The sequence below is a fragment of the Pogoniulus pusillus genome, chromosome 6, assembly GCF_015220805.1.
Source record: "Pogoniulus pusillus isolate bPogPus1 chromosome 6, bPogPus1.pri, whole genome shotgun sequence".
In the NCBI taxonomy this organism is placed as follows: domain Eukaryota; kingdom Metazoa; phylum Chordata; class Aves; order Piciformes; family Lybiidae; genus Pogoniulus; species Pogoniulus pusillus.
In genome coordinates this window covers 92,830-220,803 of record NC_087269.1, presented here as the reverse complement: position 1 = coordinate 220,803, position 127,974 = coordinate 92,830, and the positions used below count along the sequence as shown (strand labels likewise).

The window sequence follows — 127,974 nt, the reverse complement described above, 5'->3', positions numbered from 1 at the left end:
TCTGCTCTGGCCTGGCAGGGGCACAGCTGAGTGCTGGGGGTGGGGGGCAAGAGGTTGGGACTGGCATCTGCTGAGTGGTGCCCAGGGGCAAGGCAAGGGGCACGGAGCAGAGGGTTGGCATTAGCAGGAGCTGGCATCAGGAGCTGGGAGCTGCCCCTCTGGCTGGCACCACCCCCTGGCTCTGAGCTCCCTGCTCTGCCCTGCTGGCTGCAGGTTGGCACTGGGTGCCCTTAGAAGCTGCCTTCAGCCCAAGCCATGCCAGCCTGTGAATATGCCACCTGTGGCAGCTGAGTGCTGGGATGCAAGAGGCTGAGGCTGGCATCTGCTGAGTGGTGCCAAGGGGCAGCAAGTGGCAGGCAGGAGGTGGCATCAGCAGCAGCTTATGTGAGGTGAGGCTGCTGGAGCCTGGCACAGGCTGCCCAGGGAGGCTGTGAAGGCTGTGCAGAGCTGCCAGCCCCTCCCCTGGGCATGGTGCCCCTGGGCACGCTGCTGTGGGTGCCCTGCTGGAGCAGGGTGAGGGTTGGCACTGGGTGGGCACAGAGGTCCCTTCCCAGCAGGTTGGCATTCCAGGATCCTGGAGTGCCCAGGGTGCAGCAGGAGGGCAGAGCAGCTGGCAGCAGCCTGCTGGCACCACGCTGCCAGGAGGAGGTTTTTTTTGGGGGGGGACACAGCCCAGGGGTGCCCAGAGAGGGTTGGGGGCACAGCTGGCAGGGGCAGCAGCAGGTCCTTGGCTGTGGGCATGGAAGAAGCAGCCCAGGGAAGGGCATTGGGGAGGGGAGGAGTTGGCACCGAGAGCTGCCCTCCAGCTGCCCTTGGGTGCCCTCCCCCACTGGCTGCCAACTGTGCCAGCTGTGGTGGAGAGCTGAGCTGGCAGAGCCTGGCACTCGGCCTTCATCCCAGCAGAATTCCCTAGGGATGCAGGGGCACCTCCTGCCAGCCCTGCGCAGCTGGCACCGCTCCCCTGGGCACTTGGTGGCCTCTCTGGAGCCTCCCCAGGGGTGGTGGTGGCACAGCTGCTGCCATGGTACCCAGCGCTGCCTCTGCCCCTGCCCTGGCATCCTCTGCTGCTTCCTGACAGCTGCAGCATGGTGCCCTGGGGGCTCTGGGTGGCAGGGATGGGCACTGGGGGCTGGCAGGGTGCCATGGGATGGCGATGTGGAGCTCTCGGGATGCCAGGGGCAGGGATGGGCACTGGGAGCTGGCAGGATGGCACGGGACAGGGATGTGGAGCTCTCGGGATGCCATGCAGCAGGGATGGGCACTGAGGGCTGGCAGGATGCCATGGGATGGGAATGTGGAGCTCTCAGGATGCCAGGGGCAGGGATGGGCACTGGGAGCTGGCAGGATGGCACGGGACAGGGATGTGGAGCTCTCGGGATGCCACACAGCAGGGATGGGCACTGAGGGCTGGCAGGATGGCACAGGACGGGGATGTGGAGCTCTCGGGATGCCAGGGGCAGGGGTGGGCACTGGGAGCTGGCAGGATGGCACAGGACGGGGATGTGGAGCTCTCGGGATGCCAGGGGCAGGGGTGGGCACTGGGGGCTGGCAAGATGGCACAGGACAGGGGATGTGGAGCTCTCAGGATGCCAGGGGCAGGGATGGGCACTGGGGGCTGGCAGGATGGCACAGGACGGGGATGTGGAGCTCTCGGGATGCCAGGGGCAGGGGTGGGCACTGGGGGCTGGCAGGATGGCACAGGACGGGGATGTGGAGCTCTCAGGATGCCAGGGGCAGGGGTGGGCACTGGGGGCTGGCAAGATGGCACAGGACGGGGATGTGGAGCTCTCGGGATGCCAGGGGCAGGGATGGGCACTGGGAGCTGGCAGGATGGCACAGGACGGGGATGTGGAGCTCTCGGGATGCCAGGGGCAGGGATGGGCACTGGGGGCTGGCAGGATGGCACGAGACGGGGATGTGGAGCTCTCGGGATGCCAGGGGCAGGGGTGGGCACTGGGGGCTGGCAGGATGGCACGGGACGGGGATGTGGAGCTCTCGGGATGCCAGGGGCAGGGGTGGGCACTGGGGGCTGGCAGGATGGCACGGGACGGGGATGTGGAGCTCTCAGGATGCCCCCGAGGGAGCTTTGCCCACTCCCAATCCCATTCCAGGCTTTTCCATCCCCCCCCCGGCCCTGCCTCCCTGCGGCTCCAGGCAGCCCCCGCGGGGAGCTGCTGCCGCAGCCTGGCAACGTTGGCAGCGCCGACAGCTGGCAGCAGAGGAGTGGGCAGCAGGGCGGGGGCATGAGATTGGCAGTGCCAACAGAGCTCAGCCCCCGCACCCCTCTCCCCCCCTGGCCCGGGCAAGGCTGGCAGCAGTTTGCTGAGCAAACAAAGGGCAGGCAACGAAGCTCAGGTTGGCACTGCCAGGGGCACCTCCCCGTGCCCTGCCAGCTGCTGCCTGCAGCCCAGAACCTCCCGCAGGGAGTTTTAACCCCAGTGCCCCACCCATGCCCTCCTGGGTATCCCGGTGCCCCCATCTATGCCCTCCTGGGTAACCCAGTGCCCACACCAATGCCCTCTCAGATACTCCGTGTCCCCACCCATGCCCTCCTGGGTACCACTGCGCCCCCACTCATGCCCTTCTGCCTGTCCTGCAGTGCCAGCTGGCGGTGCCAGGTGCCAGCCATGCGGCTCCGGCGCTGCCACCAGCCCTCGCCGCGGGGCCCCTGGCGCGCCGTTAATTACCGCAGCGCTTTAATTAGCCTCATTAGCTGCTACCCAAACAAAGCCTTGGCACCGCTGATGCCAACCCCGCAGCCTGCCCCCGCCCCCCCCGCGCCCATGCCAGTTCGCTCCAGCAGCTCCCAGTCGGTGCCCCCCAGCCGCTCCTAGCTGCGGGGACATGGCACTGCCAGTGCTGGGATGAGGCACTGGGAACACTGGAGTGGCACTAGGGAGTGCTGGGCCTGTGGGATGAGGGCTTGGAGCATCCCTGTGGATGAGGGTTTGGAGCATCCCTGTGGGATGAGGGTTTGGAGCATCCCTGTGGGATCAGGGCTTGGAGCATCCCTGTGAATCAGGGCTTGGAGCATCCCTGTGGGATGAGGGTTTGGAGCATCCCTGTGGATGAGGGCTTGGAGCATCCCTGTGAATCAGGGCTTGGAGCATCCCTGTGGGATGAGGGTTTGGAGCATCCCTGTGAATCAGGGCTTGGAGCATCCCTGTGGGATCAGGGTTTGGAGCATCCCTGTGGATCAGGGCTTGGAGCATCCCTGTGGGATGAGGGTTTGGAGCATCCCTGTGAATCAGGGCTTGGAGCATCCCTGTGGGATCAGGGTTTGGAGCATCCCTGTGGGATCAGGGCTTGGAGCATCCCTGTGGGATGAGGGCTTGGAGCATCCCTGTGGGATGAGGGTTTGGAGCATCCCTGTGAATCAGGGCTTGGAGCATCCCTGTGGGATGAGGGTTTGGAGCATCCCTGTGAATCAGGGCTTGGAGCATCCCTGTGGGATCAGGGTTTGGAGCATCCCTGTGGGATCAGGGCTTGGAGCATCCCTGTGGGATGAGGGCTTGGAGCATCCCTGTGGGATGAGGGTTTGGAGCATCCCTGTGGGATGAGGGCTTGGAGGATCCCTGTGGATCAGGGATCCCTGGGACCGGGAGCTCTCGAGGGCCCGGGAGCCAAGCACCCAAGCGGCAGAGGCGGCGCAGAGGCTGCGCAGGTCGCTTGCAGCGCTGGGCCGCCAGGGGGCGCCCGAGAGGCTCCTCCCTGCTGCGGGCAGCGGCTCTGGAACCAGCCCCGGGGAGCCTCAGGGCGCAGCTCCGCAGCGAGCCTGGGCAGAGGCTGGCACCGGCTGAGGGTGGGCAGGGACTGGCACCGGCTGAGGGTGGGGAGAGGCTGGCACAGGTTGAGGGTGGGCAGAGACTGGCACAGGTTGCCCAGGAAGGTTGTGGAGCTCATTCTGAGCCCAGCTTGAGCCCAGTCTTGGCTTTTGCGGTGCATTGTGCTGGGTGCAGCCTGCATGGTGCCAGCTTTTGGGGTGCATGGTGCCAGTTTCTGGAGTGCATGGTGCCCGTTTCTGGGGTGCAGGGTGCACGGTGCCAGCTCTTAGGGTGCTAGGTGCAGGCTGCAAGGTGCCAGCTTTTGGAGTGCATGGTGCCAGCTTTTAGGGTGCAGGGTGCACGGTGCCAGCTCTTAAGGTGCTAGGTGCAGGCTGCCATCTTTTAGGGTGCGTGTGCCAGTTTCTGGGGTGCAGGCTGCATGGTGCCAGCTTTTGGGCTGCAGGGCGCTGGGTGCAGGGTGCCAGGTGCAGGGTGCCAGGGCGGTGCTGCAGCATTCCCAAGTCTCCCGGATCCCGGAGCCGTATCCCGGTGGCAGCTCAGGGTTAATGTTTCCCAGGCTCGGGGACTTTGATCCCTGCCGGTGCCACCGAGAGGAGGGGTGGCAGCAGGGTGGCACCGAGAGGGGACCCAGGCGGAGGGGGCCGCTGGAAGCGGGGGCGGCAGGATGCGGGGAGCAGCGGCGGGGAAGAGCCTGGGCACAGCCCCGGGCGCCCAGAGCCAGTCCCTAGGGAGCCACAGCCTCCTGTCCCGCCCCCAGTGCCACACTGCCCTGTGCCCAGATGCCACTCTGGCCCTCGACCCCTCTGTCCCTCTGTCGTTTTGTCCCCCTGTCCCTGCATCCCTGTGTCTGTACCACTCTGTCCCCCTGTCCCCGCATCCCTCTGTCCCTCTGTCTGTGTCCCTGTGTCCTTGTGTCTGTGTTCCTGTGTCCCTCTATCCCCGTGTCCTTGCGTCCCTGTGTCACTCTGTCCCTCTGTCCCTCTGTCCCTGTGTCCCTCTGTCCCTCTGTCCCTTTGTCTGTGTCCCTCTGTCCCTGTGTCCTTGCATCCCTCTGTCCCTGTGTCCTTGTGTCTGTGTTCCTGTGTCCCTCTATCCCCGTGTCCTTGCATCCCTCTGTCCCTGTGTCCCTCTGTCCCTGTGTCCCTGTGTCCCTCTGTCCCTGTGTCCCTCTGTCCCTGTGTCCCTCTGTCCCTGTGTCCCTCTGTCCCTCTGTCCCTGTGTCCAACTGCATTGTCCCCACTCCCCCCGTGGGGATCTCTGCTCCCTGGGGAATCCACTCAGCTCCCCAAAGGAATCTACTTGCCCCACGGGGAACCTGCTGGCCCCACGGGGAACCTGCTGGCCCCACGGGGAACCTGCAGGCCTGGGGTGCTCCTGGGGTCCTCCTGGCATCCTCTGGGGTGCTCCTGGGTGCTGCTTGGGTGCCTCTGGGTCCTCCTGAGTACTCCCTGGCTCCTCCTGGCTGCTCCCTGGGCACTGCTGGCTGCTGGGAGGGGGCTGCAGTGGGTGCCCCCGGGGTGCCCCCCCCGTGCCGTTGGCAGGGGTGGCAGCCCCCAGCTGCTGCTGGCTTTGGGCAGCTTGGGTCTGGGTGCCCAGGGCTGAGAGCTCCCCGAGGAGCTGGAGCCCTGAGGGCTGCAGCAGGGTTGGGGTCCCCTTGCCTGGGGCTGCCTCTGGCTTCCAGGCCACAGCCCCCCCCAAGCTGGGATCCGCTCCCCCAAACCGGGATCCAGCCCCCCCCGGACCGGGATCCAGCGCCCCCTTCAACCGGGATCCAGCCCCCCCCGGACCGGGATCCATTCCCCCCACCCGGGATCCATTCCCCCCAACCTGGGATCCATTCCCCCCAACCTGGGATCCATTCCCCCCACCCGGGATCCATTCCCCCCACCCGGGATCCAGCCCCCCCGCCTCAACCAGGCTCCAGCCCCTCCCAATCTGGGATCCAGCCCCCCCCGAACGGGGATGCAGCACTGAGACCCCCCCCCAGCACCCTCACCTGAACCTTCTCCCTACTCCAATGACCCCCCCAGACCCCCTCGCCCCCTGCCCTCCCCCTCGCCCCTTCCGCCCGGACCCCGCACGGCGGCGGCGGCAGGTGCGGAGCGGGTGCGGAGCCCGGGGCGGAGCGGAGCGGGCCGGGGGCGGGGGGCAGGCTGCGGGCGGCGGCGGGGCGGGGGGCAGGCTGCGGGCGGCGGCGGGGCGGGGGGCAGGCTGCGGGCGGCAGCATGGGGCTGGGGCTGCAGCATCTCCTCTCTCCGCTGCTTCGCCTTTTCAGCCGCGGGCAGCAGCTGCTGCTGAGGGCAGAGCCGGCGCGGGAGGCGCTACAGGTAGGGGCGGCCGGGGGGGACCCCGGACCCCACCCGCACCCCCGACCCCACCCGGGAGGGGCTCACTCGGGTCCATCCCCCCCCGAAGCCTTCCCCTCTCCCAGCCAGGACTCCCCCAGCTGCTTCCCTTCCCTTCCCCACCCAACCCTGCCGCACCCCTCGGGACCCCCAGACCCACCCCAAAACCCCCACCCGGGAGGGGCTCACTCGGGGCCATCCCCTCCTCCCCCCCCCCCCCCCCCCACCCCTGCCCTTCCCAGCCGCGACCCCCGAAGCCTTCCCCTCCCACCCAGGACTCTCTCAGCTGCTTCCCTTCCCCACCCACCCCTCCCACGACCCCCTAAACCCACCCCCCGCTCACCACCCAGGACCCCCCAAACCCACCCTCCCTTCCCACTCGGGACGCCCCAAGCCCACCCCCCCCCCTGCCTCTCCTCTCGTTTGAGACCCCTCAACGCTTCTCGCCTCCCACTCGAGCCCCCCCACCCCACCCTCCCTTCCCACTCGAGATCCCTTCGCCGCCTCCTTCTCCTCCCGCCCCGAACTCCCCCGCAGCTTCCACCCCTCCCGCTCGGCACTGCCCTGCCAAGACCCCTCCCCACTCAGCACCTCCACGCGTGACCCCCTCCGCCTACCTCCTGTCCCACCCGAGACCCCCACAACCCTTCCCTTCCCTTCCCACTCAAGCCCCCTACCCACTCCCCACCCCTCCTTCCCCCCCCACCCGAGCCCCCCACTTTCCCCTCTCCTCCCACTCAAGCTCTCTGCCCACTCTGCCCACCCCAGACCCCCACTCCCCTTCCCCTCCCACCCGAGGCCAGCACAGCCTTACCCAGCTCCCCCCCCCCCCCCCCCCCCGGAGGCAGTGTGGGGTGAGGGAGTCTCGAGTGGGAGTTCTGCTGGTGGGGGGGTCCCAGGTTCATTCCCGGGGGCGGGGGGGGGGGGCGGTGTTGGCTCTGTGGCACGGGGGGGGGGCGTTCTGCAGCGCGACCCCCTCCCCACTCGCGACCCCCTCCCCACTCGCCACTGGGGGAAACTGAGGCACGAAGCTGCTGGGGGGGGCTGCGTTCCCCCCCCCCCCTCCACACCTCCACCCTCAGGACTTGGGCTCTGTGCCCACCCCCACGCAGGAAGGAGGTGGGGGGGGGTGGGGGTGTGGCGGGGGGGGGGGGGGAGGAAATGGGCTGGACACGGGTGGGGCCGCGGGGGGGAGGCCGCGGGGCGGGGGGGGTGGTCCCAGCGCTGGGCTCAGTCCTGGGGGGGACCCCTGAGGCCACAGCGCAGGATGGGGACCCTGCAGGACTCTGTGAGTGGCGGGGGGGGGCACGCGTGGAAACTGGGGGTGTAAGGGGGGGAGTTGTGTGCCCGGGGGGGGCACTGGGGGGGCTGGAGATGTATTGGGGGGGTCTGGGGAGGGTCTCCTGTGCCTGGGGGGGAGGCACTTGGGGGCTGTAGATGCGTTGGGGGGAGTCGGGGGGGGGTCTTGTGCCTGGGGGGGGCTGAGACTGGGGGGCCTGGGGGGGCCGTGTGCCTTGGGGGGGGTCTCATGTGCCTAGGGCGGGGCTGAGATTTGGGGGTGCAACGCGGGGGGGGGTCTGGAGGGGGCCTCTGCAGCCTGGGGGGGTCACTGGGGGCTGTGGATGTATTGGGGGCGTGCGGGGGGTGTCTCATGCCAGTCTGGGGGGGGCAGAGGGGCACCGGTGCCACCTCTCTGAGCTGTGCCAAGCCCAAGCGCCCCCCCCCAGTGCCCTGCACCAGTAGGGACCAGTTTGAGGTGTGGGGGGGGGAAGGCGACGGGGGGGGGACACACGACGGGGGGGGGGGGGAGGGGACACCCCGGGGGGAGGCTCCCTTTGGCCCCCCCCCCTCTTAGGGGCCCGATCCTGACCTCAGCTCTCTCCCTGGGGACTGATGGGGAAGGTCCAAGCTGGGGGGCGCTGGGGGGGGCCGGGGGGGGCAGGTCCCAGCCGGGAGCTGGGGGGGGCGGGGGGGGGGACACTTCTGTGTCCCTTTGCGCTTCCTGCGGGCGCAGCAGAGCCATAAAGAGGAGGAAAGGAGAGGACAGGGAGGAAGGGGCTGGGTTCCGCCCCCCCCCGCCCGCCCGCAGCTCAGGCCCGCGGGGGGGGAGGGGCAGCAGGAGACCCCCCCCAGGCCCCCCAGCCCCCCTCAGCCCCCCCCAGCCCCCCCCAGCGCCCCCAGCCCCCCCCAGCTGGGACCTTTCCCACCCGACCCCGAGGGGGAGAGCTGGGGGGGGGAGGGGCAGGGTCGGGCCCGGGGGGGGCAGGTGCCAAGGGGGTGCTGCTGGTGCCCCCCAGGGGGGTGGGCACCGCTGCTGCCCTCGGGCCCTGGGCAGCTGGCAGGGAGGGGCTGGCAGGGGCAGAGGAGCTCAGCTCTCACCCCCGAGGCCAAAGCAGCTCCCGGGGGGCACTCTCTGGGCATCCCCCCCGGGCTGGGTGGGTGGCTGAGGGGCAGCAGTGGGCACCCTCCAGGCAGTTTGGTGGTGGCACCACGCTGGCAGCAGTGGGCACCTGGGCAGGCTGAGAGCTCCTGAAGGCCGAGCAGGGCACGGGCAGGGTGGCACAACCTCCTGCAGCAGCACAGCTGAGGTGGGCACCTGCTGGGCAGCAGCTGCCAGGGGAAGGTGGTGGAGGGGGCAGAGAGGTGCCCAAGAGCCAGCAAGGGGCAGTGGGGGGCAGAGGTGTGGTGGGCATGGGGCAGAGTGTGGGCAGCAGCAGTGCCAGGGAGGTTCTGCTGCCCTCGGCTCTGCCCTGGCAGGGGCACAGCTGAGTGCTGGGGCAGTTGGGGCTGGCATCTGCTGAGTGGTGCCAAGGGGCAACAAGTGGCAGGCAGGAGGTGGCATCAGCAGCAACCTGGGTAGGGTGAGGCTGCTGGAGCCTGGCACAGGCTGCCCAGGGAGGGTTGTGGAGGCTGTGCAGAGCTGCCAACCCCTCCCCTGGGCATGGTGCCCCTGGGCGAGCTGCTGTGGGTGCCCTGCTGGAGCAGGGTGAGGGTTGGCACTGGGTGGGCACCAGAGGTCCCTTCCCCACGCCCCCCAGCAGGTTTTGCTCTGGCATTCAGTGCCCAGACCCTGCCTGGCACCCCAAGGAGGCTTTTGCAGACCAGGGGAAGCAGCAAGCCCCTCCCGTGCCCACACCCAGTGCCCTGGCGGTGCCCCTGGCAGTGCCCACTGCCCCCCCCCCCCCCGGCTCCTCCCAAATCCAATTCCCCTCCAGCTCCAGATGTCTGCAATTGGATTTGCCCAGATGCCAGCAGGGGCTGATGGATGAGCCCAGCTGGCACTGCCCACGCTGCCAGGACCTGTGCCAGCCCTCCATCTCCCTCCCACTCCCTCGGTGCCACCCTCTGTGCCAACCTGCCCGTGCCCAGCCCTGCGCCTCCGCAGCTCTTCCCTTTGGGATGCTCTGGAGCAGACCCAGCCCTGGCAAGCCTCAGCCTGGCACAGCCACCAGGGGAGGTCCAGGGGTACCAGCTGGGCTGGTGCTGGTGCCACCTCCCTCCTGAAGCACTCTGCCAGTGCCCTCTGCCTTGGCGTCGACCTGCCCAAGAGGCTGGGTGCCAGGGTGGGCACCTAGGGGCTTGGGGTTGTCCCTGCCCCTTGGCAGGCAGGTGGTTGGCACCGAGGATGTTCCTAGGGGTGGACCTGGGGTCGTTGGCATGAAGGCGGTGCCATGGGGCAGTGCAGGTCCTTGTGCCCTCTGTGCTGTGTGCCAGGGCTTAGGGGGCAGTGCCGTGGGGCAGGGCAGGTCCTTGTGCCCTCTGTGCTGTGTGCCAGGGCTGAGGGGGCAGTGCCGTGGGGCAGGGCAGGTCCTTGTGCCCTCTGTGCTGTGTGCCAGGGCTGAGGGGGCAGTGCCGTGGGGCAGGGCAGGTCCTTGCGCCCCTCCGCGGCCCGGGGCAGTGCCAGGGCCCGGCGGCGGCAGCCTGGGCACGGCTGGCAGCGGCCCCGGGGGGGCTGCGATGTGCCCGGGCTGAGGAAGCGCTGGCGGAGGACGCAGGCAGCGCCGGGGGGCACCGGGGGGGGCAGCCGCAGGAAGCGACCTTGGCTCTGCCTCTGCCGGCGGCAGCGCCGGGGGGCACCGGGGGGCACCGGGGGGCACCGGGGAGGACCGGAGGGGAGCCCGGGGGGGGCCGGGGGCAGATTCTGGAGTTGCTTGAGGGGAGCGGGGGGAGACCAAGGGCGACTGGAAGGGACCGGGGAGCTGCGGGGGGCACCGGGGAGCTGCGGGGGGACACCGGGGAGCTGCGGCCGGGCAGGGGGTGCCAGGCTGAGGCGTTGGGGGCCAGGAGGGAGGTGCCAGGCTGAGGCTCTGGGGGCCAGGAGGTGCCAGGCTGAGGCTCTGGGGGCCAGGAGATGCCAGGCTGAGGCTCTGGGGGCCAGGAGGGAGGTGCCAGGCTGAGGCGCTGGGGGCCAGGAGGGAGGTGCCAGGCTGAGGCTCTGGGGGCGCCCTCGGTCCCGCAGCCCTGGCACGCCGCAGCTCGGCCGCTCCGGATGCCAGGGGCTGGCTCCGTGCCAGGCTTTCTGCTCTCCTCATCCCTGCCCACGCCAGGGCGAGCAGGGCAGGGGCAGGCGAGGCAGGAGCCAGCCCAGAGCGGCTCCTTCCCGTCGAGGCTCATTAGGAGGCTCATTAGGAGGCTCATTAGGAGGCTCATTAGGGCTCCTTTCAAGATCAGCTAATTAAGGAGCGCTCCTGCGGGCTGCAGGTTCCTCCCTGCCCTGATTGGATTACGGCAATGCGATTTGGGGTCCCCGAGCTGCAGGCTGGGCACAGCTGGCAGCTGATGGATGCCTTCCCCTTGCCCCTGCCCTTGTCCTCCTCCTCCCAGCCCTGCTCCTTCCCCTCCCCCCGGGGGTGCTGCTGGAGGGGGAGCAGAGGGGGCAGGGCCTGGGGGGGAGGGGCTGGAAGGGACCTTGCAAGCTCCAACCCCCAACCGAGCCTGCCCCGAGGTGGTGCCAGCCCCGGGGGCATCGCCCAGCTCCTCTGGGCAGCCACAGCCAGGGGCACATCGCACAGTGCCCCCCAGGCTCTTCCTTCCACCCACTCTGGAGCTCAGCCTGGCAGGGGTGGGAGAGGGAAGGGATGGGAGAGGGAAAGGAAGGGAGAGGGAAAGGGATGGGAGAGGGAAAGGGATGGGAGAGGGAAAGGAAGGGAGAGGGAAAGGGATGGGAGAGGGAAGGGATGGGAGAGGGAAAGGGATGGGAGAGGGAAGGGAAGGGAGAGGGAAGAGATGGGAGAGGGAAGGGATGGGAGAGGGAAAGGGATGGGAGAGGGAAAGGGATGGGAGAGGGAAAGGGATGGGAGAGGGAAGGGAAGGGAGAGGGAAGGGATGGGAGAGGGAAGGGAAGGGAGAGGGAAGGGATGGGAGAGGGAAAGGGATGGGAGAGGGAAGAGATGGGAGAGGGAAAATAGAGAGGGAAAGGGAAGGGAGAGGGAAGGGAAGGGAGAGGGAAGGGAAGGGAGAGGGAAGGGAAGGGAGAGGGAAGGGAAGGGAGAGGGAAAATAGAGAGGGAAAGGGAAGGGAGAGATGGATGGGAGAGGAGAGAAAGGGATGGGGGAGCAGGGGCAGCACAGGATGGGCACCTGAGTGGGCACGGGGGGCAGGGGCAGAGCAGGATGGGCACCTGAGGCAGTAGCGTGGGCCAGGGGCAGAGCAGGCCAGTAGGACAGACAGGTGGGCATCAGGCCGGGCAGCGCGGTGCCCACGGAGGTGCCAGGGCAGGCTGGCAGAGTGGCCTGGCTGTATTCTACAGTGCATGTGTCTCCAGTGTGAGTAGGCAGCTGGAGACGCTGCCCTGTTGGGATCACAGCCAGTGCCCAGCTCACCCATGCCCACTGCCACCCACGGCCACGCCTAGCTGCCACCCGGTGCCACCTGTGAGGCTGGCATGGACCAAGGGCATGGAGCCAGCTGAGGATGCCCCAAGGGTGGCATGGACCGAGAGGAGGATGCACCAAAGGGGGCATGGACCTGGCTGAGGATGCCCCAAGGGTGGCATGGACCAAGAGAAGGATGCCCCAAAGGTGGCATGGACCTGGCTGAGGATGCCCCAAGGGTGGCATGGACCAAGAGAAGGATGCCCCAAAGGTGGCATGGACCTGGCTGAGGATGCCCCAAGGGTGACATGGACCAAGAGAAGGATGGACCAAGGGTGGCATGGAACCAGCTGAGGATGCCCCAAGAGTGGCATGGACTAAGAGGAGGATGCAACAAAGGTGGCATAGAACCAGCTGAAGATGCCTCAAGGGTGGCATGGACCAAGAGAAGGATGGACCAAGGGTGGCATTGAGCCAGCTGAGGATGCCCCAAGAGTGGCATGGACTAAGAGAAGGATGGACCAAGGGTGGCAGTGAGCCAGCTGAGGATGCCCCAAGAGTGGCATGGACCAAGAGTAGGATGCTCCAAAGGTGGCATGGAACCAGCTGAGGATGCCCCAAGGGTGTCATGGACCAAGAGAAGGATGGACCAAGGGTGGCATTGAGCCAGCTGAGTATGCCCCAAGAGAAAGATGCGCCAAGGGGGCATGGACCTGGCTGAGGATGCCCCAAGGGTGGCATAGACCTGGCTGAGGATGCTCCAAGGGTGGGCAGGTGGCACAGGTGTGGTTGGAGATGCTCCAAGGGTGCCAAGGACCCGTCTGAAGGTGCCGCAAGGGTGGGCAGAACTTGGCCAAGGGTGGGCAGGTGGCACAGAGCCAGCTGAGGATGCTCCAAGGGTGGCATGGACCTGGCTGAGGATGCATGTTGGTGGTGCCCCTGGCACTGTCCCCCGGGGTGCTGCTGGTGGCTCTGCTGTTGGTGGTGCCCCTGGCACTGCCCCCAGGGTGCTGCTGGAGGCTCTGCTGTTGGTGGTGCCCCTGGCACTGCCCCCAGGGTGCTGCTGGTGGCTCTGCTGGTGGTGGTGCCCCTGGCACTGCCCCCAGGGCACTGCTGTAGTCCTGGGCTGGGCGCTGGAGGGGGTTGGCTGCCGATGCCCCTCCCTGGCTGCGGCTCTGTGCCAGCCTGAGCCCAGGTGCCCTCTGTGTGCTCTCTCCCCAGGATGCTCTGCTGAGCCTGGGGGCAGTGCTGGATGCCAACAGCCTGAGGGACTCCCTGCGCCAGGCTCTGCTCTCGCTGCTGCCCAGGGTGGTAGGTGGGGGGTGGGCACCGAGTCAGGCTCTGCACCCTGCCGTGGGGCCTGGGGGTGGCAGTGCCATGCTGGTGGTGGCAGTAGGGGGGTGGGGGTGGCACTAAGGGGTGGCACCGTGGTGCCAGTGGTGGCCTTGGGGTGCTGGTGGTGGCTCTGAGGCGGGTGGCAATGTGGTGCCAGTGGTAGCCCTGGGTGGGGGTGGCAATGTCATGCCAGTGGTGGCCTTGGCAAGCTGGTGGTGGCCCTGGGGGGGGGCGGTGGTGGCACTAAGGAGGTGGTGGTGAACCTGAGGGGGTGGCAATGTGGTGCTAGTGGTGGCCTTGGGATGCTGGTGGTGGCCCTGGGGGGGGTGGCAATGTGGTGCCAGTGGTGGCCCTGGCGAGGGCAGGGATGAAGCCTGTGCCAGCTGTGCCAGCTGTGTGCCCTGTGCCCCCAGGAGCACCTGTACCTGTACCTGCGGGAGGGGGACTCGAGGCTGCTCTGTGATGATCCCCCCCACGAGCTGCCCACCCACGGCAAGCTCAGGTCAGCCCTGCCCTCACCCTTCCCTGCCCAGCAGGGTGGCACCAGTACCAGGGTGGCACTGCCCCGGGGGTGGCACCTTCACTGGGGTGGTACTGCCTCGAGAGTATCATCTTCACCAAGGTGGCACTGCCCTGGGGGTGTCACCTTCACTGGGGTGGTACTGCGCCGGGGTTGGCACCTTCACCATGTTGGCACCGCCCTGAGTGTGCCACCTTCACTAGTGTGTCCCCTGCCCACGGGGTGCCCCCTGCCCAGGTGCCAGGGGGGGGTGGCTGAGGCTGTCCCGTGCCCCCCCAGGGATGCGGTGCGGAGGCAGAAGCGGTTGGAGTGTGGGGGGCTGCCCCCTGCAGAGCTGCCAGGCGACCACCTGGCACCCCTGGCAGCACCCCTGGCGCCTGGCACACAAGGTGGGGGCTGGGGGTCGATGGAGAGGGGGGGGTGGGGATGGAGATGGATGGGGGCGGAGCTGGATGGAGCTGGAGCTGGAGGAGGGGATGGAGATGGAGGGGATGGGGATGGAGATGGAGATGGGGATGGAGATGAAGGCAGAGAAGGAGATGGAGGTAGAGATGGAGACAGATGAAGGTAGGGATGGAATGGAGCTGGATGGGGATGGAGGTGGAGATGGGGATGGGGATGGGGATGGAAGGAGCTGGAGGTGGGGATGGGGATGGGGATGGGGATGGAAGGAGCTGGAGGTGGGGATGGAGGTGGGGATGGGGATGGGGATGGGGATGGAAGGAGCTGGAGGTGGGGATGGAGGTGGGGATGGGGATGGAAGGAGCTGGAGGTGGGGATGGGGATGGAAGGAGCTGGAGGTGGGGATGGGGTTGGGGATGGGGATGGGGATAGGGATGGAAGGAGCTGGAGGTGGGGATGGGGTTGGGGATGGAAGGAGCTGGAGGTGGGGATGGAGGTGGGGATGGGGATGGGGATAGGGATGGAAGGAGCTGGAGATGGGGATGGGGATGGGGATGGGGATGGAGGTGGGGATGGGGATGGGGATAGGGATGGAAGGAGCTGGAGGTGGGGATGGAGGTGGGGATGGGGATGGGGATGGGGATGGAAGGAGCTGGGAGGTGGGGATGGGGATGGGGATGGGGATGGGGATGGGGATGGAGGTGGGGATGGGGATGGGGATAGGGATGGAAGGAGCTGGAGGTGGGGATGGAGGTGGGGATGGAGGTGGGGATGGAAGGAGCTGGAGGTGGGGATGGGGATGGGGATGGAAGGAGCTGGAGGTGGGGATGGGGTTGGGGATGGAAGGAGCTGGAGGTGGGGATGGGGATGGGGATGGAAGGAGCTGGAGGTGGGGATGGGGTTGGGGATGGAAGGAGCTGGAGGTGGGGATGGGGATGGGGATGGAAGGAGCGGGGTCAGGGTGGGTGGAGATGCAGCTGGACGCCAGAGGGTGGCACAGGAGCCTGCCCCGGGAGCCTTCAGCCTCTCCTTTGCCCTCTCCCCCAGTTCTCCTCCTGCCGCTGGTGGACAAGGAGAGCAGCGCCGTGGTCTGCGTCATCCTGGTGAGCCTGGCACACGGCCCGGGCACCCCTCCCCTCCCTGCCCCTCTCCCCGGGCACAGCCTGGCACAGGGGCGGGCAGCAGGAGCTGAGGCCAGCCCTGCCCTGCCCCAGGTGCGCTGCGGGCAGCTGAGCGAGGCGGACGAGCAGAACCTGCGGGCACTGGAGCGCCACGTGAGTGCCACCCGGCGGCCCCTGCCAGCCTCGCCCCGGGGCTGCCCAGGTGCCCACCTGCCGCCCCCTCCCCAGGCCCTGGTGGCTCTCCGGCGCCTGCAGGCCCTGCAGAAGCTGCAGCCCTGGCCCCAGCTCAGCCTCTCCAGCAGCTCCTCCCAGGCCTCCTTGGCCAAGGCTCAGAGGGGCACCGAGGGCAGCTACAGCGACCTGGACTGCAAGATCCTGCAGCTCTGTGGTGAGGGCACCGCCCTGGGCACCAGCCTGGGCACCTGGCTTGGCGGAGGGGCCGGGGGGATGGAGCTGAGAGGAAGGGCACCTGGGGGGGGTTGGGATGCCAGGATGGGGACCAGGGGAGATTGGGGATGCCAGGATGGGGACCAGAGGTGATGGAGATGCCAGGATGGGCACCAGGGGTGATTGGGGATGCCAGGATGGGGATCAGAGGTGATGGAGATGCCAGGATGGGCACTAGGGGTGATTGGGGATGCCAGGATGGGGACCAGGGGAGATTGGGGATGCCAGGATGGGGACTAAGGGTGGTGGAGATGCCAGGATGGAGCTGAGGACACACCATGGGGTGCACAGGGTGAAACTGTGCTGCTGGGCAGCTCTGCCCCTTGGGCACCTCCTTCCCTTGGCATCACCTCCCCCACGGGCACCTCCATCCCTTGGGCACCTCCCTCCTTTGGCATCACCTCCCCCACGGGCACTTCCCTCCTTGGCATGGCCTCTGCGTGGAGCCCTCCTCCGGCGGTGGGCAGCAGCAGGGTGGTGACTGTGCCCCGGTGCCCCCTGTGCCCGCAGGGGAGCTCTACGACCTGGACGCGGCCTCGCTGCAGCTGAAGGTCGTCAACTACGTGAGTAGGGCAACCCCCACCCTGGCACCTCCCCCTGGCACCCCCCCGGGCACCCTCAGCTGTTGACCCCCAGCCCCTTGTGCCCAGCTGAAGCAGGAGACTCAGTCGCTGTGCTGCTGCCTGCTGCTGGTCTCGGAGGACAACCACCAACTCTTCTGCCAGGTGGGTACTGTGCCCACCCCCCCCCCCGCCAGCCTAGATGGTGCCACCCTTCACCTTCCCGGGGCTCGGGCACCAGCTGGAGGTGGTTCCTCAGCCCCACCTCGTGCCCTGCAGGTGGTTGGTGACCGAGTGCTGGAGGAGGAGATCAGCTTCTCGGTGAGTGGCACGGGGCAGGCGTGGGCACCGCGGGCAGGGGTGCCAGGGCCTCACCCTCTCTCCTCTGCCCGCAGCTCACCTTCGGGCGCCTGGGCCAGGTGGTGGAGGACAAGAAGTCAATCACCCTGCAGGACATCAGCCAGGTGGGGCCCAGGGGTGCCCCCTGTGGAGGTGCCCACCTTGGTGCCCCATGTGTGCCCCATGTGGAGATGCCCATTCGGTGCCCCATGTCCCCGCAGGAGGAGCACAAGCAGCTGAGCAGCATGCTGGGCACGGAGGTCACCTCCATGCTCTGTGTGCCAGTCACCAGCAGGGCAACCTCCCAGGTGGTGGCCTTGGCCTGTGCCTTCAACAAGCTCAGCGGGGACAGGTGAGGGGCAGCAGGGGCTGGGCATGGGCACAGGCTGGGCACGGGCTGGCAGTGGGCAGGGGCTGGTGATAGGCAGAGGCTGACAGGGGGCAGAGGTTGGTAATTGGCAGAGGCTGGGGGCAGGCAGAGACTGGCAGCTGGCAGGGACTGGCAGCAGGCAGGGGCTGGCAGTGGGCAGGGGCTGGGAGCGACAGGGGCTGGCAGCAGGCAGGGGCTGGCAGGGGGCAGGGGCTGGCAATGGGCAGAGGATGGCAGCTGGCAGGGGCTGGCAGCAGCAGGGGCTAGGCATGGGCAGAGGCTGGCAGTGGGCAGGGGCTGGCAGCGGGCAGGGGCATCTTCCATTGGCAGCATCTCCATGCTGGAGCTCTGCAGCCCCTGGCAGCAGCTCCCCGGTGCGGGCAGGAGGGGCAGGCCGGGGGCTGGGTGGGCAGCGAGGTGTGAGCCGGTGCCCCCCGGTGCCCCCCGGTGCCCCCCGGTGCCCCCGGTGCCCCCCGCAGCTACACGGAGGCAGACGAGCACAAGATCCAGCACTGCTTCTGCTACACCTCCACGGTGCTCACCAGCACCTTGGCCTTCCAGAAGGAGCAGAAGCTCAAGTGCGAGTGCCAGGTCGGTGCCCGCGGGCACGCCCGCCCCCGCCTGCCCCTCCCGTGCCCCCTCTGCTGCCCCCTCTCATGCCCCCCTGCTGCCCTCTCTGCTGCCCCCCAGGCGCTGCTGCAGGTGGCCAAGAACCTCTTCACGCACTTGGGTAGGTGCCCCCCACGGGGGGTGGTGGCACCAGGGGATGGTGCCCACCCTGGCTGCAGGCTGCGCCGAGCACCCCTCCCCCTATGCCCTCATTACGGGGGGGGGGGGGCAGAGATGCCAGGCCAGAGGGTGCCTGAGCCCTGCCCGCCCTGTGCCCTGTGCCAGACGATGTCTCAGTGCTGCTGCAGGAGATCATCACCGAGGCCAGGAACCTCAGCAACGCCGAGATGTGAGGGGGCACCGCTGGCACTGCCAGGGCACTGCCAGGGCACTGCCACCTCCGCGGGGGAGGGAGAGGCGGGCGGGTGGGGGTGGGCGAAGAGGGGTGAAGAGGGGGGCGGGGGGGGGCAGGAATGGGTGAGGGTGGGGGTGGGGGGGGTGGATGGGGACAGGTGGAGGTGGGTGAGGATGAGTGGGGCGTGGGTGAGGGTGGGTGGAGAGGGGTGGGCGTGGGTGAGGGTGGGCGGGGGCAGTGGGTGGGGGTGGGCGGGGGTGTGGGTGTGGCTGGGTGTGGCTGGGTGTGGCTGAGCCCTTGCCCCCCGCAGCTGCTCTGTGTTCCTCCTGGACCGCCCCAGCCACGAGCTGGTGGCGAAGGTGTTCGATGGGGGAGTGGTGGACGATGAGGTGAGCCCGGGGGGCACCGGCACCGAGCACCGGGGGGGCACCGGCACCGAGCACCGGGGGGGCACCGGCACCGAGCACCGGGGGGTCACCGGCACCGAGCCCCGGGGGGGCACAGGCACCGAGCACCGGGGGGGCACCGGCACCGAGCCCCGGGGGGGCACAGGCACCGAGCACCGGGGGGGCACCGGCACCGAGCACCGGGGGGGCACAGGCACCGAGCACCGGGGGGGCACCGGCACCGAGCACCGGGGGGGCACAGGCACCGAGCACCGGGGGGGCACCGGCACCGAGCACCGGGGGGGCACAGGCACCGAGCACCGGGGGGGCACCGGCACCAAGCACTGACCGAACGCGGGAGAGGGCACTGGCAGTGAGCGCAGGGAGAGGACTCTGCCCCAGCGCGGGGGAGGGCACTGGCAGTGAGCGCGGGGGCACTGGCACCGAGCGCGGGGGCACTGGCAGTGAGCGCAGGGAGAGGACTCTGGCCCAGCGCGGGGGAGGGCACTGGCACCGCGCACGGGGGGGGGCACTGGCAGCGAGGACTGGGGGCACCAGCACCGAGCGCGGGGGGAGGAGGGGCGGGCGCTGGCACCAAGCCCGTGGGGGGGCACCGGCACAGAGCGCCACGGGGGGCACTCGGTGACCTTCGCCCGGCGCTGGCACCAGAGCTACGAGATTCGGATCCCCGCGGACCAGGGCATCGCCGGGCACGTGGCCACGACGGGCAAGATCCTGAACATCCGAGACGCCTACTCGCACCCACTCTTCTACCGCGGCGTGGACGACTCCACGGGCTTCAGGACACGCAACATCCTCTGCTTCCCCATCAAGAACGAGAGCCAAGGTCAGCGCCGGGCACCCAGGCTGGCACCGCCCGCGAGGGGCGGCACAGTGCCGGGGCAGTACCCAGCCAGGGCAGGGCCAGGACCCACCACAGCCTCTGCTTGCCCATCAAGAACGAGAGTTAAGGTCAGCAGTGGGCACCCGGACTGGCACCGCCCAGCCCGGGCACTGCCCAGCCAGGGCAGCACCAAGCCAAGACCGTGTCCAAGCAGGGCAGTGCCCAGCTAGGGCAGAATCGAGCCTGAGCACCACCCAGCCTGGGCACCGCCTAACCAGAGCATCGCCCAGCCTGGGCACCACCCTACCAGGGCAGCACAGTGACAGGGCTGCACTCAGGGCAGCACCCAGCCTGGGTACCCCCCTGCCGTCACCCTTGCCCGCACCCATGCCAGCCCCATCACCCTAGCATAGCAGATGTGCCACCTCCCTGCTCCTGTGCCCACCGCCCTGCTCTTGTACCCACATCCTTGCCCCTGTGTCCATCTCTCTGCCCCTGGGGCCACCTCCCTGCTCCTGTGCCCACCTCCCTGACCCTGTGCCCCTGTCCTTGCTCCTGTGCCCACCTCGCTGCTGCGGTGCCCACCTCGCTGCCGCGGTGCCCGCTGGCAGAGGTGATCGGGGTGGCAGAGCTGGTGAACAAGATCAATGGGCCCTGGTTCAGCAAGTTCGATGAGGACCTGGCCACAGCCTTCTCCATCTACTGTGGCATCAGCATCGCCCACGTAGGTGCCCAGGGCTTGGCGTGGGGGAGCCTGAGCTTGGCGAGGGCAGCGCCGGGGGGAGCCGCTGGCAGCCCGTGCGTGCCCCTTGGGGGGCGAAGGGGGGGTGGGATGAAGGGGGCAGAGCGTGGGCCGGGGGGCAGGGTGGGGCATGCAGGGGCTGGTGCCCGCCTGCAGCTCTGCCATGCCCCCTCCGTGCCCCCGGCAGTCGTTGCTGTACAAGAAGGTGAACGAGGCTCAGTACCGCAGCCACTTGGCCAACGAGATGATGATGTACCACATGAAGGTGAGCTGGCACAGCGGGCACGGCGCCCAGGGGGGTGCCCGCATGCTCCACCCCGAGGTGGGCATAGGCGGGGCACAGGCTGGGCAGGCTGCGCCCCCTGCAGGTGTCGGACGATGAGTACAGCAAGCTGCTGAGCGAGGGCATCCAGCCGGTGGCCACCATCGACCCCAACTTCGCCAGCTTCACCTACACCCCCCGCTCGCTGCCCGAGGACGACACCTCCATGGTGGGCACCCTGGCGGGCACCCTGGCGACACTGCCCAAGCGCCACCCTCCCCTGCCCCCTCCAAGTGGCACCCTCCGCTGTTCCCCCAAGTGCCACCATTCCTTGCCCCCCCAGTGCCACCGTCCCTTTCCCCTCCCAAGTGCCACCCTCCCCTGTCCCCCAGGTGCCACCTTCCCCTGCTCCCCCCACAAGTGTCACCTTCCCCTGCCCCCCCAGCGCCACCCTCCCGTGCTCCCCCAAGTGCCACCATTCCTTACCCCCCCCCAGGTGCCACCCTCCCCTGTGTGCCCTCACTGGTGCCACCCACCCCGTGGCACTGCTGGGCTGGAGGGATGCGGTGGCTGCACCCCCTTGGGCATCCCTCCTCGGGTATCCCTCCTCCTCCTCTCCCTCCTGCCCATTCTCCCCTCCCCCCCCCCCCCCCCCCCCCTCCTCTCCCCACCCCCCTCGGGAGGCATCACCGCCGTGTGCCATCCCCACGCCCCCGCCTCTCTGTGCCCCCCGTGCCGTGCCCCTGCCAGGCCATCCTGAGCATGCTGCAGGACATGAACTTCATCAGCACCTACAAGATGGACAGGCAGACCCTCACCAGGTGGGCACCGCCTCCCCGCCCCCCCGCGCCCTCCGCCCGCCGCCGCGGGTGCCAGGCTGTGCGAGGCTGCCCCCCCGTGCCAGGTTCTGCCTGATGGTGAAGAAGGGGTACCGGGACCCGCCCTACCACAACTGGATGCATGCCTTCTCCGTCTCGCACTTCTGCTACCTGCTCTACAAGAACCTGGAGCTGGTCAACTACCTGGAGTGAGAGCCTGCCCGCGCCGTGCCCGCCCCCGTGCCCCTCTCGCCCCTCCACCCAATGCCCTCTCTGCCCTCCCTCTCCTCACCCCGCAGGGACATCGAGATCTTTGCCCTCTTCATCTCCTGCATGTGCCACGACCTGGACCACAGAGGCACCAACAACTCCTTCCAGGTGGCCTCGGTGAGCCCAGCCCCGGCGTTGGCATCTGCTGGCATCGGGGGCGGGGGGGGTGGTGGGGCAGGGGTGGTGCTGGTGTGCTCCGAGCCCGGCACTGGCACCTGCTGGCACCTGCTGGGGGTGGTGTCCTCCGAGCCCGGAGCTGGCACCTGCTGGTGGGGGGGTGCCAGTGGTGCCGATATGGGATGGTGAGGTGGTGGTGGTGGTGCCAGGGCTGGTGCCAGGGCTGGGGGGGTGGGTCCATGGCTCTGGGTTGCTTTGCCCCCTGCAGAAATCAGTCCTGGCAGCGCTCTACAGCTCCGAGGGGTCTGTCATGGAGGTGAGGTCCTCCCCACGTGCCCTCCCCAGGTGCCCTCCCCTCGCCCTCCGGAGGGCTCCGGCGGTGCCAGGCACCCCCCACCCACCCCTTCACCCTGTGCCCTCTGCTCGCCCCCCGCAGCGGCACCACTTCGCCCAGGCCATCGCCATCCTCAACAGCCAAGGCTGCAACATCTTCGACCACTTCTCCCGCAAGGTGAGCCTGCAGCGCCCCCCTTCCTCCTCCTCCTCCTCCTCCTCCTCCTCCTCCTCCTCCTCCTCCTCCTCCTCCTGCTGCTGCTCCTCTTCCTACTCCTCTTCCTCCTTCTCCTTCCTCCTCCTGGTCCTCCTCCTCCTCCTCCTCCTCCTCCTCCTCCTCCTCCTCCTCCTCCTCTTCCTTCTCCTTCTTCTCTTTTTTCTCCTTCTCCTCCTTCCTCCTCCTTTCTCCTCCTTTGTCCTTCTACTCCTCCTTCTCCTTCTTCCTCCTTTCTCCTTCCTCCTCCTTTCTCCTTCTTCCTTCTCCTTTTATTCCTCCTCCTCTTCTTCCTTCTCCTCCTTTCTCCTTCTTCCTTCTCCTTTTATTCCTCCTCCTCTTCTTCCTTCTCCTCCTTTCTCCTTACTCTTCTCCTCCTTCCTCCTCTTCCTTCCTCCTCCTTCTCCTTTCTCCCTTCTCCTTCTTCCTTCTCCTTTCTCCTTCTCCTTCTATTCCTCCTCTTCCTCCTTCTCCTCCTTTCTCCTTCTTACTCTTCTCCTCCTTCCTCCTCTTCCTTCCTCCTCCTTCTCCTTTCTCCCTTCTCCTTCTTCCTTCTCCTTTCTCCTTCTCCTTTTATTCCTCCTCCTCTTCCTCCTCCTTCTCCTTTCTCCTTCTTACTCTTCTCCTCCTTCCTCCTCCTCCTTTCTCCTCCTCCTTCTCCCTTCTCCCCTGCCCCTGCCCCTCCTGGGCCTCCCTGCTGCCCGGCAGTGGTGCCACCCAGCCTCCCCCTGGCCTGGCACCGCAGGACTACCAGCGGATGCTGGACCTGATGCGGGACATCATCCTGGCCACGGACCTGGCACATCACCTGCGCATCTTCAAGGACCTCCAGAAGATGGCAGAAGGTGGAGCCCTGCCCTCCCCCTGGCACCGCGGGGGGGGATCGCATCCCCTCTAGGGGAGGGGGGTGAGGAGGGTCGGGGGGCACCGCCTTGAGCCCCCTGTGCCCTCTTCCCGGCTGGCAGTGGGCTATGACCCCAAGAACAAGCAGCACCGAAGCCTCCTCCTCTGCCTCCTGATGACCTCCTGCGACCTCTCAGACCAGACCAAGGGCTGGAAGACCACCAGGAAGATTGCGGTGAGTTGGCACCTTGGGCCCCCCCCCCAGGTGCCCAGCCTGGCATTCATGGTGGCATCGTGCCCCAAAGGAGTGGTTCCTCCGTGGAAGGAGCTCTGAGGCAGCCGGGAGGAGAAAGCTCCATGGGAGGTGGGTGGGAAGGGTTGGGAGGGGTGGGCAGGGAGTGGGCATCGACCCTGGCAGGAGGTGGGCATTGACCCTGGCAGGGCGTGGGAGGTGATCCTGGCAGGGGGTAAGCACTGACCCTGGCAGGGAGTGGGCACTGATCCTGGCACGGGGTGGGCACTGATCCTGGCATCTGTCCCCTGCAGGAGCTGATCTACAAAGAGTTCTTCTCCCAAGGGGATCTGGTAGGTGCCACCAGGGCTTGCAGCTGGCACCAAGGGGGCTTGGATGGGCTGGGTGGCATTGGAGAGGTGACTGCCACCAACAGTGAGCAGTGCCCTTGGCACCACTGATGAGCAGTGCTGTTGGCACCAGCCTTGAGCAGTGCCCCTGGCAGCAGCGCTGAGCAGTGCCCTGGCAGCAGCGCTGAGCAGTGCCCTGGTGGCAGTCCTGAGCAGTGCCCTGGCAGCAGCGCTGAGCAGTGCCCTGGCATGGCGCTGAGCAGTGCCCTGGCGGCAGTGCTGAGCAGTGCCCTGGCAGCAGCGCTGAGCAGTGCCCTGGCGGCAGCGCTGAGCAGTGCCCTGGCGGCAGCGCTGAGCAGTGCCCTGGCGGCAGCGCTGAGCAGTGCCCTGGTGGCAGTGCTGAGCAGTGCCCTGGCATGGCGCTGATCAGTGCCCTGGCACGGCGCTGAGCCCTGCTTTGGCACCCCGCAGGAGAAGGCGATGGGCAACCGCCCGCTGGAGATGATGGACCGGGAGAAGGCCTACATCCCCGAGCTGCAGATCAGCTTCATGGAGCACATTGCCATGCCCATCTACAAGTGAGGGCACCGCCGGGCACCGCCGGGCACCGCCGCGGCCAGGGGAGACCTGCGCCGGAGTGGGTGCCAGGGGGCTGGGATCAGCTGGTGGGATGCCAAGGAGGTTGGCAGGGGCTGATGGCATCCAAGGGGGATGGCATCAGATGTTGGCATCCCGAGGATCCTGGGATGAGCTGTTGGGATGCCAGGAAGGTTGGCATGAGCTGTTGGCATCCAAGGGGGTTGGGATGAGATGTTGGCATTTCAAGGAGACTGGCAGCCTGGGCACAGGGGGTGGCAGCCCGAGTGGAGCTGGGTGGCAGCTTGGTTCCAAGGGTGGCAGCTCAGGTGCAGAGGGTCTCAGGTGGGTGCAGGAGGTGGCAGCCCGGGCACAGGGGCGGGTGCCAGGCACAGGGGTAGTTGCCGGGCACAGGGGCGGGTGCCGGGCACAGGGGCAGGTGCCAGGCACAGGGGTAGTTGCCGGGCACAGGGGTGGTTGCAGGGCACAGGGGTGGTTGCAGGGCACAGGGCTGTACCCGGGCACAGGGGGGGTGTACCCGGGCACAGGGGTGGTTGCAGGGCACAGGGCTGTACCCGGGCACAGGGGTGGTTGCAGGGCACAGGGGTGTACCCGGGCACAGGGGTGGGTGCCGGGCACAGGGCTGTACCTGGGCGCAGGGGTGGGTGCCGGGCACAGGGGTGGGTGCAGGGCACAGGGGGGGTACCCGGGCACAGGGCGGTACCCGGGCACAGGGGGGCTGTACCCAGGCACAGGGCGGTACCCGGGCACAGGGGGGCGGTACCCGGGCACAGGGCGGTACCCGGGCGCAGGGCGGTACCCGGGCACAGGGGGGCTGTACCCGGGCACAGGGCGGTACCCGGGCACAGGGAGGGTGTACCCGGGCACAGGGCGGTACCCGGGCACAGGGCGGTACCCGGGCACAGGGTGGTACCCGGGCGCAGGGCGGTACCCGGGCGCAGGGGGGCGGTACCCGGGCGCAGGGTGGTACCCGGGCGCAGGGCGGTACCCGGGCGCAGGGGGGCGGTACCCGGGCGCAGGGTGGTACCCGGGCGCAGGGCGGTACCCGGGCACAGGGCAGGTGCCGGGCACAGGGCGGTACCCGGGCACAGGGGGGCGGTACCCGGGCGCAGGGCGGTACCCGGGCATAGGGGTGGGTGCCGGGCACAGGGCGGTACCCGGGCACAGGGCGGTACCCGGGCGCAGGGCGGTACCCGGGCACAGGGGGGGTACCCGGGCGCGGGGCGGTACCCGGGCACAGGGGGGGTACCCGGGCACAGGGGCGGTACCCGGGCACAGGGCAGGTGCCGGGCACAGGGCGGTACCCGGGCGCAGGGCGGTACCCGGGCACAGGGCGGTACCCGGGCACAGGGAGGGTGTACCCGAGCACAGGGCGGTACCCGGGCACAGGGCGGTACCCGGGCACAGGGCAGGTGCCGGGCACAGGGCAGTACCCGGGCACAGGGCGGTACCCGGGCACAGGGCGGTACCCGGGCGCAGGGCGGTACCCGGGCACAGGGGGGGTACCCGGGCGCAGGGCGGTACCCGGGCACAGGGGGGGTACCCGGGCACAGGGGCGGTACCCGGGCACAGGGCAGGTGCCGGGCACAGGGCGGTACCCGGGCGCAGGGCGGTACCTGGGCACAGGGCGGTACCCGGGCACAGGGAGGGTGTACCCGAGCACAGGGCGGTACCCGGGCACAGGGCAGTACCCGGGCACAGGGCAGGTGCCGGGCACAGGGCGGTACCCGGGCACAGGGCGGTACCCGGGCACAGGGCGGTACCCGGGCGCAGGGCGGTACCCGGGCACAGGGCGGTACCCGGGCACAGGGCGGTACCCGGGCACAGGGGCGGTACCCGGGCACAGGGCGGTACCCGGGCGCAGGGCGGGTCCCCGGGCGCAGGGCGGTACCCGGGCACAGGGGCGGTACCCGGGCACAGGGCGGTACCCCGGGCACAGGGCAGGTGCCGGGCACAGGGCGGTACCCGGGCACAGGGCGGTACCCGGGCGCAGGGCGGTACCCGGGCACAGGGCGGTACCCGGGCACAGGGCGGTACCCGGGCACAGGGGGGGTACCCGGGCGCAGGGCGGTACCCGGGCACAGGGCGGTACCCGGGCACAGGGCGGTACCCGGGCGCAGCGCCGTGCCGTGCCCGCAGGCTGCTGCAGGAGCTGTTCCCCAAGGCGGCGGAGCTGTACCAGCGAGTGGCCAGCAACAGGGAGCAGTGGACCAAGGTCTCGCACAAGTTCACCCTGCGGGGGCTGCCCAGCAACAACTCCTTGGACTTCCTGGACGAGGACTACGACCCCCAGGCCCCCGAGCCCCCCCTCAACGGCTGCCTGCAGGCCGAGCCGGGGGCACCGCCCGAGCCGCGGGCACCGCCGCAGGAGGGCGCGGAGTGACGGAGGAGGAGGAGGAGGATGGCGGCGGAGGGACGGCAGCCGGAGCCGGGAGCAGCCCCCCCCAAGCTTCATCCCCTGCCCGACCCTGCCCCACGCGGGGAGAGGTTTGGGGGTGGAGGACTCAGGACCAGCCCTGGCCAGACCTATCTGCTGCCAACCTCCGGCAACGGGGCGGGGGGAGGGGGCAGGTGCCCGCTGCAGCCGGTGCCCAGCCTGGGTGGGCAAAGGGTAAGGAGGGGCTGGAGGATGGACCCAAACTGCCTTAAGGCTGCAGGAACTGGCCCCGTGGGGAGAGGGTGGCAGTGGGGACAGTGCCCGCGGTGGGTGCCCACCGGGAGGGGCTGTGCCCTCGGAAGGGGCTCGGAGGGGGCAGCAGGATGGAGAAGGCCAACAGCTGGTGGCACTGGGGGCACGGAGGGGGCGCCCAGGGGAGGCTGAGGGGCGGCTGAGGGCAAGAGGAGTGCAGCTGAGACCCAGGGGGGCACAGGCAGCCGGAGCAGGGTGCCCATGGACAGGTCCTGCTGGCACCAGGCTGGAAGAGGACACAGGCAGCCAGAGCAGGGTGCCCACGGGCAGGACCTGCTGGCACCAGGCTCGAGGAGGGCACAGGCAGCTGGAGCAGAGTGCCCATGGACAGGTCCTGCTGGCACCAAGCTGGAGGAGGGCACAGGCAGCCAGAGCAGAGTGCCCACGGACAGGTCCTGCTAGCACCAGGCTGGAAGAGGGCACAGGCAGCTGGAGCAGAGTGCCCACGGACAGGTCCTGCTGGCACCAGGCTGGACAAGCAGCCCTTGGCACAGTGCCCTCCTGCCAGGACCTTCACACCCACCGGTGGCCTCCAGCCAGCCATGACTCCTGCAGGGGCTCCTGAGGGGCACGGCCAGGAGGGGGCTCCTGCACCCCTAGAGAGTGCCCAACTTATCCTCACCGTGCCCCCCTCTCCACCATGCGGCTTGGCACTGGGGTGGGCACCCAGGAGCCTTCTCTCCTCCACAAGCAGCTGGCAGCAGTGCCCAAAGACGTCCAGGAACACCTCCAGGCTCACGGTGGCACCGCAGCTCCTGCCACAGTCACCACCACGCTGGCACCTTGATGGCATCCTCTGGTCCACCCTGGCACTGCAGCCCGCCACGGACCCTGCCCCCTCCCCTGGCCCTGCAGACCACCATGCATGGACGCTCCCTGCCCCCTCCCCCAACCCAACCTCTTTGGACCTCCTCCCCCCGGGGGGGTCTTTGCTCCAGCAGTCCCCCCCCAGCCTCCCTGCAGCTCTTTGGTGTCACCCCCAGGTCTGTGTCGCCCCCAGCCAATGCCAACCCCGAGCAGGACCACCAGGGCGAGATGAAGATGAGGAGGGGAGGGAGGGGAAGGAGGCCCAGGATGAAGGCAGCTGCCGCAGCCCAGGAGATGCCATCCGGGCAGCTGGTGCCCTCCTCCCCCCACCCCCACGCGGCAGGAGCGGGTGCCAGCGGTGCCAGGTGTCTCACGGCTCGGCTGGTAGCCGGGGGGGTGCCCAGAGGAGCCATGCGATGCCCACAGCCCCCCGCGCTGGGCACCCAGGGCCCTGAATTCCTTTTGCCTTACCGCCCCGGAGATGCCTTCAGGCAGAGGCCCTTGGCATCCTCTGCCAGCCTCCCCCTGGCATCCTCTGCCAGCAGACCCCCCCCGGCACCGGGAGAGGACGCAAGGGAAGGGCGGAGGGGGACAGGGACAACCCCAGAGGCAGCAACCCCCCCCCCCCGCCCCCGTGAGCGGGTGGGGACCCGGTGGGCACCCCCCCCACACAGCGGTGCCAGGCTGGGGGTGGCAGTTCCCCAGCTGTGTGTGCCACCCCCTCCCCTGTTCCTGCAGCCCTCCCTCCCAGCTGCCAGCCCTGTACAGACCCCGCTGGGCACTGGGAGGGCACCCAGCCAGGCCCGCCCCGAGCAGGGGGCACACAAATACCCTCCCCCCCCCCCGGCTTCTCCGCCCGCCCCTTGCGCCGCGCTGCTTGGTCTGGGCTCCGGCAGAGCCCCGCAGGAGGCAGCTCCGCTCCTGCCTCCTCCCCTCCCCTGCTCCCTCTTCCTCTCCTTCCGCCTCTCCTTCCTCTTCTCCTTCCCTCTTCCCTCCTTCTTCTCTCTCTTCCTCTCCTTCTCCTTCTCTCTCCTTCCTCTTCTCCCTTCTTCTTGCTGCTCTTTTTCTCTCCTCTCTTCTCTCTCTTCCTCTCCCTCACCTTTTCTCTTTCCTCTCCTTCCTCATCTCCTTCGCTCTTCTTTTTCTTTTCCTTCTTCATCTCCTTCCTCCTTTTCATCTCCTTTCTTTACTCTTCTACTCCTTCTCCTGCTCCTCCTTCTTCTGTCTTCCTCTTCCTCCTCCTGCTTCAACCACTTCTCATCTCCTCTTTCTCATCCATCTTCAACCTCTTCTTTCTTCTTCCATCTTCTTCGACCTTTTCTTCCTCCTTCTTCTCCTCCTTCAAATTCCTCTTCCTTCTTCAACCTCTTCTCTTCCTCCTTCTGCCTCTCCTTCTTCTTCCTCTTTCTTCTCCTTCTTCAGCCTCTTCTCCTTCTGTCTTCTTCCTTCTCCCACTTTCTTCTTCCTCCTCCTTCCTCCCCCCCCCCCCCCCCCCCCCGATGTTTATTTTCTGCTGGGTTTTGGTTTTCCTAAATAAATTTCGTACGTCCACGTCCCCGCGGGGGGGTCCTGTGGGTGCTGTCCCCGTGGGTGCTGCTGACAGGGGTCCTGTGGGTGCTGTCCCCGTGGGTGCTGCTGACAGGGGTCCTGTGGGTGCTGTCCCCGTGGGTGCTGCTGACAGGGGTCCCTGTGGGTGCTGTCCCCGTGGGTGCTGCTGACAGGGGTCCTGTGGGTGCTGTCCCCGTGGGTGCTGCTGACAGGGGTCCTGTGGGTGCTGTCCCCGTGGGTGCTGCTGACAGGGGTCCCTGTGGGTGCTGTCCCCGTGGGTGCTGCTGACAGGGGTCCTGTGGGTGCTGTCCCCGTGGGTGCTGCTGACAGGGGTCCTGTGGGTGCTGTCCCCGTGGGTGCTGCTGACAGGGGTCCCTGTGGGTGCTGTCCCCGTGGGTGCTGCTGACAGGGGTCCCTGTGGGTGCTGTCCCCGTGGGTGCTGCTGACAGGGGTCCTGTGGGTGCTGTCCCCGTGGGTGCTGCTGGCAGGGGTCCCTGTGGGTGCTGTCCCCGTGGGTGCTGCTGACAGGGGTCCTGTGGGTGCTGTCCCCGTGGGTGCTGCTGGCAGGGGTCCTGTGGGTGCTGTCCCCGTGGGTGCTGCTGACAGGGGTCCCTGTGGGTGCTGTCCCCGTGGGTGCTGCTGACAGGGGTCCCTGTGGGTGCTGTCCCCGTGGGTGCTGCTGACAGGGGTCCTGTGGGTGCTGTCCCCGTGGGTGCTGCTGACAGGGGTCCTGTGGGTGCTGTCCCCGTGGGTGCTGCTGACAGGGGTCCCTGTGGGTGCTGTCCCCGTGGGTGCTGCTGACAGGGGTCCCTGTGGGTGCTGTCCCCGTGGGTGCTGCTGACAGGGGTCCTGTGGGTGCTGTCCCCGTGGGTGCTGCTGACAGGGGTCCCTGTGGGTGCTGTCCCCGTGGGTGCTGCTGACAGGGGTCCTGTGGGTGCTGTCCCCGTGGGTGCTGCTGGCAGGGGTCCCTGTGGGTGCTGTCCCCGTGGGTGCTGCTGACAGGGGTCCTGTGGGTGCTGTCCCCGTGGGTGCTGCTGACAGGGGTCCTGTGGGTGCTGTCCCCGTGGGTGCTGCTGACAGGGGTCCCTGTGGGTGCTGTCCCCGTGGGTGCTGCTGACAGGGGTCCCTGTGGGTGCTGTCCCCGTGGGTGCTGCTGACAGGGGTCCTGTGGGTGCTGTCCCCGTGGGTGCTGCTGACAGGGGTCCTGTGGGTGCTGTCCCCATGGGTGCTGCTGACAGGGGTCCTGTGGGTGCTGTCCCCGTGGGTGCTGCTGACAGGGGTCCCTGTGGGTGCTGTCCCCGTGGGTGCTGCTGACAGGGGTCCTGTGGGTGCTGTCCCCGTGGGTGCTGCTGACAGGGGTCCTGTGGGTGCTGTCCCCGTGGGTGCTGCTGACAGGGGTCCTGTGGGTGCTGTCCCCGTGGGTGCTGCTGACAGGGGTCCCGGTGGGTGCTGTCCCCGTGGGTGCTGCTGACAGGGGTCCCTGTGGGTGCTGTCCCCGTGGGTGCTGCTGACAGGGGTCCTGTGGGTGCTGTCCCCGTGGGTGCTGCTGACAGGGGTCCTGTGGGTGCTGTCCCCGTGGGTGCTGCTGACAGGGGTCCCTGTGGGTGCTGTCCCCGTAGGTGCTGCTGGCAGGGGTCCCTGTGGGTGCTGTCCCCGTGGGTGCTGCTGACAGGGGTCCTGTGGGTGCTGTCCCCGTGGGTGCTGCTGACAGGGGTCCTGTGGGTGCTGCTGGTAGGGGTCCCCGTGGGTGCTGCTGACAGGGGTCCCTGTGGGTGCTGTCCCCGTAGGTGCTGCTGACAGGGGTCCTGTGGGTGCTGTCCCCGTGGGTGCTGCTGGCAGGGGTCCCTGTGGGTGCTGTCCCCGTAGGTGCTGCTGGCAGGGGTCCCTGTGGGTGCTGTCCCCGTGGGTGCTGCTGACAGGGGTCCCTGTGGGTGCTGTCCCCGTGGGTGCTGCTGACAGGGGTCCCTGTGGGTGCTGTCCCCGTGGGTGCTGCTGGCAGGGGTCCCCGTGGGTGCTGCTGGCAGGGGTCCCCGTGGGTGCTGCTGGCAGGGGTCCCCGTGGGTGCTGCTGGCAGGGGTCCCTGTGGGTGCTGTCCCCGTGGGTGCTGCTGACAGGGGTCCCCGTGGGTGCTGCTGACAGGGGTCCCTGTGGGTGCTGTCCCCGTGGGTGCTGCTGACAGGGGTCCCTGTGGGTGCTGTCCCCGTGGGTGCTGCTGGCAGGGGTCCCTGTGGGTGCTGCTGGCAGGGGTCCCCGTGGGTGCTGCTGGCAGGGGTCCCCGTGGGTGCTGCTGGCAGGGGTCCCCGCGGGTGCTGCTGTCAGAGGGTGCCCAGGGGCCGCTCTGGGAGGGGTCCTCAAGGAGGTGCCAGCAGGAGCAGGGTGGGACAAGGCTGTGGCGTTTGGGGGGGGAGGGGGCGAGGGGCGAGCTGAAGCTCTCCTTTTGGGTGCCCTCCCTCACGCCCCTCGGGATGCTCAGGACCTCCCTCCTGAGCCGCTCCAGTTCCCCCCTAAGATCTCCTCCCCCCGCCCAGGCTGCTCCCGATCAGGATCCGACCCCAGCTGGGACCCTTCCGTACCCAGGAGGTGACCCCCGGGGCGTGGGGGGGACGCAGAAGCCCTCCCTGGGCCTCCCACCGCAGTCACCTGCAGGCCACCTCCACCCCACCGCTGGGGGGGGCTGCTCAGCACCATCCTGCTCCTCCCTGTCCCGACCCGACCCTCCCCTTACCCTGCTGGGCCCCACTGCAGCACCTCCAGCTCCAGCCCCGGGGTCCCGCACTGCACTGCACTGCACTGCACTGCACTGCACCACACTGCCTGGCTCTGCCTGCTGCTGCCTGGCTCTTCCTCCTCCTCTTCCTCATCATCCCTGCCCCCTCCTGCCCCTCCCTGTCCCTGCCTCTTCCTTCCTACTGCTCCTCCCTATCCTTCCTCCTCGTCGTCCCTCTCTGCTCCTCCTCATCATCCTTGCCCCTCCCTGCCTGCTCCTCGCTATCCCTGCCTGCTCCTGCCCATTCTTGGCTGCTCCTGCCTGTCCCTGCCTGCTCCTATTTTCCTCTTCCTCCTGCCCATCCCTGCCTGTTCCTATTCATCCTTGCCTCTTCTGTCTCCTTATTCCTGCCTCCTCCTTCCTGCTGCTCCTCCCCACCCCTGCCTCCTCCTCCTCCCTGTCCTTGCCTCTCCCTTCCTCCCCCTCCTCTTCCACTCTGCCTGCTCCTCCCTGCGCCTGCCTGCTCTCGCTTCCTCTGTCCCATCCTGTCCTTTCCATCCCCCCTGCCCGTCGCTGCCTGCTCCTGCCAGTCTCTGCCTGCTCCTCCCTGCTCTCGCTTCCTCCTCCCAGTGCTTTCCGTTCCCCCTGCCGGTCCCTGCCGTCGCTTCCTCTTCTCCATCCGGTCCCTTCCCTGCCCCTGCCGGTCCCCGCCTGCTGCTCCCTGCCCTCGCTTCCTCCTCGCCGCCGCTGCCGCTGCCCCGCGGGTCGCCGCCCCCGGCCCCGCTCCCCGGGCAGGCTCCCGCTGCCCCCCCGGGCACAAACCCTCGTCCCCGTTTCCCGCGGGCGGGCTCTGATTGGCTGTGGCGTCACGGGGGGCGGGGGGGAGGCGGAGTGGATCAGCCAATCAGAAGAGGCTGTGGCGAGCACGGGCCCAATGAGGGCGTCGCGTCCAGGGGCGCGCGCACCCCCTCCCCCTCCTCCCCCCTCACTCATCCTCCCCCCCCCCCCCCCCGCCTCCTCCTTCCCGCCGGCCCCCTCCCCCCCCGGCCCCGGTCTACCGGGACCGCGCCACGGGGCTGTGCCCGGACCCAGCCGAGCGGTTCCGAACTCAGCCGAGCGGTTCCGAGCCCAGCGTCGTGTCCGTGTCGTCACGTTCCGTCCCCCGCCCCGCATCGGCTCGCCCACCTGGGATGCCCTGCGCAGCGCCCGAGCCGAGCCCAGCCGAGCGGTTCCGAGCCCAGCCGAGCGGTTCCGAGCCCAGCCCAGCCCCAGGGGCCGCCCTGCGGGGCTGCGCCTGAACACAGCCGAGCCCAGCCGAGCGAGTGCCGAACCGACCCCTGCCAGGGACCCTTCGCCGAGCCTAGCCCAGCCCAGCCGGCAGCGCCCGAGCCGAACCGCGGCTGAGCCCTTCCGAACCGACACCACCCACCCCACCCCCCGCCACAGAAGGTCGCGACACGGGAGGGCTGCGCTCGGCAGCTCCCGGAGCCGAGCCGAACCCATCCGAGCCGTTCCGTGCCGAGCCCCAGGGGCCGCCCTGTGGGGCTGCGTCTGAACCCAGCCGAGCCGAACCCAGCCGAGCCGTTCCGAACCGACCCCTCAGAGGGCCGCGACACGGCGGGGCTGCGATCGGCAGCTCCCGGAGCCGAGCCGAGCCCAGCGGAGCCGAACCCAGCCCCTCGGGGCCGCGCAGCCTGGGGCTGCCGCTCGGCTCCTTCCGAACCCAGCCGAACCCAGCCGAGCCCAGCCGAACCCAGCCGAACCCAGCCGAGCCGAGCCCAGCCGAGCCCAGCCGAGCCCAGCCGAACCCAGCCGAACCCAGCCGAGCCGAGCCCAGCCGAACCCAGCCGAACCCAGCCGAACCCAGCCGAGCCGAGCCCAGCCGAGCCCAGCCGAACCCAGCCCCGAGGGGCCGCCCGCCGGGAGCCGCCGCTCGGCTGCTGCCGAGCCCAGCCCGAAGCGCTTCCGAACCCTCGCCGAGCTGTGCCGAACCCTTCCGAGCCCCTCCGAAGCTCTCCTACCGGGGCCGTTACCGGGCCGTAGGGACCCCCCCACACACACTCTCTCCCTCCCTCCCGCCTCGCCTACGCCGCCTCCTCCTCTTCCTCCTCTCCTCCTCCTCCTCGCTTCCCCTCCGCCATCCAGCGCAGTAATTTTCCAAGCCCCGCTCGGCCTTTCCCGGAGGAGCTTCCCGCAGCACCGGCGGGGCCATGGGGGACAAAGGCACCCGGTGAGTAGGGGCAGCGGGGCCGGGGCAGGGGCTGGGGGTGACAGCCCCGGGGATGGAGCGGGGCGGAGGCGGGGGGGGAGCCCGGAACGCCTCCGCTGCCCGAGTCGGCGCCGCCCGGCCCGGGGCCGTCCGCTCCCTGCGGGTCCCCTTGGTGCCGGTCCCCGGGGGGGTCCCCTCGGCAGCTCCCTTCGGCCCCCAGACCCCCCCGGTCAGCCCCGAGTCCGCTCCGGTCCCCTCGGGGTCCCCCCCGGCTCTCCCCCGCAGCTCCCTTCAGCCCCCAGACCCCTTCGCGCCCCAAGGAGTCCCCTCGGTGCCCCCCCCGGGTCCTTTCGGTCCCCCCCAGCAGCTCCCTTCAGCCCCCAGACCCCCCCGGGCCCCCCCGAGCCCCCCTCGGGTCCCCTCAGTCACTGTCCCCCCAGGCCCCTGCCCCTGCTGTGCCCCCCCCAGGCCCCTGCCCCTGCTGTGCCCCCCCCAGGCCCCTGCCCCTGCTGTGCCCCCCCCAGGCCCCTGCCCCTGCTGTGCCCCCCCCAGGACCCTGCCCCTGCTGTGCCCCCCCCAGGACCCTGCCCCTGCTGTGCCCCCCCAGGACCCTGCCCCTGCTGTGCTCCCCCCCAGGACCCTGCCCCTGCTGTGCCCCCCCCCAGGACCCTGCCCCTGCTGTGCCCCCCCAGGCCCCTGCCCCTGCTGTGCCCCCCCAGGACCCTGCCCCTGCTGTGCCCCCCCCAGGACCCTGCCCCTGCTGTGCCCCCCCAGGACCCTGCCCCTGCTGTGCTCCCCCAGGACCCTGCCCCTGCTGTGCCCCCCCAGGACCCTGCCCCTGCTGTGCCCCCCCAGGCCCCTGCCCCTGCTGTGTCCCCCCCAGGACCCTGCCCCTGCTGTGCCCCCCCAGGACCCACAGCTGTGCCCCCCCCAGGACCCTGCCCCTGCTGTGCCCCCCCAGGACCCACAGCTGTGCCCCCCCCAGGACCCTGCCCCTGCTGTGCCCCCCCAGGACCCACAGCTGTGGCCCCCCCAGGACCCTGCCCCTGCTGTGCTCCCCCCCAGGACCCTGCCCCTGCTGTGCCCCCCCCAGGACCCTGCCCCTGCTGTGCCCCCCCCAGGACCCTGCCCTGCTGTGCCCCCCCCAGGACCCAGCCCCTGCTGTGCCCCCCCCAGGACCCTGCCCCTGCTGTGCCCCCCCCAGGACCCTGCCCCTGCTGTGCCCCCCCCAGGACCCAGCCCCTGCTGTGCCCCCCCAGGACCCTGCCCCTGCTGTGCCCCCCCCAGGACCCAGCCCCTGCTGTGCCCCCCCAAGATCCTGCCCCTGCTGTGCCCCCCCCTCCAGGGTGCCACCTTGGTGCCAGCAGGGCTGAGGTTGCCCAGGTGCCAGCCTGGCCTCGGGTGCCCCATGGCGGGCAAGGGGCAGGGCCAGGAGCTGCCCCCCTGGGTGCTGGCAGGTGCCAGTCCACCTCTGCCACCTCACCCACCTCAGTGCCAGCAGGGTTGGGGTCTCCCAGGTGCCAGCCTGGCCTCGGGTGCCCTAGGGTGGGCAAGGAGCAGGTGCATGGCACCTGAGTGGCAGCTGGGGGCTGCTGGGTGCCAGCTGGTGGCATTTGTGTGGCAGCTGGGTGGCATCTAGGGGCTGCTGGGTAGCTGCTGGTGCCAGCTGGTGCCTGTTGGATGGCAGCTGGTGGCTGCTGGGTGCCAGCTGATGGCTGCTGGGTGCCAGCTGGCAGCTGTTCTGTGCCAGTTGGTGGCTTTTGGGTGGCAACTGGTGCCTGTTGGATGGCAGCTGGGGATTGCTGGTGCCAGCTGGTGGCTGCTGGGTGCCAGCTGGCGGCTGTTCTGTGCCAGTTGGTGGCTTTTGGGTGGCAGCTGGGGGTTGCTGGTGCCAGCTGGTGGCCGCTGGGTGCCAGCTGGTGGCTGTTTTGTGCCAGCTGGAAGCTACTGGTGCCAGCTGGGGGCTTCTGCATGGCAGCTGGGTGGGTGCTGGGTGGCACTGGCTGGCACCAGCTGGCACGGGGTGGTTTCCTGCCACATGTCTGCAGAGTTTGGGCAGCAGGAAGGGGGTGGGGGAGGGGCAGGGGAGGCCTCTGCTGAGCTTCCTCCTGCCCTGCCCCCACAGCTGTGGGCAGTGCCAGCCCCGAGCCCGCGGGCACGGCTGGGAGGGCTCTGCTGTGCCCCTCTGCCACCTGCGGGCACCTCTGCGGGCAGCGCCGGGGCAGAGCTGGGTGCTGGGAGGTGGCACCTGGGAGGCCTCCCTGCAGGGGACACCCTGGGCCTGCCCAGCTGGCATGTGTTGGCTTGGCACATGGGCACAGGCTGAGGGTGAGACTGACACAGGTGGGCACAGGGCACCCCAGCCCCCTGTGGCAGCTCCTGGGGTCGTGCCCAGCATGGGGTCAGGGCAGCATCCCTTGGCCATGCCAGGTGGGCAGTGGGGCTGAGGCAGAGCCTGGCAGAGCCTGGCACTGCTTGGTGCCCACCTCCTGCCCACCCTCACTAATCCTCCCGGATGCTTTTAATGGCATTTAGAGGCCCTGAGGGATTATCCCTGCAGTGCCCATTAAGGGTGGCACCGTGCCAGGGGCAGCTCAGCACAGCCCTGCCTGCTCCCTGCCCGCGGCTCTGCCCTGCCCCTGCCTGCAGGCTGTGGGCAGGGGGCAGAGGAGCTGAGGAGGGCACTGGGGGGGGTGGCAGCGACTGGACAGGAGCCAGGGGGTGCCCAGGTGGGCAAAGAGGGCACAGGCAGCCTGGCATGGAGCAGCAGTGGTGTGAGCAGCAGGAGCAGGGCAGGGCTTGTGCCCCTGGGCCGGGCACTGGGGAGGGCACAGCTGGCAGGCTGGGGGCAGGGCTGGGGCCCCTGAGTGCCAGGAGGGCATTGAGGGGCTGGGGCAGGGCACAGAGGAGGGCACCAAAGGTGGGCAAGGGCCTGGAGGAGTTGTGAGGGGCAGCTGAGGGAGCTCTTGCCAGCCTCTGCCCACCTCTGCCCACCTCTGCCTGCCCTTCAGCAGCCTTAGGCCACCTCTCACCAGCCCCTGCCACCTTTGACCAACCTCAGGCCACCCCATGCCCACCTCTGCCCACCTCTCACCAGGCCCTCACCACCCCATGCCCACCTCTGCCCACCTCTCACCAGGCCCTCACCACCCCATGCCCACCTCTGCCCACCTCTCACCAAGCCCTGGCCACCCTTGCCCAATCTCTGCCCACCTCTTGCCAGTCCCTCAGCCCCTCCCTCCCCAGTGCTGCTCCCTGGGCAGCTGAGTGCCCACATGGTGCCCTGGCAGTGCCCTCCCTGCCCATGCCAGCTGCTGCCCTGTGCCTCTCCCTTGCAGGGTGTTCAAGAAGGCGAGTCCCAATGGCAAGGTGAGTGCCCAGGGGGCATCCTGGGCTGGCACCACCACCTCCCCTGGCAGGCAGGAGGTGGGCACTGGGGGGGCATCAGAGGCACCAGCCAGACCCAAGGGGGCAAGGCCATGGGCATGGGCTTGACCCCAGTGTGCCCAGGTGCCACCAGGGGTGGGCACAACTGGAGGGGGTCCAGTCTGGGGCTGGAGGTGCCACTGCCCTCTGGGTGCCTCCAGTGGTGGGCACAACTGGAAGGGGTCCAGGCTGTGGCTTGGGTGTGGCACTGGTTCCTGGGTAGCACCAGGGGTGGGCACAACTGGATGGAGTCCAGGCTGTGGCTTGAGGGTGGCACTGGCTCCTGGGTAGCACCAGGGATGGGCACAACTAGAGGGGGTCCAGGCTTTGGGGGTTGGAGGTGCCACCCAGGGTGGGCACAACTGGAGGAGGCTGCAGCCAGAGAGAGGTGCCAGCGGCTGCTGGGTGCTGCCAGGCTGTGGTGCCCAGGCCGGGGCTGTGCCCTGGGTGACCTCCCTGTGCCCACCTGCAGCTCACTGTCTACCTGGGCAAGAGAGACTTCGTGGACCACATCGACGTGGTGGACCCTGTGGGTAGGTGGGGCTGGGGTGGGCACCCTCAGGGAGGTGCCAGCTGTTGCAGGGTGCCCCTGGCACCGCCCAGGTGCCCGCTGAGCCTCTGCTGCTGCCTTGCAGATGGAGTGGTGCTGGTGGACCCTGAGTACCTGAAGGAGAGGAAAGGTAACCAGGGGGTGCCAGCTGCTGGGTGCCAGCTGCTGCTGCCAGCCCTGGGCCCTTGGGAGATGTTGTCCTGCCCCTTTGGGCACGGAGGTCCTGCAGGGGCTGGCATCATCCCTGCTGCTGCTTGGGCACTGTGGTGGCATCCATGCCACAGCTGCACTGCACCATGGTGGCACCAGGCTGGGGGCACAGGGTGGGCAGGGCGGGAAGGGACCCAAGGTCAGCTGGTCCTGCCCTCACGGTGCCACCACTCCATAGTGCCACCCCAGCGTGTGTGCCCAGGCGGGTGGGTGCCCATGCGGGTTGGTGCCCATGCGGGTTGGTGCCCATGCAGGTTGGTGCCCAGGCGGGCGGGTGCCATGTGGGTGGGTGCCATGTGGGTGTGTTCCCAGGCGGGTGTGTGCCCATGTGGGTTGGTGCCCAGGCGGGTGGGTGCCCAGGCGGGTGGGTGCCCAGGCGGGCGGGTGCCATGCGGGTGGGTGCCATGTGGGTGTGTGCCCATGCGGGCGGGTGCCCATGTGGGTTGGTGCCCAGGTGGGCGGGTGCCGTGTGGGTGTGTTCCCAGGCGGGTGTGTGCCCATGTGGGTTGGTGCCCAGGTGGGTTAGTGCCCAGGCGGGTGGGTGCCCAGGCAGGTTGGTGCCCAGGCGGGTGGGTGCCCAGGCAGGTTGGTGCCCAGGAGGGTTGGTGCCCAGGCGGGCGGGTGCCCAGGTGGGTGGGTGCCCGTGCGGGCGGGTGTGTGCCCCGTGCGGGTGCCCGTGCGGGCGGGTGCCCATGCGGGCGGGTGCCCTGCGGGCGGGTGCGTGCCCAGTGCCGGTGCCCCGTGCGGGTGCCCACGCCGCGGTGCCCGCAGTGTTCGTGACGCTGACCTGCGCGTTCCGGTACGGGCGGGAGGACCTGGACGTGCTGGGCCTGACCTTCCGCAAGGACCTGTTCGTGGCCTCGGCGCAGCCCTTCCCGCCCGCGCCCGGCCCGTGCCCGCCGCACTCCCGCCTGCAGGAGCGGCTGCTGCGCAAGCTGGGCACCCATGCCCACCCCTTCGCCTTCCAGGTGCCCGCGGGGCGCCCTCTGCCCTGCCCGCGGGGCCTCTGCCCTGCCCGCAATGCCACTGCCCTGCCCTGCTGCCCTCTGCCCTGCCCGCGGTGCCACTGCCCTGCCCTGCTGCCCTCTGCCCTGCCCTGCTGCCCTCTGCCCTGCCCGCGGGGCCTCTGCCCTGCCCGCAATGCCACTGCCCTGCCCTGCTGCCCTCTGCCCTGCCCACGGTGCCACTGCCCTGCCCTGCTGCCCTCTGCCCTGCCCGCAATGCCACTGCCCTGCCCGTGGTGCCACTGCCCTGCCCTGCTGCCCTCTGCCCTGCCCGCGGGGCCACTGCCCTGCCCTGCTGCCCTCTGCCCTGCCCGCAATGCCACTGCCCTGCCCTGCTGCCCTCTGCCCTGCCCTGCTGCCCTCTGCCCTGCCCACGGTGCCTCTGCCCTGCCCTGCTGCCCTCTGCCCTGCCCTGCTGCCCTCTGCCCTGCCCACAGTGCCTCTGCCCTGCTCTGCTGCCCTCTGCCCTGCCCACGATGCCACTGCCCTGCCCTGCTGCCCTCTGCCCTGCCCTGCTGCCCTCTGCCCTGTGCCCTGGCTCTGATGCCACTGCCCTGCCCTGCTGCCCTCTGCCCTGCCCGTGGTGCCACTGCCCTGCCCTGCTGCCCTCTGCCCTGCCCATGATGCCACTGCCCTGCCGTGGTGCCCTCTGCCCTGCCCGCAATGCCACCGCCCTGCCCTGCTGCCCTCTGCTGTGGCTCTGATGCCCCTCCCCTGCCGTGGTGCCCTCTGCCGTGGCTCTGGTGCCACTGCCCTGCCGTGGTGCCCTCTGCCATGGCTCTGATGCCCCTCCCCTGCCGTGGTGCCCTCTGCCGTGGCTCTGATGCCACTGCCCTGCCGTGGTGCCCTCTGCCATGGCTCTGATGCCCCTCCCCTGCCGTGGTGCCCTCTGCCGTGGCTCTGATGCCACTGCCCTGCCGTGGTGCCCTCTGCCATGGCTCTGATGCCCCTCCCCTGCCGTGGTGCCCTCTGCCGTGGCTCTGATGCCACTGCCCTGTTTCAATGCCCTCTCCCATGGCCTTGGTGCCCCTGCCCTGTTCTCAATGCCCTCTGCCATGCCTTTGTGCCGCTTCCACCCTCCCCCTGCCACTCCCCAGCTGTGCCCAGGCCCCCCCAGGGCTCTTTGCTCTTCCTTTGGGGTTGGCTCTGCAGCCTCTGAGCTGCTGCCAGGGGCGGGGTTGGCACCTGCTGGCAGTGCCAGGTCCCCTCCTGACCCTCTCTGGCCCTGCAGATCCCTCCCAACCTGCCCTGCTCAGTCACACTGCAGCCAGGCCCCGAGGACACTGGCAAGGTAAGGGGCACTGCCAGGGCAGGGCTGAGGGCGGGCACCTGCAGGGGCCTTCCTGTGCTGTGCCCTGCCCTGTGCCCTGCCCTGTGCCCTCTCCTGCCCTCAGGCCTGTGGGGTGGACTATGAGGTGAAAGCTTTCTGCGCCGAGAGCCTGGATGAGAAGATCCACAAGAGGTGGGCACAGAGGGCACCTTGGCGGGCACAGGAGGCCGCTGGGGGGCTGGGCCAAGGGGAGGGCACAGCCTGGGGGAGGTGGCACCAGAGGGGGCCTCTGTGAGGCGGGCATGGGCTGGAGGTGACTTCTGCTGTGCCCGGGAGCAGTGGGCAGGGTGGTGAGGGTGCCAGGGGGCAGTGGTGTGGGTGTCTGTGGGCAGCACTGTGGGTGCCAGCGGTGCAGGTGCCAGCTGCGGTGCCCTCTGTGCCAGGATCTTGGCGTGCCTGGTGGGCAGGGTGGCGGTGGGCGGGTGGCAGTGCCCGGTGCCAGCTGCAGTGCCCTGGCAGGAACTCGGTGCGCCTGGTGGGTGGGTGTGGGTGGCAGTGCCCGTGCCAGCTGCAGTGCCCTGGCAGGAACTCGGTGCGCCTGGTGGGTGGGTGTGTGTGGGTGTGTGTGGGTGGCAGTGCCCGTGCCAGCCTGCTGCCCTGGCAGGAACTCGGTGCGCCTGGTGGGTGGGTGTGTGGGTGTGTGCGGGTGGCAGTGCCCGTGCCAGCCTGCTGCCCTGGCAGGAACTCGGTGCGCCTGGTGGGTGGGTGTGTGGGTGTGTGCGGGTGGCAGTGCCCGTGCCAGCTGCAGTGCCCTGGCAGGAACTCGGTGCGCCTGGTGGGTGGGTGTGTGTGGGTGCGGGTGGCAGTGCCCGTGCCAGCCTGCTGCCCTGGCAGGAACTCGGTGCGCCTGGTGGGTGGGTGTGTGTGGGTGTGGGTGGCAGTGCCCGTGCCAGCTGCAGTGCCCTGGCAGGAACTCGGTGCGCCTGGTGGGTGGGTGGGTGGGTGTGTGGGTGGCAGTGCCCGTGCCAGCTGCAGTGCCCTGGCAGGAACTCGGTGCGCCTGGTGGGTGGGTGTGTGGGTGTGTGCGGGTGGCAGTGCCCGTGCCAGCCTGCTGCCCTGGCAGGAACTCGGTGCGCCTGGTGGGTGGGTGTGTGGGTGTGTGGGTGGCAGTGCCCGTGCCAGCCTGGTGCCCTGGCAGGAACTCGGTGCGCCTGGTGGGTGTGTGGGTGTGTGCGGGTGGCAGTGCCCGTGCCAGCCTGCTGCCCTGGCAGGAACTCGGTGCGCCTGGTGGGTGGGTGTGTGGGTGTGTGCGGGTGGCAGTGCCCGTGCCAGCTGCAGTGCCCTGGCAGGAACTCGGTGCGCCTGGTGATCCGCAAGGTGCAGTATGCCCCCGAGCGGCCTGGCCCACAGCCCATGGCAGAGACCACCAGGCAGTTCCTCATGTCCGACAAGCCCCTGCACCTGGAGGCCTCCCTCGACAAGGAGGTGAGGCAGGGCTGGCACCGCCTGGCACCGCCTGGCACCGCCTGGCACCGCGCCTGGGCCGCGAAACCCCGACCTGAGGCCTGCCCCTTGGGAAGTGCCCCCGGCCCAGCCCCTGCCATGCCCTCTGCAGGTGCCCCCAGCCCAACCCATGCCATGCCCTCTGCAGGTGCCCCCAACCCAGCCCCTGCCATGCCCTCTGCAGGTCCCCCCAGCCCCTGCCATGCCCTCTGCAGGTGCCCCCAGCCCAGCCCCTGCCATGCCCTCTGCAGGTGCCCCCGGCCCAACCCATGCCATGCCCTCTGCAGGTGCCCCCAACCCAGCCCCTGCCATGCCCTCTGCAGGTCCCCCCAGCCCCTGCCATGCCCTCTGCAGGTGCCCCCAGCCCAGCCCCTGCCATGCCCTCTGCAGGTCCCCCCAGCCCCTGCCATGCCCTCTGCAGGTGCCCCCAGCCCAGCCCCTGCCATGCCCTCTGCAGGTGCCCCCGGCCCAACCCATGCCATGCCCTCTGCAGGTGCCCCCGGCCCAGCCCCTGCCATGCCCTCTGCAGGTCCCCCCAGCCCCTGCCATGCCCTCTGCAGGTGCCCCCAGCCCAGCCCCTGCCATGCCCTCTACAGGTGCCCCCAGCCCAACCCATGCCATGCCCTCTGCAGGTGCCCCCGGCCCAACCCATGCCATGCCCTCTACAGGTGCCCCCATCCCAACCCATGCCATGCCCTCTGCAGGTGCCCCCAGCCCAGCCCCTGCCATGCCCTCTGCAGATGCCCCCAGCCCCTGCCATGCCCCTGGCCACCTCCTAAGCCTTTTGCCAGCAGAGCCTAAGAGGAGCCAGGCCTGAGCTGGCACCGAGGCTGCTGCCCTCTGCCCGCGCTCCCGGCCCAGGGCCCCCTGCCCTCGGCGCCTGCCCTGGCAGTGCCCCTGTGCCCTGCAGATCTACTACCACGGGGAGCCCATCAGCGTCAACGTCCACGTCACCAACAACACCAACAAGACAGTCAAGAAGATCAAGATCTCAGGTGAGGGCTGCCCAGGTGCCCACCCAGCTGCCCACCCAGCTGCCCACCCAGGCCGTCAGGGTGGCACAGGGCAGTGGTCTGAGTGGCAGAGGGCAGCGGTGAAGGTGGGAGCGAGCAGTGGCAAGGGTGGCATTGGGCAGTAGTGAGGAAGGCAGAGGGCAGTGGTGAGGGTGGCAGAGGGCAGTCATGAGGGTGGCATTAGGGACTGGTCTGGGGGGCACTGGGCAGTAGTGAGGAAGGCAGTGGGCAGTGGTGAGGGTGGCAGAGGGCAGTGGTGAGGGTGGCATTGGGGACTGGTCTGGGGGGCACTGGGCAGTAGCGAGGAAGGCAGTGGGCAATGGTGAGGGTGGCAGAGGGCAGTGGTGAGGGTGGCATTGGGGACTGGTCTGGGGGGCACTGGGCAGTGGTGTGGGTGGCAGTGGGCAGTGGTGAGGGTGGCAGTGGGTGGCGGTGCCCGCAGAGGTGCCCATGCCCACTGTGCCCACCGTGCCCGCAGTGCGGCAGTATGCAGACATTTGCCTCTTCAACACTGCCCAGTACAAGTGCCCTGTGGCCGTGGAGGATGCCGAGTTGAGTATGGGGGCACCTCGGGGGGCACCTTGGGGGGCACCACTGGGGCCTGGCAGATGCCTTGGAGCAGCCTGGGGGAGGTCTCCTGCCGCAGGGCAGTGCCACCGAGTGCTGGCAGCAGGGCACAGGGCAGGGAGGAGTGGGGAGGGGGAGAGACTTGGGTGGCATCATGGGGGGGGTGGCACTGGATGGCACTGCAGATGGGGATGGGCACAGGACTGGGGGGGAGGTGGCTGAGGGTGGAGAGCAGCAGGACAAGGAGGGAGGTGCCCTCTGGGTTAGGGCTGGCATGGAGGAGCCCTCCAGGCTGAGGCTGGCATGGAGGTGCCCGCAGCACCCAGGGCGGGTAGTGGGCACCGCGTGGGGGCAGGGTGGCATCTGGTGAGCTGTGTGGTGTGCCCTGCAGTGACCTGGTGGCACCCAGCTCCACCTTCTGCAAGGTCTATACCCTCACCCCCTTCCTTGCCAACAACCGGGAGAAGAGAGGCCTGGCACTGGATGGCAAACTCAAGCACGAGGACACCAACCTGGCATCCAGCACCCTGTGAGGCCCTGGGCACGGGCACCTCCCGCTGGGTGCCCTCCCACCCTGCCCAGCCTCCCCGGCCCTGGAGCAGGGGGCAGGGTGCTCAGGGTGGGAGGGCACCCAGTGGGGTGAGGTGGGCACCGTTGGGGGGAGGGGTTCGAGGGTGGCAGAGGTGCCCATGCCCACGCCGTGCCCCCTGGCGCAGGCTGCGGGACGGTGCCAACAAGGAGGTCTTGGGCATCATTGTCTCCTACAAGGTCAAGGTCAAGCTGGTGGTGTCCCGAGGAGGGTGAGTGGCTGCTGGGCACCAGCCTTGGCATGCGCCCCCTGGTGGCAAGGGTGGCACCCAGGCTGCCCGTGGGGGCATCCCTGGGGGCATCCCTGGGGGCACCTTGACTCATCAGTTGTCTGCTCTGCCCCTTGCCCAGGCTGCTGGGAGACCTCGCCTCCAGGTAAGCCTCACTGCACCTCACTGCACCTCACTGCACCCCCCCTGCCCCTCACTGTGCCCTCACTGCACCCCCCCTGCCCCTCACTGCCCCTCACTGCGCCTTCACTGCACCTCACTGTGCCCTCGCTGCACCTCACTGTGCCCTCACTGCACCTCCCCTGCCCCTCACTGTGCCCTCACTGCGCCTTCACTGCACCTCACTGTGCCCTCGCTGCCCCTCACTGTGCCCTCACTGCCCCCCCCGCCCCTCACTGCCCCTCACTGTGCCCTTGCTGCGCCTCACTGCACCCTCACTGTGCCTTCACTGCACCCTCACTGCACCCCACTGCACCCCCTGCCCCCTGGGCACTTTCCGAGCCCCTGGCTGCCTGCTGGGCACCTCTCTGTGCCCCTGCCCCGCCCCCCCGCGGCTGCCGGCACTGGCAGTGGTGCCCAGGTGCCAGGTGCCAGGTGCCCGTGCCAAGGCAGCTCTCCCGCAGCGACGTGGCCCTGGAGCTGCCTTTCACCCTGATGCATCCCAAGCCGCGGGAGGAGGCAGCGCACAGGGACGGTGAGTGGGGGGGCTGGGGGGGCCTGGGGTGGCATCGTGTGGCACTGCTGTGGCACTGGGTGGCACTGCTGTGGCCCTGCTGTGGCCCTGGGTGGCACTGCTGTGGCCCTGCTGTGGCCCTGGGTGGCCCTGCGTGGCACTGCTGTGGCCCTGCTGTGGCCCTGGGTGGCACTGCTGTGGCACTGCTGTGGCCCTGGGTGGCACTGGGTGGCACTGCTGTGGCCCTGCTGGCCGCTCCCAGGCTGGTGCCCCCTGGGCTGGCAGTTGGTTGCCCCCTGGCAGCTTCCCAGCCCCCATCCCACCTGGCCCAGTGCCAGGCTGAAGCCACCTGGGTGCCCACCCTCCGGCCTGGCTCTGGAGGTGCCAAGCCCCCGTGGCTGCCACCCCCAACCGCTGCTCCTGCTGCTGCTGTGCCCAGCGCCCGAGAGCGAAGCTGCCATAGACACCAACCTGATCGAGCTGGACACCAAGTAAGGGCCTGGGCACGCTGGGGGCACCAAGGCAGGGCCTGGGGCAGGGCTGGGGGCACCGGGCACAAGCGGAGGCTGCATGGCACCCCCCGGGCACCCCTCCCCCTGCGGGTACCCCCTAACTGCCACCTCCCTCTCTCTCTCCCCCCTGCATGGCTGCCAGGAGGACCCAAAGTAAGAGCTGCTGCTGGGGGAGGTCCCCGAGGTGCCAGCCTGGGTGCCAACCCTGGCACTGGGGGGGGGGGGCGCTTGGGAGAGGTTGCTCTGGGTTGTGGTGCCAGGCTCGGGCAGGGGAGCATGGGAGGGTGGGGGGGAGGGGGCACAGGCTGTGGGCAGCTCTGGGGCACAGAGGTTGGCAGCAGCCCTGCAGAAGAAGCCTTGGGGGGCACCGGGTGAGGAGAAGGTGCCCAGGAGGGCACAGAGCTGGAGGAGAGGCCAGAGGAGGGCACAGGGAGGAGCTCAGGGGTTGCTGCCAGGCCGAGGGAGTTGGCAGCATTCTGCTGGTAGTGCCCAGCCTGGAGGAGGCTCCAGAGACGCCTCCTGGTGGCCTGGCAGGGGCTGGCAGGGGCACAGCAGGGAGCTGGGCACAGAGTTTGGGGCAGGAGCTGCTGGGGACAGGCCCAGGGGGGGAGGGTTTGGAGCTGGCACAGGGAGGCTGAGGGCAGAGAGAGGCTGGGCACAGCCTGGCACAGGGATGCTCTCCCTTGGCACTCCCCCTGCTGGCCGCAGGCTGGCACTGGGTGCCCCTGAAGCCCTCCGGAGCCTTGCGAGCCCCTCCCCGCCCCTGCGGGTGCCCCCTCGGGCTGCTGTGCCAGCTGAAGCCCTGCCCACTTGTGTGCCCCTGGCAGCGATGACGACATCGTGTTCGAGGACTTCGCCAGGCAGCGCCTCAAGGGCATGAAGGAGGAGAAGGAGGAGGAGGAGGAGAGGACGAACTCGCCCCAGCTGCACGACAGATGAGAGCTGCCAGCCGGGCACCGCCCTCCTGCCAGCCCCGGGCACCTTCCTCCCGCCAGTCCCGGGCACCCCCACCCTGCCAGCCCCGGGCACCCCCACCCTGCCAGCCCCGGGCACCGCCCTCCTGCCAGCCCCGGGCACCTTCCTCCCGCCAGTCCCGGGCACCCCCACCCTGCCAGCCCCGGGCACCCCCACCTTGCCAGTCCCGGGCACCGCCCTCCTGCCAGCCCCAGGTACCTCCCTCCTGCCAGCCCCGGGCACCTCCCCCCTTGCCAGTCCCGGGCACCGCCCCCCTTGCCAGTCCCGGGCACCCCCCCCTTGCCAGTCTCGGGCACCTCCCTCCTGCCAGCCCCAGGCACCTCCCCCCTTGCCAGCCCCGGGCACCCCCCCTTGCCAGCCCTGCTGCCCACCACCCACCCCCCCTGTGCCAGCTGTGCCACCCACCCCACACGCAGATGTTGGCACCCCTGCTGGGGCAGGGCAGCAGATGGAGGAGGGGGTGCAGGGTGGCACACAAGGCCTGGGCTCAGCACCCCCTGCCCAGCCGGTGCCAGCCCTGAGCCCTCTCTCTGGGCTCTGTACCAGGCCAGTCTGCCCAGGCTGCTGCTGGGCACAGGGCTGGGGGCAGCTTGGCCCCTCCTGGCAGCCCTGCCTGGGCATCCTTGCTCCCTGCCCCCCCCATGCCCCTCACCCTGGCATTGACTCTCTGGGCGCTAACCAGGAGCTGCCCCAGCTGGCAGTGCTGGGTGCCCCTGGTGTGCCCCTGCCAGCCTGACCCAAACCATGCCATGGTGCCCTGCCCCCCTCCCCCCTCCGGACCCTGGCAGTGCCTGGGAGGGGCAGGGCACCCCCTCAGGTGCCCACCCGTGCTGGGTTGGCATCTGGGCCAGGCCACTGCACTTGAGGCTGTGCCCCCTTAGTGGGGGTGGCAGGGCAGTGCCCCCAGAGGGCTGTGCCCATCAGCTGGGCTCAGTCCTTGCCCTGGGGGGTGCTGGGGAGGGTTTGGATGCCAGCTGCTGGCATGGCTCCCCCCCACCCCCAGCAGGGGCACCCCCCAGGGACCTCTGCCCCCTGCCCAGGCTGCAGCACCGGGCCAGGGAGGGGGCAGCCTGGCAGGAGGTGCCAGGAGGTGCCAGGAGCAGCTGCCCCCAGCGCCCCCCCACTTCCTTGAGCCTCTCTCTGCCTGCCCGGGGAGCAGGGGGGGCACTGCCCACCCCAGCAGGCTGCCAGCAGCTGCTTATGCCCACCCCCAGCCTGGCACTGCCCAGCCTGGGGGTGCCCTTGGAGCCCTCAGCCCCCTGGGGGAGGGTCCCCTTGGAGCCTTCCCTGCCCTCCCACCTGTGCCCCCTACCCCCCAGCCTCAGTGCCACCTGTGCCCCCCCGGGTAACCCCTGTGCCCCCACCCCGGGTGCCCTCTGTCCCCACCCCCACCACGGGTGCCACCTGTCCCCCACCCCCCACGGGTGCCCTCCCTGCCTCCTTGGGTGCCCCCCACTGGTGCCCCCTCCCCCCCCCAAACCCCACAGGTGCCACTTGTACCCCCCCGGGGTGCCCCCTGCACCCCTGCTCCCCATTGTGACCCTTGTGCCCTGCCTCCAGGGGTGCCCCCCGTGCCCCCCCGGTGCCCCCCCCAGGCTGTTTCTGTGTCTCAGTCAAATAAATTATTTAGTTTATTAGACTCAGCCCCCCAGGAGATGCCAACCTGGGCACTGGCACCCCCAGGGCACCAGCCCCTGGCACCTCCCTGCTGCCTCAGGCCGGGGGGGGCAAGGTGGTAAGGCCCAGAGGATGCCAGCCTGGGCCTGGCACTGCACAGCTGCTTGGGAGAGCTCTGGGGGGGGGGGCAAGGCAACGGCTGCAGGCTGGCACCTGGGGGTGCCAGGGTAAGACCTAGCAAAGGCAGGGAAAGGTTGTGCCAGTCTGCCCGCTGGGGGGGCTGGGCAGAGGGTGGCATGGGCAGAGGGTGGCATGGGCAGAGGGTGGCATGGGCAGAGGAACCAGCAAAAGGACCCAAAAATGGACAGCACCAAAAGGCTTCATTCTTGGCTGTGCCAACTGATGCCACCCCCCAGGGCTGGCACCAGGCACAGGGAACCCCCAGCAGGGCTGGCACTGAAGCCCCCAGCGGGAGCTAGACAGAGCTGGCATCAGGCTGCAGCCACTGCCAGGCATGGAGGGCACCGCTGGTGGCAGCTGAGAGCAGGGTCCTGGGCTGCTCTGGGTGCCAGCTGTGTGTGGTCACCAGGGCAGGGGCTCCAGTGCCAGGGGCACCCCCGAATTGGTGCCCCTGGTGGATGAAGATTGGTTCAGCCTGGGCAGCAGAGCTGTGCCAGCCCTGGCTGCTGTGCCAGCCCTGGGTGCTGTAGATGTGGACTGTGCCATCGAAACCTGGCAGGGAAGAGACAGCAGAGAGCTGAGGCTGGCACCAGCTGGCACCTGCTGACCTCAGGTGCCCCTCTTCAGTGAGAGGGACAAAGCTTGGCACCTGCCCTGGCATCGCTGCCAGGCTCCAAGATGGGGTTGGAAAGGGCCCCGAGGTGGGGAAGGTGCCAGGGGGTGCCCAAGTGGGCAAGGAGGGAACCACAGGAGCCACCTGAAAGTGCCAAGCACTACCCTGGGCACAGCTGTACCCACCTGAGAGTGCCAAGCGCCCCCCAGGGCACAGCTGTACCCACCTGAGAGTGCCAAGTGCCCCCCTGGGCACAGCTGTACCCACCTGAGAGTGCCAGGCAGCCCTGCAGGGCAGGTGCCCAGGAGACACAGAGCAGCTCCGGGGCGGGGCTGGCACCGGGCACCTTGCAGCAGGCTGATGCCAGGGGCTCGGAGGTCTTCCTGAGGTCTACCAGTGCCAGGTGCCCTTTGCTGGAGAGCAGGGCCAGGGGTTGGCAGTGCCAGCTGCTGCCCACGGCCTCGCCCCTCACCCCCAGGCTCCAATGGAGGCCTGGGCACAGCCAGGGCAGTGCCAGGGGCCGCAGCGGGCAGGGAGGTTGGCGAACGTCTGCCAGGCAGAGCTGCCCCTCGGTGCCACACAGCAGCAGGCTGCAGGGGTCCAGGAAGGTGAGGGCAGAGAGCAGGGCACAGCTGGCACAGCCTGCAGGGGAGGGCAAAGGGAGCAGCAGTCAGGGGGGCACAGGTGCAGCCTGAAGGACCCTCCCTGCCAGGGGGCACCTGGGGGTGTGCCAGGGCTGGAGCCTGTGCACAAGCCAGGCCCTTGAGGACATGCCAGGGGTGGACCCCTGGGCACCACCGACCCTTCCCCAGCACTGCCCCTGGGCACCTCCCACCATGGCCCTGGCACTGCCCCTGGGCACCACCGCCCCTGCCCCTGGCACCACATCTCCAGGCCTGGGCACTCCACCACTGCCCCTGGGCAGCCCCAGGGGAGCTCAAGAGGCTCTGGGGGGAGCAAGAGGCTGAGGCTGGCACCTGCTGAGCGGTGCCAAGGGGCAGTGAGTGGCAGGCAGGAGCTGGCAGCAGCAGCAGCCTGTGCAGGGTGAGGCTGCTGGAGCCTGGCACAGGCTGCCCAGGGAGGTTGTGAAGCCTCCTCCCGTGCAGAGCCCTGGGCACGGTGCCCCTGGGCAAGCTGGCTGAGGTGCCAGAGGGGGTCCCCAGTGCCCCCCCAGGTGCCCTCTGTGCCCTGCTCTGTACCTGCCCTGTAGAGGACTTTGCTGCTCTCCACCTCGGTGAGCTGCACACAGCTGAGCCTGGTGCCATGCAGCACCTGGGCACCTCTGCTGGCACTGGTGCAGATCCTGGCCCCGGCCTGCCCGGTGCCATCTGCTGCAGCTATGGTGCCCACGGCCTGGATCAGGTCTGCTTGGCACAGAGGCAGAGAGAGAAAGATGGAAGCTGGCACACAGCTCCCTGCCAGCCCAGACACCTCCCTGCCAGCTCCCTGCCAGCTCCATGGCAGCCCAGACACCTCCCTGCCAGCTCCATGCCAGCTCCATGCCAGCCCAGACACCTCCCTGCCAGCTCCATGCCAGCCCATACACCTCCCTGCCAGCTCCATGCCAGCTCCCTGCCAGCCCAGACAGCTCCAGCCCTTTGTGCCCCTGCCCCAGCCTGGCATGATTTAATCTCTAGCTGTGGGCACCCAGAAGCTGATGCCCACCATGGTGCCAGGTCTGCAGAGGTTTGGTGCCCAGAGGGCACTGAGCAGCTCCTGCAGCCCAGAGCCCTCCAGCCCTTACCAGAGCCCTGTGGTGCCAGCTGCCAGAGCTGCAGGGTGGCATCGGGGGGGCCGCTGGTCACCAGCAGGCTGGGGAGACAAAAGCCACTCACAGGAGCCTGCCCAGCCTGTGCCAAGCTCTGCCCAGCCTGTGCCAGCTTTGGCCAGTCTCTGCCCAGCCTCTCCCTGAGGCAGGGAGGGGGCAGGAGGTCCCCAGCCAGCAGCTGCTGGTGCCAAGGGGCACTGCCCAGGCCAAGGGAGGGCCAGCAGCAGCCCTCAGCTGGCACCTCCAGCCCAGCTCTGCCAACTCATCCCCTCCTGGGGGCAGGGCTGGCAAAGGCAGTGCCAGGCCCCCCCAGGCTCCTGCTGCCAGCTGCTCCCTGCCAGCGCAACCCCTCCCCGTGCCAGGAGCTGCTCCCTACAGCCCCAGCCCTGGGCACTGCCAGCAGCTGCAGGGCACTGCCCGGTGCCAGGGCAGGCAGGAGCCGAGGGCAGGGGAGGCCCCGGGGAGGTCCTGCCCACCCCCTGCAGGGCCTTCCTGGGTACCTGGTGCCAGGGAGGTGCCCTCCAGACCCTACCTGGTGCCAGGGACGGCCTTGAGGCTGTGCACAGGGCGCGGGGAGAAGCCTCCAGAGAGCAGCTGAAAGTCTCTGCCCCAGGGCAGGCTCTGGGGGGGAGGCTGAGGGGAGAGGGAGGAGGAGGAGGCTGAGGGGGGAGGGAGGAGGAGGAGGCTGAGGGGGGAGAGGGAGGAGGAGGAGGCTGAGGGGGGAGGGAGGAGGAGGAGGCTGAGGGGAGAGGGAGGAGGAGGCTGAGGGGAGAGGGAGGAGGAGGCTGAGGGGGGAGGGAGGAGGAGGAGGCTGAAGGGGGAGAGGGAGGAGGAGGAGGCTGAGGGGGGAGGGAGGAGGAGGAGGCTGAGGGGGGAGGGAGGAGGAGGAGGCTGAAGGGGGAGAGGGAGGAGGAGGAGGCTGAGGGGGGAGGGAGGAGGAGGAGGCTGAAGGGGGAGAGGGAGGAGGAGGAGGCTGAGGAGGGAGGGAGGAGGAGGAGGCTGAGGGGGAGGGAGAGGCTGAGGGAGCCCAGGAACGGCCCTGGCAGTGGCCCTGGGCACCACCAGCCCTGCCCCTGGGCACCACCCCTCAGCCTGCTCCCTACTTCGGCCCCAGGCGGCTCCAAGCCCCTCCCCCAGAGCTGGCAGTGCCCAGGCCAGGGTGCCCCCATGAAGCCCGAGGTCAGCAGGTGCCCCACACCTCAGTGCCCACCTGGGTCTCCCTCAGCTGCAGCGTCTGAGGCGGCACCAGCTGCAGGATCTCATTGGCACCTCCCTGCCCATAGCCTGCCACACACAGCCCTTGGGGCGGGCATGGAGGGCAGGTTGGGGTGGGCACGGAGAGACCTCACCCAGCCCCATGCCCGCCCTCCGTGCCACCCACTCACGGCCGCCCGGGGTCCACTCGAGGACTCGGGTGGGAGCCTGCAGCTCGAAGCAGTGGAGCTCACCGTAGCTGCGGGAGGGCACGGGAGGGAGTCGGCGGAGCGCAGGGCACCGAGGGGGCAGCGGGGCGGGGCACGGGGAGCAGGGCACGGGGAGCAGGGCACGGGGAGCAGGGCACGGGGAGCAGGGCACGGGGAGCAGGGGGCACGGGGAGCAGGGGGCACGGGGAGCAGGGCACGGGGAGCAGGGGGCACGGGGAGCAGGGCACGGGGAGCAGGGGGCACGGGGAGCAGGGGGCACGGGGAGCAGGACACGGGGAGCAGGGGGCACGGGGAGCAGGGGGCACGGGGAGCAGGGCACGGGGAGCAGGGGGCACGGGGAGCAGGGGGCACGGGGAGCAGGGCACGGGGAGCAGGGGGCACGGGGAGCAGGGGGCACGGGGAGCAGGGCACGGGGAGCAGGGGGCACGGGGAGCAGGGCACGGGGAGCAGGGGGCACGGGGAGCAGGGGGCACGGGGAGCAGGGGGCACGGGGAGCAGGACACGGGGAGCAGGGGGCACGGGGAGCAGGGGGCACGGGGAGCAGGGCACGGGGAGCAGGACACGGGGAGCAGGGGGCACGGGGAGCAGGGCACGGGGAGCAGGGGGCACGGGGAGCAGGGGGCACGGGGAGCAGGGGGCACGGGGAGCAGGACACGGGGAGCAGGGGGCACGGGGAGCAGGGCACGGGGAGCAGGGGGCACGGGGAGCAGGGCACGGGGAGCAGGGGGCACGGGGAGCAGGGGGCACGGGGAGCAGGGGGCACGGGGAGCAGGACACGGGGAGCAGGGGGCACGGGGAGCAGGGGGCACGGGGAGCAGGACACGGGGAGCAGGGGGCACGGGGAGCAGGGGGCACGGGGAGCAGGGCACGGGGAGCAGGGGGCAGGGGGAGCAGGGGGCACGGGGAGCAGGGGGCACGGGGAGCAGGGCACGGGGAGCAGGGGGCACGGGGAGCAGGGCACGGGGAGCAGGGGGCACGGGGAGCAGGACACGGGGAGCAGGGCACGGGGAGCAGGGGGCACGGGGAGCAGGGCACGGGGAGCAGGGGGCACGGGGAGCAGGGGGCACGGGGAGCAGGGGGCACGGGGAGCAGGACACGGGGAGCAGGGGGCACGGGGAGCAGGACACGGGGAGCAGGGGGCACGGGGAGCAGGGGGCACGGGGAGCAGGACACGGGGAGCAGGGGGCACGGGGAGCAGGGCACGGGGAGCAGGGGGCACGGGGAGCAGGGCACGGGGAGCAGGGGGCACGGGGAGCAGGGCACGGGGAGCAGGGCACGGGGAGCAGGGCACGGGGAGCAGGGGGCACGGGGAGCAGGGGGCACGGGGAGCAGGACACGGGGAGCAGGGGGCACGGGGAGCAGGGCACGGGGAGCAGGGGGCACGGGGAGCAGGGCACGGGGAGCAGGGGGCACGGGGAGCAGGGGGCACGGGGAGCAGGGGGCACGGGGAGCAGGGCACGGGGAGCAGGGGGCACGGGGAGCAGGGCACGGGGAGCAGGGGGCACGGGGAGCAGGGGGCACGGGGAGCAGGGCCCGGGGAGCAGGACACGGGGAGCAGGGGGCACGGGGAGCAGGGGGCACGGGGAGCAGGACACGGGGAGCAGGGGGCACGGGGAGCAGGGCACGGGGAGCGGGGGGCACGGGGAGCAGGGGGCACGGGGAGCAGGGCACGGGGAGCAGGGGGCACGGGGAGCAGGGCACGGGGAGCAGGGGGCACGGGGAGCAGGGCACGGGGAGCGGGGCACGGGGAGCAGGGGGCACGGGGAGCAGGGGGCACGGGGAGCAGGGGGCACGGGGAGCGGGGGGCACGGGGAGCAGGGCACGGGGAGCAGGGGGCACGGGGAGCAGGGGGCACGGGGAGCGGGGCACGGGGAGCGGGGCACGGGGAGCAGGCCACGGGGAGCAGGGCACGGGGAGCAGGGGGCACGGGGAGCAGGGGGCAGCGGCGGGGCCCGGGGGGAGCGGGCAGCGGGCAGCGGCGGGGCGCAGGGCAGGGCCGGTCGGGGCCGGTCGGGGCGGGTCGGGGCGCAGGGCAGGGCCGGTCGGGGCGCAGGGCAGGGCCGGTCGGGGCGGGCCGGGGCGGGCCGGGGCCGGTCGGGGCCGGTCGGGGCCGGTCGGGGCGCAGGGCAGGGCCGGTCGGGGCGGGCCGGGGCGGGCCGGGGCCGGTCGGGGCCGGTCGGGGCGGGTCGGGGCGCAGGGCAGGGCCGGTCGGGGCCGGTCGGGGCTCACCGGCGCAGGGCCCGCAGCATCCACTCGGCCTCGGCCTCCTCCTCGGCGCTCGGCGGCTCCATGGCAACGTGCGGGGCGCGGGGCGATGACGTCACAGCGGCGGCGCAGGGCAATCACCCGGGAAGGGCGGCGACCACCAGTGACGTCATGGGCCCGCGCTGGGGGCGGTGCTTGAAGCGACGTCGGCACTGACGTCAGGCGCTGGGGGCGGAGCCTGGGCCCCCCGCTGCTGGCAGCCTGCGGCCGGCAGAGGGCAGTGTGCGGCGGGCACCGGGGGCAGCCTGCCCGGGGGCAGCCTGCCCGGGGGCACCATGCCCGGGGGCACCGTGCCCAGGCAGGGGCTGGCAGCTCCGCGCCGCACTCCGCAGCCTCCCCGGGCAGCCTGCGCCAGGCTCCTGCCTGCTACCTGCTGCCCCTTGGCACCGCTCAGCGGATGCCAGGCCCAGCCTCCTGCCCCTGCCCCGCTGGCTCCTGGGCACCTCCTCGACCCCCTTTGCCCCTAACTCGCTTTGTCCTCCAGGTCCTTCCCCTCCAACCCCTTCCCCTCCAACCCCTTCCCCTCAGTCCCTTCTCCTCCCAGGTCCTTCCCCTGGCAGTGTGGCTGGGAAGGGCTCTGAGCCCATCTGGCTCCGAGCAGCGGTGCCCCGGGAGGTGCCCTCCAGCCCGGCCTGGGGCGCTGCGGAGCCTCCGTGCCCAGCCAGCGGCGACTCCGCTCCCCGCCCAGGAGAGGGCCGGGGCCGGGGCCCCGCGGGGCGCCCTCCCCCCGGCCGGCAGAGCCCTGCCCTGCGCCGCCGCCGGCAGCTCCCCGCGCCCCTCCCTCCTGTCCCCTGCGGGGCCGCTCCCGCCGGGCGCCGCTCCCCTGCCGCCGGGACCGGGAGCCAGCAGCTGAGCGAGCGCAGCCCTGACCGCTGGGGGGCGCAGCGACCCCGCCCGCAGCCCTGCGCTGCGCCCGCCCTGTGCCCTGCGCTGCGCCTGCCCTGTGCCCTGCACTGCCCTCGCCCTGTGCCCTGCGCTGCCCCTGCCCTGTGCCCTGCACTGCCCTCGCCCTGTGCCCTGCGCTGCCCCTGCCCTGTGCCCTGCGCTGCCCCCGCCCTGTGCCCTGCGCTGCCCTCGCCCTGTGCCCTGCGCTGCCCCTGCCCTGTGCCCTGCGCTGCCCTCGCCCTGTGCCCTGCGCTGCGCCCGCCCTGTGCCCTGCGCTGCCCTCGCCCTGTGCCCTGCGCTGCCCCTGCCCTGTGCCCTGCAGGTGCCCTCCAGCCCACCCCCAGCCCCCAGCCTGGGCTCTCTCCCTCTGTGCTCTCCTTGCTCCCACCCTGCAGGTGCCAGGCTGGGTGAAGCTGGCAGTGCCCACGGACCAGGCTGCCCTCAGACCTCCCTTCCATGCCAACCCATGCCAGCCTGGGCCTGGGGGTTCCTGCTGGTGCTGAGCTCATGCCCAGCCCAGCTCGGGCAGCAGAGCTGTGCCCAGTGCCATGGTGCCGAGCTCAGGGGGGGGCAGAGAGAGCTCCGTGACAGTGCCCACGGTGCCCACAGTGCCCCCAGCCTGGTTGTGTAACCGAATTATCCCTGCCGGGCACCGGCTCGGAGCTCAGCCTGGGCACCACCCCCCAGCCCCCCCGGCCGCAATTAGCACTGCTGTTAATTACAGCCCAGCCTGATGCCAGCCCCCGCGCGCCTGGCACCTCCCCTCACACCCTCTGCCCTGCCCCCAGCTCTGCCCTGCTCAGTGCCAGGGGGCACAGAAGGCACCAGGGGGGGCTCAGCCCCTCGGCCTCATCCCAACCCTCTCATCCTCTCCCTTCTCTCCCTGATGCCAACCCTGGGTAGCTGCTGGTGCCTGCTGTGAGGGCATCTGAGGCTTGGCAGTGCCCAGGGGCAGAGTCTGCTTGGCAAAGAGCTTCGACCCCCCCCCAGGAGGTCTCCAGGGGACCCCTCCCGAGGTCCCCTCCAGGGCTCCCTTCCAGCCCCTGCCCAGCCTCTGCCCAGCCTCTGCCCACCTCCCTGCCCACCCCCCAGGAGCAGAGAGGCACCTCAAAGGGCAGCCATGGGCAGGGGCACCTCCAACGGGCACCAGCTGGGTGGCAAGGGGCAGCTGCTAGGGGGTGGCACCCATGCAGAGGGGCAAGAGCTGCAGAGGAAGGCAGCAGAGGGCAGAGCCCCCAGGCTGGCACTGGGCACAGGAGGAGCTCAGGAGGGCAGCAGTTCCATGGGCATCTGCTGGGGCAGGCTGGGGGTGGGCAGGGGCTGGAGGAGTTTGTGCTGGTGCCAGGCAGAGGAGCCAGAGGGCATCAGACAGGGACGCTCCTGGGCACAGTGGTGGGCAGCAGAGGGTGGCATGGAGCCAGCCCCAGCACCCCCGCGGGGGGCAGCAGGCAGAGAGGGGTGGGGGGAGATGCCCAAGGGGCAGAAGCATGCCAAGGGAGCTGGGCAGGGCAGGAGGGCACCAGGGCGGCCCCAGGAGGCTCAGCAAGGGCAAGGGCCTGAAGCTGGTACAGGACAAGGTTTGTTGGGCACCCAGGCTGGGGTGGGCATGGCTGGGGGGCAGCCCTGGGCAGCGCTGGGCAGGGCAGGAGCAGTGCCAGGGCCAGAAATAAAGAGGATGAATAACGCAAGGTGGGCACTGGGCACTGAGCCTGGCACAGGGCAGCAGCAGCAAATCCATCAGAGGAGTCTGAGCTGGGAGCAGAGGAGGAGGAAGGGAAGGGGCTGGGGCTGCCTGCCTGGCACCACCTGCCTGGCACTGCCTGCCTGGCACTGCTGTGCCCAGAGCGGGGAGCAGTCCCAGAGGGCTGTGGGTGCCCTGCTGGGGCAGGGTGGGGGTTGGCACTGGGTGGGCTCCAGAAGTCCATTCCCTGTCCCCCCCACCCCAGGCCGGGCTCTGCCAGCCGCAGATGCCCCCAGCGGGCACTGCAGTGCCAGGGCCTGCAGAGTGGCATCTCCCCTGGGCACTTCCTCCCTCCTTGCCTGCCTGGGGGTCGGGAGGTGCAAGAAAAGGGCACAGGAGTGGCACAGCAGCTGGCAAGAGGAGAGGTGACCCCTGCCAGGTGCCCTGCTCGCAGGCTGGGCCCAGCCTCTCTGTGCCCCCAGGCTGGCAGTAGGAGGGGGGGAAGCCATTAACCATCTCCTGAGAGCCAGGCAGAGGCTCCTGTGCCAGCGCTGGCGTCGGTGCCACCCCAGCCTGCCGAGTCAGGGCGGTGCCAGCTGGGCGGTGCCACCGCAGCCATAGATCAAAGCTGGTACAGAGGGTACCAAAAATAGCTCCGAGGTGAAGGCTTCATGCCAGGGCTGCAGATGCCCAGCAGGTACAGGAACCTCCACCCCACCCCCACCCCTGCCCACCTCTCTGCCCACCTCCCTGGCACCAGCCCAGGGCAGTCTGTTTGGAGCTCTGAGCTCCCTGCTCTGCAGCACTGCCCTGGCACAGATGGCACCAGGGCAGCTGCCAAGAGGTCAGGTCCCTGGGGGCTCTTTGATGAGTTCCTCAGGCCCCATCTGTGCCCATGGTGCCAGCTGCAGCCCTGAGCCTGGGCACATCCTGAGGTGTTAAATCCCTGCTAAGTCCCTGCTGGCATCTGCCCCTCGCTGCCCTCTCAGCTCCAGAGCCTCTCAGCAGCTGCCAGCCTGTCAGGGCAGTGCCACCCGAGGTGCCAGGCTGCCGCCAAGGGCAGCAGGCTCTGCCCTGGGGACATCACCCAAGCCGTGGGGCAGGGATATGGGCAGCAGGTGCCAGGCTGTGTGGGCAGCATCACCGGAGGTGCCAGGCTGCCCCCGAGGGCTGCAGGATCTGCCCTGGGCACTTCAGCCAAGCCAGGGCACCAGGGCTGAGGGCAGCAGCAGGAGTGCCCAGCCCTGGGGGTGTGCAAGGGGCATCTGGGCATGGCACCTGGGGCCTTGCTTTGGTGCCGCTGCTGGGTTTGGCACAGCCTGGCACAGGGTGCCCAGAGGTGGGGCTGAGCTCTGTCCTTCACTGTGCCCAGCTGGCACATGTTGGCAGCAGCTCAGAAGAGCCTGGGGCATCCTCTGCCACCTCCTCTGCCCCTCAGCTGCTGTGCCAACCTGCCCAGGCTCTGCTGCAGGAGGATGCCCAGGCCTAGAGGAGACCTTGGCAGGGCTGCTGCCAGCTGCGGTGCCCACCGGGGCTGGCACTGCTCTGTGCTCCAGAGCCAATCCCCGTTGGGCACCAGCAGTGCTGAGCAAAGCCTGGGGCTGCCTGCAGCCCTTTGGTGCCCCAAGGATGCCAATCACCATAGAGCCTGGGCTCAGGGTGGGTGCCCAGAGGTCCTCTCTAGGTGCCCTGTGCCAGGAGCCGGCTGCCCCCAGGGCACCCAAGGTCCTCTCTGGGTGCCCCTGTGCCAGGGGTGGTGCTGGGGTCATGGTTGGTGGTGCCCAGGGGCGGGATCTTCTCCTTCCTTCCTCCTCCTCCTCCTCCTCCGTCCCTCCTCCCCCCTCCCCCCAGGCCGCTTTGGGCATCTGCGGTGGCACAGCTGCGGGCACAGCTCCCGAGCGCGGGCAGGCAGCCGGAGCCAGCTCAGCGCCAGCCTGGGCCTGGGGGAGGCAGGAAGGGAGCCAGGTCTGTGCCCTGCCCACAGCCCCCACCCGCGCCCCGAACCCAGCACCCCTCTGCCCTCTGGCACCCCTAAAGCCCCTCCAGCACCCCCCCGCTGGCACCCCCTAAACCCCCCCAGCACCCCCTACCCCCCCACCGGCACCCCCAACCCCCCCAGCACCCCCTACCCCCCCCACTGGCACCCCCAACCCCCCCAGCACCTCCTACCCCCCCCCCACTGGCACCCCCAACCCCCCCAGCAGCCCTCTGCCCTCTGGCACCCCTAAAGCCCCCCAGCACCCCCCCACTGGCACCCCCAACCCCCCCAGCAGCCCTCTGCCCTCTGGCACCCCTAAAGCCCCTCCAGCACCCCCCCACTGGCACCCCCAACCCCCCCAGCAGCCACCCTTAGGTCTCTCCACCGCCGCCCAACACCCCCCAAGCCCCCCCCGCCCCAGCACCCCTCCAGCCCCCCACCCCCCCCCCCTCCAAGCGCTCCCTCCCCTCGCGAACCCCTGCACCGCCCACCCCGGACCCCTCCCTCCCCCCCAGACCCTTCCCTCCCCCCCCCCCCGCGCCGCGTGCCCCCGCCAGCCCCGCATGCCCTGGCACCAGCCATGCCCGGCAGCCAGGCGCGGTGGGCACAGCGGCTCGGGGCTTGCCTGCCCTGCTTGGCTCTCAGCCTGCTGCCCCTGGCGGTGCCCTTCAGCGGCGCTGCCCACGGGGGGTGCCCTGCTCCGGCTTGTTACTGCGTGGCCACCCCGCAGCTGGCGCAGTGCCGCTACGAGAGGTTGGCAGAGCTCCCCCGGTGGGTACCGCCTGGCACCCGCAACCTGAGCATCAGCGGCGGCGACCTCCGCGTCCTGCCCCGCGCAGCCTTCCGCTCCTCGCCCGCGCTGCGCCTGCTGCGCCTGACCCGCGACAACCTGCGCGACATCGAGGGGCAGGCGCTGCAGGGGCTGCCCGCGCTGGGCACCCTCGACCTCAGCCACAACCCCCTGCGCAGGGTGGCACCGGCGGCCTTCCAGGGCGCTCCGCTGCTGCGCACCCTGCGCCTCAACCAGGCGCTGCTGCCGCCTGCGCCCGCGCCGCCGGGCACCGAACCGCCGCCGCCGGACCGAGCGCTGCCAGCTGCGCCCGTGCCGCCGGGCACGGACCCGCCAGCTGCCCCTCTGCCACCGCGCCGAGCCCTGCCAGCTGCGCCGCTGCCGTCGGACTCGGACCTGCTGCCACCGGATCGAGCGCTGCCAACTGCCCCTCTGCCAGCTGCCCCTCTGCCAGCGGCCCCAGCCCTGCCAACTGCCCCTCTGCCAGCTGCCCCTCTGCCAGCGGCCCCAGCCCTGCCAACTGCCCCTCTGCCAGCGGATCGAGCTCCGCCAGCCGCGCCGCTGCCGTCGGGCGCGGCCCCGATGCCAGCGGCCCGAGCTGTGCCAGCCGCCCCTCTGCCACCGCCGCCCGCCCCGCTGGAGGAGCAGCTGGCCCTGGCCCTGCGCAACCTGAGCCTGCGGCGCCTGGAGCTGTGCGGCAATGCCCTGTCCGGGCTGCCCCTGGGCATGGTGCCCGCGGGGCTGGAGGAGCTGGACCTGCGCAACAACTCCCTGCGGCGCCTGGCGGGCGCGGAGCTGCGCCGCTTGGACTCGCCGGGGCTGCGCAGGCTGCGCCTCAGCCTGGCGGCGAACCCCTGGAGCTGCGACTGCCTCCTGCGCCCCTTCCTGGGCTGGCTGCGCGGCGCCGGTGCCCGCGTCCCGGACGCTCGCAGCCTGCGCTGCGCGGGGCCGGCGCCGCTGCGCGGGGTTGCGCTGCTGCGCCTGCGGCCGGAGGCGCTGCCCTGCCCCTCGGCGCAGCGCCTGGACACCGCTTCCTACGTCTTCTTCGGCCTCGCCCTGGCCCTCATCGGCCTCGTCTTCCTCGCCGTGCTCTACCTGAACCGCGGCGGCATCGGGCGCTGGCTGCGCAACCTGCGCGAAGCCTGCCGCGACCAGATGGAGGGAGACCGGTACCGGTACGAGCGGGACCCCGCGCCCGGCCCCGCCGACGCCGGCCTCTGACCCGCCCCGCCGCATGCCCCGCGGGACCCCGGCCCCTGGCATCGCCCCGCCCTGCGCCCGGCCCCTGGCATCGCCTCGCCCTGTGCCCGGCCCCTGGCATCGCCTCACTCTGTGCCCGGCCCCTGGCATCGCCCCGCCCTGTGCCCGGCCCCTGGCATCGCCTCTCTCTGTGCCCGGCCCCTGGCATCGCCTCGCCCTGCGCCCGGCCCCCGGCATCGCCTCGCCCTGTGCCCGGCCCCTGGCATCGCCTCTCTCTGTGCCCGGCCCCTGGCATCGCCTCTCTCTGTGCCCGGCCCCTGGCATCGCCTCTCTCTGTGCCCGGCCCCTGGCATCGCCTCTCTCTGTGCCCGGCCCCTGGCATCGCGGCAGAGGAGCTGGAGCTGGGGGTTGGAGCTGCTGCGAACTCTGCTCGGCCTCTGCCTGATCCCAGAGCAGCTCCAGGGCAGAGATCCCTGCCTGATCCCAGAGCAGCTCCAGGGCAGAGATCCCTGCCTGATCCCAGAGCAGCTCCAGAGCAGAGATCCCTGCCTGATCCCAGAGCAGCTCCAGAGCAGGGATCCCTGCCTGATCCCAGAGCAGCTCCAGAGCAGAGATCCCTGCCTGATCCCAGAGCAGCTCCAGAGCAGAGATCCCTGCCTGATCCCAGAGCAGCTCCAGGGCAGAGATCCCTGCCTGATCCCAGAGCAGCTCCAGGGCAGAGATCCCTGCCTGATCCCAGAGCAGCTCCAGGGCAGGGATCCCTGCCTGATCCCAAAGCAGCTCCAGGGCAGGGATCCCTGCCTGATCCCAAAGCAGCTCCAGGGCAGGGATCCCTGCCTGATCCCAGAGCAGCTCCAGGGCAGGGATCCCTGCCTGATCCCAGAGCAGCTCCAGGGCAGGGATCCCTGCCTGATCCCAGAGCAGCTCCAGGGCAGGGATCCCTGCCTGATCCCAGAGCAGCTCCAGAGCAGAGATCCCTGCCTGATCCCAGAGCAGCTCCAGGGCAGGGATCCCTGCCTGATCCCAGAGCAGCTCCAGAGCAGGGATCCCTGCCTGATCCCAGAGCAGCTCCAGGGCAGAGATCCCTGCCTGATCCCAGAGCAGCTCCAGGGCAGAGATCCCTGCCTGATCCCAGAGCAGCTCCAGGGCAGGGATCCCTGCCTGATCCCAGAGCAGCTCCAGGGCAGGGATCCCTGCCTGATCCCAGAGCAGCTCCAGGGCAGGGATCCCTGCCTGATCCCAGAGCAGCTCCAGGGCAGGGATCCCTGCCTGAACCCACAGGATCCCTGCCTGATCCCACAGGATCCCTGCCTGCTGCCCTGCCCAGGCTGGCTCCGGTGCCAGTCCCCAGGGAAGCAGCCCCAGACTGGCACCACAGGATGCCCCCGGAAGAGGCCTGAGCTGCCTCTGCCCAGCAGGGGCTCAGCACTCAGCAATGCCCCAGACCTGAAGGTGCCCCCCTGGGTGCCCTCCTGGGTGCCTCCATGGATCTCATGCCAGCTCCATGCCCCTGCTGCCCTAAGCTCCCACCCAGATGCTGGGGGCCTGGCACAGACTGGCAGGACCCAGCTCAGCCCCGTGCCCAGCTCTTGCCAAGCTCTCTTCACCACTTGGGCTATGCCAGGCTATGCCAGGTGCCACCAGGATATACCAAGCAAATCTCCCCCAGCTGCCTGCACTTTCCCCCAGGGCACCACCCCTCCATGTTGGCACCACCCCTCCAAGTTGGCACCTTCCCTTCCCTGGCTGATCCTGGCAGAGGCTGCCTCAGTGCCCAGTGGTCCAAAGAGGCTGAAGAAGATGCCCACCATGTGCCCACCCTGCCCCACTCAGCCCTGCCCCTGCTCTCCTGCCTGCTCTCTATCTCTGCCCTCACTTGGGCAAGGCTTTGCCACCTTCTGGGCACCTTCTGCTGCTGCTGCCCCAGGGCAGCTTTGGTGCCCCAGGGAGGCTCTGCCTGGCACTGCCAGGGCAGGAGCCGCGGGAAGGGCTCCAGGAGCTGGCAGAGCTCTTCCAGGGGCTCAGCTCCTGCCCCCAGCCCTGCCCTGCCCAGGCCACTGCTGAGCCACAGCCCCGAGGGCACCTCCCAGGGGTGGGCACTGGCACCAGCAGGTCCCTGGGCAGGGCCTGGGCAGCCTGGGAGGGAGGGTGAAGGTTGCTGAGTCAGCAGAGGCTGTGCCAGCTCCGAGGGCTCCTTCCTGGCACCTGAGTGCTGCAGGCCTGGGGCTGTGCCAGCTGTGCCAGCTCTGCCCCTTCTCCCTGCCCTGACAGGATTAAAGCGTCCCCAGGAATGGCTCCAGAGTGGCTCTGGCTGGATGGGCAGAGGTGGGCAGGGGTGGGCAGGCCTGGGCAAAGGTGGGCAGAGGTGGGCAGGGGTGGGCAGGCCTGGGCAAAGGTGGGCAGGGGTGGGCAGGGCACGGTTGGGCAGGGCAGGCCTGGGCAAAGGTGGGCAGAGGTGGGCAGGGGTGGGCAGGGCTGAGGCTGAGCTTGGAACTGCTCATGGCACCCAGGGGCACCCAAAGGGGAGCTGCAGGCAGCTGCTGATGCCCCCTAGGGTTCTGCCTCCAGTGTGCCCACAGCAGGCTTGGCACTGCTGGCCTGGCATAGGGTCCTGAGCAGATGGAGTTGGGGGGGGGAGGCTCCAGCAAGATAGCAAGATGCCCACAGGGTCCTGGCATCAAAGACTGGGCAGGATGGGCACAGGGGGAGCTGAAGGGGGGCAGATGCCCTCTGGTGCCCTCATGCCACCTGCAGCTAACATCAAGGACTGGGCAGGCTGGGCACAGGGGCATGGAGTGGGGCAGATGCCTTCTGATGCCCTCATGCCAACTGCAGCTGCCATCAAGGGTTGGGCAGGATGGGGACGGGGGAAGGAGGGGGGTAAATGCCTGCTGAGTGCCCTCATGCCACCTGCAGCTGGCATCAACTCTTGGGGCCCCCGTGCCCACCACTGCCCACCCCAGCAGCTCTGCAGGGGTTGCCCAGCTCAGAACAAGCCCTGGGCACACCTAGTGGGCACTGTGGGGGGTGCCAAGGTGAGCAGGAGCAGCCTGAGCACAGACCAGGACTGGTTCCTCAGCCTGCATGGGGCAAGGCTGGCACAGGTGAGCTGGCACAGGCAGCTGCTGCATGCCCAGTGCTGTGCCAGGCTGTTGGCAGGTTGGCATTTACACAGAGCTATTCTTAGAGCCTGCTGAGGGCACAGGAGCCTCAGAGGGCACCTCCTAGGCTGGCACAGACCACAGCAGGGCACTGCCTGGGCATCTGCCACACACACACACACACACACCCCGAGCTTGGAGACTGCTGAGACTGGCACCAAACGCCCCCAGATGCCACCCTGCCTGGGCACCAGGAGCCAAATCCCCCCCCCAGATGGTGCCCTGCATGGACACCAGGAACCCAGACCCTGGCAGATGCCACCCTGTATGGGCACCAGGAGCTCACCCCCCTAACCTCCCCAGCTGGTGCCCTGCAGGATGCCAGCTGCCCCAGGCCAGCAGCTCCACTTTGGGGCCCGTGGAGGAGGTGCCAGGGATGCAGGAGGCAGAGGTGCCAGGGTGGGTGCCAGGAGACTGCTTTATTACTGGAACACCTCAACGTCAGCAAGAGTTGGGCACAGAGCTGCAGAGGGCACTGGTGGTGCCCAGGGTGCCAGGCACAGACAGCACTGAAGCTGCCATGGTGCCGGGCATGGAGTGCAATGAAGGTGCCAGGCACAGAGGACATTGAGGGTGCCCACGGTGCCAGGCATGGAGTGCATTGAAGCTGCCCAGGCTGCTGGGCAGAGAGCACTGTAGGTGCCCCAGGTGCTGGGCACCTCCGGGAGCCAGTGGGCAGAGCAGGCAGGGGGCAGCTGAGGCGCAGCAAACCCACTGCCCCCCCCACCGCCTGGCACTGCTCTGCCACTGCTAGCAGTGGGGGCAGTGCTGCAGCAGTGCACCGGCAGTGCTGGCATAGCTGGCAGTGGTGGCAGTGCAGTGGCAGTGCTGGCATAGCTGGCAGTGCTGGCAGTGCTGCAGCAGTGCTGGCAGGGCTGTGGCAGTGCACTGGCAGTGGTGGCATAGCTGGCAGTGCTGGCAGTGCCATCGGTGCCCTCAGGGTGGGCAGGAAGCAAAGAGCTGCTGAAGAGTTTCCTCCTCCTCCTCCTGCCCTGGCACCGCAGCCCAGGGCAGAGCTCTGCCCTCTCAGACAGACACACAGGGGTGGGCAGGCAGGGCTGTGCCCAGGGCTCCTCTGGCACCAGGGGCCCTAGGCCGGGTGCCAGGCGAGGCCATTCTGGGCAGGCTGCAGGAACTCCTCCACCAAAGCCTCCAGCAGCTGCTGCAGCTCAGCCTCCAGCTGGCTCCGGGCACTGCGGGCACAGCGGGGCAGGCTCAGTGCCACGGTGCCACCCAGAGGGCACAGAGAAGGGCTGCAGGGGTAGGGGGAAGTGCCCAGGGAGCAGACAGAGGGCAGGGCAGGGTCAGTGCCAGGATGCCACCCAGAGGGCACAGAGAGGGCAGCAAGGGCAGCACCCAGGGGGCACAGGAAGGGCACAGAGAGGGCAGAAGGGGCAGGGGGCAGTGCCCAGGGACCACCTAGGGGGCATAGAGAGGGCAGAAGGGGCAGGGGGCAGGGGTGGGGGTGCCCACTGAGGGCATGTGGGTACCCCCTGCAGAGCGAGGGGAAGGGTTGGGTGCGGGGGGGCCGCGGGGTCGGTGCCCAGTGCCAACCTGTGCCCGGGCCTGGCGCAGAGCTCGGCGTAGAGCTTGAGCTTGGGCTCGGTGCCACTGCGGCGCAGGGAGGCCTCGGCCCCGTTCCCGAAGGTGAAGGTCAGCAGCTGGCTGCCGCCTGGCAGCGCCTGGCACAGCGGGCACACAGCTGCCAGGGGCACTCAGGCAGGCAGAGCGGGGCCAAGGGGGGCAGGCCAGCAGGAGGAGCCCAGCCCATGCCCCCCGTGCCAGCCTCACCCCTTCCCTGCACAGCCTCAGCCGAGCAGCCCTGTGCCCAGCCCATGCCCCCCGTGCCAGCCTCACCCCTTCCCTGCACAGCCTCAGCCGAGCTGCCCTGTGCCCAGCCCATGCCCCCCGTGCCAGCCTCGCCCCTTCCCTGCACAGCCTCAGCCGAGCAGCCCTGTGCCCAGCCGATGCCCCCCGTGCCAGCCTCGCCCCTTCCCTGCACAGCCTCAGCCGAGCTGCCCTGTGCCCAGCCGATGCCCCCCGTGCCAGCCTCGCCCCTTCCCTGCACAGCCTCAGCCGAGCTGCCCTGTGCCCAGCCCATGCCCCCCGTGCCAGCCTCGCCCCTTCCCTCCACAGCCTCAGCCGAGCTGCCCTGTGCCCAGCCGATGCCCCCCGTGCCAGCCTCACCCCTTCCCTGCACAGCCTCAGCCGAGCTGCCCTGTGCCCAGCCGATGCCCCCTGTGCCAGCCTTGCCCCTTCCCTCCACAGCCTCAGCCGAGCTGCCCTGTGCCCAGCCCATGCCCCCCTGCCAGCCTCACTGCCCTGCCCGCAGGCTCATTGCTGTCATAGCCTCAGCCCGGCTGCCCCGTGCCCCCCGTGCCCCTGTGCCCCCCGTGCCCCTGTGCCCCCCGTGCCCCCGTGCCCAGCTCACCGCCTTGCCCCCGGGCTGGCTGCTGTCGTAGCCCCGTGCCAGGTCCCTGAGGTGCAGGATGGCAAAGGCTGAGCAGTGCCCTGGGTACCTTCCTGGGCCGCCAAAGTTGCGCAGCCGCTCGAAGATGCCCTCGGCGGTGCCAGGCTGGCACAGGAAGTAGCAGGTCCTGGACAGGTGGTACCCGTACCTAGGCAAGGGGCAAAGAGGGCATTGGTGGTGCCCATCTGCCTCTCAGCTGGCACCTGAGCCCTGGCAGGAAGGGGCAGCTGCTGTGGGAGCTCAGTGCCAGGCAGGTGTTGGCATCAGCTGTGGTGCAGCCCTTCCCTATGCCAGCTCACTCCCAGGCTCAGCTGCTCTGCGCTGGCAAAGGCTTCACCCCCCCAGGGCAGCAGCTGGCAGTGCCCACAGGGAGCTGAGGGGCAGCCTGGAGGACAAAGCCAAGCCTGAGGGCCTGGCAGTGCCAAGGCTGCCAAAGGCTGCTCTGGGGGCACAGCCAGGGAGGGGGCACCTGAGTGACCTTCTGCCGCTGCCAGCTGTGCCCTGCTGCAACTCTTATGCCAACCCCCAGGGCCCCCAGGACCTTCTGCCAGCTGCCACAGCCCTGGGATTAACCCTGGCATAACCCTGGCTCGGGTGGGAGATGCCCCCCATGGCTGGCACCAGCGCAGGGCAGGGTGGTTTGGGCTCCCTGCTGGCTGCAGGCTGGCACCTGAGGTGCCCTCAGCAGGTCCTTTCCCACCCACCCTGCACCCTGATGCCAGGCAAAACTCTTCCCCTTGCCCATTCCTGGCATGGGCACAGCAGGAAATGCCCAACCTGGACTTCTAGGGTGGTGCCCAGGATGGTGCCAGGGGTGAGTTTGGCAGGTTGGGACCCAGTAAACCACTCCATGCCAGGGCACATCTGCAGGGCACCTTCAGGACAGTGCCCAGGTGGGCACCAGCCCAGCAGGAGGTGCTGGGGGGGAGGCTGGCACTCACCTGTCATAGATCTGAGACAGCTTCTGTGCCAGGCTGAGCCCCTGGGCATGCAGGAACGATGCCATCTCTGCCAGCACCACAGCAGCACTGACCCCGTCCTTGTCCAGCACCGAGGTGCCACACATGAACCCTGCAGCAGAGCTGGGCATGGGCACGGGCACAGGCCGCTGCCAGGCTGAGCCCTGCTGCTGCCAAGGGGCACAGAGGAGGGCAAAGGTGGGCAAAGGTCTGGGGAGCTGAGGGAGACCTGCCCTGGGTGTGCCAAGAGGAGATGGCATCAGGAGGTGCCAGGTTGGCACTGATGGAGCAATTTGGGCACCTTGAGGGTTGTGCCAGGTCTGTGCCAGGCCGTCCAGGGGCAGCAGTGGAGTGAGCATGGCTGGAGGTTGGCATGGGGCAGAGATGTGGTGCTGAGGGGCAGGGGTTGGTGGTGCCCAAGGGCAGGGCCAGGGGCATGGTTGGTGGTGCCCAGGGGCAAGGCAGGGCCGGGGCAGGGGTGGTGGTGCCATGGGGCAGTGCCAGGGGCAGGGTTGGCCTCGGTGGGGCTGGGCACTGGTGCCCAGGCAGTGCCCCCAGCCCCTTGCCCCCTGGCAGTACCTACCAATGGACTCCTCGAAGGCAAAGAGCACCTCCATGCCCATGCCCAGCAGCTCCTGTGCCCTGTTGCCAACCCACTTGAAGCCTGGCAGCGTCTCCTGGGCACAAAGGAGAGCAGCAGCAGCTGAGGGCACCTCTGCTGGGCACCCACATGCCCAGGCTCAGGGGCACCTCTGCCAGCTCTGCCAGCAGCTCGCAGCCTCAGCATGCTCAGGGGGTGGGAAGGGACCCCTGGTGCCCAACCCATGCCAGCCCCAGCCTGCCCCAGAAGGTGCCCTCTGCCTGCCTTGGCACTTCTCTGCTGTCACAGGGCTCCTGCTGTTGTGCCAGCTCCTGTGCCAGCTGCCCACAGGGCGCTTGGCCTGAGTGGCCTCTGGAGGTCCCTTCCAACCCATGGCTGGAGGGCACCATGCTCAGGGGGCACCATGCCCAGAGAGGGGTTGGCAGCTCTGCACAGCCTCCTCAACCTCCCTGAGCAGCCTGTGCCAGGCTCCATCAGCCTCACCCCACCCAGGCTGCTCCTGATGCCAGCTCCTGCCTGCCACTCACTGCCCCTTGGCACCACTCAGCAGATGCCAACCTCAGCCTCTTACCCTCTCCCCCACCCCAGCACTCAGCTGTGCCCCTGCCAGGGTGGGGCAGAAGGCAGCAGAACCTCCCTGGCACTGCTGCTGCCCACACTGCCCCATGCCAACCCCCACACAGGGCACCTTTGCCCTCCTTGCCCACCCCCAGTGCCCCCTGCAGGAGCTGCAGACCTCCTCTGCCCTCCTCCACTCTGTGCCCACAGCACCCAGCTGGCACAGCAGGGGTGAGGGTGGGAAGGAGTCCTGCCCATGCCAGGCAGAGCAGGGGTGCCCAGAACCCCACTGTCAACCTGGCCTGGCACAGTGCCACCCAAGGGGGGCAACCTCCTACCCTTGCTGCCCTAGCATCACCTGCCCTGGTGGGCACCAAGGGCTGACTGGCACCAAGGGCTGGGGTAATGTCAACCTGTGCCAGGCCTCACCTCGAACTGGAAGCCTTCCTGCTGGGCAATGGCCCTGAGGATCTTGGAGGAGACAGTGGTTGCCAACATGTAGAGGTTGGCACGGCTGGCACCAGGGGGTGCCCTCTGCTGCCAGCAGGAGAAGAGCCACCAGCCAAAGAGCGCTGCCAACTCGTTGCCCGAGAACACCTTCCAGCTGGCACTGCAGGGCAGGGATGGGCACAGTCACAGCTCCCTGCCCACACCAGCCCTGGCACCGCAGTGGTGCTGCCAGGCTGCCCTCCAGCCCCCCTCCCCACCCAAGGCAATGATGCCAACTGCCCACAGCTGCCAGGTTAGAGGTGGGCACAGAGGACAGAGCAGGAGCCTGCCCGCTGGAGGGGTTGGCAGGCAGAGCTGCCAGAGGTGCCCAGGTGTGGGGTGGGTACCTATGGCAGCAGGGGGCTGGCAGTGGGCACAGGAGGGCAGAGCCAAAGGGGAAGGCAAGGAAGGCAGCAGGGCATGGTTGGCACCAAAGGCTCACTGCCACCAAGGGTTGGGCACCATGGGATGGTTGGCACCAAGGGCTGGTGGGAAAAGTTAGGCCACAGCTGATGCCAACATCTGCCTGGCACTGAGCTCCCACAGCTGCTGCCCCTTCCTGCCAGGGCTCAGATGCCAGCTGAAGGGCAGGTGGGTACCACCAATGCCCTCTTTGCCCCTGCCTAGGTATGGGTACCACCTGTCCAAGACCTCTTACTTCCTGTGCCAGCCTGGCACAGCCGAGGGCGTTCTCCAGCAGCTGCCCCCAGAGCTACCCTGGGCACTGTGCAGCCTTTGCCACCTGCACCTCAGAGACCTCAGCAGGTGAGGCTGGCACAGAGGGCATAGAGTGGGCACCTGTGGAGCTCACCTGAGGCTATGACAGCAGCCAGCCTGTGGGCAAGGCATTGAGGCTGGCACAGAGGGCATGGGGGGCACCTGCAGGACCTTACTGCACAGACTTCCAGCCTGGGCAAGGCTGGCACAGGGAGCTCAGGGCTGGCACGGGTTGCACACAGCTGCCCCAGGGTTGTACCTTGCCCTGGCACAGCCTCCAGCACCCAAAGTGCCTCCCCCTCAGTCCCGCCTGGCATCGCCCAGGAGGTGCCAACTCACTCCTGCTGCCGCTCTGCCACCGCCAGCCTGTCCGCATCAGGGTCCGTGGCCAGCACCACCCTGGCACCCTCCTGCTCTGCCAGCCGCAGAGACAGCTCCTGTGGGCACAGTGCAGGGCAGCGGCGCCGCCAGCAGGGGCAGCAGGCAGGGCACAGCGCGGCGGGCACCGAGCTCTGCCCCTGCCAGCTGCCCCTGCCAGCCGCCCCTGCCCTCCTCCTCCTCTGCCCCTGCCAGCCGCCCCTGCCCTCCTCCTCCTCTGCCCCCTGCCAGCCGCCCCCTGCCCTCCTCCTCCTCTGCCCCTGCCAGCCGCCCCTGCCCTCCTCCTCCTCTGCCCCCTGCCAGCCGCCCCCTGCCCTCCTCCTCCTCTGCCCCTGCCAGCCGCCCCCTGCCCTCCTCCTCCTCTGCCCCTGCCAGCCCCCCCTGCCCTCCTCCTCCTCCCCCAGCTCCCATCCAGGCTGCCCTATCCCTTTCCCCTACCCCATGCCCACCCCCCCAGGTTGGCACCAGCCCCCTGGGTACCAGCACAGCCTCTCCCTCCTCGGGGTTGGGGCAGCTGAGGGTGGAGAAGTTGGGGTCTGGGCACTGCTGCTCGGGCACAGGGATGGGTGGCACAAAGCCGAAGGCCCTGAAGGCCTCCTGCACGTAGTGGTGCCCAACGCCGTGGAAGGAGCTGTGCACGAAGCGCAGCTGGCACCGCTGGTTCAGCTCCCTGCAGGGCACACGCACAGCTGGCACCGGCCCTGCCCTCCCGAGGGCACTGCCAGCCTCTGCTCCTGCTGTGCCAGCAGAGGGCACCGCTGGTTCAGCTCCCTGCAGGGCACACGCACAGCTGGCACCGGCCCTGCCCTCCCGAGGGCACTGCCAGAGCTGCAGCCAGGCTCTGCTCCTGCTGTGCCAGCAGAGGGCACCACAGGCACAAACTGAGCTGGCACCAGGGGGCACTGCCAGAGCTGCAGCCAGGCTCTGCTCCTGCCTGGATGAGTTGGATTGGGATGGGTTGGGATGGGATGGGATGGGATGGGATGGGTTGGGATGGGATGGGATGGGTTGGGATGAGTTGGGATGGGATGGGATGGGATGGGTTGGGATGGGATGGGATGGGATGGGTTGGGATGGGATGGGATGGGATGGGATGGGATGGGATGGGTTGGGATGAGTTGGGATGGGATGGGATGGGATGGGTTGGGATGGGATGGGATGGGATGGGTTGGGATGGGATGGGATGGGTTGGGATGGGATGGGTTGGGATGGGATGGGATGGGTTGGGATGGGTTGGGATGGGATGGGATGGGATGGGTTGGGATAGGATGGGTTGGGATGGGTTGGGATGGGATGGGTTGGGATGGGATGGGATGAGTTGGGATGGGATGGGTTGGGATGGGATGGGTTGGGATGAGTTGGGATGGGATGGGATGGGATGGGTTGGGATGGGTTGGGATGGGCTGGGTTGGGTTGGGCTGAAGAGGCCTTGAGGACGCCCCCACCCCAGTGCCTGCCCTCGGCCCCAGTGCCCCGCCCCCAGTGCCATTGCCCCGCCCCCGGCACAATTGCCCCGCCCCCAGTGCCATTGCCCAGCCCCCAGCCCCACTGCCCCGCCCCCGGCCCCGGCCCCACTGCCCCGCCCCCAGCCCCAGTGCCCGCCCCCGGCCCCAGTGCCCCGCCCCCAGCGCCATTGCCCCGCCCCCAGCCCCAGTGCCCCGCCCCCAGCGCCATTGCCCCGCCCCCGGCCCCAGTGCCCCGGCCCCGGCCCCAGTGCCCCGCCCCCGGCCCCAGTGCCCCACCCCCAGCCCCAGTGCCCCGGCCCCAGTGCCCCGCCCCCAGCCCAAGGCCCCGCCCCCGGCCCCGCCCCGCCCGCCCCACCGGTGGCAGCAGAGCTTGGCGAGGTCGCGCAGGTAGGAGGCGCAGACGGCGCCCAGGGGGTCCCGGCGCAGGGAGCTGCTCTCGGCCAGCTGCAGGTCCCAGGAGCCGGCCCAGGGCTCCAGGCTCTGCTCCATGCAGCTCAGCACCTCCTGCTCCTGCGCCCGCGGCAGCTGCGCGCCCCCCGCCCCGTACAGCTGCCGGAGGGGAGGGGAGGAGAAAGGAGAGAGGAGGAGGAGGGAGAGAGGCAGGGGAGGAGGTGCTGAGCTCTGGGCCCTGCCTCAGCCTTCCCCTCCTGCCTCCACCCCCTGCTGGTGCCCCCCAAGGTGCCCTCACCGTGGGCAGAGCAGAAAGCTGCGCTCAGCCTGGGCAGGAGCCAGCCCTGGGCTGGCACCTTCAGCCCCTGCCTGCCCCCAGGCCTTCACCCAGCCCGGGGCTGGTCCTCAACCCTGGGCACGGTGCCCCCGGGCAAGCTGCTGCAGGCGAGGCGGGTGCCCTGCTGGCAGCGTGGGCCGTGCCAGGGCCGTGCCAGGGCCGTGCCAGGCTCACCTTGTAGCCGTTGTCCTCCTTCCTGTTGTGCGAGGCTGTGATCATGGCCCCCCCGGCGGCCCCCAGCTGCAGCACTGCGTAGGGCTGCGGGCACAGGGCAGGCTCAGGCAGCGGCGGGCACTGCCCACGGCACCCGCCCCGGAGCCGGCCCCAGGCACTGCCCCAGAGCCCAGCCCCAGAGCCAGCTCCAGAGCCCAGCCCCAGAGCCAGCCCCAGAGCCCAGCCCCAGAGCCAGCTCCAGAACCAGCTCCAGAGCCCAGCCCCAGAGCCCAGCCCCAGAGCCCAGCTCCAGAGCCCAGCCCCAGAGCCAGCTCCAGAGCCAGCTCCAGAACCAGCTCCAGAACCAGCTCCAGAGCCCAGCCCCAGAGCCCAGCCCCAGAGCCAGCTCCAGAACCAGCTCCAGAGCCCAGCCCCAGAGCCCAGCCCCAGAACCAGCTCCAGAACCAGCTCCAGAGCCCAGCCCCAGAGCCAGCTCCAGAGCCCAGCCCCAGAGCCCAGCCCCAGAGCCCAGCTCCAGAGCCCAGCCCCAGAGCCAGCTCCAGAACCAGCTCCAGAACCAGCTCCAGAGCCCAGCCCCAGAGCCCAGCCCCAGAGCCAGCTCCAGAACCAGCTCCAGAGCCCAGCCCCAGAGCCCAGCCCCAGAACCAGCTCCAGAACCAGCTCCAGAGCCCAGCCCCAGAGCCAGCTCCAGAGCCCAGCCCCAGAACCAGCTCTAGAACCAGCTCCAGAGCCCAGCCCCAGAGCCAGCTCCAGAGCCCAGCCCCAGAGCCAGCTCTAGAACCAGCTCCAGAGCCCAGCCCCAGAGCCAGCTCTAGAACCAGCTCCAGAGCCCAGCCCCAGAGCCAGCTCCAGAACCAGCTCCAGAGCCCAGCCCCAGAACCAGCTCCAGAGCCCAGCCCCAGAGCCAGCTCTAGAACCAGCTCCAGAGCCCAGCCCCAGAGCCAGCTCCAGAGCCCAGCCCCAGAACCAGCTCCAGAGCCCAGCCCCAGAGCCCAGCCCCAGAGCCCAGCTCCAGAGCCCAGCTCCAGAGCCCAGCTCCAGAACCCAGCTCCAGAACCCAGCCCCAGAGCCAGCCCCAGAACCCAGCCCCAGAACCCAGCTCCAGAGCCAGCTCCAGAACCCAGCCCCAGAACCCAGCTCCAGAGCCAGCTCCAGAACCAGCTCCAGAGCCCAGTCCCAGAACCAGCTCCAGAGCCCAGCCCCAGAAGCCAGCTCCCAGCTCTAGAACCCAGCTCTAGCACCCAGCACCCCACTCCCAGCCCCCAGAACCTAGAACCCACCCCCCAGCCCCAGCTCTAGGACCCAGCCCCCACAGGGAGGGGCACCCCTGGCAGCAGGGGCAGTGCCAGGGCAGGGACTCACCACGAAGGGAGTGGGCACATAGGTGGAGAAGAGGTAGACAGGAACCTCCTTGGCCAGCAGCACTGCTGCTGCCCGCTGTGCCAGCCTGCCAGGGCACCACAGACAGCTGCTCACACCTGCTGCTGCCACCCCTGCCACCTCGCTGGCACCCAGGGCTGCCCCTGGGGCTGCAGCTGGCAGAGGGCATCAGAGAGGCCTGGCAAGGTGGGAAGCCAACAGGGAGCTGGGCCCAGGGCAGGCAGAGCCTCTGGGCACTGCCAGCTGGGCAGGGAGAACCTCTGGGGGCTGCCAGCAAGACCCAGACCCCTCTGGGCACTGCCTCCCCACCCCGGGGCAGTGCCCTCCCTGCTGCCCATTGCTGCTGGCATTCTGCAGTCTTCACTTGGTGCCAACCCTGCTTAGCCTCCAGGACCTTCCCCTGCCCAGCTCTGCCCAGAGGTGTGCCCAGAGGGGAGGAAGGGCAGGGCCTGGGAGGCTGGCACGGGCTAGGGGGAGCAGGGCAGAGGCAGGAGGAGGCTGGCAGGGGCTGGGGAGTGCAGGGCAGGGACTAAGGGGGCACAGGGCAGGGGGTGCCAGAGCAGGGACTGGGGGTGCCAGGCAGGGGCAGGGAGGGCAGGGAGAGGCTCCGGGGGGGTGAGGCTGGCAGGAGCTGGGCAGTGCCGGGCAGAGGGTGCCAGGGCAGGGACTGGCAGTGCCAGGCGGGCAGGGGCAGGGGTACCTGAGGCTGGAGCAGGCAGAGGCCTCCTGCCCCCTGGTGTCGTAGCCAATCACGAAGCCTCTGAGCCTCAGGCCTGGGCACCTCTTCTCCAGGTACCTGTAAGTGCCCTGTGGGCACCCAGGAGAAGCTTCAGCTGCCCCCTGGCACCCAGGGCAGTGCCCATCCCCCCCTCCCCCCAAGGGGGTGGTTGAGGCCTGAAGGGCAACCCCCGGGGGAGGGGCAGGGGAGGGGTGAGAGAGGCCCAAGCCCTGCAGGGTGATCTGGTGCCAACCTCCTGCCCTGAGGAGGTGCCAGGGGGTGCCCAAGAAGGGCAGCAGCAGCAGGGCAGGGATGGTGCCCACGGTGGGGGTGGGCACTGGAGAGAGTCCCAAGGTGGAAGCTTGAGGGGCACGGTTGTGCCCCCCTGAGTGCCAGGCAGAGCTTGAGGAGCTGGGGGCAGGGCACAGAGGAGGGCACAGAAGCTGGGCAAGGGTCAGGAGAAGGCTCTGGAGTGGTTGGGGCAAGAGGAGATGGCATCAGGGTGTGCCAGGGGCAAGTGGAGGTTGGCACTGAGGGAGAAATTTGGGCACCTTGAGCGTTGTGCCAGGCCTGTGCCAGGCTGCCCAGAGGCAGTGGTGGAGTGGGCATGGCTGGAGGGGTTGGCAAGGGGCAGAGCTGTGGTGCTGAGGGGCATGAGTTGGTGGTGCCCAGGGCAAAGGCTGGGGCAGGGCTGGTGGTGCCCAGGGGCAGTGCCAGGGGCAGGGCTGGTGGTGCCCAGGGGCACTGCTTGGCCTCTATGCCCACAAAGACCTTTCCCAACCCTTCCACCCCTCTGTGCCCCCCACTTAGGTGGCATTAGGAGGAGCCCTGGGGGTGGTGTCCAGAACACCCTGCTGGGGCTGCTGCCTTCGGGGTGCCAGGGCTGGTGCCAGCCTTGGGAAGCTTGGACAGGCTCGGGGGTGCCCCACGGTTGGAGCAGGCCATGGCTCAGCAAGGAGCTGTGCCCAGAGGGCATCTGAAGGGGCAGGGCTGGCACCTGGAGGTCACCCCCTGGGCACTGCCCACTTTGGCTCCTCCTCTGCCAGCTGCTATTTTTGGCTGGCATGGAAAGGTCTCCCCTGGCAGCTGCAACCTTCTGCTGCCTCCTGCCCTGTCCCTGGCTGCAGCTGGCACCTCCCTGGGCACTCTGCACAGGAGTGGAGGGCAGGGAAGGGGTGAGTTGGGCAGGGGCACAGCTGGCACCAAAGCAGCTCTGCCCCCTGCCTGCTGCAGCAGCCAAAGGGCATGGGAGGGGCACTGGGGGGCATTAAGGGGGGCACTGAGGGAGCACTAACAGTGCTCCTCCGGGGGGAGGGCACTATAGGGGGAGGGCACTCAGGGGAGGGCACTCCGGGGGGAGGGAACTATAGGGGGGAGGGCACTCAGGGGGCCCTGGTCACGGTGCCAGGCCTGTGGCGCTCCCCTGCCCTGCACCTCTGCTCCAGAGAAGCCACAGCCTCAGGCTGGCACTGGAGGGCAGAAATGGTGCCCGGGAGCTTGGCAGGAGCTGTTGGCAACCTTCGGAGCCCGACCCTGGCACCCTGCTGGGCAACCACCGCCCTGTGCCCCCTGCCGGCGCTGCCTGCTGTGCCCTGGCACTGCAGGGCTGGCAGCGGGCGGCCTCAGCAGGTGCCCAGCTGGCAGAGGCGGCGGTGCCAGGCTGACCTGGGTGGCCTGGATGATGGTGAGGTCGTTGATGCGGCTGAAGCCTGCCCCCATGGGTGCCCGCAGCCCTGCCGTGCCAAAGCTGAGGCGTTGGCACAGTCGTGCCCGCAGCTCCTGCACCTGCCCTGCCCGCAGCAGCTCCTCGATCTGGCCCCTGGTCCTCTCGTTCTGAAAGGCAGCAGCAGGCACGGCTGGCACGGGGGCACGGCTGGCACGGGGGCACCGCTGGGGGAGGGGAAGCGAAGGAGCCCCCGGCCGCGGCTGCCCTGCCCAGCCTGGCACTGCCACGCGATCCCAGCCCCCGGGCCACGGCAGGGGCAGGGCAGGCTGCGGGCACCTCCAGGCTCCCCCTCCCGCGGTGCGTGCCCGGTTCCGGCTGGCAGCCGCCGCGGGCACGGACAGCAGGTGCCACGCCGCCCGAGCGGCAGCAAGGTGGCATCGGGCCCAGGGGGCTGCCAGCCGCGGCGGCTCCTCTGCCCGCAGCCACCCCCGCCCTGGGGACGGGCTCGGAGCCGCGCAACGGGCACGGCCCTGCGGAGCGGCCCCGAGCCGGGGGGAAGCCGCCGCAGGGGCTCGGGGTGCGGGGTCGCGGTGGGGTCCGGCCGCGAACAGACCTTGTCCCAGCTCAGCCACTGCCACACGGCCTTGTCCAGCTCCGCGTCGCCGGTGCTGGCGGCCAGCGGCACCGCGGCGGCGGCGGCGGCTCCGAACTCGCCCATCTTACCGGCTGCGGGCACAGGGAGAAGGAGGAAGAGGAGGAGGAGGGAGGGCGGCGGCGGCGTCGCCCGCGGGAGGGGAGCGAAGGGTCGAGGGGAGCAGCAAAGCGGCGGCAGGCGGCGGCCGCTCGGGGCACAGCTCCGCAGCGAGTAACGGCGAGCGCCGCCGCGGCCCCGCCCCCGCGCCGCGCTCCGCCAATCGCGTCCTTCGGCTCCGCCCCCCGCGCCGGGGCTGGACCAATCGCAGCGCTCGGTCCCGCCCATCGGCCAGCCAGTATGGCCCCGCCCATCGGGTCGTGGCTCCGCCAATCGCGCCGCTAAGCTCCGCCCCCCTCCCGTCAACAGCCGCAGCTGTCAACAAGCGCGGCCCCGCCCCCGGCCCCGCCCCCGACCAGCGGCCCCGCCCCCGCGCCTCGGCCACGCCCCCCTCGCTGCGGTCACGCCCCCGACCCGTGGCTCCGCCCCCGACCCTCGGCGCCGCCTGCCCCCCGAGAATCAGCATCCTCACCCTCACAGCTTCATCACCCTCACAGCATCCTCACCCTCACAGCTTCATCACCCTCACAGCATCCTCACCCTCACAGCTTCATCACCCTCACAGCATCCTCACCCTCACAGCTTCATCACCCTCACAGCCTCATCACCCTCACAGCTTCATCACCCTCACAGCTTCATCACCCTCACAGCATCCTCACCCTCACAGCATCCTCACCCTCACAGCTTCATCACCCTCACAGCTTCATCACCCTCACAGCATCCTCACCCTCACAGCCTCATCACCCTCACAGCTTCATCACCCTCACAGCATCCTCACCCTCACAGCTTCATCACCCTCACAGCATCCTCACCCTCACAGCCTCATCACCCTCACAGCTTCATCACCCTCACAGCATCCTCACCCTCACAGCCTCATCACCCTCACAGCTTCATCACCCTCACAGCATCCTCACCCTCACAGCATCCTCATCTTCATAGCTTCTGTCCCCTCCTGTGCCCTCTGTGCCCACAGCTCCAGCAGCACCCCCCAAGGGGGTGCCCAGGAGGTGCCCTGTCCCGGGCTGGGTGCCCAATGCCAAGCACTGCCATTGAGGGCACCTCAGCAGCACTGCCAGGTTGGTGCCAGCTGTCAGCACAGCCCCGAGGGCACAGGAACCAGGCAGGACCCAGCGGTGCCAAGCAGTTCTTTAATGCCAACCCCCAGAGCCCCCAGCCCAGCCAGGCAGCTGCTGGCAGCCCATGGTGGGCACCACTGGCACTTCCGGGCCAGGAGCTGCCTCTGCCACCCTCCCCGGGCACAGCTCAGCCCTCTGGCACCTGCCCCAAAGTCACTTCGTGCAGCTGCTGCCCGCGCCCAGCACAGCTCCTGCCCAGGCAGGGCACTGCCAGCAGCCTTGGCATGAAGTCACCACCACGGCCCCGGGGCAGGGCCAGAGGAGGGCACTGAAGCTGGGCAAGAGGAGATGGCATCAGGGTGTGCCAGGGGCAGGTTCAGGTTGGCCTCGAGGAGCAATTTGTGCCCCTTGAGGGTTGCCCAGGGTGGCAGTGCCAGCTCAGAGGGTGGCTGCGGCATAGGGGCTGTGCTTGCTCAGATGATTGCTGTGGCTGTGGCAGGGAGGCTGTGCCCGCTCAGAGGGCAGCTGTGGCAGGGAGGCTGTGCCCGCTCAGAGGGCAGCTGTGGCTGTGGCAGGGTGGCAGTGCCCACTCAGAGCACAGCAGCTGTGGCTGTGGCAGGGTGGCAGTGCCCGCTCAGAGCACGGCGGCTGCCCTGCCCTTGGCGTAGAGCGGGCAGGGCTCCTGGCAGCGCTCCTGGCGCCGTGCCCGGGTGTAGCCCAGCACCAGGCTGCCCACGGTGCCCGCGAACAGAGTCATGACGAAGAGGATGTAGAGGAAGGCGTTGGCATCGCGGGCACGGCCCGGCCCGGCCCCGCTGGGCACCGCAGGGCAGAGGCTGCCCCCCTGCAGGGTGCGGTTGAGGGCACCGAGCAGGGCACTCAGGCTCCGCTGCCAGCCCTCGGCTGCCACCGTCCCGTTGGGCTCCTGCATCGCTGCCAGGCAAAGGGAGGCTCAGCTGCGGCCCTGCCCGGGCACTGTGCCCACCCCCCCACTCCCCCCCACCCGGCACGGAGCCTCTGCACCTGCCCAGGCACCTCTGCCCTCCGGGGGGCACAGTGAAGGGTGGCACAAGGAGGGGCTGGCACAGCAAGGGGCTGGCATGAGTGACTGGCACAGTGAGGGGCCAGCAGGGAAAGGAACTGGCACAGTGAGGGGCTGGCATGGGGAGGGGCTGGCAGGGGCATGGTGGGCACCACGCAGGGCACAGAGGCAGCCCCCAAGTGCTCCTGGGTGGGTGGGGGTAAGTGGGCAACCTGTGTGCCCCCTGCCAAGGCCCAGCTCTGACCCCCCTCCAGGGCTTGATGCCCTCTGCCAACCCCCCCGGACCTCCCCCGTGCCCCAGGTGCCCTCTGCCAGCCTCCCACCCGGCCGGGAGCGCGGGCAGGGCTGGCAGGGGGCACCCAGAGCCCTCCCCTGCCCACCCTGTGCCCGCAGCAGCAGCGCTGCCCCCGCAGGCGCCCCCGAGGTGCCCCTCAGGAAGGGGCAGCGCAGAGCCAGGGGAGGACCCAGCAGGGAGGAGGAGGAAGAGGAAGAGGAAGAGGAGGAGGGGGAGGAAGAGGCTGAGCAGGCACAGCCCCGGGGGGGCTGGAGGTGGGGGCGGGGGAGGCTGAGGGGGGCCTGGAGCTGGGGGGGCCTCGGGGGGGGTGGGAGCTGATGGGGGGGGCTGGGGTCCCGGGGGGCTCCGGGGGCTATGGGGGGTCCCAGGGGGGTCCCGGAGGGTCTGGGGGCTCCGGGGGGGACTCAGGGGGGGTCCCGGGGGGGTCCCGGAGGGTCTGGGGGCTCCGGGGGGGGGCTCAGGGGGGGTCCCGGGGGGGTCCCAGAGGGTCTGGGGGCTCCGGGGGGGGCTCAGGGGGGGTCCCGGGGGGTCTCCCGTCCCCGTCTGGAGGCTGGCAGCAGTGGGTGAGGTTAGGAGCATTCGGTGCCAGCTGGGGGGGGTCGATGCCAGGAGAGCTGCCCTAAGGGAGGGGGTGCAGAGGCTGGCAGCACGGGGGTGAGGCTGGCACAGCTGGGTGGGCAGGGGCAGGCTGGCACTCACCGAAGCCTGTGCCCGGTGCTCTCCTGCTGCCGCCAGGCGCTGCCGGGACTGAGGGCTCCGGGACCGGCAGCAGCTTCCCGCTCCGAGCTGCCTCCTCCCCCTTCCCCCCCTCCCGCAGGTGGGCAGTGCCAAGCTTGTGCCCACCCCGGCCCACCTCCTAGGGCCGGCCCCAGAGATCGTTAACCCCTCGGTGGGAGCAGGCAGTTGGCAGTGCCAACCTGGCACAAGGGCTGGGCTGGGTAAAGAAGCAAGCTCAGGACCCCCTCCCACAGGCAGTGCCAACTTGGCACAGGCTGGCACAAGGGTTTAGGGAGCAAAGAAGCAAACTCAGCACCTCCTCGACAGCTCTTTATGGACACCCTCCTGGCAAGGGCACACTCAAAGCTCCTCCTGCCCAAAGGTGCCCACCTGGGTGGGCACAGAGCTGGTCTCAACCCCTCTCTTTACTTGGGCACCCATTCGGGCACCTTGCCCACTTGGGAGGTCTCACACAAGCAGAGGCTGGGCAAAGCTGAAAGCTCTGCAGGCACAGTCCGGGGTGGGCAGCAGAGCGCAGCTGGCACCGTGCCCAGCTGGCACCGCTATGCCTCCAGCTGGTCATCAGAGAGCAGAGTGCACTGGAAGACCTCCTGGAAGGCCTGCAGGAAGGGTGGCAGCACCTGCGGGACTGGCACCGGGCGCCCGAGCTGCTGGCTGAGCGAGGTCACCCCCGTGCCCGCCAGCCCGCAGGGCACAATGTGCTGGAACCAGCTCAGGTCCGGGCAGCAGTTCAGTGCCAGGCCGTGGGAGGTGATGTGGTGCCCGCAGTGCACCCCTGCAAGGCACGAGGGGGGGAGGCAGGCGGCTGGCACTGCCCACCCGACGGCACCCAGCTGGCAGCGCCCACCTGACGGTGCCCACTCAGTAGTGCCCTCCCAGCAGCACCCAGCTGGCATCGCTCCTCCCGGCCCCGCAGCCCCTCCCCGGCCCCGCAGCCCACCCCCGGTCCCGCTGCCCATCCCCGGCCCCGGTGCCCATCCCCGGCCCCGGTGCCCCTCCCGGCCCCGCTGCCCATCCCCGGCCCCGCTGCCCATCCCGGTCCCGGTGCCACCCCCGGTCCCGCTGCCCACCCCCGGTCCCGCTGCCCATCCCCGGTCCCGCTGCCCATCCCCGGTCCCGCTGCCCATCCCCGGTCCCGGTTCCCACCCCGGTGCCCGCTCCCGGTGCCCGCCGCCCGCTCACCGATGGCGCAGATTTTGCTGTCGCCCACCCAGACTCCGGTGAACGGCGGCGGCAGAGCCCGGGCCCGGCGCAGCCCCAGGCGGCGGCAGAGGAGGACGATGGAAGCCTCCAGGCCCCGCACGTAGGCCCGCAGCGGCAGGCGGCGGCGGCGGAGGTCGAGCACCGGGAAGGCGAGCAGCTGCCCGGGGCCGTGGTAGGTGATGTGGCCGCCGCGGCGGACGCCGAGCAGCGCCGCGCCCCGGGCCCGCAGCCGCTCCGCCAGCGCCGGCGCCGGCGCCCCCCGCAGCCCCCAGGCGTACACCGGCTCGGCAGGCTCGCTCAGCAGCAGGCTCTCGGCGGGCAGGGGGGGCGCGGAGCCGCGGGGGGGCGCGGAGCCGCGGGGGGGGCCCGGAGCCGCGGGCGGCCGCCACGCAGCGCTCCTGCACCCGCAGCGCCTCGGGGTACGGCCGCAGGCCCAGGCGGAGCAGCCGCACCGGCGGCAGCGCCATGGCGGCCGCAGCGCTACGGCGGCCCAGGGCGGACACAAGAGCCCGCGGCGGGAGGCGGCGGCTGGGCGCGGCTGCGGACCGAGGGGCCGGGGCGGGCAGGAGGGATGGGCCCCGGGGGCAGGGGCACGGGGGAGATGGGCACCGAGGGAGGGCACTGGGGCTGTGCCCAGGGGCGAGTGCCAGGGCTTGAGGAGGGCATAAATGCCAGGGATGAGGCTTGGGGGGTGGCTGATAGGGGCCGGAGGGAAGGAGGTGGGCACCAGGGTGGCACAGGGTGGCGCAGGCCCCACGCTGGGGCTGGGCAGCTTCAGATCTGGTACCTGAGGTGGCACCTGAAGGTCACAGAGCATCGGTGTGGGCATTGTGCCACTGAATGGGGCAGGGCTGGCACCGGAGGTGGCACCCGAAAGTCACAAAGCATCAATGCGGGCATTGTGCCACTGAATAGGGCACAGCTGGCACCTGAGGCGGCTCCTGGAGGTCAGGGAGGGTCACTGTGGGCATTGTGCCCCTGAATGGGGCAGGGCTGGAGGGCCTGAGGGGGCACTGGGGGGGCAGCTTGGCAGGGGCTGTCTGCAACCCTCAGAGCCCAGCCCTGGCACCCTCCTGGGCAACCACAGCCCTGTGCCCCTTGCCAGAGCTGTCTGCTGTGCCCTGGCACTGCCCCTGCTGGCTGCAGGCTGGCACTGGGTGCCCCCCGGGCAGGTGCCCTGCTGTGGTTGTTAACCTTTCCCACGGTCCTTGCCCTGCAGCTGGCAGCAGTCCCCAGCTGGGCCGTGCCCGTGCCAGGCTCTGTGCCCTTGGGCACTCTGCCCCCTTTGAAGCCTTCTGCTGAGCCTTTGATGGTGCCAGGGCTGAGGCCAGGAGCAGGAGGAGGAGGAGGAGGAAGTCTGTGCGGAGCTGTTTGGCTTGGCAGGGACCTGGGAGCTCTGCCAACCCCCCCGCAGGCAAGGGCACCTCTGCCAGCCCCAACCCCTCCCCCAAGGGCAGGGGCAGCTCTGCCAGCCCCCCCCAACGAGCATGGGGCACCTCTGCCCTGTCCCTAACCCTCCCCCCATGGCATGGGCACCTCTGCCAGCTCCTGTTTGCCCTTCAGCCCCTGGCACCCCTAGCCTCCCTGGGCAGCCTGTCCCCGAGTGCCACCCTGGTGCCCCCCAGCTCCAAACCACTGCCCCTGGCACTGGGAGGGGGGGAGGTTTGCATCAGGGTGGTGAGGCCAGAACCAAGCCTTCAGCCTCAGCTGCCCCTGCCCTGCCCTCTTGGCACCTCCTCGCACCCAGAAGGTGCCCACCCAGCCCCAGGAGTGCCAGGGGGCACCTCACAGCCCCAGGATGGGCTGGGCAGGGAGGGCACACGAGGAGGCAGAGGAGGAGGTGGAGAAGGTTGGGGAGGGGAGGAGGCAGAAGAGGAGGAAGAGGATGTTGGGGGGGGAGGAAGCAGAGGAGGAGGAGGAGGTTGGGGGGAGGAAGCTCCGCGGGAGCCTCTCCCTGCCCTTACCAGCTCCCTCTCATTCTGTGTCTCCCTCTAGCGGCCGCCAGCGGCAACTGCAGCGCCCCGAGGCCACCAACGGCTTCTGCCCTGTGCCCACCCTGAGCTGCCTTGTGCCATCTCCTCCCCTGCCTTGTGCCATCTCCTCCCCTGCCTTGTGCCAGCTCCTCCCCTGCCCTGTGCCCTGTGCAGGGTGGGGCTGCGTGGGTACAGTTCGTGGCCGTGGCTGGGGACCCCTCGCAGGCCGAAAGCAGGCTGGGAGCCGTCTGCCCTGAGCGCGCAAACCCTTTTTGCCCCTAGGCGGCCACCGTCCCCTGGTTGCCATGGCAGCGGCAGGGCGGCCGCGGCCGTGAGCTGCGCGGGAAGCCTCTCGCATGAGGCCCGACCGGAGCCGACCGGAGCCAACCGGAGCCAACCGGAGCTCAGCCCGCCCGGAGCTCAGCCCGCCCGGAGCTCAGCCCGCCCGGAGCCCGCTGAGGCCCGCCCGGAGCCGCCCGGAGCCCGCTGAGGCCCGCCCGGAGCGCCCCGGAGGCGGCCCCGGGCCCGCGGGCGCCGCAGCTGCGCCATGGAGGCTGAGCTGTACCTGGAGAACATCGACGAGTTCGTGACGGACCAGAACCGCATCGTGAGCGGCGGCGGCGGCGGCGGCGGGGCCGGGGGGGCTCGGGCGGGACAGGCCCAGAGCGCTGCCTGCGGGGTGCGGCCCCGGGGCCTGCTCGGGCAAGGGCCATGGGCAGGGGCGGCAGGCCGGTGCCAGCCTCCGTGCCAGCCGCTGCGGGGGCTGCAGGCCATGCCCTGTGCCAGCCTCCGTGCCAGCCGCTGCGGGGGCTATAGGCCATGCCCTGTGCCAGCCGCTGCGGGGGCTGCAGGCCATGCCCTGTGCCAGCCTCTGTGCCAGGCCCTGGCGGGGCTGCAGCCCCCGTGCCAGTCCCCCTCTTCTGCCCTGCCCCCTCCCGTGCTGCTGGGGAGAGGCTGCGGGCACTGAGGCTGAGAGCCTGGCACAGAGCAGCCCCGAGGGCATCTGAGCAGTGAGCTCAGGGGGGCAAGAGGCTGAGGCTGGCACCTGCTGAGCAGTGCCAAGGGGCAGCGAGCGGCAGGCAGGAGCTGGCATGGGCAGCTGCCCGTGTGGGGTGAGGCTGCTGGAGCCTGGCACGGGCTGCCCAGGGAGCTGTGGGGTCTGTGCGGAGCTGCCGGCCTCTCCCTGGGCATGGTGCCCCTGAAGCAAGCAGCTAAGGGTGCCCTGCTGGGGGTTGGCATGAGTGGGCACCGGAGAGCCCTACCCACCTTCCCCAGCCTGGGCTGTGGGCACCTCCCTGCCCCTCACTGCTCATTTCCAAGCTGGCAGCTTTGGCAGTGCCCCCCACGGCCTCGGTGCCAGCCAGGGGCAGGGCAGGACACCCAGCTGGGCTGTCTGCCTGGCACCTGCCTGTGCCCAGGTGCCCCTCGGGTGCCCTGAGCAGAGCTCTGCTCCCTGCAGGTGACCTACAAGTGGCTGAGCTACACCCTGGGGGTCCATGTCAACCATGCCAAGCAGTAGGTATCGCCTGGCACCGCTGCCTCCGGCTGGGGACAGAGAGTGCTGCCACTGGGGGGGCTCCACTTGGTGCCCACTGCCCCTGGGCATCCCCAGGGCTCGGTGCTGCAGCCCTGAGCTGGGTGAGGCTCCCTTGGGCACCCTGCAGCTGGCACCAGGGGCACAGCAAGGCCTGGAAGGCTGCAGGCAGGAGGCACAGCGGGGCAGGGAAGTGCCAGGTTGGCAAAGGCCCCGCGGGGGAGGTTGGTGGCAGCAGCTGGAGAGGAGCCAGGGGGTGCCCAGGTGGGCAAGGAGGGCAGCAGCAGCCTGGCATGGAGCAGCAGTGGTGTGGGCAGCAGGAGCAGGGCAGGGATGGTGCCCCTGGGCTGGGCACTGGGGAGGCCACAGCTGGCAGCCTGGGGGCAGGGCTGGGCACCTGAGTGCCAGAGGGGATGCCCAGGGCTCCCTGGTGCCAGGCCAGCCTGGGGCCTGTCCCTACTCTGCCCAGTTTGATGCCTGCTGCAAACCAACTGAGGGTGCCCTCTGTGCCTGCTGCCCACCAGCAGTCTCAGGCCTGCCCCTGGGGAGCTGCAGAGTGCCAGGGGCAGGGTCTGGCCTTGCCAATGCCTTCAGCTGGCACTGGGGTTTAGTGCCCAGGGAGCTGCCAGAGCTGGGGGGGCAGTGTTGGCATCGTGCCCTGGCATCTGTGCCCGCAGGATGCTGTTTGAGTACGTGGAGAAGAAGAGGAAGGAGAGCTCTGGTGCCCAGCTCCACGTCACCTACCTGCTGGCAGGGGACCTGCTGCACGACGGGCACCTGGTGAGGGCAGCTGGCACCGCCCTGGGCACCTCGGCTCACAGCTGTGCCCAGGGCGGGAGGTGGTGCCCAGAGGGCTGAGCTGCCACCAGCCCTGCCCCTGGGCACCCAGCTGTGGGTGGCAGGGGGGGTGCCCACAGGGGGTGCCCAGCAGCTGACCTCTGGTGCCCTCTGTCCCTGCAGTGCCACAGGGTCGCGGTGGTGAGGGAGGAGCAGCTGGAAGGTGAGAGCTGGTGGGCAGGGGGCACTGGGCACAGCTCTGCCCTGCCCTCTGCAGGTGGGCACCTCTGTGCCAGCTGCTTCTCGGGGCTGGGGCCTCCTGCAGCCACAACTGTGGGCTCTGACCTGGCACTGCCAGCCTGGGGAGTGGCAAGGGACCCTTTGATGGGCGTGGAGCTGCTGGGGCAGGGCTGGAGGAGGGGCACAGCCATGCTGGCAGTGCCCAGTTTGGGAGAGGCCTGGCAGGGGCACAGCAGAGAGCTGGGCACAGAGTTGAGGGCAGGAGCTGCTGGGGGCAGGCCCAGGGGGGAGGCTTTGGAGCTGGCACAGGGAGGCTGAGGGCAGAGAGGAGGGTGAGGCTGGGCACAGCCTGGCACAGGGCGCCCAGGGAGCTGCCCCATGGCTGGCAGGCTGAGGGCACAGAGGTTGGCAGCAGCCCTGCAGGAGAAGCCTTGGGGGGCACAGGTGAGGAGAAGGTGCCCAGGAGGAGAGAGATCAGGGTAGGGCACAGAAGAGGGCACAGAGAGCCCAGGGGTTAGGGTTAGGCCCCAGCTGGCACCGTGCCTGGGCAGGCAGTTTGGAGGGGGTGAGCTGCCTGCTGTGCCCTGGCACTGTCCCAGGCTGGCACTGGCTGCCCTCAGCAGTGACTGCCTGGCAGGGGAGCCTGTGGATGGGCAGCAGCTGGGTGCCCAGCTGGTGGCTGGGCTGCACCCTCAGGCCGTGCCCTGGCACCCCCTGCAGCCAGGAGGGCCAAGCTGGCATCGCTCTGCAGCCTGCACATCTACAGCGTCCAGCGGGCACAGCTGCGCGACTCTGCTGCCCTCTACAGCGCCGACTACGACCTCACCAAGGCCGCCCTGGGCACCGCTGCCAGGTCAGCCCCCTGCCCCCCGCGGTGCCCATGGCCCTGGGAGCGGTGCCCAGCTGGAGGTGCCCGTTTTGCCCCCCTGGCATCTCAGCAGCTCCTCTGAAGCCTCTCCCAGGGCTGCCCGGGTGCCTGCTGTACCAGCCTCTGCTGTGCCCTGCCCAGGGGGCAGAGCAGGGCTGGGGCACAGAGATGCCAGTCAGCAGCGCTGGGCAGCTGCTTCAGAGGGCACTGAGGAGCTGCCTGCCTGCCCCCACAGGTTCAGTGCCATCCACTGTGCCAGCGCCGTGCCCAGGCCCCCCCCGGCAGCCCCTGCGGGCGAGGCCCCGGCGCAGGCAGCGCCCAAGGTGCCCCCTGGTGCCCCCAGCAGCGCTGGCACCGCTGGCACCACACCCCAGCTCAACGGGCAGGCAGCCTGCGGTGCCAGGCAGCAGCCCAAGGGCATCATGGGCATGTTCGCCAGGAAGGTGGCACCCAGGGGGCAGGAGAGCAGCAGGGACAGGGCAGAGGGCAAAGAGCCTGCGGCTGTGAGTGCCCGCGGGGGGGGCGGGCACGGGGGTGCCCTCGGGATCCTGGCAGCCCTCTGCACTGGGCACTGCCAGGGGCTGGCACGGACCGGCCCCCCCCCCACTCTGCCCCGCCCCCACTGCCCCGCCCCCAGCCCCCTCCGGCCCTGTCCCCCCCCCGGCTCTGCCCCCAGCTGTTGCCCCCCCCCGAGCTCCCCTCTGAGCGCCCCCAGCCCTGCCCTGCCCTGTGCCCCCCTGACCTTGCCCCCCCCAGCCCTGCCCTGCCCTGTGCCCCCCCGACCTTGCCCCCCCCAGCCCTGCCCTGCCCTGTGCCCACCCGACCTTGCCCCCCCCAGCCCTGCCCTGCCCTGTGCCCCCCCGACCTTGCCCCCCCCAGCCCTGCCCTGCCCTGTGCCCCCCCGACCTTGCCCCCCCCCAGCCCTGCCCTGCCCTGTGCCCCCCCGACCTTGCCCCCCCCCAGCCCTGCCCTGCCCTGTGCCCCCCCCGACCTTGCCCCCCCCAGCCCTGCCCTGCCCTGTGCCCACCCGACCTTGCCCCCCCCAGCCCTGCCCTGCCCTGTGCCCCCCCGACCTTGCCCCCCCCCAGCCCTGCCCTGCCCTGTGCCCCCCCGACCTTGCCCCCCCCCAGCCCGGCCCTGCCCTGTGCCCCCCCCGACCTTGCCCCCCCCCAGCCCTGCCCTGCCCTGCCCTGCCCTGTGCCCCCCCCGACCTTGCCCCCCCAGCCCTGCCCTGCCCTGTGCCCCCCTGGCCTTGGCCCCCCCCAGCCCTGCCCTGCCCTGTGCCCCCCCAGCCCTGCCCCAGCCCTGAGCCCCTCCGGAGCCCCCTGCTGCCCCTGGCACTGTGCCCGCAGGTGGCAGCTGGCAGCAGGGCCCCAGCCAAGAGCCTCCTGGGCAACTTCTTCGGCAAGGCTGCACTGAGTGAGTCTGGGCAGAGGGCACCAGTGCCAGGGTGGGCACCGCAGCACTGCCCCAGGCAGCCTGGCACAGCCTGCACACCCCCGGGGGGGCACTGCCTGCCCCCAGCCTTTGAGCAGAGCTGCCAACCCCCCGGGGCCCCTTGCCTGGCACCTGGGCACTGCCAGCTCCTCCTCCTGGCAGCCCCTCCCCAGTAGCTCCCCTTCAGCTGTGCTGGTGCCCTCCCTGGTGCCCTCTGTGCCCCCCATGCTGATGCCCCCTGGAGCTCTGCAGCCAGCCCTGGCTGAAGCTGCCCACCCTGCCCCGTGCCAGCTGCTGTGCAGGTGGTGCTGTGCCACAGCAGCTCTCTAGAAGAGACTGTGCCAACCTTTCTGCAGTGCTTTAGCTCCTGGTGCCCACCGAGATGCCCTCTTCAGCAGAGGATGGGGTGCCAGGCTGTGGCCTCAGGGGCAGAGCCAGCTGGGGCTGGCCTCGTGTCCTGGCTGGCACAGCTCTGCCAGGCCAGGTGCCCTCAGCCCTGCTGTGCTGTGCCCTCAGTGCCCGCCTGGGGCTTTGCTTCCTGCCAGGCAAACTCAGAGGCACTTCGGTGCCAGAGCAGCCCAAGGAGGAGGAGGAGGAAGCACAGGAGGAGGAAGAGGCCTCAGCTCCTGCAGCAGTGCCAGGCAGCAGCAGGGCAGTGCCCGGGGCTGGGGAGGAGGCAGAGGCTGGCAGGAGCCAGTGCCAGGACAGCAAGAGGTGAGGACCTCCCCCCTGGGCACTGCCAGCTGCTGAAGAGCATCAGAGCTGGGGGAGTGCCAATGTGGCAGGAAGGGATCTCTGGAGCCCACCCATGCCAACCCCCACACTGCCCCAGCAGGGCACCCCCAGGGGCACTGTGCCCAGGGAAGGGTTGGCAGCTCTGCGCAGCCTCCCTGGGCAGCCTGTGCCAGGCTCCAGCAGCCTCACCCCACTCAGGCTGCTGCTGGTGCCACCTCCTGCCTCCCCTTGCTGCCCCTTGGCACCACTCAGCAGATGCCAGCCTCAGCCTCTTGCCCTGCCCCCCAGCACTCGGCTGTGCCCCTGCCAGGGTGGGGCAGAGGGCAGCAGAACCTCCCTGGCACGGCTGCTGCCCACACTCTGCTCTGTGCCATGCCCCAGGGGGGCACAGAGGTGCCCAGCAGCCAGCAAGGGTGCCATGGTGGGCATGGAGCAGGAGGAGTGGGCAGGAAGTTGCCCAGGGGCAGCAAGCAGGGCAAGGAGAGGGCATTGCCCTGGCTGTGATGCCAGGGGGCACAGCTGTGGTGCTGAGAGGGCAGCTGAGTGCCAAGGGCTGGGCTCAGCACCACAGGGAGGGGCTGGGGAAGGAGCTGAGGGGGGCATGGGGGGCACAGGGGTGCCCAGCCAAGGACCTTGGGGTGGGCATGGAGCAGCAGTGCCAGGGAGGTTCTGCTGCCCTCTGCCTGGGCATGACACAGCTGCAGAGTAGTGCCTGGCATCTGAGTGGTGCCAAGGGGCAGCAAGTGGCAGGCAGGAGCTGGCATCAGCAGCAGCCTGGGCACGGGGTGAGGCTGCCCAGGGAAGAGCTTCTGAGCCTCGCCCCTGGGCACGGTGCCCCCTGGGCAGGGTGCTGCCGGAGGAGGCTGGTGGGGCGCTGGCAGGTGCCCGCTGGGTGCCCACCGCAGGGCGTCTGTGGCTTCCCCTGGCAGCGGCAGGAGGCTGCGGCGGGAGGAGGAGGAGGAGGAGGAGGAGGAGGAGGAGCAGGAGGAGGAGGAGCAGGAGCAGGGCCCTGGGCAGGGCCAGCGCCGCAGGAAGCGACTCAGGGAGCCGCAGGCCGACAGCAGCGAGGAGGAAGGTGAGGGCCAGGAGGTGCCCCTGGCACGGAGGTGCCCCTGGCACGGGGGGTGGAGGTCAGGCAGTGCCAGACCCTCTGCCGTGGGCTGTGCCAGGCTGTGCCCCTGGCAGGGGGTTGGCGCTGCTTGATCTTTACCCTCCGTGCCCCCTGAGTGGGCACCTCCTGAGCCCTGCTGCAGCAAAGCCAGATGATGGCACCCCCGAGCTGGCAGTGCCCAGCAGGAAGGAGCTGCTGGTGCCAGGCAGCTGCCAGAGGGAGGTCTAAGCGAGGCCTGGAGCAGGAGGCTGGGCACAGCCTGGCACGGGGTGCCCGGAGAGGTGGGGGATGCCCTCCCCTTGGTTGGGGGCACTGAGCTGTCTGTGTGGGCATGGCACTGCTGGTTGCAGGTTGGCACTGGGTGGTGCCTTTGGCAGATCCTTGCCCACCTATGCCATGCCATGGGCATGGCTCAGACTCTGAAGTGGCTGCAGAGGGCACTGCCAGCTGCTGCCAACCTGCTCCTGCCCTTGACAGGTGCCCAGCAGCCACCCCCGGCCGAGGAGGCTCCAAGGGCTGAGCCTGCGGGCACAGAGGTGAGAGCTGGGCATGGGCGGGGCACAGGCCAGGAGGAGATGGCATCAGGGTGTGCCAGGGGAGGCTGAGGTTGAGGCCTAAGGAACAATTTGTGCCCCTTGAGGGTTGTGCCAGGCCTGTGCCAGGCTGCCCAGGGGCAGTGGTGGAGTGGGCATGGCTGGAGGGGTTGGCAAGGGCCAGAGCTATGGTGCTGAGGGGCATGGGCTGGTGGTGCCCAGGGGCAGTGGTGGGGCAAGGCTGGTGGTGCCCTCCCCAGTGCCCATCCCAGGGGCACAAGCCCTGCCCTGCCCCTGCTGCCCACACCACTGCTGCTCCATGCCAGGCTGCTGCTGCCCTCCTTGCCCACCTGGGCACCCCCTGGCTCCTCTCCAGCCACTGCCACCAACCTCCCTCTCTGGCACTTCCCTACCCCTCTGTGCCCCCTCGGGGGCAGATGCCAGCCCTTGGTGCCAGTTGGGCACTGGTGCCCTCAGCTGTGCTGTGCCCTCTGCAGCGATGCCCACAGGGGGCAGGGAGGAGGAGGAGGAGGCAAAGAGTGCTCAAGTCCAAGATGTTCATCGACGAGGAGGAAGGCTGCATGGGTGAGCAGTGCCAGGGCCTGCCTGGCACAGCGGGCATGGGGGGCACCTCAACCTGCTAGCCTCAGCGGGCAAGGCACACAGGACGCTGGGCACAGGGGGCTGGGGGGAAGGGCACACAGGGAGGAGGGCACAGGGGGCTAAGGGGGAGGGGACAAGAGGCTGGGGTTGGCATCTGCTGAGCTGGTGCCAAGGGGCAGTCAGGAGGTGGCATCAGGAATCGCCTGTGTGGGGGGAGGGTGCTGGAGCCTGGCACAGGCTGCCCACGGGGAGGGTCCTGCCCTGCAGAGCTTCTAACCCCCACCCTGGGCATGGTGCCCATTGGGCAAGCTGCTGTGGGTGCCCTGCTGGCACTATGGGTGGGGGGGGTTGGCATGGGTGGGTTCTGCTGGGCTTTGGGGTTCTGCTGGCACTGCCAAGCTGGCAGCCACCTCCATGCCCCTGCAGCAGGGCACAGCCTGAGCCAAGGAGGGGTGGGCAAGGCCAAAGGTGCCCCCGGGGGGCCCTGCACAGCTGCAGCTCAGCTCCTCGAAGTGCCCCTTGGCACAGGGGGGCAGCCGTTTGCTGTGGGGTGGGCACAGGGGGCACAGTGCCTGAGCCTGCGCTGTGCCCCCTGTGCCAGTCACTGAGAAGGTCTACGAGAGTGAGTCCTGCAGCGACAGCCAGGACGAGTCCTGCGGCCCTGTGCCCGCCGTGCCAGCTGTGCCAGCCGTGCCCGCCCGGGCAGCAGCCCCGCCCCCCCGCGAGCAGCGCCGGGGCCGGGCGCGGGGGGCAGCAGCTGGCACCAGAGCCACCAAGCAGCCTTCCATCGTCGGCTTCTTCCACAGGAAGTGACCTGGCACCGCTGGGCACGGGGGCTGAGTGCCCTCTGGTGCTCTGTGGTGCCCCTCTCATAGGGCACCCCCGGGCAGAGCCCTGCTGGAGCTGCGGGCACAGAGGGCACTGCCCAGCTGGGGCCTGCCTGGGTGCCCTCAGGTGCCCGCAGCAGGGCCCTGGCACAGCAGCTCACAATAAACCTCTGCCCTGCTCTTCCCTTAGCCTCCTCCTCCTCTGCAGCTGGCACCCCTGTGGGCCCAGGGCACTGCTGCCTGGGCACAGACAGCTGCCAGGCTCCCCCCGCTGAGGTGGCACTGCCAGGAGCTCTGTTGGCACCAGTAAATGAACTCCTTGGGACTGAGGGGTAGCTCTGGTGCCACCCTCGGCTGGCACTCTCAAGTCCCTGGCTGGGCAGAGCTGGGTGGGGCTGGCTGCAGCTGGTGAGGGCCCAGCAGTGTGCCCAAGGAAGGACTGCGGCTACCCACCCAAGGGCATCTCGGCTCTGGGCATGGAAAGGGGCACCCAGCAGTGCAGGTGAGCTGGCAGGGTCGAGGTGCCAGCCAGCAGTGCCTCAGCAGTGGAGCTGAGGTGCCACCACCCTCAGCAGCTGTGCCAGGGTCAGCCTGGCACTTCTGAGGTCCTGCCTGGGCATCAGCTGCTGGCTCTGAGGTGCCCTCCGGTCCTGGCCAGGTTTGCTTCTCAGCAGGCTCTGGGCACCCTGGCACCTGCAGGGGCACACTTGGCACCAGTGGCCCTAGCAGGGAGGGCACAGAGGTGGCACCTAGAGCCCAAGTGGGAAGGGCACAGGTGGCACTGACAGCCCCAGCAGGAGCAGGGCAGTGCAGGGGCAGGGGCAGAGTGGCACAGGGCAGGGGCACAGGGGCACAGGGCAGGGGCACAGGGGCACAGGGCAGGGGCACAGGGGCAGCCGCAGGACCCCTCCCACCCTCCCCTGCGCTTCCCACCTCGGCCCCGCCCCCATACACAAGCTCCGCCCCCCCGTGCGCAGGCCCCGCCCCCCTGTGGGCAGGCCCCACCCCCCCGTGCGCAGGCCCCGCCCCTCAGTGCCGGCCATGGCTGCGCTGGGTCCGGGCTCGGCGCCGCCGCTGTGGCGGTTCCTGCCCCTGGCGCTGCCCCTGGCGCTGCTGCTGGCGCTTCCCCTGGCACCTGCCCTGGCACTGCCCATGCCGACCCCGGCCGCGGCCCGGGAGCGGCTGGCGGAGGCGGCGGCGGGCTGGGGCTGGCGGAACCTCTCCTGCCCTGTCTGCAAGGTCCTGTTCGCTGCGCTGGATGTGGCGCTGCAGGTGGGGCGCGGGCAGGGGGCGCGGGCAGGGGGCACGGGCAGGGGGCGCGGGCAGGGGGCGCGGGCAGGGGGCACGGGGGGCAGGTGCGCGGCGTGAGGAGGACCTGGTGGGGACGTCCGGAGGGGGAAGAGCGGAGCCGTGGGGGAGGAGGAAGAGGAGGAGGCAGCAGCATGGGAGTGCGGGAGGGGGCAAGGGATGGGGTGGGGACGGGGGCAGGGCTGGGCACAGGGCTGGGCACAGGGCTGGGCACAGGGCTGGGGACCGGGGCAGGGGTGGGCACAGGGCCGGGGCAGGGCTCAGGCCGGCAGCAGGAGCTGGAGCAAGGCCCAGATCTCGTGATGGGACAGGCTGCGGCTTGTGACGGGCTCGGGAGGGGACCGGGACGGGGACCGGGACGGGGACCGGGACGGGGACAAGCCGCTGGTGGAGCAGGGATGGGACAGGGACGGGATGGGGACAGGGCTGGTGCCAGACCGGGGACAGGACAGGGCAGGGACGGGACCGGGAGCAGGGACAGGCAGGGACAGGCAGGGACAGGCAGGGACAGGGCCGGTGTCAGGTCGGTCACAGGACAGGGCTGGGAACAGGAGCTGGGCTGGGATCTTGTGACAGGGACAGGCTGGGACACGTCTGGCTTGGGACAGGGACAGAGTGGGGCCAGTGGGGCCAGGGGCAGAGAGGGACAGGAGAGAGGGGAGCTGGAGCTGAGGACGGGACAGGGACAGGACCTTGTGACAGGGGTAGGACAGGCTGGGAACGGGACAGGGCAGGAACTGGGACACGGACAGGACTGGGACAGGATGGGACAGGTCTGGGCTTGGAACTGGGGCAGGATTGGGACAGGGATGGGACTGGGAGAAGATTGGGACAGGACTGGGCTTGGGACAGGGGCAGGATTGGGACAGGATGGGACAGGACTGGGCTTGGGACAGGGGCAGGACAGGCTGGGCTGGGGCTGGGCTGAGCCAGAGCCCAGGGGTGATGTGGAGCGAGGGTGAGGGAGGGTGAGCTGCTGCTGGGCAGCGTTGGGCAGTGTGGGGCAGCGTTGGGCAGTGTGGGGCAGCGTTGGGCAGTGCTGGGCAGAGGCAGGCAGTGTTGGGCAGCGTTGGGCAGCGTTGGGCAGCGTTGGGCAGTGTTGGGCAGAGGCAGGCAGCGTCGGGCAGCGCCGGGCAGTGCCGCCGGGGTGCCATGTGGCAGAGCAGGCTGCGACTCTGCCCCCTGCCCCCTGCCCCCCGCAGACGGAGCCCAACGTGGCGCGCGTGGGCCGCGTGGCCTCGCGGCTGTGCCAGGAGCTGCGGCTGGCACGGGCCGCGGTGTGCCAGCAGGCGGTGGCGCTGTTCCAGCGGGACGTGGTGACGGCCTGGGCGCGCTCGGTGCTGCGGCCGGGCGAGGCGTGCGGGCTGCTGCTGGGGCAGCGCTGCGGGCACTGGGACATCCTGGCCGACTGGAACCTCACCATGCCCAGCACCCCCAAGCCCCCGGTGCGGCCGCCGGTGCCGCCCCCGCCCGGCGCGCCCGTGGAGCACATCCTCTTCCTCACCGACCTGCACTGGGACCGCCAGTACCAGCCTGGCAGCGCCGTGGAGTGCCCCGACCCGCTCTGCTGCCGGGGGGCGCCGCTGGGCACCGCGGGGGGCGCCGGCTTCTGGGGCTCCTACGGCAAGTGCGACCTGCCCCTGCACACCATCGAGGCGCTGCTGCAGCACGCGGTGGGCACCGTGGCCAACGGCAGCCTGGGCACCAGCCGGCCCATCGTGGGCCCCTGGCAGCAGCCCCTGGCTGGCACCCGCCTCGCCGCGCCGGGCAGCGCCGAGCCCGGTGCCAGGCTGGAGGCGGCCGAGGGGAAGACCCCTAAGGGCGGCGAGGCTGGTGCGCAGGGTGCCCGCGGTGCCAGCGAGCCGAGGCAGTTCGCTGCCGTCTACTGGACCGGGGACATCCCTGCCCACGACGTGTGGCAGCAGAGCCGAGCGGACCAGCTGCGGGCGCTGCGCACCGTGACCGAGCTGGTGCGCGGGCGGCTGGGCGCGGTGCCAGTCTACCCCGCCGTGGGCAACCACGAGGCCACCCCCGTCAATGCCTTCCCCCCGCCCAGCGTCGGCGGCAACCAATCCGCGCAGTGGCTCTACGAGGCCATGGCACAGCTCTGGCAGCCTTGGCTGCCCCCCGACGCCCTCCGCACCCTGCGGTGGGCACCGCCGCGGCCGGGGGGCACTGCTGGAGTGGGAATGGGACTGGGAGGCCTGGGGGGAGAGGGCAGTGGGGGTGGGGGGAGGGGGACTGGAGGGAGAGGGGAGTGGGGGTCCTGGGAATGGGGGAGTGGGAATGGGGGGAAGGGGAGCTGGGGGGGCCGGGAGTGGGGAACTGGGGCAGGGAGGAGTAGGGGCGAATGGGGGAGGGGAGATGGGGGACTGGGGGGACTGGGGGGAGAGAGGGGAGTGGAGGGAATAGGACTGGGGGAGAGGGGAGTGGAGGGAATAGGACTGGGGGAGAGGGGAGTGGAGGGAATAGGACTGGGGGGAGAGAGGGGAGTGGAGGGAATAGGACTGGGGGAGAGGGGAGTGGAGGGAATAGGACTGGGGGGAGAGGGGGAGTGGAGGGAATAGGACTGGGGGAGAGGGGAGTGGAGGGAATAGGACTGGGGGGAGAGAGGGGAGTGGAGGGAATAGGACTGGGGGAGAGGGGAGTGGAGGGAATAGGACTGGGGGAGAGGGGAGTGGAGGGAATAGGACTGGGGGGAGAGGGGGAGTGGAGGGAATAGGACTGGGGGAGAGGGGAGTGGAGGGAATAGGACTGGGGGGAGAGGGGAGTGGAGGGAATAGGACTGGGGGAGAGGAGAGTGGAGGGAATAGGACTGGGGGAGAGGAGAGTGGAGGGAATAGGACTGGGGGAGAGGGGAGTGGAGGGAATAGGACTGGGGAGAGGGGAGTGGAGGGAATAGGACTGGGGGAGAGGGGAGTGGAGGGAATAGGACTGGGGGGAGAGAGGGGAGTGGAGGGAATAGGACTGGGGGAGAGGGGGGAGTGGAGGGAATAGGACTGGGGGAGAGAGGGGAGTGGAGGGAATAGGACTGGGGGAGAGGGGGGAGTGGAGGGAATAGGACTGGGGGAGAGGGGGGAGTGGAGGGAATAGGACTGGGGGGAGAGAGGGGAGTGGAGGGAATAGGACTGGGGGAGAGGGGAGTGGAGGGAATAGGACTGGGGGAGAGGGGAGTGGGGAACTGGGGCTTGGGAACCGGGGGGTGGGAATGGGGGAGTGAGGAAGTGGGACTGGGGGGCTGGAGGAGTGGGACTGGGGGGGCTGGGCGAGAGGGCAGCGGGGGCCTGGGGGCTGGCACAGTGTTGCCCGTGCTGGCAGGGTGCCGGGGGGGCCGCGCCCCGTGCCGGTTGGCTCTGCCCGTGGCCGGGGGCCCCGCGGCGGCCAGCAGCGCCGTCGGGGGGTGCCGCGCTGAGCCCCCCCCGTCCCCGCAGGCGCGGAGGGTTCTACACGCTGCGGCCCAGCCCCGGCCTGCGCCTGGTGTCCCTCAACATGAACTTCTGCTCCCAGGCCAACTTCTGGCTGCTGCTCAACGCCACCGACCCCGCGGGGCAGCTGCAGTGGCTGCTGCGGGTGCTGCAGGACGCCGAGCGCCAGGGCGAGAAGGTCCCCGCGGGGCGCGGCGGGCAGGGGGCGCCAGGGGGCGCCAGGGGGCGCTGGGAGTCTCGGGGGGGAGCCTGGGGGGGTCTGGGGGCTTCTAAGGAGGTCTGAGGGGGGTCTGGGGAGGGTCTGAGGGGGTCCGGGGGGCACTGAAGGCATCTGAAGGGCTCCTGGGGGGGTCTGAGGGGGCACTTGGGGGGCTCAGGCTGCCCCCAGCCCTCCCCCAAGGTCTGTGCCAACCCTCCCCAGGTGCACATCATTGGACACATCCCCCCCGGGCACTGCCTGCGGGCATGGAGCTGGAACTACTACAGGATAGTGAACAGGTGGGCACGGGGCTGGAGGTGCCAGGGCAGTGCCAGGGCATGGAGCTGGAACTACTACAGCACAGTGAACAGGTGGGCACGGGGCTGGAGGTGCCAGGGCAGTGCCAGGCTGATAGCAGGACAATGCCAAGGTAATGCCAGCATAGTGCCAGAGTGATGCTAGGGCAATGCCAGGACAGCACCAGGATGGTGTCAGGATAACGCCAAGATCATGGCAGAGCAGTGCCAGGATGGTGCCAGGGCAGTGTTGGGATGGTGTGAGGACAGTGCCAGGGCTATGGCAGGACAATGCTAGGACGGTGCCAGGGCAGCATGCGGGCAGTGCCCGGTCAGGGCCCGGCCTGCTGAGCTGTGCCCACGGCAGGTTCGAGGGCACCATCGCGGGGCAGTTTTTCGGGCACACTCACCTGGACGAGTTTGAGCTCTTCTACGACGAGGAGACGCTGAGGCGCCCCCTGGCGGTGGCATTCCTGGCGCCCAGCGCCACCACCTACATCGGCCTCAACCCCGGTGCGCAGCCCTGCCCGCCTGCCGCGCTGCCAGCCGTGCCAGGGAGCTGCCCGGCCCCCTGCCTGCCCTCTGCTGCCCTGCCCACCTGCCGCGCTGCCAGCCGTGCCAGGGACCTGCCCGGCCCCCTGCCTGCCCTCTGACATGCTGCCCACAGCCCTGCCCGCCTGCCGCGCTGCCAGCCGTGCCGGGGACCTGCCCTGCCTGCCCTGCCAGCCTGCCGTGCTGCCCTGCCCCCAGCCCCATCCCTCTGCCACCCTGCTGCCATGCTCACCACAGTGCCACTCTCACCACAGTGCCACCCTGACTCTCTCCTGGAGCCTGGTACCACCCTGGTCCTGACCCCACTGTAGCCTCACCCTAGTCCTGGTGCCACTCTGACTTTGGCAGTGCCACCCTGGCTGTCATTCTGAGCCTAGAGCCACTCTGACCCCTCCACCGTGGTGCCACCCTCATCACTTGGTGCCCTTGGTGCCACCCTTGGCTATGACTCTTGCTGCCCAGGATGCCACCCATGGCCATGGTGCCACCACCCACCCTTGCCCCTGCCACATGCCCCTTCTCACAGTGCCACCCTTGCCTTGATCTGCTCATGGTGCCACCCTAACCCTTGCCACTTCCCACAGTGCCCCTGATGCTGCCACTACTGCCCTGTTCCTTGCCCCCTGCTGCCCTGTGCCAGTGCCCATGGGGCAATGCCTCCCCAGTGGGTACCATTGCCCACCAGTGCCCTGCTGCCCACTGCTGTTGCCCCCTGCTGCCACTGCTCCTCTTGCCTGCTGCTGCTGCCCACTGCTGCTTGCTGCCAGTGCCCCTGCCCCTGCTGCCAGTGCCCTCACTGCCAGTGCCTGCTGCTGGTCAGTCCCAGTGCCCCTGCCCCCCCTGCCCCACTGCCAGTGCCCACCACTGATCGGCCCCAGTGCCCCTGCCCCCCCTGCCCCACTGCCAGTGCCCACCACTGATTGGCCCCAGTGCCCCTGCCCTCCCTGTCCCCACTGCCAATGCCCTCACTGCCAGTGCCCGCCCCTGATCGGCCCCGGTGCCCCTGCCCTCCCTGTCCCCACTGCCGATGCCCTCACTGCCAGTGCCCGCCCCTGATCGGCCCCGGTGCCCCTGCCCGCCCTGTCCCCACTGCCGATGCCCTCACTGCCAGTGCCCGCCCCTGATCGGCCCCGGTGCCCCTGCCCGCCCTGTCCCCACTGCCGATGCCCTCACTGCCAGTGCCTGCCCCTGATCGGCCCCGGTGCCCCTGCCCCCACTGCCAGTGCCCGGCGCCGTTCGGCCGCGGTGCCCCTGCCCCCCGCGCCGGTGCCCGCGGCTGAGGGCTGCCTTTGCCCGCAGGGTACCGGATCTACACGGTGGCAGGGCAGTACCCGGGCAGCAGCCGCGCGGTGCTGGACCATGCCACCTTCATCCTCAACCTGACCGAGAGCCGCGGCCCGCCCGAGCCGCCCAGCTGGCAGCTGCTGTACCGTGCCAGGGAGGCGCTGGCACTGCCCAGCGCCTTCGCGGGCGCCTGGGAGGAGCTGGTGCGGCGCCTGCAGGCCCAGGGGCAGCTCTTCAGCCGCTTCTGGTTCCTGCGCCACAAGGGGCACCCCCCGCGGGCACCCTGCGGGGCACCCTGCCAGGCTGCCACCCTCTGCGCCCTGCGCACCGCCCGCTCCGGGGACCCGCAGCTCTGCCGCCACCTGCGCCCGCCCCTGCCGGCCCCCGGGCACGGCCTCTGCTGACGGCGGGCACCGCGCCGCGGGGGTGGCAGCGCGGGGGGCGCCAGGATGGCCCCCGCTGAGGGCACCGCGGGTCAGCAGTGCTGGCACCGGGGGCACCGGGGACGGGGGCACAGCGCAGGTGGCATAGGAATGTGGGCATCAGGGGTGGTGGCACCAGTGGGACTTCTGCCGTGGCATCAGGACAGCAGAACAGGGGGCACCAGGAGGCCACCACCAGCAGCATGCCCTCTGCTGGGGGCACCAGGAGGCTGGCACACTGGGAAACTGAGACACCTGGGCACAGGGATGCTGGGGTAGGACACTGGCACACACACTGGGCACAGTGGCACAGTGAGGCACCATGACATTGGCACACTGTGATGCCAGGACACTGGCACACTGGGTGTGTGCCCCCCCTCACTGCCCCCCCCAGGCTGCCCCCGGGCTGGCACAATAAAAGTTGGCGCAGCAGCTGCTGTCCGGGCACGGTGCCTTTATTCACAGCCCTGCCCACCCTGGTGGGCACCACTCAAGCCTCACATGCAGGGGGCAGTGCCCACCCCACGCTTCCGGGAGGGGCAGCACCACCCCCACAGACCCCTGCCCACGGCACAGGGCGGGCAAAGAGTGGGCACCCCCTGGATGCCAATCCTGTGCTGCCCCCTCCCAGTGGGTCCTCCCGCGAGCAAAGTCCTGTGCCCACCCCCCCCCCAGCTTGGTGCCAGCATCACCAGGAGGTGCTGGAGTGCTCAGGGAGGTGCCCAGGGAGGGTGCCCGGGGCGGGGGTTGGGAAGAGTCTTGGTGATTGTGACCCCCCCCCAGGGGCTCTGTGCCCACCCGCGTTTGAGAGTGCCCAGCAGGGTCCTCACCCCCCTGCCCACCGAGGTGCCCACCCTGCGGGCGACAGAGGGTGCGGGGGGGGACTGGCAGGCAAGAGCTGGCACAGGGGCTGGGGGGGGCTGAGCCTCCTGGCACGGCTGGGACCGCACTGGGGGCACTGGGGGGCACTGGGTGGGGGCTCAGAGGGGCTGGGGGTGGTGGCTGGCACCGGGGGAGGGGCGGTGAGTGAGTGGCACAGGTCGGGTGGGGTCGCTCGGAGGTCCCGAGGGCTGCCCGTGGGGGCTGCCAGGTGCAGCTCCGTGCCCAGGCAGCAGCAGAGGGGTGCGGCTGGGGGGTGTGGGTGGTGCCCGCGGGCAGCGCCTGGCTGCGGCGCTCAGCGTTGGGTTGGCACAGAGCAGGTGGCAGAGGAGGGCTCTGGGGGCAGCTGCCAAGGCGCAGGCGGACACAGGAGGGGGCAGTGCCCAAGGGCCGGGCAGGGGGCGCTCGGCACTCACTGCTGCCCTCCTGTGGCAGCAGCCCTGCACTGCTGCTTCCCAGCGCCCCCCAGCGCCCCCCAATGCCTCAGCACCGCTCGGTGCCCGCCCGTGCCCCCCAGGCGCGGCGCCGGTGCCAGCTGCTGAGGCGGAGGCTCTCTGGCTGGCACAGAGCCATGGCGCCGGGCAGGGAAGTGCTGCACAGGCTCAGCCCTGGGCACTGCCAACTCGCCTGGGGGGGCTGCAGTGACACCCCCCGGGGACACGCCAAGAGTGACCCCCCCCAGAGTGACCCCCCCCAGATAACCCCCTCAGAGTGCCTCCCCTGCGCCCCCTCCGTGCCCGCCGTGCCAGGCAGTGCAGGTGCCCGGGGGGGGTCCCTGTGCCATTCCTGCGGCTCCAGCAGCGATTGGGAGGGGATTGGGAGACAGGGGGGGGAGGGCAGAGCTGGGGGTCCCGGGAATGGAGCCGGGACTGGCACCAGGACTGGCACCGGCAATGGATCTGTCTCTGAGACTGATGCCAGTGCCAGGAATGGATGCAGCACAGCCTGGCACAGCCTGTGCTGGTTTGAACTGGGATGTGCCAGGCTGTGCCAGGCTGTACTGGCTCCTGCTGGGCTGCACTGGGCTCTGACAGGCTGTGCCAGGCTGTACTGGGCCATGCTGGGCTATGCCAGGCTGTATTGGACTGTGCCAGGCTGTGCTGCTCTGCTGCCATCACGCAGCTGGCACATGTCACCAGCACAGGTTGCCACCACAGAAGGGTACCACAGGTCAGTGCCACACACTGATGCCATTGGCATTGCCACCACAGTGCCACCTGCACACAGCAATGCCACGTAGTGCCACCACAGTGCCACCAGCACCTACCCACTGCACAGCAATGCCAGGCAGTGCCACCACAGTGCGACCACAGTGCCACCAGCACAGGCTGGAGCCCCCTGCCACCATCAGTGGCCACTGTGCCAGTCCCTGCCATGTGCCACCTGCTGCCACCAAGCTTTGGCACTATCACCCCTTGGCATCCAGCACACCCTGGCATCGTGAGATGCTGCCACACAGCTGGCACACGATGGTGGCACATTGGGCACCACATGTCAATGCCACACACTGGTGTGGGGCACAGGGAACAGGACATGGAGCACAGGGTACAGAGCACAGGGCATGGGGCACAGAGCAGAGGGCACGGGGTACAGGGCACAGGGCACGGGGCACAGGGTACAGAGCACAGGGCATGGGGTACAGGGCACAGGGTGCAGGACACAGGGCATGGGGCACAGGGCACAAGACGCTGGGCACAGGACCCCTGGCACCAGCAGGTCACTCCCGTCCCCAGTGCCACCAGCAGCTGTGCCCTCTGTCGGCTCAGTGCCTGGCAGCAGCTGGCACCGGGGCCTGGCACCCTCTGCTGCCACCCTGATGGCCTCGGTACCGCCAGCCACGCCCACACTGCCCCCAATGCCCCCAAGACCACCCCCACGACCCCCCCAGTGCCCCCCAATGCCCCTAACGCCCCCAAACCCCCCCCTCCCCGATGTCCCCAGGCCCCCCAATGCCCCCAAACCCCCTCCACGATGCCCCAAACCCACCCCCACGGCCACCCCCGCGCCCTCACCCCCCCCCCCGTGCCCCCCAAACCCACCCCCACGACCGCCCCCAACCCCCCCCCTCAATACCCTGCACCTCCCCCCCCCCTCTATTTTGGGGGGGTCTCTCCCCCCTCTCCTCCCATTTGGGTGGGGGTCTCCACACCCCTCGGCGGGGGGGAGATGCTGCCGTTGCCATGGCGACCCCAAACAGAGCGGACCCCCCCTTGAACCCCCTCTAGGAGCTGCATAGACGCAGTCAGGGCGAGACCATTGCTGGCTGGGGGGGAGTGTGTGACCCCCCCCTTCAATATCCCACGGCACCCCCTCCCGGGGAACCACCATTGGGGGGGGGGGAAGCGTCGCGTAGCGACGCTTCCCCCCCCCCCAATGGAGGTTCCCCGGGAGGGGGTGCCGTGACGGGGAGGGGGCAGAGCCCATTGGACCCCCCCCGGGGCTGCAGTGGTTGAGTCCTGCCCAGCCCTGGCGCAGTCCGAGCGAGGATGCGAGGAGAGGGCTGAGGGTGAGGAGGGGGCGCAGGGGGGGGAAGGCGGAGGGGGGAGGGGACAATAGGGAGGAGGGGGTCAGGGGGGGCATGGGGGGAGGAGGAATTGGGGAGGGGGATGCCAGGAGGGGTGAGGAATGGGGGGGGTGGGGCAGGTTTGGGGGCAGGAGGAATTGGGGAGGGGGATACAAGTGGGGGGGGTCGGAGATAAGGAATGGGGAGGGGGGGACGGAGGCGAGGGGGGAGGGGGAATTGAGGAGGGGGATACGAGTGGGGGGTGAGGAATGGGGAGGGGGGGGCAGGGAGAGACTCAAGGAGGGGGGGGACAGGTTTGGGGGGGTCTGTGGGGAGGAGGAATTGGGGAGGGGGACACAAGTAGGGGGTAAGGAGTGGGGGGCACAGGGGGGACATAGGCGAGGGGGGGCGGGGGGGGACGCAAGGAAGGAGGCCTGGGGGGGGTCTGTGGGCAGGAGGAATTGGGGGGGGGCTAGGGACAGGCCCGGGGTGGAGGGGCTGGGGGGGGTCACGAACTGGGGGGGGGGGGCACAGAGAGAAAGAGGCAGGGCGGGGGGGGGAGGGGGCAATGGGAGAGAGTCGGCAGGGGGGGCACAGGGTGGGCACCGGAGGGCACCCCGGCGGGGGGGCAGCGGCTGCGGTCTCGGTGCCCATCGCCCCGCTCCCCCCGGGCCGTGTCCCGCGGTGTCCCGAGCCCCCCGCGGTGCCCCCCCGGCCCCGGTGCCCCCCCGGCCCGGGGCGTGTCCCGCAATGGCGGCAGGGGCGGGGCCGCGCCTGAGCCGCCGCAGCGCCGGGACGGAGCTCGGCACCGGGGAGGGGTCGGCAGCGGCACCGGCACCGGCAGCGGCAGCGGCACCGGCAGCGGGGGCAGGGTCGGGAGCCGCAGCGGGAGCGGGGGGCGAGGGGCGCAGGGCGAGCAGGGGGGCAGGAGCGGCGGCGGGAAGGGACGGGGGGGCGGCACCGGGGCGGGCACGGGGGGCGCAGGTGGCACGGGCAGGGGGCTCGGGCTGGGTGCCATGGGGCCCCTGGGGGTCCTTAGTGAGTCCCTGGGGGTCCCAGGGGGTCTAAGGGGCTCCTTGGGGGTCCCTGGGGGTCTCAGTGGGTCCCTGGGGGTCTCAGTGGGTCTCAGTGGGTCCCTGGGGGTCTCAGTGGGTCTCAGTGGGTCTCTGGGGGTCCCTGGGGGTCTCAGTGGGTCCCTGGGGGTCCCTGGGGGTCTCAGTGGGTCCCTGGGGGTCTCAGTGGGTCCCTGGGGGTCCCTGGGGGTCTCAGTGGGTCCCTGGGGGTCTCAGTGGGTCCCTGGGTGTCTCAGTGGGTCTCAGTGGGTCCCTGGGGGTCCCTGGGGGTCTCAGAGGGTCCCTGGGGGTCTCAGTGGGTCCCTGGGTGTCTCAGTGGGTCTCAGTGGGTCCCTGGGGGTCTCAGTGGGTCCCTGGGGGTCCCTGGGGGTCCCTGGGGGTCTCAGTGGGTCGCTGTGGGTCTGTGTCTGCTCCCTGACCCTGCCCCCCCACAGCTGTGGCGCCCCCTGCGGGTCGAGGCCGATGGCCGCGGAGGTGCCCTCGGGCACGGCTCTGGTGCCAGAGCTGGAGCCGCTGCGCTGTGGCATCTGCGGGCACCACTTCTGCTGCCCCAAGGTGCTGCCCTGCCTGCACTCCTTCTGCCAGAGGTGAGGGCATCAGGTGGGCACGGGTGGGCATGGGTGGGCAGAGCCCCTGTGCCCCCTGCCCTGCCTGCAGTCCTTCTGCCAGAGCTAAGGGCATCAGGTGGGCATTGCAGGCACCTCCTTTCCCTGGTCAGGTGGCACTGCCATGCCTGGCTTGCCAGGGCTGTCCCCAGTGCCATCTGCTCCCGCGGTGCCCACCCATCCCTCGGATGTGCCCACAGTGCTACTGGCACCTGTGCCCCCCCTGCCCATCTCTGCCTGCCCTGCCATGCCCAGCTGGCCTGCCACAGCCTCTGCCTGTGCCCCTGCCCCACACCCCCAGTGCTGTCCAGGCTGGCAGAGGGGAGCTTGGGGACCAGTGGGGACAGCCTGGCACTGCTCTGCCCTGGCTGCTCCCTACCCCTTGCCCCTCAATGTGCCCTGCAGGCGTCTGCTCCTGGGCCGCCCCTGCATGCCCCCTGACTGTCTCCCCCGCCCCCCCCGCCTGTGCCCTGCTCCCTGCTGTGCCCACAGGGCTCTGTGCCCCTGCAGAGCCTCCCCTCGGCATTGTGCCTCTGTGCCACTTGTGCCCTCTGGCATGCCCCCTGTGCCCGCTATGCCCTCACTCTGGCATGCCTCCTGTGCCTGCAGGGCTCTTTTCTCCCACAGACCCTCACCCTGGTATTGTGCCCCCTGTGCCCTTACCCTGGCATGCCCTCTGTGCCCGCAGGTGCCTGCAGGGCTATGTGCCCGCGCAGAGCCTGACGCTGTCGTGCCCGCTGTGCCGCCGCAGCTGCATCGTGCCCGCCGGGGGGGTGGCCGCGCTGCAGGACAACCTCTTCCTGACCGGGCTGATGGAGCAGCTCCAGCGCCCGCCCCCCGCGCAGCCCCCCGGCAGCCCCCCCCCGCCCGCCCCCCCGCAGCCGCTCTGCTGCCCCAACCACGAGGGCAAGGTGGGCACCGCGACGGGCACCGGCAGCTGGGCAGGGCTGTGGGGAGAGGGGTGGGGAGGTCTGAGGGGGGGGCTAAGGGAGTCGGGGGGGGGTCGGGGGGGCTGCGGGAGGGGGAGTTGGGGAGGTCTGGGGGAAGGCAGAGGAGGTATGGGGGGGGCAGGGGAGGGCTGGGAGGGTCCCGAGGGGGCTGCAGGGGGCGCTGGGGGGGCTCTGAGGGCACCTCGGGGAGGGGCGCTGGGGGAGGGGCTCCGGGGGGGGTCTGCGGGAGGGGTTCCGGGGGCATGCTGGGGGGTGCCCGGGGGTGTACCCGGGGCCGCCGCTGCCAGCCGTGCCCCCGGCGGTGCCAGGTGATGGAGTTCTACTGCGAGCCCTGCGAGACTGCCATGTGCCAGGAGTGCACCGGCGGCGAGCACCGAGGGCACCGCACGGTGCCCCTGCGGGACGTGCTCCAGCAGCACAAAGCTGCCCTGCAGCTCCAGCTCGACGCCGTCCGTGCCAGGTACCCGCGGGCACTGCCCGCGCAGGGCTGCGCCGCCCGCGGAAGCTGCTGCGGTGCCACGCCTGGAGCTGGGCACGGGGCGGGGCAGGGAGGAGGGGAAGGGGCAGCAGCAGCGGGGAGAGGGCACCAGGAGGGGGGCGTGGGTCCTGAAGTGAGAGGGCACCGGCAGGGGGGAGAGAGCAGGGTCTGACGGGCCGTGCCCGCCGTGCCAGGCTGCCGCAGCTGTCGGCTGCCATCGGGCTGGTGTCGGAGATCAGCAGGCAGCTCGGCGAGCGCCGCGCGGAGGCTGCCGCCGAGATCGGTGCCACCTTCCAGGAGCTGGAGGAGGCTCTGCGCCAGCGCCGGGCAGCGCTCGAGCGCGACCTGGAGGCCACCTGCGCTGCCAAGCAGAAGGTGAGGCCCGCGGGGGGCACCGCCGCGGGGGCACCGCCGCGGGCGCGCTGCCACCTCTGCCGCGGGGCGCCGGGGCCGAGGCTGTGCCACGCAGCCTGCGTCCTCCCGCTACGGGTGCCCAACCCAGCCTCGTCCCACCGCTGGCGGTGCCCCTCCCTCTGCTGGGGCGGTTGTGCCCACTCCCATCCCTCCACTGGCGGTGCCCATCCCCGTGCCTGTGCTGGGGGGTGGTGGTACCCGTGCCTATCCCTGTGTCATCGATGACAGTTCCCATGCCACACTGATGGTGCCCACCTGCATGCCACACTAGCGGTGCCCACCCCTGATGCCAGCTCCCCTCTCCCGCCCCACGCCACACTAGCGGTGCCCACCCCTGATGCCAGCTCCCCTCTCCCGCCCCATGCCACACTAGCGGTGCCCACCCCTGATGCCAGCTCCCCTCTCCCGCCCCATGCCACACTAGCGGTGCCCACCCCCGACGCCAGCCCCCCCCCATGCCACAGTGCGGTGCCCACCCCCGACGCCGCCTGCCTCCCCCCCCGCCGGCGGCGCCCCCTGGCGGCGGCGCAGTGACGCTGCGCCGGCGGTGCCCCGGCGGTGCCCGCAGGTGCTGTCGGCGCAGCTGGAGGCGCTGCGGCAGGGCCAGGCGCACATCGCCAGCAGCCTGCGGCTGACCGAGCGCGTCCTGGAGCGAGGCTCCGCGCCCGAGGTGCTGCTGGTGCGGAAGCAGATGTGGGAGCGCCTGGCGGAGCTGGCGGCGCAGCGCCTGCCCGAGCAGCCCCACGAGAACGCGCAGCTCGACTACTGCGCCGACCCCGAGCCCCTGCGCCAGGGCATCCGCGCCCTGGGCACCCTGGTCACCACCAGCGCCACGGCGCACCAGACGGTGGCCACGGGCGAGGGGCTGCGGCAGGCCGTGGTGGGGCAGCCCGCGTCGCTCAGCGTCACCACCAAGGACAAGGACGGGGAGCTGGTGCGCAGCGGCAGTGCCAGGCTGCGCTTCCAGGTGCGCCCGCGGCCCGAGCAGCCGGGGGGCACGGGGTGGGCACGGCGAGGGGCGCTGCGGTGTGGGCATGGAGAGGCCGCAGTGGGACGCTGCGATGTGGGCACGGGGAGGTCGCACTGGGGTGGTGGAGCGGGGGGTGGGCATGGAGAGGTCGCACTGGGGTGAGGGGTGGGCATGGAGAGGTCGCACTGGGGTGAGGGGTGGGCATGGAGAGGTCGCAGTGGGACGCTGCGGTGTGGGCGTGGAGAGGTCGCACTGGGGTGAGGGGTGGGCATGAGGGGGTTGCCCTGGGGTGACGAAGTGAGGGGTGGGCACAGCGAGGTCACACTGGGGTGGTGGAGTGAGGGAGGGAGGGGCATGAGCCTGTCTCCCCCTGGAGCGCCGCGGGGTGGGCACGGGGAGGTCACCCCGGGGCGATGGAGCAGGGCATGGGCACGAGGGCGCCTCCCGGCCGCCCACCCGGTGCCAGCGTGGCCGCCGCGGCAGGTGACGGGCGCGGACGGGACGGCGGCCGAGGCGGAGGTGCTGGACAACCGGAACGGCACCTACGAGCTGCTGTACACGGCGCGGGGCGAGGGCGAGCTGCTGCTCTCCATCCTGCTCTACGGACAGCCCATCCGCGGCAGCCCCTTCCGCGCCCGCGCACTGCGCCCCTGCGACCTGCCCGCGGCCGCCGACGACGCCAAGCGCAGGGTCAAGTCCCCGGGGGCGGGGGGCGGCGGCGGCCACGTGCGGCAGAAGGCGGTGCGGAGACCCTCGAGCATGTACGGCAGCGGCAAGCGCAAGGACAACCCCATCGAGGACGAGCTCATCTTCCGCGTGGGTGAGACCCCCGCGGGACCGCCCGGAGCTTTCCTGAGCCCCCCCCGAGCCCTCGGACCGGCCTGACCCACCCCGACCCCCACGGACCGCCCCGAGTCCCCCAAGACCCCCCGCTGACGACCCTGAGCGCCTCTAACCCACCTGGACCACCCTGAGCCCCCCAGACCCCCGTGGACAACCGCGAGCCACCCTGATGCCCATGGACAACCCTGAGACCCCCAGACCCCCCTGCACCACCCTGAGCCCCCCCGACCCCCCCTACCAACCCAACCCACCCCGACCCCACCCTTGACCATCCTGACCCCTCCCTGGACCACCCTGACGCCCCCTGCCCCTTCCAGGCCCTGACCCTAAGGACCCTCAGGAACCCCCAAGACTCCTCGGGACCCCCCCCAGGACCCTTTCCCCCTCCGCCAGCAAGCCCTGGCCTGGCTCAGGCCGAATCCCCTAGCCCAGCCCTGGAGCCCCCGGCCCCGCCGAGGGCTGTGCCCGGTGCGGGCTGTGCCCGGTGCGGGCAGTGCCCAGTGCGGGCAGTGCCAGCTGCCGGCCGTGCCCCGCAGGCAGCCGCGGGCGGGAGAAGGGAGAGTTCAGCAACCTGCAGGGCATCTGCGCCTCCAGCAGCGGCCGCATCGTGGTGGCTGACAGCAACAACCAGTGTGTGCAGGTGCGCCTGGCACGGCCCTGCCCTGCCCTGCCCTGCCGCTGCCCTGATGCTGCCCTGCCCTGCCCTGCCCTGCCCTGCCCTGCCCTGCCGCTGCCCTGATGCTGCCCTGCCCTGCCCTGCCCTGCCCTGCCCTGCCCTGCCCTGCCCTGCCCTGCCCTGCCGCTGCCCTGATGCTGCCCTGCCCTGCCCTGCCCTGCCGCTGCCCTGATGCTGCCCTGCCCTGCCCTGCCCTGCCCTGCCCTGCTGCTGCCCTGATGCTGCCCTTGCCCTGCCCTGCCCCTGCCCTGCCCTGCCCTGCCACTGCCCTGATGCTGCCCTTGCCCCGCTCTGCCCCTGCCCCTGCCCTGCCCTGCCCTGCCCTGCCGCTGCCCTGCCCTGCTGCTGCCCCTGCCCTGCCACAGTCCTGTCCCTGCCCTGCCCTGCTGCTGCCCCTGCCCTGCCCTGTCCTGCTCCTGCCCTGCCACAGTCCCGCCCCTGCCCTGCCCTTTCCTGCTCCTGCCCTGCCACAGTCCCGCCCCTGCCCTGCCCTGCCCTGCCCCAGCTCTGCCCCAGCTCTGCCCTTGCCACTGCCCCTGCCCTGCCACAGTCCTGGCCCTGCCCTGCCCCAGCTCTGCCCTTGCCCCTGCCCTTGCCTCTACCCTGCCCCTGCCCTGCCACACTCCTGCCCCTGCCTTGCCCCATCCTTGTCCTGTCTTTGTCCCCATCCCGTCCCCATCCCTGTGCCCCCTGTCATGCCCACCCTGTCCCTGGTGCCCCCCGCCCCGTGTGCCCACCCCGCGCCACGCCCGCCGCGCCCACAGGTGTTCTCCAGCGAGGGGCAGTTCCGGCTGCGGTTCGGGGTCCGTGGGCGCTCCCCCGGGCAGCTGCAGCGCCCCACGGGGGTGGCAGTGGACTCGGGTGGGGACATCATCGTGGCCGACTATGACAACCGCTGGGTCAGCCTCTTCTCGCCAGAGGGCAAGTTCAAGGTCGGTGGGCACGGAGAGGGCACGGCTTGGGGGGCAGGCTCTGCAGGGCACAGCAGGCACCAGAGGTGCTGGTGGGTCCCAATGGGCTCTGGTGGGCACTGTTGGGTCACAGTGGGCTCTGGTGGGTCCTGGAGGGCTCTGGTGGGCACTGCTGAGTCCCTGTGGGCACTGATGAGTCCCTGTGGGTGCTGGTGGGTCCCGGCGGGCGCCGCGGGGTGGGGCCAGGGCGGGTGCCGATGCCAGGCGCTGCGTTGGCAGAGCAAGATCGGCGCCGGGAGGCTGCTGGGCCCCAAGGGCGTGGCCGTGGACCGCAACGGGCACCTGGTGGTGGCAGACAGCAAAGGCTGCGCCGTGCTCATCTTCCAGCCCAGCGGCAAACTGCTCACCAAGTTCGGCTCCCGCGGCGCCGCCGACCGCCAGCTGGCAGGTACCGCCCCGCACCGCCCCGCACCGCCCCGGGGGTCTGGGGAGGGGATGGCACCGTGGGGACGTGGCACTGCTCACCTGGATTGGTGGTGGCACCGCTGTGCCCGGCGCTGGGGCTGGCATCGGGGCTGGGTTCAGGTTCTGGGCTGCAGCTCCAGGCTCAGGTTCCAGTTCTGGGCTTGGGTTCTGCTTCTGAGATGGCACCGTGGGGACACAGGCATGGCACAGCTCATGCTTGGCGGTGCCAGTGCTGGTTCTAGAGTGGGGCTCTGGTGCCAGTTCTGGCTCTGGGCTGGGCTCTGGTGCCCTGTGCCTTACCCCTGTGCCCACCAGGGCCTCACTTCGTGGCAGTCAACAGGAAGAACGAGATTGTGGTCACAGACTTCCACAACCACTCCGTCAAGGTGGGTGCCACCCTCCTGCCACCCTCCTGCCACCCCCACTGCCACCTCCACTGCCACCCCCACTGCCATCCTCCAGTGCCATGTTCCCACTGCCAGCCCCCTGCTGCCATCCCACTCTGCCTGCCCCCAGTGCCATTCCTCTGTGCTGTCTCCCAGCACCATGCCCCTGGCACTGCCCTCCCAGTGCCACCCCCTTGGCACTATGTACCCAGTGCCACCCCAGTGGTGCCATCCCCAAGTGCCATCTCCACAGTGCCACCCCCACCCAGTACCATCTCTCTGCTGCTATGCCCCTGGTGCCATGCCCCTGGTGCCACCCCTACTGCCAGCCCCCTGCTGCCATCCCCCTCTGCCTCTCCCCAGTGCCATCCCAGCACCACACTCCTGGCACTGCCCTCCCAGTGCCACCCCCCGGCACCCTGTCCCCAGTGCCACCCCAGCAGTGCCACCCCCTCGGTGCCAGCGGTGCCCGCGGTGCCCGCAGGTGTACAGCTCGGACGGGGAGTTCCTGTTCAAGTTCGGGTCCCATGGGGAGGGCAATGGACAGTTCAATGCCCCCACCGGGGTGGCAGTGGATGCCAACGGCAACATCATCGTGGCCGACTGGGGCAACAGCCGCATCCAGGTGCCAGGGCACAGGGCGGGCACAGGGCGGGCACAGGGCTGGGCAACAGCCGCATCCAGGTGCCAGGGCACAGGGCGGGCACAGGGCTGGGCAACAGCCGCATCCAGGGGACACTGGGCATGGGAGCACAGCAGGGACACAGACTGAGACCCAGCATGGCAGCAGTGCCAGGGATGTGCCAGCCCCAGCCTGCCTTTGTCCCCTTCCTGTCCCTGTCCCCACCCCACCTGGGCTCTGTCCTCCACTGGGGAGGGCTCAGCAGGGTGCAGACGAAGTCCCTGTGTGCCAGGGGGCATCAGGGCCCTGGGGGGAGTCTGGGCTGTGGGCACACTGGGGTCAGCAGGGGGGCACTGGGGACACCAATGGGGACATGGGTAATGGTGCTGGTGGCACTAAGGATGCTGGCACCATGGGTGGCCCCGGGGACACTCTGGGCACTGGTGCCCCTGTGGCTGTGGGCACCATGGGTGGCCTCGGGCACAGAGTGGCACTTGTGCCCCGCAGGTGTTCGACAGCTCTGGCTCCTTCCTGTCCTACATCAACACTGCTGCAGATCCTCTCTACGGCCCCCAGGGGCTGGCACTGGCACCCGATGGGCACGTCCTGGTGGCTGACTCTGGCAACCACTGCTTCAAGGCCTATCGCTACCTGCAGTAGCCTGGGCACATGGGCATGGCCCTGGCGACCTGGGCACAGCCCTGGGCACAGCCACACAGCCTCTGCGTCAGGATCTGCGACCTGCAGTAGCCATGGGCAGGTGGGCACAGCCCTGGGCACGACACAGCCTCTGCTTCAAGGCCTTCTGCTGCCTGCAGCAGCCATGGGCACAGCCCTGGGGACATGGGCACAGCCCTGGGCACAGCCACACAGCCTCTGCTTCAGGATCTGCTACCTGCAGTAGCCATGGGGACGTTGGCACAGCCCTGGGCACAGCCACACAGCCTCTGCTTCAGGATCTGCTACCTGCAGTAGCCATGGGGACGTTGGCACAGCCCTGGGGACATGGGCACGGCCCTGGGCACAGCAACACAGCCTCTGCTTCGAAGCCTTCTGCTGCCTACAGCAGCCATGGGCACAGCCCCGGGGACATGGGCACAGCCCTGGGCACAGTGACACAGCCTCTGCTCCAAAGCCTTCTGCTGCCCACAGCTGCCACCAGTGTGGGCACAGGAGGGCAGCCCTGGGCACATCAACCTGGGCACAGCTTCCAGACTCAGTGCTGCCTGCAGGAGCCTTGGGGACAGTGACCCAGCCACAGCCTCCAGCTCTGCCACCACCGTGGCACATGGGCACAGCCCTGGGGACCCCAACCCAAGCACAGCTTCAAGGATGCCACTACCTGCAGTAGGGCTGGGGACAGCCTTGGGGACACTGGGGACAGCCTTGGGGACACTGGGGGCAGCCATGGGGACACTGGGGGCAGCCTTGGGGACACTGGGGACAGCCTTGGGGACACTGGGGGCAGCCATGGGGACACTGGGGGCAGCCTTGGGGACACTGGAGGCAGCCTTGGGGACACTGGGGGCAGCACTGGGGGCAGCTCTGGGGACATTGGGGGCAGCCCTGGGGACATCCCTGGGGATACTGGGGGCAGCCTTGGGGACACTGGGGACAGCCTTGGGGACATTGGGGGCAGCACTGGGGACATTTGGGACATCCCTGGGGGCAGCTCTGGGGACATTGGGGGCAGCTCTGGGGACACTGGGGACAGCCATGGGGGCAGCTCTGGGGACACTGGGGACAGCCATGGGGACACTGGGGGCAGCTCTGGGGACATTGGGGGCAGCCATGGGGACATTGGGGACATCCCTGGGGGCAGCTCTGGGGACATTGGGGACAGCCATGGGGACACTGGGGACAGCCATGGGGACACTGGGGGCAGCTCTGGGGACATTGGGGACAGCCATGGGGGCAGCTCTGGGGACATTGGGGACAGCCATGGGGACACTGGGGGCAGCCATGGGGACACTGGGGGCAGCTCTGGGGACACTGGGGACAGCCATGGGGACACTGGGGGCAGCTCTGGGGACATTGGGGACAGCCATGGGGACACTGGGGGCAGCCATGGGGACACTGGGGGCAGCCATGGGGACACTGGGGACAGCCATGGGGACACTGGGGGCAGCTCTGGGGACATTGGGGACAGCCATGGGGGCAGCTCTGGGGACATTGGGGACAGCCATGGGGACACTGGGGGCAGCCATGGGGACACTGGGGGCAGCCATGGGGACACTGGGGACAGCCATGGGGACACTGGGGGCAGCTCTGGGGACATTGGGGACAGCCATGGGGACACTGGGGGCAGCCATGGGGACACTGGGGGCAGCCATGGGGACACTGGGGACAGCCATGGGGACACTGGGGGCAGCTCTGGGGACACTGGGGACAGCCATGGGGACATTGGGGGCAGCCATGGGGACACTGGGGACAGCCATGGGGACATTGGGGGCAGCCATGGGGACACTGGGGACAGCCATGGGGACACTGGGGGCAGCCATGGGGACACTGGGGACAGCCATGGGGACATTGGGGACATCCCTGGGGACATTGGGGGCAGTGACCCAGGCACAGCTCCAGGCCCTACCACCCTGGGCGGCACCATGGGCAAAGTGCCAGTGCCAGAGGTCAGCATCAGCCCCTGGGCAGTGCCCCATGGCCACTGCTGCCCCCCCAGGTGCTGCCCCCCCAGGTGCTGCCCCCCCAGGTGCTGCCCCCCAGCGGCCATTGCCCCCCAGGTGCTCCCCCGTGGCCATCGCTGCCAGCCAGGTGCCACTCCCCAGGTGCCACCTCCCCAGCCTCTGCGTGCACTTTATCTGGGGGGGCAAGGGGGGGTGTGGCCGTGGGGCAGTGCCCAGTTCCTGCCCCACAGCCCCCGCTGCAGAATGGGTGTGGTGGGGGAGCTGTGGGGCAGGTGGTCCCGGAGCCCCCCCGCCCCATAGCAGGGTGGCATGGGGCTGGCACAGGCTGCCCAACTCTGTACACAATAAAGTCTTCTGGATGTGCCCTGCCCACAGACCCTGCCCTGCAGATCCTGGTGCCCTGCCACAGGTGATGAGAGGTGGCATGGCCACGGCATGCCCAGCTCCCATGGATGCATCCAGCCTCGTGCCCAGGATGCCATGGGGCAGTGCCCAGGAGATGCCACCAGTGGCTCCGCACCGATGCTGCACCTGCAGGCTCTGCCCTCTGGGGTGCCCTGGTGCCTGGCACCTCCTCAGCTCTCACATGCCTTGCCCAGGCCTCCAGCAGGCTCTGCTCCATGCCCCTGCCAGACAGGATGCCCCCAGGCTGCCAGGGCCCTCCGGCTGTGCCCAGGGCAAGGGGCAGGGCAGCCTAGGCCAGGGGTTGGCATAACACTTCCTGGCACCCAGCAGGCTGGGGCAGGCAGCCTGGCACCACTCCCACTGCTCCTGTCCGTTGGCACTACCAAGGAGCAGAGGCTGCCCCCTCCCTGCCCAAACCCCTCCTCAGAGTGATGAAGGCTTCCATCAGCCTCCTCCTCCCCAGGCCCTGCCCAGCCTCACTGCCCTGCCCTGCCCAGGCACCCCCAGCCCCTCAAGTGCTTCCTGGGCCGAGTGGCACAGAGCTGGGCACAGCACTTGGGGAGTTGTCACCTCGCAGGTGTCAGGGTCGGGAGGGTGCCAAGGAGCTGATCAAATCCAGGCCCTGCTGGAGCAGGAGCAGGCAGAGCTCAGGCACAGGAATGCATCCAGGCAGGAGATGCCACAGCCTCTGGGCAGCCTGTGCCAGGGCTTGGCACACTGGCAGCAAAGATGTGCCTTGGTGTGGAGCTGGAACCTCCTCTGCTGCAGCTTCCATCCACTGCTGCTTGTCCTGTGCTGTGCTGCAGCTTCCATCCAGACTCAGAACCAGTCAGGGCTGGCAGACACCACAAGGACCATCCAGTGCCAACCCCTGCCATGGGCAGGGACACCCTGCCCACAGCCTCACCCAGCCTGGCCTGGAACACCTCCAGCCATGGGACCTCAGCCACCTCCCTGGGAACCCCTGCCAGGCTCTCGCCACTCTCATGGTGCAGCACTTCCTGCCCCCCTCCAGCGCTGCTCCATCCCCCCCAGTCCTGGCACCCCCCCAGGGCCTCAGCAGTCCCTTCCTGGCTGCTCTGTGCCCCCTGCACCTCCTGGCAGGCCACAAGAAGGTCCCCTGGGAGCCTCCTCTGCTCCAGCCTGCACAGCCCCAACTCTTTCAGGCTGTGCTCACAGCAGAGCTGCTGCAGCCTCTCAGCATCCTCCTGGCCCTGCTCTGGACACTCTCCAGCATCTCCACATCCCTCTTGTCCCAGGGGCTCCAGAGCTGGATGCAGCACTCCAGGTGGGCTCTCAGCAGAGCAGAGCAGAGGGGCAGAATCCCCTCCCTGGCCCTGCTGCCCACACTGCTGCTGCTGCAGCCCAGGCTCTGCTTGGCTCTCTGGGCTGCAAGTGCACACTGCTGGCTCCTGCTGAGCTTCTCCTCCAGCAGCACCCCCAAGTCCCTCTGCTCAGGGCTGCTCTCCAGCCTGGCACTGCCCAGCCTGCAGTGGTGCTTGGCATTGTCTCCACCCAGCTGCAGGACCTTGCCCTTGCTCTTGTTGCCCCTCCTGAGCTTGGCTTGTGCCCACCTCTGCAGCCTGTCCAGGTGCCTCTGGATGGATCCTGCCCTCCAGCCTGGCTGCTGCAGCACACAGCTTGGTGTGGGCAGCAAACCTGCTGAGGCTGCACTCAGTGCCTCTGCCCATGGCACCCACAGAGATGTTCACCACGACTGGTGCCAGGACTGGTCCCCAAGGGACTCCACTTGGCACTGCCTGCACTCGGCCATGGAGCCATTGACAGCCACTCTTTGGGTGCAGCCACCAAGCAGTTCCTTACCAGCAGTGGTGCCCACCTCAAAGCCAGGTGGCACCAGCCTGGGGACCAGGATGTGCTGCGGGACAGTGCCAGAGGCCTTGCTCAGGGGCAGGTCACTGCCATCAGCTGCTCTGCCCTCGGCTATGAACGTTGTGCCCTGCTCCTAGCAGGCCACCAGGTGTGCCAGGCAGATGTGCCCCCGGCTGTGCCCCAGCAGCTCCTCACTGGTCTCCTGCCTCGGCAGCGCCTCAGGAGAGCTGCCCACGCCCCGGCGGGCACAGAGGCGAGGCAGCAGCACCTGCAGCGCCTCGGGGATGCCCACACGAGCTGCTCCTCCGGCCGCGGGCGCTCCCCGCCAGGGCTGCGAGCCTCTACCACGCCATGGGGGACCCCCTCCCCCACTGGGGACCACCTCCCCCACTGGGGACCCCCTCCCCCACTGGGGACCCCTTCTCCTGCGTCCACTCCGAGGGGCCAACCCCCCCCGGGCTGTGCCCGCAGAGGTTCTTGGCGCTGCCCTCGTCCTTGCTGCTGGACTCCCCGGGCAGAGCTCTGCCCGCTGGGGCAGCTGCCTCCTGCCCGCTGCCAGCCCTGCGTGCCAGCCTGCCCGGGAGCTCAGCCAGGCAGGGCCCTGCCGCTCTGCCCCGCGCAGAGTGCCCCCTGGGCACTGCCCGGCTGCCCTGGGCCCCTCCTACCTCTGGGCCTCCGGCAGCAGAGCCCCGAGCTCCCCCAGCCCTGCCCTGGCACTCGGAGCCCCACCCAGGCCTGGCTCCCACACCTGCAGGGATGGGCACTGCACCACTTCTGGGCAGCCACTCTCTCTGGGCACAACTTCCTGCCAATCGCCCCAGGGCCGCCCCGGGCTCGCTTAGGGCACGCCTGGCAGCGCCGCCCTCCTGCCCCTGCTGCCCGCCGTCTGCCATCGGCCCCCTGGGCACGGCCGACTCACCCGCCGCGGCTGCCCACCCGCGCCCCCAGGGCCCCTGCCAGGCTGCAGCTCTGCGGGCTCCGACTGGTACCAGTTTATTGGGGAGGGGCGGGGGGGGCGGGGGGGAGATGCCACAAAACTCTCAGGTTCTGCCTCAAAAGTGCCCAAGTGCGGGGGGGGGGCTGGGACCCCCGGGACAGAGCCCCTCTGGGGTCGGAGCAGCCCCAGGCCACAGCCCCCCCAGGCCACAGCCCCCAGCTATTGGTCCCTGGTTGGACCCCCCTCGGGACAGAGGTGCACAGACCCGCCCCAGCCCCACCCCAAATCAGGCCCTGGGGGGATGTGGACTCTGTGACGCCCCCCAAGAGAGCCCACCCACGGGGGAGGGAGTGCGGGGCGGGGGGAGGAGGAGTGCAAGAGCAGCTACTGGGGCGGACCCTGGCACCGCAGGGGGCAGGACTGGGGACACAGAGACCCTCCCCAGGGACACCTTGGGGACCCACAGCCCCCCCGTGGGGACCCTGTGCCCCCCTCCCGGGGTCAGTGTGGAAACCCAAAGCCCCCAGACCCCCCCGGGGCCACCGCCCAAGGAGGGGCAGGGCTGGAGCTGGGCAGGGGTCCTAGGGGGTACAGGGGCAGGAGCCCCCAGGAGGGTCCCGGGGGAGTCCAGGGGCACGGGGGGGGGCACTGCTCCTCCAGCCAGGGGAGTCCCGGGGGGGTCACTGCTCCTCCAGCCAGGGGGGTCCCGGGGGGTCACTGCTCCTCCAGCCAGGAAGGCTTCTCGGCGCCCGGGGGCCGCAGTTTGATGTTGAACTGCCTGAGGCTCTGCTCCAGCTGCTGCTGGTTGCCAGCGAAGTAGGCGGAGATGGCATTGTGGAACAGCAGCAGCTGCTTGTGCATCACCTTCACCTGCGGGCACCACGGGCATCGGCCGCCGCCGGGCACCGCCGGGCAGCAGGGAGCGGGGATGCAGCAGAGGGAGGAGAAGGCAGTGGAGAGGGGGGAGGAGGAGGAGGAGAAACAAGAAGAGTAAAAACAGGAGGAGGAGGAGGATGAAGAAAATGTGGAAGAGAGAGAAGCAGGAAGAGCAGAGCCAGGAGAAGGAGCTGGGGAAGGCCAGAAGTAGCCAATAGGCAGAGGGGGGCACAGGCAGAGGGGGCACCGGCAGAAGGGGCACAGGCAGCTACTCCCCTGCCCCTCCCTGGGGGCCCTTGGCTGCTACCCACCCATGAGACCTCAGTGTCACAAGGAGCAGCTGGCAGAGCCCCGCACTGTGCCCACCCCACACTGTGCCCAGCCCCAGAGCTCCAGGCCTGTGCCCACATTCCAGCCGCACAGCCCCGCCCCAGCGCCATGCCCAGCGCTGTGCCCACCTTGTTCTCCTCGAGGAACTTGAGCTTGATGCCCACATCTGCCCGCAGCTTCTCGTACTTCTCCTTGTGGCTCTGGAAGTGGCTCTGGGCCGCGTCCAGGCGGCACAGGCTGCTGGCATCCCGCGGTGCCAGGCTCAGCTCCTCCAGGTCCGTGCGGTACGCGTCGTACTCCAGCCTGGCACCGCGGGCACCAGGGCATAGAGGAGCGAGAGAGGAGGGGAGAAGGAGGAGAAGAGGAGGAGGGGAGGAGAAGGAGGAGGAGGAGAGGAGGGGAGGAGGAGCGGCGATGAGGGCCAGGACAGGCCCGGGGCCGCAGTGGCACAGCCGTGGCAGCGCTGCAGCCGCAGCGGCGGCACAGGCAGCAGGGCAGCGCCGCGGGGCGGCAGAGCGGGGCGGTGCCCGGGCGGTGCCCACCTGGCAGCCTCGTACTGCTTGACGGTCATGAGGGTGTCGTCCATGGTCTTGTGCACCAGGGTGTTGGTGCTGGAGACGAAGAAGTTGAGGGCGCCCAGCAGGCTCTCGCCGTTGCGGCACAGCAGCCGCTGCGTCTCCGCGTTGTAGCCGAACTCCTCCTGCGGGCACGGGCATGGCTCGGGCACGGCGCTGCCCTCCCGCCCGGGGCCGCTGCAGGCCTGATGGCCCCGAACGCCTCCCAGCTCCGCCCCGGCACCACCCACCCGAGGCGCCCAGGGACCCCTCCACCACTGCCCTGGGCAGCCTGGCACAGCCCTGGGCAACCCTCAGGGGCACAAACTGCTCCTCAGAGCCAGCCTCAGCCTGCCCTGGCACTGCCTGAGGGCATCTCCTCCTGCCGGTCCCTCAGCACAGACCTTGGCCCCAGCTGGCTCCAAGCTGCCCCCAGGGAGGAGGAGGATGGTGATGAGGAGAAGCAGAGGCAGCAGGAGGGCACTGCTTGCCCACAGCCAGGGGTGTCAGGGCTGCCAGGCAGCTGCAGAGCCCCAGGAAGTCTCCCCTCAGCCTCCTCCGTGCCAGCCTCACCCCCACCCCAGCTCCCTCAGCTGCTCCCCCCCAGTCTCCTCCAGACCTTGCCCAACTTTGCCATGTAGGTCTGGCACCTGGGGCGGGTTTGGGCAGCCAGGGTCAGGCCGGTGGCAGAGCTCAGCACCAGCGCCCCCCCCCGCCCCCGCCCGGGCACAGGGAGCCCTGGCACGCGGCAGTGCCCACCTGCAGCTCGGGAGACTTCTGGCTGAGGTCGGCGAAGGCCTCGCCCAGGGCGCGCTGCGTCTGCAGCAGGCCGCAGAGGTGCGCGGAGAGCGCCCGCGCCAGCTGCAGCACCCCCGCGTACTTGCGCTGCGTCTCGCGCAGCAGCTCGATCTGCGCCTCCAGCTCCAGGTCCACCGTGCGCGACCCGCGCCCGAAGCGCTCCGACAGCAGCTGCTTGGTGCACTGCGGGCACAGCGCGCCCGTCACACCCGGGCACGGGGCAGCGGGCACCCGCGACACCTGGGCACGGCAGGCATCAACGCTGCCCTGGGCACGGCAGGCACGGTGGGCATCAGTGCCACCTTGGCCATAGCAGGCATCAGTGCCACCCCAGGCACGGCGCCGGGCACAGGCATGCTGCGGTGCCCACTGACCTTGTAGGTGTTGATGCTCCACTTCTTGACGATGTCCAACTTCTCCACGGCAATGCCACGCACCAGCTCGTCCCCCCCAGGCACGGGGCTGGCATGGGGCTGGTGCAGCGCTGAGCCTGTGGGCAGGGCTGGGGTGGGCAGGGGCACTGCCAGCCGGGCAGCATGGCGGCGCCAGGCTCAGCGCCGGGCTCACTCAGCAGCGGTGCCAGCTGCAGCACACAGGCTCAGCTTGGTGCCACTGCCAGGCTCAGCACGGTGGCAGTGCCAAGCTGAGCTTGGTGGCAGTGCCAGCCTCACACACAGCATCAGGTTCCCCATGCCCTCTGCCCAACCCCATGCCCGGGCAGCCTCAGGTGCCCCCTGGCTGGGTGGTACCTGCTGGGGGGGGCCGAGCCATCCTGCCAGCTGCCACCGCGCTGGGGGGCACAGATGATCCTCGGGGCGGGGCACGCAGGAGAGTGCCTGCAAACGGGGCAGGGGCGGGCACAGGGACACGGGCAGAGGGGTGGGCACAGGGATGGGCAGAGGCAGGTGGGTGGTGGCAGCAGGGACAGCAAGAGCAGGAGATGAGTGCCAGGGACAGACATGAGGTGGCACAGACAGACCGATGACCCCCAGCCTCCCCCTGCCACCCCCTGGGCACAGGGCGACAGGGGCATGGGGAGAGACCCAGCATGATGGGCACAGACTTGGTGTGACGGGCCCAGGGACATAGCAGACATGATGGGCACAGGGACGTGGGCATGGGACAGAGCACACTTGATGGGCACAGGGATGTGGGCATGGCACAGAGCATGCTTGGCAGGCACAGGGGCATGGTACAGAGCAAACATGTTGGGCACAGCCCTGGTGTGATGGGCACAGGGACATGGGCATGGAGACAGAGCAGACACGATGGGCACAACCCCAGTGTGATGGGCACAGGGCCACAGGGATGGGGACAGAGCCCAGTGTGCCAGGGGGAAGGTGCCAGCCCCAGGGAAGCAGCCAGGAGCCTCAGCACTCAGCACCCAGGGGCCAGCCGGGGCTGCCCAGTGGCACCCAGGGGCTGCCAGGGGCACTGAGGCCAGAGCTAAGAGGAGGAGGAAGAGGAGAAGAGGAAGATTCAAGAGCGGCTGCAGAGGGCTGAGGGCACCTCGAGGAGAAGGCAAAGGAGGAGGCCCCTGGCAGGGGCAGAGGGCACTGTGCTGGGGAGGAGCCGCTGCACCAAGGGGCAGTGCCAGGGCGGACCCAGGTGCCACAGCCGGGGCCAGGAACCAGCCCAGCTCCAGCCTCGCCTCTGCCCAGGTGCCCATATAGGACCTCCCCTGGCACCACTACCAGCCAGGGCCTGGCTCTGCACCTTCCAGCACCGCTGCCCCCTGTGCCCTCCCCGCTCCAGCTTGGCAGAGCAGCAGTGCCAGGCTGTGCCCACCTTTGATGGCACCAGTGGGGATGATGCCCTCGGCCGTGCCCCCGTAGCCGCCCGACACGATGCTGGTCTCGTTCAGGTTGGGTCCCGACACCATCACCTGCTGCAGGTCCTGCCAGGGAGAGGGGGCACCTGAGCCTGGCACGGCCTGGCACAGCCCGGCACAGGCTGGCGCAACTTAGCGTGGCCTGCAGCGGCTAAGCACAGCCTGGTACCAGCTGGTACAACCTTGCAGAGCTTGGCACAGCCAGACAGGGCCAGGTCCAGCCTGGCACAGGCTGGTACGGGCAGGGGGCTGCGGAGGGTCCCTGCTGGCACCCACCTGCTCCAGGCCGTCATCCTCGGGCAGGCTGCCAGCGTCGCCGTTGCTGCTGATTGGGATCTCCATGGTCGCTGCCTTGCCCAGGAGCCCGTCCGACATCCTCGGGGCTGCGGGCACCGGGGCACCGTCACCGGGCACCGTCACCGGGCACCCGCCCCCTGCCCTGCTGCCGGCGGCGGTGCCGGCGCTGGCCCACAGCCCGCGGCCACGTCCGCAGCCAGCCCTGCCGCGCCCAGACCGGTCCGGGCACATTCCGGCGCGGGCGGTGCCAGGCACCTGCCGCCGGGCGCGGACTCCGTTAACCGCTCGGCCAAGCGAGGTTGCGGCCGCGGGGACCGGAGAACGGCGCCCGAGGGGGCAGGGCTGGTGGTGCCCACTCAGAGAGGCGCAGCGGGGGCCGGGTCGCGGCTCTCGGCACCGGCACCGCCCCGGGCGGCCCCGCGCAGGCGGCGAGTCCCTCCCGGCCCGACCTCGCCCGGCCCCGGGAGCTGCCCGGGGACCGCTGGGGCCGTCCCTGCTCCCCGCGAGGGCCCGCGGAGCCGGGCACCGCCTGGCCGGGCATCGCCGGAGGCAGGGACGCGCCGGGCCCGGGCGGAGGCAGCGGCAGGCAGCTCCGTTCCCGCTCTGCCCGCGGGCGCCCCGGAGAAACGGCAGCCCCGGGAGGGTCCCGGCACGGCCCGGACCCCGCGGGCCGCATTCGCCCGGCCCCGCTGATCCGCGGCGGCCGCCGAAGTCTCGGGCCCGGCATCGGCCCCTCTCGCCCCGGGCGCCGGTTCCGGCCCTTCCGGCGGTCCCGTACCGCTCCCCCACCCACCTGCGCCGCCCGGCCCCGGCCGGGCCCTGCCGCCGCCGCCGCCGCCGCCGCCGGATCCGCCTCGGCCCGGGCCCCGCCGGAAGTGGCGTCACAGCGAGCCGGGGGTGGAAATGGCGTCACCAGTGAGCGCCGCCCGGCACTGCGCGCCGGAAGTGACGTTCGGCATTGGAAGCGCCGCCGGGAGGCCCCCGTGAGGGCATCGGCACCGGGCCCGGGCCCGGGCCCCGCAGCATGGACCCCGCGGCCGAGCACCAGCAGCAGCTGCGCAGTGTGAGTGCGGCCGGGCCGGGCCGAGAGTCCCGTGGGGTCCCGGGGGCGTCTCTGGGCCGCCAGGGGGTCCCGGAGGTGCGGAGGGGTCCTGGGCGGTCCCAGATGCAGGGGGGCTGGGCGGAGACTCCGCGGGGCGGCCCCGGGGCCGGTCCCGGCTGCCGGAGGGTCCTGGGGGACGCTGCTGAGGGGCCCTGGCGGCTGCCTGGGAGGGAGTCATGCCCGGGGGCGCCGTGGGGGGCCTGGGTTGGCAGAGGTCTGGGGGTCCTAGGGGTACCCAGGGGTGTCCCAGACTGGCAAGAGGTCCAGAGGGTGTGCCCAGGGATGCGGAGGGGAGGGTCTGGGAGCTCTCGGGGGTGCCCGGGGTGCCCAGTGCCAGGCGGTGCCTGCCTTAGCTGCGAGACTTCCTGCTGGTCTACAACCGCCTGACCGAGCTCTGCTTCCGCCACTGCGTCTGCAACCTCAACCACCGCCTGCTCACCGGGCACGAGGTGAGCCTGGCACCCTGACCCCCCCAGCCCCTGCCACCCTGACCCCAGCACCCTGCCCCTGCCACCCAGCCCCCCCAGCCCCTGCCACCCTGACCCACTGCGTCTGCAACCTCAACCACCGCCTGCTCACCGGGCACGAGGTGAGCCTGGCACCCTGCCCCTGCCACCCCCCTGACCCCAGTGCCACACCCGCTGCCGCCCTGAGCCCGCTGCCAGCCCCACTGTGCCCGCAGGAGCAGTGCCTGGAGGGCTGTGCAGGGAAGCTGGTGCATGCCAACCACCGCCTGGTGCGTGCCTACGTGGCCACCATGCCAAGCGTCCTGCAGCGCCGTGCCCAGCAGCTCCAGGAGCCACCACCCGGAGCCTCTCCCAGCCCAGCAGCAGCAGCAGGCCCTGGCGAGCCCTGGCAGGGGAGTGCCAGTGCCAGGACATAGCCCTGGGTGCCTTCCTGTGCCTACGATGCCAGCAGATGCCAGTGCCCGGAGCTGCAGTGCAAGCCTGGCACACAGTGCCCATCTCGGCGCGGAGCTGAGGTCCTGCACCAAGACCAGCCTGGAGGGTCTTGAGTGTCCCACAGTGGCACCAGGAGCCCCCTGGCAGCGACTGTGCCAGGATGTGGGACACTAAGAACAGGCAGCACCGGCCCCGGGGCTGCCAGCCTGGTACTGTGCCAGCACTGCCCTGCCCCAGACCTAGGCTGGAGCCAATAAAGGTCCTGGGGGTGACCTCCTGCTGCTGGGTCAGACTGGCACCTCGGGAGGCCTCTCCAGCACCCCTTGGCACACAGCAGCTCCTTTGCCCGGGGTGCCCACACAGGTGGGAGATGTCCCCTGGCTGGCACTGTGCCAGCTCAGGGTGCCTGGCCTGTGAGCTCCCTGCTCTGGCTGCAGGGCTGGCACTGGGGGCAGGAGGTGTGGGCAAAGGTTGGCAGTGGCTGAGCCCTGAGGCCCCTCCCGACCCAAATGGCTCCAGGGCATGAGGGAAAAGAGGGAGAGGGAGCAGGAGAGACGCAGAGAGAGGCTGTGGGTGAGGGGCAGGGGGGGCAGGGGTCGACCAGGCTGGGCCCAGCAGTGCTTACGCAAATGGAGTCTGCTGAGCGCTGCCCTCAGCTGAGCGATGCCCTGTGGTGGCACAGGGGCTCCCCGCAGTGGCACAGGGGCTCCTCGCAGTGGCAAGGACCTCAGAAGTCCTGGAGGTGCCCAGTTCTGGGCTCTGAGCCTCTGCTCTAGCTGAGGTTGGAGGAGGCCTCCGAGGTGCCCCCCCGAGGTGCCCCCCAGCCCAAACCCTTGCACGCTCCATGGGCTGCCGAGCCCTCCCCAGGGGCAGCCCCAGCAGAGCCTCAGACGCTCCCCGGGATGCCCCCAGCAGGCACCTGCGGGCACAGGACCTGCCCCGGTCTGGCAGCAGAGTCAGCACTATCCCTGGCTGTGGCAAAGGCAGAGACTGCCTTCATCTCCCTTCTCCTCATCCTCCTCCTCTGCATCTTCCTCCTGCTCCCCACCCACCCTGAAGAGGTCCCTGGCACCACCAGAGCCACGAGAGCCAGCAGGCACCGGTGCCAGGGCCCTCTCCCCACAGTGCCCGGGGTGCCAGAACCTTCCTCACCCTCCTCATCCTCAGCACGGGGCACCTGGGGGGGAAAACTGGCAGCTGGCAGGGGCCACTGTGGGGCACACTGGGTCACGTCTTCGCCTATCCCACCGCTCGGGGTTCCCGGTACTGGGGTCGGCGCTTCTCGGCCGGGCTGTGCAGCACCGTCCGTCCCCGGGCAGGACGGCTCCGCTTGCCGGCGGCTGAATGCTCCCAGGCCCGTTCTCAGCCGCCCCGGCCCGCGCCTCTTGCTGCCAATGCCGCCGAGCACCGCCTGCAGCTCGGCCACGCCGGCGCCGCCCTCCCGGCGCTGCCCTCCCGGCGCCTCTCTCCCGGCGCTGCCCTCCCGGCCCTGCTCTCCCGGCGCCTCTCTCCCGGCGCCTCTCTCCCGGCGCTGCCCTCCCGGCGCCTCTCTCCCGGCGCCGCCCTCCCGGCGCCTCTCTCCCGGCGCCTCTCTCCCGGCGCTGCCCTCCCGGCCCTGCTCTCCCGGCGCCTCTCTCCCGGCGCCTCTCTCCCGGCGCTGCCCTCCCGGCGCCTCTCTCCCGGCGCCTCTCTCCCGGCGCCGCCCTCCCGGCGCCGCCCTCCCGGCGCCTCTCTCCCGGCGCCGCCCTCCCGGCGCCGCCCTCCCGGCGCCTCTCTCCCGGCGCCTCTCTCCCGGCGCTGCCCTCCCGGCGCCTCTCTCCCGGCGCCTCTCTCCCGGCGCCTCTCTCCCGGCGCCGCCCTCCCGGCCCCGAGCCTCCGCGCACACCTCGCGCTCAGGTGCAGCCCCGCCCCGGCGCGTGACGTCACCAAGACTCCGCTGCTTTATTGGCTACCGCCTGCGCGGGGCGGAGCCGGCCCGCTTCGCTCATTGGTTGGACCGGTGCGAGGGCGGAGCCATGCCCCACAGCCCCGCCCCTCACGCTCGCCCGTGGGGGCGCGGCGCGGGCGAGGCCGCCTCGCGTAGCTCCGCCCCTAGGTGCCCGTGGGCCAATCGCAGGTCAGGGGCGGGACCGAGGTCGGGCCAGGCGCGCAGGCCCCGCCCCGCTCAGCGCCGCTTGTAGAGGCAGGGTCGCAGCCGCAGGCCGGGCCCGGGGCGGCCCCGGGGAGCTCCGCTCTTGGAGAACTCCAGCAGGTAGAAAAAGCTGCTGGACAGGTCCTGCGGGCCCGCGCCCCGTCAGCCCCCACCGCCTCCCCACGGACCCCGGAGCCCGCACCGCCTCCCCAGGGACCCCCAGTCCCGCACGGCCTCCCCAGGACCCCCAATCCCGCACCGCCTCCCCAGGACCCCCAGTCCCGCACCGCCTCCCCAGGACCCGCAATCCCGCACCGCCTCCCCAGGACCCCCAATCCCGCACCGCCTCCCCAGGACCCCCAGTCCCGCACCGCCTCCCCAGGACCCCCAGTCCCATCTCTACTTCACGGTGGGATGCAGGACCCCAGCCCGCCATCACCGACACCCCTCGCCCCCCTGGCCCTCCCGGTGCCCACCTTGTGGAGGCAGCTGAAGCCCAGCTGTGCCATGGCCCGCAGGAAGCTGGGGAGGCTCCGGAAGCGGCTGGCGACCTCTGCCACCAGCAGCGTGCCCCTGCGCGACAGCCAGCCCTGGTGACACCTCTGGGGCACTGCCCGGCTCCTCTGCTGCCCGCTGCCCACCCTGCTGCCCCCCCGGCCCCGGACTGGCCCTGGCATCTTTACCCACCCTGGCTTCAGCACGCGGTTGGCCTCCTCCAGGATCTCCTGAAGGTTGGTGCCCATCAGTGCCAGGCAGAATATGCCAACGTCCACCGACTCGGCCTCCAAGGGCACCTATGGGGCCCGGGGGGGTGAGGAGGGCTCGGGAGGCCCCTGGCCTTCAGCCCCCCCAGGCTCTTGGATCCCCCTGGGATTTTCCCCTGGGAGCGCCTGCCCGGAGCTGCCCTGGCACAGGGGACCCCCGAGCCGCCAGATCAGCCCCTGCCGGTGCCCTCCCGGTGCCCGCCGTACCTGGGCCATGTCGCAGACCGTGACGCGGGGGCACAGCGGCAGCAGGTCAAAGCAGTGCACCCGGTTGGGGACGCTCCTGGCGACCCTGCAGTCCCCGCACCCGAAATCGGCCACCACCAGCGAGGCCGGGCTGGGGACACGGCGCCGCTCAGCACGGCCCCTCCGCGCCCCCGGCCCCGCCTGCCTCGCCGTGCCCTGCTCCCCCTGCTGCCCGGTACTCCCCGCTGCTGCCTCCCGCCGCTGCTCCCCGGCCCCACCGCTTCCAGCCCCCCGTGTCCCCGGGCCGCTCTCTCGCTCACCGCCGCCGCAGGTACCGGATGATGCGGTCCGCGGGGTTCTGCGGCCAGCGGGCGAGCTGCCGGGCGAAGCCCCGGTGGTAAATCTCGAAGGCCTGAGGGTCGCGGCGGAAGAGCTCTGCCGCCTCCCGGCTGCTGCTCGTGTACAGCCGCTCGTTCAGGTACCGGAACCGGGCGCCCAGCAGCCGCTCCTCCATCCGCGCCCGCAGGGCCTCCGACCGGTCCGCGGGAGCCCCGTCCTTGCCAGGCAGCCGCGGGGTAACCGAGCCCAGCCCGGCCGGGGGCTCCGCCAGCTCCGAGGACTCCTTCGGACGCCGCTTCTTCCTCCGGTGCTTCGGCAGCGGCTCCCCGGCGGCCGCCCCGGCTGGATCCAGCGGCTCCACCGGCGCGACTGAGGGGACCGAGCGGGGTCAGGGCGGCGGCAGGCGGCTCCCGGCCCCGCTCCCAGCTCCGCGCCAGCGGTACCTCTGTCGGAGCGCTGCTGCTGCGGCTGCTGCTGCCGCTCCTCCCGGGGCTCCCTCGCCGCAGCCCGGCGCCCCGCCGGCTGCCGCTTCTTCCCGGCTCGTTTCCGCGCCGGCTCCTCGTCCTGGCCGGGCTCGGCTGTGCGGACCCCCAGCAGCCGCCGCCGCCGCTTCCCCACCACGGGGGCCTGGGCAGGGCGGGGGCCCGGTCACCTCCGCCGTGCCCAGACACCGGCCCCGGCCCGCCGC

At 70.3% G+C, this 127,974-nt stretch overlaps 12 protein-coding genes across 17 annotated transcripts in view; 7 read left to right on the top strand and 5 right to left on the bottom strand.

Moving 5' to 3' along the window:
* Positions 1-29,079, top strand: part of PDE2A (phosphodiesterase 2A) — a 35,228-nt gene extending 6,149 nt beyond the window's left edge. Inside the window, exons 2-31 of the mRNA XM_064144114.1 lie at positions 6,061-6,112; positions 13,165-13,254; positions 13,692-13,780; positions 14,078-14,187; positions 15,248-15,303; positions 15,415-15,474; positions 15,550-15,709; positions 16,279-16,331; positions 16,419-16,493; positions 16,608-16,649; positions 16,724-16,792; positions 16,889-17,019; positions 17,517-17,628; positions 17,728-17,767; positions 17,932-17,995; positions 18,312-18,390; positions 19,057-19,234; positions 19,843-19,955; positions 20,161-20,238; positions 20,342-20,464; positions 20,986-21,056; positions 21,140-21,262; positions 21,353-21,440; positions 21,709-21,756; positions 21,877-21,951; positions 22,733-22,832; positions 22,953-23,065; positions 23,377-23,415; positions 23,884-23,990; positions 26,149-29,079. Coding sequence (XP_064000184.1) covers positions 6,061-6,112; positions 13,165-13,254; positions 13,692-13,780; positions 14,078-14,187; positions 15,248-15,303; positions 15,415-15,474; positions 15,550-15,709; positions 16,279-16,331; positions 16,419-16,493; positions 16,608-16,649; positions 16,724-16,792; positions 16,889-17,019; positions 17,517-17,628; positions 17,728-17,767; positions 17,932-17,995; positions 18,312-18,390; positions 19,057-19,234; positions 19,843-19,955; positions 20,161-20,238; positions 20,342-20,464; positions 20,986-21,056; positions 21,140-21,262; positions 21,353-21,440; positions 21,709-21,756; positions 21,877-21,951; positions 22,733-22,832; positions 22,953-23,065; positions 23,377-23,415; positions 23,884-23,990; positions 26,149-26,392 — 2,782 coding nt within the window. The 3' untranslated portion in view covers positions 26,393-29,079. The remainder of the gene's footprint in view (positions 1-6,060; positions 6,113-13,164; positions 13,255-13,691; positions 13,781-14,077; positions 14,188-15,247; positions 15,304-15,414; positions 15,475-15,549; positions 15,710-16,278; positions 16,332-16,418; positions 16,494-16,607; positions 16,650-16,723; positions 16,793-16,888; positions 17,020-17,516; positions 17,629-17,727; positions 17,768-17,931; positions 17,996-18,311; positions 18,391-19,056; positions 19,235-19,842; positions 19,956-20,160; positions 20,239-20,341; positions 20,465-20,985; positions 21,057-21,139; positions 21,263-21,352; positions 21,441-21,708; positions 21,757-21,876; positions 21,952-22,732; positions 22,833-22,952; positions 23,066-23,376; positions 23,416-23,883; positions 23,991-26,148) is intronic.
* A 4,520-nt stretch (positions 29,080-33,599) lies between these two features.
* ARRB1 (arrestin beta 1) lies at positions 33,600-46,738 on the top strand. Its single transcript, XM_064144113.1, has 16 exons — positions 33,600-33,990; positions 37,308-37,338; positions 37,868-37,928; positions 38,031-38,075; positions 38,927-39,123; positions 40,391-40,450; positions 40,554-40,621; positions 41,779-41,914; positions 42,843-42,927; positions 43,424-43,496; positions 43,904-44,041; positions 44,229-44,312; positions 44,452-44,475; positions 44,954-45,024; positions 45,443-45,494; positions 46,343-46,738. Exons 1-16 carry the CDS (start codon positions 33,971-33,973, stop codon positions 46,452-46,454), a joined length of 1,257 nt encoding a protein of 418 aa, XP_064000183.1. The 5' UTR covers positions 33,600-33,970; the 3' UTR covers positions 46,455-46,738.
* A 1,365-nt stretch (positions 46,739-48,103) lies between these two features.
* Positions 48,104-54,563, bottom strand: WDR73 (WD repeat domain 73). 2 transcript variants are annotated; one of them, XM_064144111.1, is made up of 8 exons: positions 54,322-54,563; positions 52,054-52,121; positions 51,879-51,967; positions 51,201-51,301; positions 50,645-50,712; positions 50,100-50,264; positions 49,168-49,542; positions 48,104-48,839 (listed from the first exon to the last, which is right to left on the bottom strand). In XM_064144111.1, exons 1-8 carry the CDS (start codon positions 54,381-54,383, stop codon positions 48,583-48,585), a joined length of 1,185 nt encoding a protein of 394 aa, XP_064000181.1. In that variant the 5' UTR covers positions 54,384-54,563; the 3' UTR covers positions 48,104-48,582. The 2 variants fall into 2 exon arrangements, with proteins under 2 accessions (XP_064000181.1, XP_064000182.1); XM_064144112.1 differs by lacking the exon at positions 50,100-50,264 and having other exon boundaries at positions 54,322-54,562.
* A 4,918-nt stretch (positions 54,564-59,481) lies between these two features.
* Positions 59,482-60,987, top strand: TPBGL (trophoblast glycoprotein like). The gene is made up of 2 exons (XM_064144050.1): positions 59,482-59,936; positions 60,318-60,987. Exons 1-2 carry the CDS (start codon positions 59,482-59,484, stop codon positions 60,910-60,912), a joined length of 1,050 nt encoding a protein of 349 aa, XP_064000120.1. The 3' UTR covers positions 60,913-60,987.
* Positions 60,988-64,452: 3,465 nt separating this feature from the next.
* PGM2L1 (phosphoglucomutase 2 like 1) lies at positions 64,453-77,249 on the bottom strand. 3 transcript variants are annotated; one of them, XM_064144110.1, is made up of 14 exons: positions 76,969-77,249; positions 76,355-76,522; positions 74,672-74,778; positions 73,954-74,038; positions 72,592-72,675; positions 72,046-72,239; positions 70,705-70,894; positions 70,186-70,283; positions 69,070-69,250; positions 68,065-68,158; positions 67,464-67,593; positions 66,484-66,670; positions 65,607-65,734; positions 64,453-65,245 (listed from the first exon to the last, which is right to left on the bottom strand). In XM_064144110.1, the coding sequence occupies exons 1-14, from the start codon at positions 77,071-77,073 to the stop codon at positions 65,143-65,145; spliced, it is 1,854 nt and encodes a 617-aa protein (XP_064000180.1). In that variant the 5' UTR covers positions 77,074-77,249; the 3' UTR covers positions 64,453-65,142. The 3 variants fall into 3 exon arrangements, with proteins under 3 accessions (XP_064000180.1, XP_064000179.1, XP_064000178.1); XM_064144109.1 differs by lacking the exon at positions 76,969-77,249 and having other exon boundaries at positions 66,487-66,670; positions 70,705-70,995; positions 76,355-76,887; XM_064144108.1 differs by lacking the exon at positions 76,969-77,249 and having other exon boundaries at positions 70,705-70,995; positions 76,355-76,886.
* Positions 77,250-78,709: 1,460 nt separating this feature from the next.
* Positions 78,710-80,337, bottom strand: KCNE3 (potassium voltage-gated channel subfamily E regulatory subunit 3). Its single transcript, XM_064144106.1, has 2 exons — positions 80,219-80,337; positions 78,710-79,115 (listed from the first exon to the last, which is right to left on the bottom strand). Exon 2 carries the CDS (start codon positions 79,111-79,113, stop codon positions 78,817-78,819), a length of 297 nt encoding a protein of 98 aa, XP_064000176.1. The 5' UTR covers positions 79,114-79,115; positions 80,219-80,337; the 3' UTR covers positions 78,710-78,816.
* Positions 80,338-80,553: 216 nt separating this feature from the next.
* LIPT2 (lipoyl(octanoyl) transferase 2) lies at positions 80,554-81,942 on the bottom strand. Its single transcript, XM_064144104.1, is given in 3 exon segments — positions 80,554-81,032; positions 81,440-81,777; positions 81,779-81,942. Coding segments are annotated over 3 exon segments (720 nt in total). The 5' UTR covers positions 81,928-81,942; the 3' UTR covers positions 80,554-80,799.
* A 1,875-nt stretch (positions 81,943-83,817) lies between these two features.
* On the top strand, positions 83,818-92,282 carry POLD3 (DNA polymerase delta 3, accessory subunit). The gene is made up of 13 exons (XM_064144103.1): positions 83,818-83,893; positions 83,925-84,040; positions 84,893-84,948; positions 85,645-85,747; positions 85,928-85,967; positions 86,705-86,837; positions 87,088-87,355; positions 88,205-88,271; positions 88,835-89,003; positions 89,930-90,099; positions 90,613-90,671; positions 91,166-91,253; positions 91,873-92,282. The coding sequence occupies exons 2-13, from the start codon at positions 83,981-83,983 to the stop codon at positions 92,082-92,084; spliced, it is 1,425 nt and encodes a 474-aa protein (XP_064000173.1). The 5' UTR covers positions 83,818-83,893; positions 83,925-83,980; the 3' UTR covers positions 92,085-92,282.
* Positions 92,283-93,125: 843 nt separating this feature from the next.
* Positions 93,126-100,016, top strand: SMPD1 (sphingomyelin phosphodiesterase 1). Its single transcript, XM_064144100.1, has 6 exons — positions 93,126-93,370; positions 94,609-95,555; positions 96,838-97,009; positions 97,253-97,329; positions 97,694-97,839; positions 99,178-100,016. The coding sequence occupies exons 1-6, from the start codon at positions 93,140-93,142 to the stop codon at positions 99,564-99,566; spliced, it is 1,962 nt and encodes a 653-aa protein (XP_064000170.1). The 5' UTR covers positions 93,126-93,139; the 3' UTR covers positions 99,567-100,016.
* A 2,878-nt stretch (positions 100,017-102,894) lies between these two features.
* On the top strand, positions 102,895-112,775 carry TRIM3 (tripartite motif containing 3). Of its 2 annotated transcripts, none has more exons than XM_064144097.1 (13): positions 102,895-102,969; positions 104,474-104,626; positions 105,333-105,555; positions 105,903-106,054; positions 106,267-106,447; positions 107,055-107,453; positions 107,940-108,276; positions 108,836-108,939; positions 109,740-109,907; positions 110,166-110,334; positions 110,667-110,737; positions 111,222-111,362; positions 111,867-112,775. In XM_064144097.1, the coding sequence occupies exons 2-13, from the start codon at positions 104,502-104,504 to the stop codon at positions 112,017-112,019; spliced, it is 2,223 nt and encodes a 740-aa protein (XP_064000167.1). In that variant the 5' UTR covers positions 102,895-102,969; positions 104,474-104,501; the 3' UTR covers positions 112,020-112,775. The 2 variants fall into 2 exon arrangements, with proteins under 2 accessions (XP_064000167.1, XP_064000168.1); XM_064144098.1 differs by lacking the exon at positions 102,895-102,969 and adding an exon at positions 103,816-103,838.
* Positions 112,776-117,216: 4,441 nt separating this feature from the next.
* ARFIP2 (ADP ribosylation factor interacting protein 2) lies at positions 117,217-122,742 on the bottom strand. The gene is made up of 8 exons (XM_064144094.1): positions 122,656-122,742; positions 121,842-121,948; positions 121,523-121,631; positions 120,109-120,224; positions 119,696-119,917; positions 118,925-119,082; positions 118,511-118,685; positions 117,217-118,046 (listed from the first exon to the last, which is right to left on the bottom strand). The coding sequence occupies exons 2-8, from the start codon at positions 121,938-121,940 to the stop codon at positions 117,891-117,893; spliced, it is 1,035 nt and encodes a 344-aa protein (XP_064000164.1). The 5' UTR covers positions 121,941-121,948; positions 122,656-122,742; the 3' UTR covers positions 117,217-117,890.
* A 45-nt stretch (positions 122,743-122,787) lies between these two features.
* Positions 122,788-124,138, top strand: TIMM10B (translocase of inner mitochondrial membrane 10B). 2 transcript variants are annotated; one of them, XM_064144096.1, is made up of 3 exons: positions 122,788-122,925; positions 123,318-123,413; positions 123,653-124,138. In XM_064144096.1, exons 1-3 carry the CDS (start codon positions 122,887-122,889, stop codon positions 123,845-123,847), a joined length of 330 nt encoding a protein of 109 aa, XP_064000166.1. In that variant the 5' UTR covers positions 122,788-122,886; the 3' UTR covers positions 123,848-124,138. The 2 variants fall into 2 exon arrangements, with proteins under 2 accessions (XP_064000166.1, XP_064000165.1); XM_064144095.1 differs by having other exon boundaries at positions 123,647-124,138.
* The last annotated feature ends 3,836 nt before the right edge of the window (positions 124,139-127,974 follow it).

Bases quoted from the DNA above. Each gene is read 5' to 3' on its own strand.
- WDR73 (XM_064144111.1), bottom strand. From the start codon at position 54,383: ATGGAGCCGCCGAGCGCCGAGGAGGAGGCCGAGGCCGAGTGGATGCTG. The intron at 51,302-51,878 runs GTGGGCACTGAG...CTCTCCCCTCAG, and splicing joins TGCAGCTGAGGGAGACCCAG to CCTCCCCCCCAGAGCCTGCC. The intron at 50,713-51,200 runs GTAGGGTCTGGA...TTGTCTCCCCAG, and splicing joins AAGGCCGTCCCTGGCACCAG to CCTGCTGGTGACCAGCGGCC.
- PGM2L1 (XM_064144108.1), bottom strand. From the start codon at position 76,793: ATGCCACCTTGCTGCCGCTCGGGCGGCGTGGCACCTGCTGTCCGTGCC. The intron at 72,676-73,953 runs GTGAGTCCCTGC...CTGTGCCCGCAG, and splicing joins ATGTGCCCACTCCCTTCGTG to CCCTACGCAGTGCTGCAGCT. The intron at 67,594-68,064 runs GTAGGTACTGCC...GCTCTGCTGCAG, and splicing joins TGCCTTCGAGGAGTCCATTG to GGTTCATGTGTGGCACCTCG.
- KCNE3 (XM_064144106.1), bottom strand. From the start codon at position 79,113: ATGCAGGAGCCCAACGGGACGGTGGCAGCCGAGGGCTGGCAGCGGAGC.
- TRIM3 (XM_064144097.1), top strand. From the start codon at position 104,502: ATGGCCGCGGAGGTGCCCTCGGGCACGGCTCTGGTGCCAGAGCTGGAG. The intron at 106,448-107,054 runs GTGAGGCCCGCG...CGGTGCCCGCAG, and splicing joins CCTGCGCTGCCAAGCAGAAG to GTGCTGTCGGCGCAGCTGGA. The intron at 109,908-110,165 runs GTCGGTGGGCAC...CTGCGTTGGCAG, and splicing joins CGCCAGAGGGCAAGTTCAAG to AGCAAGATCGGCGCCGGGAG.
- SMPD1 (XM_064144100.1), top strand. From the start codon at position 93,140: ATGGCTGCGCTGGGTCCGGGCTCGGCGCCGCCGCTGTGGCGGTTCCTG. The intron at 97,010-97,252 runs GTCCCCGCGGGG...AACCCTCCCCAG, and splicing joins CCGAGCGCCAGGGCGAGAAG to GTGCACATCATTGGACACAT. The intron at 97,330-97,693 runs GTGGGCACGGGG...TGCCCACGGCAG, and splicing joins TACTACAGGATAGTGAACAG to GTTCGAGGGCACCATCGCGG.
- ARFIP2 (XM_064144094.1), bottom strand. From the start codon at position 121,940: ATGTCGGACGGGCTCCTGGGCAAGGCAGCGACCATGGAGATCCCAATC. The intron at 118,686-118,924 runs GTGGGCACCGCC...CCGCGGTGCCAG, and splicing joins AAGCAGTACGAGGCTGCCAG to GCTGGAGTACGACGCGTACC. The intron at 118,047-118,510 runs GTGGGCACAGCG...TGGTGCCCGCAG, and splicing joins AGTTCCTCGAGGAGAACAAG to GTGAAGGTGATGCACAAGCA.
- TIMM10B (XM_064144095.1), top strand. From the start codon at position 122,887: ATGGACCCCGCGGCCGAGCACCAGCAGCAGCTGCGCAGT. The intron at 122,926-123,317 runs GTGAGTGCGGCC...TGCCTGCCTTAG, and splicing joins ACCAGCAGCAGCTGCGCAGT to CTGCGAGACTTCCTGCTGGT. The intron at 123,414-123,646 runs GTGAGCCTGGCA...CTGTGCCCGCAG, and splicing joins GCCTGCTCACCGGGCACGAG to GAGCAGTGCCTGGAGGGCTG.
- ARRB1 (XM_064144113.1), top strand. From the start codon at position 33,971: ATGGGGGACAAAGGCACCCG. The intron at 39,124-40,390 runs GTGCCCGCGGGG...CTGGCCCTGCAG, and splicing joins CCCACCCCTTCGCCTTCCAG to ATCCCTCCCAACCTGCCCTG. The intron at 40,451-40,553 runs GTAAGGGGCACT...TCCTGCCCTCAG, and splicing joins GCCCCGAGGACACTGGCAAG to GCCTGTGGGGTGGACTATGA.
- POLD3 (XM_064144103.1), top strand. From the start codon at position 83,981: ATGGAGGCTGAGCTGTACCTGGAGAACATCGACGAGTTCGTGACGGAC. The intron at 84,949-85,644 runs GTAGGTATCGCC...CTGTGCCCGCAG, and splicing joins CATGTCAACCATGCCAAGCA to GATGCTGTTTGAGTACGTGG. The intron at 91,254-91,872 runs GTGAGCAGTGCC...CCCCTGTGCCAG, and splicing joins CGAGGAGGAAGGCTGCATGG to TCACTGAGAAGGTCTACGAG.
- TPBGL (XM_064144050.1), top strand. From the start codon at position 59,482: ATGCCCGGCAGCCAGGCGCGGTGGGCACAGCGGCTCGGGGCTTGCCTG. The intron at 59,937-60,317 runs GCCGCCTGCGCC...TCTGCCACCGCC, and splicing joins CGCCTCAACCAGGCGCTGCT to GCCCGCCCCGCTGGAGGAGC.